The sequence below is a fragment of the Sparus aurata genome, chromosome 22 (assembly GCF_900880675.1).
Source record: "Sparus aurata chromosome 22, fSpaAur1.1, whole genome shotgun sequence".
Taxonomy (NCBI): domain Eukaryota; kingdom Metazoa; phylum Chordata; class Actinopteri; order Spariformes; family Sparidae; genus Sparus; species Sparus aurata.
Genome location: NC_044208.1, coordinates 6,306,448 through 6,450,626, shown reverse-complemented (window position 1 = coordinate 6,450,626; position 144,179 = coordinate 6,306,448). Strand labels below are relative to the sequence as shown.

At 41.6% G+C, this 144,179-nt stretch overlaps 2 protein-coding genes across 3 annotated transcripts; one reads left to right on the top strand and one right to left on the bottom strand.

Moving 5' to 3' along the window:
• Window positions 1–34,791: 34,791 nt before the first annotated feature.
• On the bottom strand, window positions 34,792–131,472 carry cnih3 (cornichon family AMPA receptor auxiliary protein 3). The gene is given in 7 exon segments (XM_030405838.1): window positions 34,792–36,472; window positions 46,079–46,222; window positions 53,465–53,577; window positions 97,139–97,186; window positions 114,327–114,395; window positions 130,650–130,745; window positions 130,748–131,472. Coding segments are annotated over 7 exon segments (537 nt in total). The 5' UTR covers window positions 130,787–131,472; the 3' UTR covers window positions 34,792–36,444.
• A 1,451-nt stretch (window positions 131,473–132,923) lies between these two features.
• Window positions 132,924–139,921, top strand: spats1 (spermatogenesis associated serine rich 1). 2 transcript variants are annotated; one of them, XM_030404701.1, is made up of 5 exons: window positions 132,924–133,151; window positions 136,830–137,009; window positions 138,016–138,121; window positions 139,319–139,375; window positions 139,669–139,921. In XM_030404701.1, the coding sequence occupies exons 2-5, from the start codon at window positions 136,892–136,894 to the stop codon at window positions 139,802–139,804; spliced, it is 417 nt and encodes a 138-aa protein (XP_030260561.1). In that variant the 5' UTR covers window positions 132,924–133,151; window positions 136,830–136,891; the 3' UTR covers window positions 139,805–139,921. The 2 variants fall into 2 exon arrangements, with proteins under 2 accessions (XP_030260561.1, XP_030260560.1); XM_030404700.1 differs by lacking the exon at window positions 132,924–133,151 and adding an exon at window positions 136,012–136,033.
• The last annotated feature ends 4,258 nt before the right edge of the window (window positions 139,922–144,179 follow it).

Below are 144,179 nucleotides of genomic sequence, written 5' to 3'. Positions count from 1 at the left end.
TCTGAGGCGTATACTGCCCCCATCAGTTCCGGAAGAGGTACGGCACTGATGCCAACAGTGGAAAAGGTGTTAGCTGTGCTTAAAAAGAAATGGGCATCGTCAGTGTTTTGACATTTTAGAATTGAAAGGTATCGCAAGTATCGGTTCTTGTGACATCCCTAGTGGTAACACACACACACACACACACACACAAATAACAGACATAAAAATACCATACAGCAGTCATTTAGGGGACAGCCTGACATTCCGACACACCTCCATTGCGAAACCCCACCATTCCGAAACACCCCACTCCGAAACACCGCTTTTCCGACCCTCCACGCAAAACACAGCTGTTCCGAAATTAAACACCGCTGTTCCAAAATTGATTTTCAAGTTTACATTACTTCCTACATCAAACACTGCCGTCCGTTCACCAGCCGCACTCACACAACTCATTGTTTTCTATTGCTAATAGGCCTATGTCACTATGTTCATTTATTATGTAGTATATTTTCGCTTGCAGCAAACACATTTAAACGTTTGTCTAATCTTTTTACACACGCTATCCGTGGTGCTGAAATCCCCACTTCCAGCCACACTCGCACAAGCCGGCTGAACTCTGGCTTGAGCCCACTTCACCCAGGCGCGAGCCTGCAGCCCCCGCTCCTGCTGACAACAGACCGGGGGAGAAAACAGACATTCCTTTGCTCAGAACCCATATCAGGCTGTGTCTGAATATGCACGAAGATCGGTATAACGCATTGGAGCAATTTTCATACAATTTCAGATATTTCGCATGATAAAGTAATTTCAATTCAACACAGCCATTTGTCCAGCTGAAGCATAATGAGTTATGTCATTATTAATATGAAGTAGGCTTGTTTTGTGGTTAATCAGCCACATGATCCGTTTGAACCCACAAAAGAAAAAAGGATAAATGCGCAGCCTCCGTTTCCTTTCTGATTGAGTCCGTTCGGAGTGGGGGGGTTTCAGAATGGAGGGGTTTCCCCAATAGACTTTTCGGAAAAAAAGGGAAAACCCCGCCATTACGATGAATTGAAGTCTATGTTCAGAACAGCGGGGTTTCGGAAAGGCGGGGTGTAACCAGTGATTTAGTAAGACATGCAAACAGTTAATACAATTGAGCTACTTTTGTCAGCTAACTAACATCTACATTAACATTAGCTCAGTAAAAACAATTCATTTCAACAGGGCCATCTCTCTTACTAATCTGATTTTAATATCCTTCACTGTCTCGAAAGTCTTGTAGAGAAAATCCAAGAGGCAACGGTGCAGTCCGGAACGATCCTTGGGTTTTATCACGCCTGTTTCCAGGAGGCGAGCAGCACAACATAACTCCTTTGACTCATCGCAACTTGATTGAGACTCAGGATTAAAATAGCTCTACGAGATTAAAACTTGTCGGAGAGAGAGAGACAAAAATGGATTGTGTAGCATTCATTAAATGTATGTTTGTGAAATGAACAAGCCATATTTCAGTGGAGCATTTTTTTAACATTCAAAATCTTTAATTTCAAACTGGTAGAATCATATCAACTAAAACCTGTGACTGACTAAAGGACTTGACAATTGACTTGTTCTGAAGGACAAATGTTTTCATTTAAGCTTTTCTCTAAGACCTGGGACTTGTCTTGACTTGTCGTCAAGGAAATGTGACTTGACTAAACCTCAGTGACTAAAAAGTACTTTCAGGCTATCACTTTTTGTGGTTTAATCTTTTCCAAATGAAGGTATCCTGGTAATTATTTCACCCCAACCACCAGAAACTCCTGGTCATGTCACTGTTTCTCCCCATTTTCTGACCTTTTAGTTAGGCAGAACCAAGATGGAACTTCCACTGCAAGACCTTCAGTATCCTGCTGAGGGGAAGTTAGAAAGAAGCTAGTAGGCACTTAAGAAGGCATGATCAACAGATGTTAGACAGCAGGTAGTTGAAAATCAAGCTGCAATAGCACACATCAATTAAGTGGCCTGCTGAGGAGACGGCAACAGAAACTGGTTGGAAATTAAAACGGCACGATAAGCCGAGGTTTAGCAGAAACCAGATGGAGATTTTACTGAAATAAAAAAGAAATTTTTTATGATCTTATTGACAAATAGCAGAATATTGTTAGTAAGTCATGCTGGCTTTATTTTCAAAACATTTTAAGGTAATTTCGGGGTAATTTCAAATACATTTTAAATATGTTACTTAGTATTTTCCACCATACTTACCAGGGCCTATCATTAAATGAAGAACAGAATTCCTGCTGACCATAAAACCTGCTCCTATTAACAGCCAGATCATTAAATCAATGTACGACACGATCAAACCTCCATTAATCTCTGTCTTTGCAGTAGCTGTGGAGGATAGAGGTGGAATGAATGCCTAAGATGTAGAATACAGAGTGGGCTCCAAAGTAAGGCGGCAAATCCTTGAATAGAGGCAGAGATTCAGGAGAGAAGAGGAGAAAAACGCCTTTGATGTGCTGTAAATGCATTAACGCTCCTCCATTTCTACCAAGAGGTAATTGGAGTGTTGGCTTGCTGAGGTTTAACTTTCAGCTGAGGGTTTTATGGTAATTGATTTTTTTTTTCATAATAAAAGGATTTTTTTTTCCATGGGTGGGTGCCTCGCACTAATAAAAGGCTTAATCCTTAATCCGAATGTAAACAAAAGGCCTCCATCGTTTTATACCAGTGTAAATAGAGGAGGAAATGTATTTTAAGATATGGCGGCTTGAGAAAGATTAGTTGAGTTGATTACATATGTTTCATTAACAAATCTTATATTACCATCTCTCAAAGACACATGTATGCACACATTTACATGTGGTGGTTGTTGCACTTTTCATATTTTACTGAATTCTCACACAAGAGCATTCCTTCAAAACTCAAAAACATCTTTTCAACCCTCTTATAGGGAAAAATTAATATTAAAAGGATAATAAAAGGATCAACTGTACTATAATGTAAGTCTTAAAAGAACATAGCACTCCACACAGTTCTTACACAGCTGCCCCAGATGCACAGGATAAATGCATCGAGATGCATCGAGAATCGATTTAGAATCGAATCGTTGATCTCTGAATCGGAATCGAATCGAATTGTGAGGTGCCAAGAGATTCCCACCCCTAGTAACCCCTCTTCTTTCCCTTCTAACTTTCAATAATCACTTTATTTTTAACTTTTAATTCATTTTTTTAGGAAACATATTAGATCTATAGGGTTTTATAAAATTTCAACTAAGAAGAAGAGCGGGGGTGTTTGTGCCTCAGGGGTAGAGCCAGCGTCTTGCTATCGCTGGTTGCTGGTTCAATTCCCCAGGTCTGCATATTGAAGTGTATCATATCATATCAGTGTATGAATGTATGTTTGAATTACTGGAAGTCGCTTTGGACAAAAGTGTCTTGGGAGTATCCTGCTCAGTCCCCAAACCTAACCCTGACCCAAGAAGACCGTTCCAGAGGTGAAAAGCAGCCACATCGACTACAGTCAACAACAACATGAAGGTGAAGAAGAGGAGGAGAAACTGCCCACACACCCTTATAAACCTGCTCAATTTGTGAGCTGTTCAGGTAGATCCAGCCAAGTGGTCAGTCAAATCAAATCAAATCAAATCAAATCAAATCAATCTTTATTTGTATGGCGCTTTTCTTACAGAAAAGTAGGTCAAAGTGCCTTACAGAGATTAAAAACAAACAACAGAAAAAAAAGAAACACTAAATAAAATCAAGAGAAGAAAATTAAAAGCACCCAACCCTCCCACCCCCATTCGAGATGCATGTCAAGGTGTGAACTTATCACGCATCACCAAGGACACATGTTAATTATGCCAGGGATAGACAGCCTCATAGTTTATATTATATCATGCAGCGCAGTGAGGATACAGATACTTCATAGATGAGATGAGATGCATATAACATGTGTCTGACCGTCACTGTCAGCAGGAACTGTCAAGATCGAAGCAAGTTCTCTGTTAACATGCTTACCCTCCTTTGTCTACGTGAGCGTACTTTTCTCTCTCTCCGTCTCTGCTGCGAGGTTGCATCTCACTCTTTTTTGAAAATCAATTGATGGTTTATATAACACCTCATCTTAGGGGGCGCTGCCACCCCCTCAGCATCCCTACTCCCCTCGTTCAAGCTCCTGAAAACCATTGTAAGGAGCAGGAGGAGATGAAAGGAGAAACAGCTTAAGTGATTGCTCGGTTGTTTTAGCTACATAACATTTCATTTGGGCAGCTGACCCTTAAATCCAAAGCAGCTTACAATAAGCACACACACACACACACACACACACACACATATATATATATATATATATATATATATATATATATATATATATATATATATATATATATATTCATAGTAACATTTACTGTAGGATGTAAGATACACATCAGCACCAAGTTGATATGTATTGTTGCTATGAATTTGTGCCTGTAGATTAAATAGATATTTTTTGAATTATGTTGAAAAGCATAATAATAATAATAATAATAATGATAATAATAATATAACAACAACAACAATATTGGTATACAACAACAATAAAAACAATGTGGGACTGTAAAGAGGACTTATTCACTTACACAATTCACATCCAATAAAGACCCTACAATTTAAATGTTTTCTACTATGTCGCTAACAGTATAACAATAAGCCAGTCTCACGTGAAAATGTGTAATAGCTGCGTTGGTCAGCAGGGCAAAATCTAGTAGTTTCACAATAGCGCTGTAAAATCCCTGTTCTTTATTGAAAGAGCACTATCAAACAGCTACATAAGAGAACACAAACAAACAGCCCAGTAAAAACTAAACAAACTGAAAAACGATATAACGGCAGGACAGCCGCCGGCCTCTGCGGAGCCGTCACAGGTTTTTTTTTTCTCTTGCTTATAATCAACTGTTGTTCCATGTCCAGACCGATAGGTGGCAACAATGCGCCTACGGGCCCATAGATGCGCAAGCTCACTCGTCACTCAGCCATGCGCAAGCGGCACTGAAGGCAGCCGACAAATCTCAGAGCGGTTCCCAAATTCGTTTCTCCCGGCCGTTTCAAGCGTCAATAAAGTTTTTAAGCTAAAGGAAAGCCAAATGTCTCCTTATCCTACACACCAAATATTTTGCTGATCTAATCACTATTTATATGCCACATATGAGTCTCTATTTCACAGTCATGGTTACCCTCTACAGTCACAAACTTTTATATCACTCTGCAATGTTTTGTAGCGAAATGTCTTATTCAGATGTTCAAAAACGTGCATGGTTTGAAATAAAACAAATCTACCGACATTTTTTATTTGAATAGTTGTTTGCAAAAGTTAAAATGAAGCAATGCCTTCTGGGAATTTCAAGACTGAATCGAGTGGACCGTCTGAGTGTGGTTGTTGGAAGCTGGAGGTTAGAAGTTGACTGAGTTTAAGCTAGCAAAAAAATGAATCGAGGTATCAAGCGACACAAGGTGGGAGCGGAGAAAAGGAGAGACATCTCAGAGAGCACTGTTGGTTGACGGTGAAAAATGCTGCAAACCGACTGATTTGTTTTTAAAATCAAGTGCAGCTTCAGCTAGCCCTAGTGCTAATAATGTTAGCACCAGCACACCAGGGAGAAAGACAGGACAGTGAGGAATATGAGCAAGAGGAGGATGAAGAGGTAGACATGGATGACTGCGTGATGGTAAGACACGTTTGTATTATGGAGCGGCTGGCTCTGATGATTTATTAATGTGTTTTATGTATTGGGGTGTAGTTGTTTATAGCTTGGGAATTTACGTTTACTATCACCAGGGCTATCAAAAGTGCCTGTTCTTGACGTGCGTCAAAAATTGCGCGTGGGCGTGCGCACCCCCCTTCCATGGGCCGCTGGTGGGTGCAAATGCCAGGGCCGTTTTTTGTTCCCAGTCCGTCACTGGCAACCAGCATAGCAACGATATCATACGTAGCAGTCCGATGATTCTCTGGCGAAACCTGCAATAATCTTTGTAAAAAACGAACAAACTAAAGACCACATACGTTCACTGAGCGAGGATTATGAAAATAAAGGGTATATTTCGTGATAAAAATGTCATCAAAACCCATTTACTAGAAATTAAAGGAATTGGCAGCCATTTTAGAGAAAGTTGACAGTCATGAAAAGAACAGAAAAAGAACAAGCCAAGAAAAACAAACTGTAGTCATCTTCACAATTTATTGTGAAACTACTACATTTTGCCCTGTGGACCAATGTAGCTATTACACATTTTCCTGTGAGACCGGGTTGCATAATAAACTGCAAAAAGTGAAAGTTTTGACAGCTTTTGCAAAAACTCTTTTCAGACATCACAGTTTTATAACATACAAATAAAAACTGAATGCAGATACAAGCAGAGGGGCTGCTGCAGTCATATGGTACAACAGAACAGCAGGACACAAGTCAAATGACCTTTCTGAGGGCTAAACTACTAACCACACACACACACACACACACACACACACACACACAGTCCCTGTAGGAACATTTAGAACACAAATCCAGGGCAAGAAATATAACCTGCTGCTAATCTTGCTATCATACCTAATTCTAATTCATCATCCGAACAGCTATGATTAGCTTCTGGAGCAGCCACCGCTCCACATGTTCTGATAACACCACTGAGATATTCACAGGCCTCTGCTTCGGCCTTATCTTATGTAGCTCGAGGCCGTGTGACACACAGACGCTCTAAACAAGAACGCAGCAGACACAAAAAGCCTTGAGAGCATCATTTAAAATGCAGCAGATGGTGCATAGTGATGCCACAGCAGCTGAGCTGAAGGTGGCTCAGTGCAGAACGGAGTTACTATGTCGTAGCATCACTGCCCTGAAGAGTGCCCAGCGTCTGACCCCCCTCCACCCCCCTCACTCCAAATTCGGAATGACCACTTTGCTGTGCGCTGTTGTCCTTGTCACTGAACACTCCACAACAAACATGTCCTGCCTCTGAGACACATTGTACCAGCTGCCTGCCAGTGATGAGGCTCAGCGTGAGGCTGAAACATATAGGGCTCTATCTAATGCTCAGCTCAAAGTGGCGCACTGCATAGTGCAAGTGTCCATGCTAGTTTCAGACCGCACACTTGTCATATTGACACCCAGCGCCCATGTTGCGTTAATAGCACATGTACTTGTGCCCACCTGTGCACCCCTGGGCGTGTCAGTCTTAAAGTGAGATGTGGTCAGGCGCACTGATGGTGGATTGCTAGAAAGCGACAGCGCCACAGACCAACAGGCTGGTCTGAAGTCAAAGGTGCAGTCCGTCCTGATATTTAAAGAGCGCATTAGATGGCCCTACACAGCAAGTTCACACCGTTCATACACTCTAACTTGAGTTGTTTTAAACAATTCCATGCACAGAGTCATGTCACTGTAACAAATATCGTGGCACATTTAACCAGCAGAACTAAAAGCTGTAGTCAGTCAGATACACTGCTGGAGGACTGCTGCAGATAATGTCATTAATATGTTCTTCATAAAGGACATATTTCACCCTCTCATCACCTGTTATTGATCAGGGTGATTCTTTTTATGACCCGTCCTGACTGATCCATCGACTGAGATCCGTGCACACACACACACAGGGACACGCAGCGGCACTCGTCCTCCTCCATCGGTTGAATATCAGTGTATTTTTTCATGCGCAGTTGTCGATGGGACAGATGAGGGTCCAGCCGCCCAGGACCACATCCTTTCCCTCACTGGAGATGAGTTCATTTGACATCCATTCCAAAGGGAAAAAAATACGCCTTCATCCAGTGGTAGGGTGTGGTACAATACATCCAATAGCAGGAATTCACGGTGAAGGCTAAAACTGAAGGTCATCAAATAGATATGGGTGCAGTACCAGACAGACATGACAAGAGGCAGCTTGAGGAAAGCAGGTACATCGATACACCTTGAGCCTGGATGTGAGGTTTTGTGCTGCCCCTTAATGACCCTGGTTAATTTCTCTTTCAGTATCTTTTGTGTGTGTCAATCAGTGTGTGTGGGTGTCTGTGTGTGTGTGTGTGAGCGATTCTGAGGTTGTTAATATTTACACGCTGGAACCATGCGGATGCGGTTTAAAGTTAATCTAAAGGTCTTCCTCCCACACCGGAGCTGCACGCTGCGAGCAAAATGGAGAACCTGCTGAGGCCCCTACAGCACACCCACAACCCCACACACACACACACACACACACACACACACACACACACTCACGCGCAGACGTCATAATCCCAGTGGAAGTGAGGTGAGAGCAGTTAAATGGGTGTCATGGGGAGTTATTGGTACAGTAACCTTTCCCTCTGTTATTTATCCAGGTCAGAACCTCTCTCCTCAGCCGTAACAGTGTGCTTTGTAAAACACATGTAACAATACCTGGCATTACCAATACCTAGGGATGCACCATATGGACTTTTTCAGCCGATACGATAACCGATAATGACCTGCTTCTCATTGCAGGTACCGATAACAGATACTAATTTCACCCTAATTTTACCTTTCTCTTCTCACCATATCCTGTCAGCATCTCTGGCGGTGAGCTACAAAATAGGAGAAAGAGAAAGAACAAAAGTCAAATTGATTGCAGTGAACTTGATATTCACATATTCAGAACTCTTTGTCCAACCCAGTGGGGAGTCCTCACCCCTCTGCAGATCTTTGCGGTTGGGTTATATTTGTACCGGTCACTGACCACAATTAAAGCCTGTGATGCTGGCCTGACACACATGACCTGGTGATCGAGAGCCAAAGCAAACGGTCTTTGTAACGTTTGTATTTTGGTCCCAGGGGTGCATTCTGCCCTTTTTGCATTATGATACTATTTATGGCTTACATCTGTCTTGTCTCTGATTACTTGCCTTCCGGATTAAATGGCATGAACTTTGAATATGTAATCAGATATTCTGCGCACAGGCACACACACACACACACACACACACACACGCACAGGCACACACAAACGAACACGCACACAAACAAACACTACACACACTAAAACAAGTCCCATATCCCAGAGGGAAGGTTGTGAATATAACCCAGAGGAGCCGGAACCATAACAAAGATCCAGGAAACAAGATGTGGTATTTTAGAGTCTCTCTCTCTCTCTCTGTCAGTATACACCATGCTTGCATGGAATTACCAGCAAATCTGGCCGATACCATGCCCCCATTCAGGGGAATGACGTCTGCTATTTATCTCTGGAGCCATAGCACAAACTGTGGAGATGGAAAGGCTGTGTGCGCTGGTGCTTTTAATGCTTAAGTTTCCCATATAGGCATTAAAAGAGCACTCTGTAGTTTTGTGACGAAACGTTAATGAGAAGAGAAAGATCCTCGTTGGCTGATGGGTTTTTTTTCTGCCTAAAGACACTGAATAAACAAACTGACCTTAAAGGACAACACAATTTCATACTGTGGCAGACCCTGCCACCATTCTAGCTTCTAACAGTGTTCTGGGAACTTGTTTTCGGCTTGTTCATTCATTTATGGAGAACAGTTTGTATTATTACCTCATTAATATTGTAAATATTAAAATCCTGAGTTTGAATTTCCTCTCCAAAAACTACACAGTGCTCCTTTAAAAGTATTACTGTTCTTACGTCCCTTGGGCAACGTACCACACCACCGCATCCACATACTGAACTGACTGAATAGGTGGATTATCAGTGACTTGGTTAGGTTCAGGAAAACAATGTGGTTTGTCTTAACATAAAACTGCTTTACTTCTGTCATTTCAATTATGAATGTACCAATGTTACATAATAAACAGAGGTGGGCTAGCCTACAACTGTAATATTATACTACAAAAGCAGTTTTCAAGAAGAGCACAGTTCACTTCTCAAGTACAAGTAAAAGTAACAATTTCATTACGTGTAAAAAAAATACTTACTAAAAAAGTTACTTGAGTAGTGAGTGCTTAAGAAAAAAAAAAAATCAAAAACAACAACACACTTCTGCCCCAGTGTTCACAAATGTTACATGATTACTCATTATAAATAAAGTGTACAGTCCCCTCTAATTTTCTGTCTCCTTTCATCAGGTTACACCAATAAGCATGACTAGTTAAATGCATGCCACTCGTAGCTCACACACTCACTAGCTCTAATATCAACTGTAGGGCAGACAGCAGGAGCAGTTCTGGAGCATGATATACTGTGTGTATATATGATCAAACTTACCACACAACCACACCTCTCTGTCAGCAATGGGTTCACTGATGTCATACAACTGCAGGCCTTTTTGCCGTACGCTGTTAAATCACCCATTAATATTAGCGGCTGGCGTAATTTGAAAGCTATACCCCATGCTGCTTTGAACGTGGCAGCGTGGCTCTGGTAAGATCCATAACAGAGCACAAGCAGAGCTGGGACCAGCTGACTGCCTGCCTCTGAATGGAATGTGCATGAAGGTACAAAATAACAACAAAAAAAAAAGGCATCATCAAATAGCAGTTTCCAAATATAACTGAGTAACCAGTAATGTACTGAAGAAAGAGTTAAAGTATGCTGCAATAAAACTACTCCATAAAAGTACAATATACCCTGAAAATTACTCAAGTACAACAACATAAATATAAATATAAACCTAAACATGTAACTCATAACTATCCACCTCTGTTAAGTTATGTTACATAATGTAATGTAAACATGCGTTTGACTCTCAAGTTTGTATGTTTTCAAGACACTCGAGTCACCCAAAGCTTGGTGAATCCCACAGTGTCCCCAGTTATGCCAATACAGCATGGACACCAAACTTTAGAAACTTGGATCAGTTCTGTCATTTCACTGGGGTTCCGACGCTCATAAAAACGTATCCACAGTTTTGCGTCCCACTCCTTTTCCCATTACTGTGTGCGGGAAAAAACCCCCACATTTTTGGGCCCCCGTCAGATCGAGAAGTGAAATTACAAGGTTTGACTGCTATGACAAATTGGCTTGCGAGCCCGCCGCTCTTCCTGGAGGCTCGCATCGAAGCTCTCAGACTGTTTCAGGGCTCAACTTCAGCTGACAGCTGAGTAAAAGGACATCCAATCACTCACTCACACCCACTGAATCAATGAGTTCCACCCACTCCCAGTCTCCACTGACTCACAGGATGAGACCTTAAATATCTCTCATCACACACACACACACACACACACACACACACAGGCAATATATTTCTCCTACGCGCCTGAATCGATTCACAACTGTCAAAAATAAAAATCGATCTTCTAAATGTTAATTAATAACGCTGACGAAACGAAACATGCAGAACTCAGATGCCAGGGAGCGCAGCACCCATGCACACTATTACAAGTTCTATGTAGTATGCCTTCAACACAATGACAGCATTTGCAAGCATTTAATGACTGAATAAATATTTCTGCGAGGCAAACATGAAGTATAGTGGAATAACATTAGCAGAGGGTCATCTGTGTTCATTGGTGCTTTTCATTTATGATATGCAAAACATTTCCCACATACTGTATTTAAAATGTGACTGTTGCTAATTGGTCGATTACCAGGGGATTCCCAAAGTGACGTATATCATTGGTCCCAAAACAACATAATCACTGCAACCAGACCGTTCACAGATGACCTCTATGGTCGTTTTGCTCACAGGCTGTACCTCATTAATGGACTCAACCACTGGTATTCATGGGCAGCAATTATTTTATGAATAAATTATTTGAGTGTATCGATCAATTCAGGCGATATATGTCTAACTACTGATTGAAAATAATTCTAAAATAAAAAAAAAATGTCCTTAAAACATATTCCATATGTACCTGCAGTATATATAATATATTTGTAAACCAACTGATTTTATTTTTCTGCTCGTCTAATAATTATTGTGGATCCCAAATGCCCCATCTTGCCATCAGCAAGTCTACCTAAAGATGATCACAGATCCATTCGGCTCACCTCACCTCACTCACCTGTCAGCAGCACACGTTGTCAGATGACTGGGAGCAAAGTCATTCTAACCATTTGTCCAGAAGTATCCTGTAATTTATGATTTCCTGTGTGTGTGTGTGTGTGTGTGTTTGTGTTTGTGTGTGTGTGTGTGTGTGTGTGTGTGTGTGTGTGTGTGTGTGTGTGTGTGTGTGTGTTTGGGAGCAGCTGACAGAGGTGAACAGTGAGTCATCAACAGTATGCCTGGTGACTATGTAATAAGTACGTGTTTACTTGCATTTTGATGTGACTGTCAGCGTTATTATGTATAAAGACAGTCATCTCTTTTATACAGTCCAGAGTGTAACGTTTATTGATGGACTTTAAGTGTATTTGTCTGCATCATTATCTCTGTCCATCAACATCCATAAAAAGAAAAACATCATTACACTGGTACATTAGACATCCACGTGTACCCAGCGTAAACAGCGTTCAGTCACTTAACATCACATATTCTTGAGTTTAACGTAGTACTGAGGAAACTCACCCTTCTTTTGTCACATTTCTTTTCGTAGACACTTTTTTGTTCACCATGTTTCTGGTCCTTGTTTTTTTCCACAGACGCTGAGATTACACAACCGAGTCAATCAAATAAAATTGGATGAACACTTATCACATTTTCTTAATGGCATGTTCACATGATATACCTTTAACTCCTTATCAAATGTCTGATTGAAGTCAGACAATGTATAAATTATCCTCAGGACATAACAGCACGAAACGCAGTATGTTTAGTGTTGCACCTGATTGGAGTGTTGTTTGTGAGTCTGCAATAATGCAGACTCAGTGTTGGAGGGCTTTATAGCCCACTCCCCCTTGAGGAAAGGTGATGAGTTAGGGTGGTTACGGGGGGGTGTTACGGTTTGAACTGGATATTTTTGTCAAACCCAAAAGCAGATACCAAGTTAGATAATTATTATTATTATTATTATTATTATTATTATTATTATATTATTATTATTATAGGAATTTATTGTAAATGCAGAATAGGCAGGGAGTGGCAGGTGTTCCTACTCAGGCTCAGGTAGACGGCACAGCAGGTGGCCCAGCTGGTGTGGTGAGGCTCGGGCTCTGGCAGGTGGAGACACTGGTGGCTTGGCAGTTGAGGTGGTGGAGACTCACAGTGGTGTGGGGTAGAGGTGGAGGTTCAAGGTATATCACCGAGGATCCACAGTAGAGTGCAGGCAGGTTGCAGAGGTGCTGGCGGCTGGGTGATAGGGCGGCCAGGAAGCTGGAAGCTGGTAGCTAATCGATCACTGGAGGAGGAGGTCGTGTGCCACATCTGAGAGGTGAAATAAACTTGCGGCAAGTAGAGAGAAGACCAGGGTACTTAAACTGGTGATCAGATGCGCTGCAGGTGTGTGAGAGTGGAAATCTCCAGCCAGCAGAAAGCCATGCCCACCTTCTGCAGAGCACCTCTGAGAACAGGCAAGCACGAACACAACACAACCACACGAAAAGTCCTGGTTTGGAATTGGGCCACTCTGTCCATGCAGTTCAGTGACCGTCGGTCCAGTCCACGGTGCTGACCTGCAGGGGTTTTGCCTTTATCAGGCTCTCTGTCTAGCGGTACAATGGATGGCATACTCTAGTCCTGACCCAACACTGAGATATTAAGGGTGTATATTTTCAGAACAAGAGGCCTTCGGAGCAGTGGGCTTTTGTTTATAATGTGCAGTCAGACTGATGGGCTGTCCCTCTGTGGAAACAGGAGTTCTTAATACTACAATCAGTGTGATCAAGAAAAAGCTCAACTGCAGGTTAAGATTGTGTGTTGCTGTTGAGGTAGGGCCGAGCATTACTCATTCACGCCGCTCACCCAGATTAATAATAGGGCTCTTGAGATATCTTACCTCCTCAGCGCTCAAAAAAACCTAGCTCATTATTAAAGAGTAATTCCAGCAGAGCAACAATGCCGTGTTTAATTGAACGCGTCAGCAGTGTCAGAGGACAGAGGAGGGAGTGAAGGATTGGAGAGAGCTGGGCGGCGTGATAGCTCCCGGTAAAGCGGTTGGGTCGGGCAGCGGAGGAGAGGCGGCCGACTGTGATGCATTACCCCGACACAAAGACACCATTCAATAGCAGGGGGGGCAGGGAAATTGATCTGCAACTCTCTCCGAGGACCCATTGTAACCGGCTTCGTTGTATTAAATGACAGAAAATATAAGAGGAAATGAGACGGGGATGGGAAAGAAAGAGGGATGGTGAGAGGCGGGTGGCTGGTGGATAAGATGGCGGGGGAGGAGAAATTGAAAAGAGACCGAGAGGAGGAAAATGAGAGCGAAAGACCTGTTTGAGGCCCACTTTCCACAGTCAGATCTTGAGTTCTTATTTTCAAAATGAAACGATGTTCAGCAAACCTTTTGTTTCAACAGTAATGTTTCTTCTAATCCTTCGGTTGGGAACACTTCTTGTTGTTGTATGTTGTCTTCTGTAGAGAGCCCACGTCATGACTTCCAACGAAGGCTGCACTCTTTCCCACGGGCTTTTGTGACGTATCACAATCTCTCATTCAACATGTCTGTCATTATACAACACCACGATACTTTTAATATTCTCAGACAAACTGACATCCACTGCAGCGGAAACCTTTGTGATTTTATCAAAGTTAACAATTCTTATGTTGTGAGCATACAAAAAAAACTACACCAACGATTAAGATTTCCATGAAAAGCAAGGCGGGTGCGAATGTCATTATAACTTATACCTAATGCCACCAAGTCTCTCCTCTAATGCAATTTTTTCCGCTTTAGCTATACTCTCTGCTGTCTACATTAAACTTCACAGTTTGCTCCTTTCTGTCCTGCTATTAAAAGAGCAGCTAACAGGCCGCTCTATTAGATCATGTTGGGCTTGCCACATTTTCGAAGCTGCCCACGTTTCGGCTCATTGGAAATGTCCATGGAAGGCAACTAAAACCAGAAATATTAGATAAACTTCAAAATCATCTCCTTTATTTCTTTCAAAGAGCACACACGCACACAACATACTGGCGAGAAAGGCTCTGTTCCAAGCCGAGATTGGAGTTGTTGTGTCATTGTGAATGAGGTTTTCTAAGTTTTCATTGACCTTATTTGCCTGCACTGTTATTCCCTGGTCTGTGAACTTGGGTCACCCAAATGGGCTGGGAATTGGTCCATCACAGATTATTGTCCATAGGTATTTTCTAAATGGTCCAATGCTGCTTCTTTTGGAGCCGTATAACAGACAAAATCAAACTGATATGAGTGGAAAAGTATAAATTGGCCACTTAAACTGCCAGAACTGTGTTCGTCAAGCTCGTCGTTCTGCTCTTGAAGAACTGCCAAAAGAGAAACGTGTTGAGTGTAAAATCTATAAAAGTCTTAACGAGCTTCGGTGTGAGGAATGTTATTTTTGTCAGGCTGTTTAACTTTCTGATGCAGCACGTACACCATCAAGAGCTCACACACCAAATGTATTCTAATTACTTGTTCATTTTAAGGTGCTCAGTGGTATTGGACGCCTGGTGGCACTATGGGAAATCATATTGTGCAGGCATCTGCATTTTTAATGTTTCTTTAATCATGTGTCCACCGCTTCTCCTCCAGTTCCCTTTACCCAGAGTGTTTCAGTACAATCGGGAGTTAGTTAAGGTAGACAACTGAGGCCGATGTTGTGCTCTGAGTCATCTCATGTGTCAGCTGAGCTTGCAACACTGCCATCGCCATTTGGGTGGCCCGTTTAAGCTGTCAAACTCATTAGCTCATTCAACGCTGCTCTGCTCTGTTTATGCATCTCTCAGCTCATCACCACCGCCCCGGCATCCACCTGTTACCGCCGGCAGAATGCATTGATTTGTCAGCTTTAAATTATGGTGGCATGGAGCAAAAGGCTGGATGGTATCCCATAATGCTTGATTTACAGTACATCACACTTAATTGAGGGGGGGAGTTGGGGTAACTCGTTGCAAAGTAAAACATTATCAAGTTTGTTTTTCATACAAGTAATCCGTAACTGGAAAAAAATGTGCTGCGAGCAGAAGGTAAACCCACAGCTGTGTCAGTGCGCATGTGTAGCTAGATAATTCAATGTAGCGAGATGGCAGAGAGGACAGCATTAACATTTGGAAATATTCCCATTGCTTATGGGCTTAAAGGAGAAAAACAACATCAAGTCTGTCTGGATCAAATAACCCACACGCTCAACGAGTCGCAAAGAGGTTTTACTGTAATTTCTGGTCACTCAAAAGTACTCAAACTCATTACCTTTCTCAGTAGATAATGTAGTAACGTAGCAGTTTATTTCTTTAAAGGCATAACCTCGCAATGTAATGAGTTACTTTTAAAAGTAGCCTGACCCAAAACTTTTGGGGCAACATGTGGGCTACGAAGAAATGTTATATTCATTCAAAGATGTCAAAAATGAGTGAAAAAAAAGGAAATCATGTTCTTATATGTTAAACTTTAAATTGATAAAGAAGCAAGTCCTCACATTTGAGTAGCTGCAAACAGAAAATGATTTGAGTGCAACACATTCAAAACAAGTGACGGTAAGACATATTGTTCCCGGTCCATTCGACTTCTGTTTTCGTTTCGTTTCGTTTTCTTCCGCTTTATCCATGCGGGTCGCGGGTGATGTTACCGCTTTTATACCACCTTTTTTCAAGGTGGAGCGGGGGTACTGGGGCCAAATCCAGTGACTCTATGGGACTAATGTTTTGAAGTTGAAAAACGAAAAATGGAAAAAGAACTTGTATCCCATATTCCATATTTATAAACTGCCCTCCAGCTGTTGTTTGTGTTCTCTCCATGTCCGTGACATAGTGTACAAATACAGACATTAAAGATGTAGTTAAATGCTGGTGTGATGTCCATATGATTAACTACGGGTCGTTTTCAGGTCAATTTTTGCCGAGAACTGGTGTGTGTCACGGTAGAAATAGGAGAGACTCTCAATCGGTCTAACCTATTAACATGGACGTTGAAATGAAAAGCGAGAGGTATCGGCATGCAGCAGCACTGTCATGGCTCCACTGTGTCCAGCCTGTAAGCAGTTCCTCCTCTAAGAACTGTCCAGGCTTTGTTGTCCCGCAGCTATTTCTGTACGCTTGTGAGTATTTGTGCAAACAGTACAAGTCTGAATGTTCTTGTTATTTTAGTCTTCCTATCGGCTGTACTTTACTGTGTGCCCGGAGATGTACACACATGTTTGTACTGTACACATCAATGCAGAGGTACACATGCTCAGTTTACACTGTGGGTCTGAGACCGAGCCAAACCATAAATATAAAGTAATGCTGCAGTATGATTGCGCTCACAGTCATTAACTGTGCACAGAATGGCCTCTGCCCATCACAGCTATACAGAACGATTTACAAATGACTTATTATGAAAAGCTTTGTCGTGTCTAAAATTCAGCTGAAGGTCCACTTAGTGGTTTTTCACAGTACAATCCACTTCCCTCCGCAGAACAATCTGAAGGGTTAGTTAGTGAACTTTGTACATAGAATGTTTCCCTTTGAAAACGTTATCCTCCTCTCCTTCCTGATGGCAAACCTGCCACCCAATTTGTCCTTGTCAATGTTGATGTACCATTTGAAACACTGCTGGCAGTGGTCCTCCTTATCTTCCGCACTTTGATTAGCCTCATTAGCCATTGACAGGCTAGTGGCACTAGCATCAGCAACAGAAAAATAATGCGTAGTTCCAGCATCGTTGTAGATACTGATGTGTTTCAAGGACGAGCAAGACGAGAAGTAAGATGACAGTACAATTAGATTCTTCCTCTTTTCCCGCTCCTTGCACTTTAATGCACCTGATTTGTATTTTTCCTCAATTTTTGCCGCAACTAAACTAGTTGTGTTTCTGGCGACAAAACCAGCTAAGCCAAAAGATAATTTCTAGTTCATGCAAACCAGGTGTTTTTTTGTGCCTAAACCTAACCGGACCATTAGCAGAAATGTAAAGTTGCAACAGAGAGTAATGTTACATGTCAGCATAACCCTGGTTTACAGAAATGTACATTGTCATATTCTGTAGATTGGGTTGTTTAAACGCTAGGTCGGCTTTCAACATGGTCTTCATCAGTGGATGTAGCTGGCTTACTTGACAGGGAGATGGATCTATAGTCCTGTGAGATCAGTATTTTACAACATAGTCCACAGCATCTTTTAAGCAAACACAGACAACAAGTACTAAAAGAGCTGATCCTTAAATATCTGTTTCCAAGGTGAAGTATTAACTTTCACGGCTAAGGTGGTTCCCTTGGACACCGATACTTATTTTAATGCCTCCATATACAAGTACAGCATATGATTTGCTGTGTTTTGAAGACATGAGGTTATGTAGGAAGAGAAGGAAAACAATCAAACATCATATACTATGACACAATTTGTTAAAGAGTCCTAGAATGTGGGTGGTGCCTGTGAAAATATCATGCTAAAGCTTTTTGCACATTATTTGACCTGCGTTTCGGTCATTTCAAGTACAATGGGAATGCTGAAAAAAATTGAATCAACAGGAATCCATACAGCCTGAGGAATAAGGCTGCTCCATTTAGCCTTGTGGTATGGCAGCAGGTACTTCTGTATGTGTTGTCAGATGGCAGCAGGGTGAACACACTGTGTCTGGGTGGGTGTTCTCTTTTAGTATCTTTGGGCTCTGTGCAGACATCACACTTCACTGATGTCACTGATGCTCTGTAGATGGTACCAGTGATGTTCTGGTGGTTTTAATCAGCTGCTGTAGTGCCTTCCTATAAAAATACTCGGCACATAAATTCAGCCATTTTAAGTTTCCTAAAGAAGCAGAGCCTTTTGTCTGCTTTTTTCTCCAGGGTGATGAGGTGCAATGACCATAATAGGTTTTTCACTGATGTTGATTCTCATGAACCTGATGTGCACAGGGGTGTGTGTCTTTGCCTCCATCTAACATTCTAAAATCAACAATCAGCTCCTTGGTTTTGCTGACATTGAGCAGTAGATTGTTCTCTGTGAATGACTCTGCTAGATATTTGATTTCCTCCCTATTCCCGGGGGTGGTGTCATCCTCATACTTCACAATAGAGTTCTCCTGATGTCTGGGAATGCAGTCATGGTGTACAGTGTGAACAGGAGGGTGGCTGAACACAGCCCTGGGGGGCTCCGGTGTTTAGCAGTAAATTAGAGGAGACTGCTTATCGAAACTGTCAGCAGTCTGTTTGCAAGGAAGTCGAATGTAGTTGCTGTGCAGTTGAGTCTGGTACTGAGCACAGTGTCAAGTTTTCCAATCGCTTTCACCAGTGAGATTGTACTGATGCTGAGTTCAAATCCACCAACAGCTTCCTGATGTAGGTGTTGTTTTTTTCATGGTGTGTGAGGACTGAGTGGAGGGCAGTAGATATGGCATCCTCTCTGGATCTGGTGAAGGTCCAGGCTGGCAGAGATGAAACTAAAAGGGCAGCTGGAGCCTCGCTCAAGAGGTTACTTTTCCATCTTATTTAAGTTTTCGTGTCACTTTTTGTTAAATGATGTTACCAGATAACACACACACGCACACACACACACACAAAAGAAACTCCATCAAAATGATTGGTGTTGTGTGTTCACATCCTGACTGCAGCATTATTTCCTGTAAAAGCACCTCTCTGTTGAGGCACAGCTGTCATACCAGTACCAATAAAATGAATTTAGAAAAACCTTGAATTCATTTTAAAAATAATATACGGTATATGTATGGTATGCCTATAGGGCGTTTGGTTTTATTTGGTGTAATGTTTGTTGCAGCCTACAGGGCCTGCTACCTTAGCTTGAGCCTGTTAGTCTTGCTGTGATCAGATTACTGTAATCCCACAACACAGTCTACATGTAACCCACTGCTTGTCAACCTGGTGTTTTAGTAAATTCTGAGGTCTGGCCCACACTGTAAACATTCAATGCAAGACAGTCCCTGAGTCATTACACACACACACACACACACACACACACACACACAAACACACACACATCCCCATCAGAAATAGGTTACCTAGGAACAGATGCAGCTCAAAGGAAATACTGCCAGTGAAGATTTTCTACAGAGAAGGTGTGTGCCTGTACATCATGTGTATTTTCCACTACACATGTTTGTATGTTAATACTCCCATGTGTGTGTGCGTGTGTGCGTGTGTGTGTGTGTTTGTTTCACGGATTCCTTCTTTATTAGTTATGGTGTACTTATCCTGCATAAACAGATGAAAGGTTGGCATGCTAAACGTGAAGCCAGTAGGGGATGAGGATGGCATATGTGTCAGTGTGTGTTTAAGAGAGAGGGAGAAGGAGTGAGGAAAATAAACGCTATGAGAAGGCGAGCGCGAGTAGAGAAATAGACAAAGGCAAAAATAGAGGAGGGTAACGGCAAAAGTGCACTGTCTGGTGGCTTATTCCATGCTTGTGTGCATTTATGTGTGCCTCACAAGTCATTCCCTTAAATGAACCAAACTAAAGGGATGTGACGCTCTACTTATTCTACTCACCCAGTGCAGGTGTAACATGTGACATCCAAAAATATGCGTGACTGCATCATCACTGGCTGTTGCTCACTATACTTTTCGCTCCTAGCTATCTTTGGCTATGGCCATTAGCTGCTGTCACCAAGTTAGCTCAGTCAGCTGTGCAGCAAAGTGTCCCTATTAACTGACTGGAGTTTGCCTGGACAGTGATCTCGGATTCCAGCGGGAGTCGCGGCAAGCAGTGGAGCTCAGTTCAGCTGGGCTCAGTTGTGTCCTGGTGAACATGGCTGGACACCAGACAGCAGCTGCGCACAGGCTTTGGGAATGACAGATGCCAGTTCGAAGACTGGGGGCACTGTACAGAGTTGAATTACAGTAGCTCTGAGCTCTGAGCTGGGCTTTAGTAGCAGGCAAAAACAGCGGGTATTGTCGCATCTTTCACGAAAAGAGGATTTATGTTGACCAGACCAGAGGTTGTTGGACTGTGAAAAAACGAACAGACTGTGTTGTTTAGCCTTATTTTGTTTTGTTTGAATGAAGTGTGTTTTTCAGAGTTAACAAGTTCATGTAGTTCGTCTTAGTTCGATTAAAGAGCGAAACTTACATTCAGAAGGTCTACAGTTGTATTTTTCTGTTTGTCTTTTGACATTTTGTTCATTTATTACACTAAGAGCTTGTATTACATAGATAACACACTATTCGCATATTCTGGGTTAAGACTAAGGGATCTATGAGACTATGGCCTCTAGCGGTACAAACTGGTTTTATGGAACGGCTGGTTGTGTTGTAGTTTTGAAGTATAAGGCCACCAACCAGCCAGAGTTTAGATTTGAAAAGTGTTGCATCTGATAGTCAGTATAACAATTGTTATGGTGTGAGGATTTGGTTTTGTTATTTCCTGTTTTATTTTGTAGTTCTGCCCTCATGTGTCATGTTTTGCTTTTTGATTTCCTCCCTTTTTGCTCATCACCTGTGTTCTGTTAGTAATCAGCTCCTGTCTGTTTAGGTCCTTGTCCTCTCCTCTGTCTCTGTCAGTTTGTCTGTTCACTTTCCCTGCATCTGTTCTGTTTTGCCCTCGTGTTCCAGTGTCTCCCTGTTCCATCTTCCCACAGTTCCTATCTCCCCATATTATTCGTGGTATGAAACAAGCTAATACAAGCTCTCTTCATTTTCGTGTATTAAATGAATAATATAAACGTTGCCTTTTGATTGTTTACTTTACTTTTGGTTTGTACTCTGCTTGGCTTTTGTGTTTGGTCTTTGAGTTTCTTGCTATTTTGGATTTGGATCACAGCTGACATTGCTGAAGCACATTTTTTGTTTAGTTACCTACCTGTTTGTCCTGGGTTTGTGTAACCCGGGTCAACCCTTTCACAAACAGGTTAACCACGCATAAGGGACTTAGCCAATCGGAATGCAGTGCCACAGCACCAAAGGCAGGTTGACAGCATACGCTATCAGACGCTGGGGTGACACTGTAGGGACAGGAACGGTAAAAATGTAACAGCAAGCACACTATATAATGTTTCCACTTATTCCATTCTGTCGCTCTGTTAGGTGTAGTTCCATGTGTGAATGTGTGTGTGTGTGTGTCTGTAGGTAGGTGGGTGGTGGCGACATTAGAAATTGTTTTAATTGTATTGAATATTTACAACTATAATGTATGTTTTCTTGATATTAGAGCTTTGATTTACCTGGCCTTTGCCAGCCAAAAAAACATCTGGTCAGTAAGGCTCCTGTTATTGCTCTGTTGGTTGGTCATGTAAACTATGGGTGGAATACTGCTGACACAACTTTAAATTTAAAGCATCATCAAATGGAAATGTTTTATCAAAACACTTTGTCTCAGAAAGCCTTTTTAAATTTTGTGATGACTTTTTTTAAGATTGCATTGATTTATCCACCACTGAGTCAGAAAAGGGAAATACTATGTATTAATTGCCAATTATAATTAAGCACTGAAAGAAATCGACCTACATTGCATAGTGAAGTCTTATCTGCCCACTAAAGCAGCAGTCACATACTGCTGAGAGCACACAGCAGCTATATGGGAGCTACTGGAGGTCACATTTCTTGTGGGAGCTTGAGAAGGAGGTGAGTGTTTGTCCATCGCTTTTACCCACAGGGATTTTGCCTGCTGATCTGAGGCCTCAGACTTGTTACATTGTTAACTACAGTGCTCTAGCTCTCTGTCATCCCCACTGGCTCTGCGGGAAGACAAGAGCACACAGGCACAAGCAGAAAGTCTGGGTTGTAGGGTCTATTTTGGGAGCCAACTGCCTGATTCAGCCCCAGGACTCTTTGTTAACAAGTAAACACAACCTCCACAACACTCCCACCCACATCCACAGTCTACTGTGTGAATGAGAGACACACACATAGCATCTCTTTATACAAAGACCAAAAATAAAGCATTGTACAGAGTTGTAGCCAGACGCGCAGTAGTGGGAATACAAGTGAAAACATCTTTCAAACCATTCCTTTGTTTAAATCAGGAGGCTTAGTGTCAGTTTCTCCGGATTGCTCCTTTTTCCCAATCTGAGTCAGTGACAGCTGGGGCCGGATGTATAAACTGTGCGTACACACGGAAAAAAAAATGTACGTACGTCACTTTCCACGCTGGTTTAATAATGTATAAAAATCCATGGAGGGAGAGAATATGTGTACTGATATGTGTTTCACTATATGCATTATAAGAACTATAGTGATAAGGATTTTTTATGTAATGAAACAAATAAACACATGATCTGTTTATAAATAAAGATTATTTTCCTGTATTATTGTGGAGCACGATTACAATCAGGCGTGACCTATGATCAGGTCCTTTAAACAGCACTATATAAGGCTGTAGCAATGAGTAATGGCTGTGCCGCACGACACCATAGCTGCTTTGGTGTTGCTTGAGGACATTGCAGTTTAGGCGAGAGCGGGTTTTCGGGGACCGTGCCGATTTTCTTGCACATGATGATGACCGGCTAATGTGTCGCTTACGATTTCCAAGAGCTGTACTCTTGGATTTGTGTGGTGAACCAGGCCCTGCGTTGTGTCGTGTAAAACTCTATTATTATATAGTGGGTTTAAGTATAATCCTGTGTCACTGTTGTGTAGGACTCTATTATTACACCGTATGTTCAAGTGTAATCCTCGGTTACATACTCTGTGTGAAGAGAATAGAAACATGTGTCCTGAGTGCAGAGTGCACACAGTGTGTAGAATACCTTTATATCATCAACCGAGATCAGAAGGCCCCGCTGCATGTTGTAAGAGTGCTGTGGAGGACAATCAGGTACAATGACACAAACATATATGTAGGAACCAGGAAAATAATAACAATTTGAAATAAAAATAAAAACAAAAATAAATATAAAAATAAATGTTTATGCATAAAATCTTTGTTTACAAGCTATACCTATGGTACCCCTTCCAATTCCACAATGGAAAAGAAAAAAAATACCCAAAATGTGGTTTCTCATCCTTATCTTATTTGAATCACAGTCCTTTCAATTCCAATGAGTGAACAAAGAAACATAACTATTTACATCCAGAGAGGGAGAAACAAGTAAAAGTGCTTGTAGCAGTTTCACTTCATATCATAACATGTAACAGTTAAGTACGTAGACACTTAGCAGGGATATAGTCACTGATAAATCAGGAAACATTTGTGGATATTCTTTCAGTTCATTATCTTAAAATCTGGAGGTTTAGAGGCTGCCAGCAGTACACCCATCAAGCATCTATCTATACCTTTTAGTTCTGCGGGGATATATCCTAAGTACAGTTCTTAGATCAAAAGCTATATACCAGTGTTAAAGATGGTTTGTATTGCCTTATGTATTTCTTTCCAGTAATTCTGTATACTCTGGCCTCCCCAGAATATGTGATAATGGGACGCTGTCTGGTGACCACAGTGTCTTCAGCACTATGAGTTACCTTTATCATAGTGTGCTTTCAAAGATGGGGTATAAAAAAATCGTATTATGTTTTTCAACCTGCCAATTTCAAGGATTCATAGTGCATTTCTTTGGGGGGGGGGCAGCGAATGATCACACTCAGTGCTTACAGTACTTCTTCAAAGGGGCCAAAAGTTTAACCATATACCAACCACACCTTTTATTCTTTTTAGGAAAGCTACTATTGGCTAAGGTGCAAAGCTAATGGAGGCAGGCGTTGGATACGAGATAAAGGTCAACCAATGAGAAGAAATGCCCTCAGGGTCAGGTGTTTAAGAATTTAAGAATACAAAAGTTGGAGACACTTCAGCATAAAAGCCGGAGTGCAGAGAGAACTTTTTTATTTTGCTCCCGGGACCAAACTCACTGTTTGGTACTAAGGAGTTCATTGGGTTCTACAAGGCAGCAACAATAACAGACGCTGCACCTCTCCAGTGAACTTCTTTGAGCCTATTTCTTGAATTAAGCCTACAATGAAGACTACTGTTTGATAAAGTGTCAGACCAAGTACCAGGACCAAAATGACCCATTTCCTTGTCCATTGGGACTCAACAGTTGGAGCATATATCATGATGTGACATCTATTGCATGTCTGTCCGTCCTGGGAGAGGGATCACTCCTCTGTGGCTCTTCCTGTGGTTTTTTCCGTCTTTTTCTTTTTTTCTTGTCGTGCCATTATCGGTGCCATTGGCGCATCTAATCATTGACTTTGTATGTAATATGATTGTGCAAATAATTCGAGTTGCATTTGGTCTGAATGCAGGATTACACAGTAGCTGAACAGGCCAAGTGTCCGGGAGGCGTCGACTAACAGACACTGTTCCGCCAGTGTTCGCTCAAATTTGTGCCATCGACTTAATTGACGTGGCCACATCCGCCATCCTGAACACTCCATGGCATCATCCTGCAAACCACCTTGGCTCTCTCTCCCCCTTTGTCTCTCTGATTCACACACAGACTGGTCGCTGGTACACTGCAATGGTTGTGTTGTTTTGGGAACGGTGATATAGGTATGTCGTTTTGACAGGGGCAGTCGACCTATTTAGTCATTTTGGTATGAGGATGTGTTACAGTTCAAATACAATATCTCAAGTTGCATTTTAAAGCTCTTTACAGAGTCAACAAAAACCTACTGAATTAAGATTATAAAACCCTACTGCTCTACTGTCTCATGGCAGGCTTAATAATTATATTAAAACAAGGCACCATATTTTATAATGATGATTTTTGTGTCTAGCTAATGAATTCTCCTCAGTGTTTGCCAGCTACTGCTGCTGGAAATGATGATGAAGAGACTGTGGAGAGCGAACCCAAACACATCGTCAAACAAATTCCTCCAATATTAATTTAACTTCCAATTATACTAGGCTGGATTATTTTTTCATACTATTTCATTTCATATTTAATTATTCTGTAACTTCAAGGGAGCCCTTATAATACATGTTACATTGTTTTATAACCATATGGACCAACAGACGTACTGTGTGTACTGTGTTGTGCCCTGTGTACTTTACACTTGCAATAATTTTAGTTAAAAATGTAAAAAATACACTTGCAAATAGGCAACTCTGTTTTTTAACCTTAATCACTGACTTTGTTCCCATTGCTGACAAATGAGCTGAGTGCATTTTTAAAGTTCAAGCCTGCCTCTCAGAGATTAATGATGTGCTTTATGAACAGTCTTTCCATTATGGTTTTCATTTTCAATAATCAGTATTCTGTGTTACCTCCATCGGTCTGAGGGTGAGCTGTTTTATAAACTAAAGTGGATAATTGAATTATTGGTTGGGTTCCACCCTCTCAGCTGTAACTCTATTCATACCACCTGTGAAATGTGTAGTTTGCCATAATGAAGGCTAATGCTGGCTCAAACATGAAACATGTTGATTTCTTAATGGTAATTAACGATCAGCTGAACACAGGCCAACTGATACAGACTTGGAGGAAGAACACCAAGCTTTGTTTTTTCCCACTTTTGTGTTTGTTGCTCTCACATAAAGAGCACTTTGTGTTTTACTGTATGTGCACGTGCATAAACTGAGAACAATGTAAGGAAAATAATAATATTCTGCAAAACCTATTTAAACACTAACTAAACCAGGGGTTCCCAACCTTGATTTTTGTGTAATTTTCATGTAACATTACAATGTTCAGAAAAACAGTTTTCATTTGCATTAAAGTGTCAATACTGCAATGAAAACATTTTATTGTTAACATCACGTATGAGTTAAAGGTGCAGACGTACGACGTATGGTCACTTTAACCCCAAAATGGCATACTTACCGACAATACTCAATCAGTATGTACAGCATACTGCCTACTGAATGAACGTTTGTGTGATGGTTCAAACAAAGCGGACAACCAGACTGGAAAAGGTTTAAAGGTGATTCATTCAACAATGGATGGGCATTAAGTGCAGTTCAGGGGCCGTTTTTTAAAGGCAGCATGAACAGGGCTCCAGGAGGAGAGGGCTAGGTGGTGGTGGTTCAGTATACCAGTGGGTAGAGGAAAACAGACCAAAACAATTAGCTCAAACATAAAAGACTTCAGAGAGCTCAGGGGCACTGCCGTGTTGGATGATCGCTGGTGGTTGGTTCCCCACTAGAGTAAGCTGATTTACATTATACATACATTAGTCATGTGACCAATTTTAATAGAACTGGGTATCGATTAGTGCAGCTTTAGATAAAGTCAGGTTCAGACCTGGACTACAAGGAAACACACTTGTTGCTAGATTACACCTTGATCAGTCTTCAGCCATTTCTCTCCGGTGCACCTTCAGGCTTGAGCTGTTGGCAGATGGAGAGGGAGGACTTCTTCTCTAAGGCTGTTTCTGAGTGAAAGGCCATGAACAAACAGCTCCCCCGACTAAGTAGGAGAGTAACAGTATTTCTCGGCGATATGTGTGAGCCAGGGAGTGTGTGGGAGCTTGTGTGAGCTCTGCCAACCTTGTGGTTAATGCAACAGTACTGAAGGTCATCCCAGCGTCAAGGAGAGGAACGTATCTTTGGTAATTAGCTCTCCCACAGAGAGCCCAGCATCTGTGTCTTAGCAAGCTACATGCACCCTCATGGGCAGAGCTCACACACTCGTAACACTATACCTGTGAGGTCTTTTCAAGGAAGGCATAGATACAAACTGTTTGATAAGCTTTAAAGGAGAAATCTGCCATGTTTTGTGCAGACAACAAATCATTGATTATGTCAAATGCAGTCAGATGAGTTAGTAGCTGCTCCTGAACTGTGGAGGGAACTTTTAAGCTCATGTATGCTCAATGTTAGATACGCATGTAGATTTGGACGGCACCTTCTGTCCATACTTTGCATTCCGTATTTCTACACATTTTCTGAAAGCTTACGGATAGGGATCAATGGCGCGGTGTCTCTGGTAGTCATGGGGGGGCAGTGTAGCAGCATAGCCAGTAGTACAAGCCTACTTCACCCAGGCGAGGATAGAAACAGTTTCTACAGAACACCTGTGAGGAGATTGGTCGGGAAAAGGGGAGGTCCTTGCAAGTCTGATTTGACTCAATGAGCCCCTGAGCAAGGCCCTCTGGTGGTTCTATTCCTTAGCATCCATGCCAGTGTGAAGGAAGCCTTTACGCTTTCCAGTGTACAGCCTGCCGTTAACTCAGTACAGGTAGAGGATAATGGCAGCAGTTTACTATTCATCATTGGACAAAATGACAAAAGCTAAATTAAATAACACTTTTAATGATGACGCAGTTAACAACACAAACATGCATTTTTGTATGTTGACTGTATGCTTTTACAAAATGTTCATCTGCAAGCTATCCGACCCTTTAGCTGCTAAATCTTGACCACCTAGTCGCTAAAGTTAGGATTCCTTTGATTTTAGGCAGGGTTTATACAATGGGTTTATCACAGTTTTTTTTTTTTTCTACAAAAAAGCAACACAAGCAGGCATGTAACTGAGCAAAAAGTGATCTTTAATAAGGACAGCTGTAATCCAAAAAAGTCCAATGTCCAGAATATAAGAATCAATGGGCAGGTGGCAAAATAACACAATACGATACAAAAAAAGCAAAAGCTTCAGCAAAGTACAAACCGGAGTACAGCTGAGAACACGAGGAACAGCACAGGGATGCAGGGATACAGATAGAAACAGGAGGTGCATCACAAACAGAACAGATGGACTCAAAAACAGAGAGGGGAAGGACCTAAATACACAGGGGGTGATAACAGTTGATGAGCTAAAAGGGTGGGAAAACAGACAAAGAGAGGAAATGAAAAGCAAAACATATGACACAAGGGCACAAAACTTCAAAATAAAACATAAAATAACAAAAGCAGTGCCTGGAAGTCAGGCTGATGAAAGTAGTGAGGCTGCTGAGCTTCACAAAACCAAAACAATTAGCTCAAACATGCTAAAGAAAACTTCAGACAGCTCAGGGGAACTGTCAAGTTGGGTAATAGTTGGTGGTTGGTCCCCCATTAGAGGAAGCTCTTGTACTAATTAACAGTGTAATACTAATTTAATTTAATTGGGTATCGATTAGTGCAGCTTTAAAGAAAGTCAGGTTCAGACCTGGACTTCCACACTTTTAATAATAACACAATTAAAAAACACAAACATGCCTTTTTGTATGGTGACTGGAAGCAAAAAAAGAGGGATCGAGTAAAAGCTACCACTGCTTACCAGAAGATGTTGAATGTAGCAGGCAATGGCTGCTGATCATGAAAATCAAAACAAACACATTTGATGAAAACACTTATGTTAGATTGTTGCTGCTAATCATTGGTATTTTTAATCTGTCATGTTAGACTGAAGAGCAAAGTGCCAGTACTTTGACTGCCACAGTCAGTGGGACCTGTTGCTGCTTCAGCCAACATTTAAGTTGGGCATGTTCAACAGGTAAGACTTTAAAAAAAAAGTATTACTATTATTTTTTTAATTTCATATATTATTTGTAATCCTGCAAGAGAAAATTCTTTTTTTCCACTCACATTACACACACAGGCGCACACACACACATGCAGTGTTAGGGGTTAGTGCCTTCCTCAAGGGCACCTCGGCAATGCCAAGGATGTGAACTAGCATCCTCCAACTACTAGTCCATATCATACTTTCCAAGTGGGACTTGAACTTGAACTGGCAACCCTCAAGTCCCCAAGCCAAGTCCCTACGGACTGAGCTATTGCTCAAAATGATGAGATGAGAAACAAAACAGATAGTGAAACCTCAACACCAATTTGTCGATCCACAGTGGAGGGTAGGGGTATATAGCAATATTTTTCACCGCCATTTATTTGAATGTGATGTAATTAAGTTAGTTGTTTACAATACAATAATCAGTACAATAAGAAGTTTAGAGTACAATCATCCTTTACGCATCTCTGTTTTATTTGTGTTTTGTCGTATTCGTTTGCTTGCACTTTCTCATCATTTTTAAGCACCCTTTTCCATTTTATGTGTATTCTGTCATAAGGCTTCTTATCTGTTATAATTGTATGTACCAATTCTGTTAATTCACTTCACAATAGGTAGCATAGAAACTTTATACAATCTTTTCAACATAGGCTAAGTAACTTAGCTGTAACTACGAAAGGCGGACAGTAAATAAACAGTGAATAATATTTAGTGTTGGGTGGGCTCCAGGAGTTCCACGTTATAGTGGGAGACACCTGCTGCAGTTTGCCATGGTGCCCATTTTTCTACTTCTTTTTTTTGGCAGGTAGATCAAATGTGTTGTGAAAGGAATCATAATGAACTCTCTCCACTCAGTCCACTCTTTAATGACTTCACATCTGGAAGGCTGAATTTTATAAGCAAGAAGAGCGAGTTGAATATATCACGCAAGAGCTTTTTTAATATGAGAGCGCAGGTTAACCAGGTTTTGTGATATGTGGACGGTGATCTTTGGTTAAACGTGAGCCAGGAGTCTGCTTGTACTGCATATCCTAGCATTTATGATTATATATGCATCACTGTTCACCCGTGTGTGCCTGTTCAGTTTAATTAAGAGTTCAACTTAAGGTGGCGCAACCGGCCCAGGATAAAATGTTGGCATTTAAGGTTTCTGGAAACATGAAGTTACAGCATAAAGAAATTTTTTCAACACGTCTGTGGTTTTATAGAAATGTACATCTCGAACATTTGTTTCTGGCGAATGGGTTGGATACACATCCCACACAGTCGAAGTGACGCTGTCCTGAGGCGTATTGCATTCTGTTAATGTTTTGATGCTGATTTCAGTTGCTGTTTGAGCTCTGACACACAGTCGGAGATGCACTTGTTGTTTGGTCTGCCAGTTTAGTTGCCATGAAAGTTTACAGAAAAGAGTTGCACACACAACTTCATCCACAAAAGCTGCACGGAGGATTATCGCTAATTAATACAAGCAGACAGGCAAACAGATCTTAGGGGAGATAAAGAGAGTGAAGAGGTGGTGGTGGTGGTGGGGGGAGAAAGATGGCAGACAAACATGTATATATAGAAATGAGTGAGAAGAAGACAACGGGGAAGAGAGAGTGAGTGGGATGTGCAAAACTGGGCGAGTGTTAGTGTGTGTGTGTGTGTGTGTATGTGTGTGTGTGTGTGTTACAATAAAGACAGTGAGCAAAAGACAGTTAATCAGTAATCTATATTGGGGATTCCCTAACTTCATGTTTTATGGTTAAATATAACAAACAGGACTTGTGCCATTATTATTTTAAAAGTGAAGAACTTTATTTAAAATTGACCAGTCGGCCAGTGGAGTTCTGAGCTGTTGGTTCGGAGCCATCTCTTGTGATCCAGACACAGACGGCCAGATGGTGAAACCCCCTTCCTCTCACCATGGATGTTATGGCTAGTGCAGTGTGACAGAACGACCATCTGAAGCACACAGGACACTGACAGACCGCCTGCCCAGCGCTGCAGGACAGCACCAACACACGTGTCAAGGCCCATGATGCTTAGCTGCATGCGCCACCCCCTCCCCCCCCACACCCACACCCACAACCCTCTCCCTCTCTGTCTGAGTGTGTCTGAGGATAAAAGGATCACAGTGGAAGACGGTGAAGGACTTGCAGTGAAGGCAAAAACTAGTGGAGGACAGAAGTTTTTGCGATAAGGTGAGAAACAGCAGTCCAGCTCCCTGTGGATGTGTTCAGATGGCATTAAAGCTGGGAGGTGTTTGGGGACAAAGTGTCTGAGTCAGTGAACAGGACTCAAGAACAAAAAAATAAAGGAAAAGCTGACTCAGTGGCTCTTAAACACAAAGTCACAAAGCCAGACACTGGTCCTAATGTTGTTTGAGTGCAACGTAGGAGAGACACTTTTGTGAAAAAATTTGAGATGGAACCTTATTGTGTCAATAATCCTGGGATCACCTCTCAAACAGGAGTGGGACTAAAGGAACTGGTGAAAGGAATATAGACCTAATCAGCCTGACTTCTAACTAACATCAGTTACTCACACACCTGACAGTTGAGCTGGATTGCGAGGGTATGTGCTATCAACAAACTTGTTTATTTCTATTGTCATTTTACAATTACAATTAGGGCATTTATCAGACACTAAAGTGACAATAATTCATACATGCATTCATACACTGATGACGGTGCCGACCAGCACATCAGGAGCAGTTTGGAGTTCAGTATCTTGCCCAAGGACACTTTGACATGCAGACTTGGTGAATCGAACCAGCGACCTTCTGATAACCTGACGCTGGCTCTACCCCTGAGCCATAGCCACCCCATTTTCAGCCATAAGGACAATGTTTAACCTCTTAAGCTGGACCGGAGCCCAATTGGGCTATTTTTTGAGCATCTATAGTAACATATAAGTTAAATATATTATTTGGTACCTGAGAAATTTTAAATGGCACAAATGGTGCCAAAATGTACCAATATGTGCCAAAATGGCACATCTCTAGTGACTCTGTACTAAAACCTCTCTAATTTTGTTCTGATTCACTTTATTAGGATAAAAGTTGGCAGAGGTAATGTTCAGATGTTTTGCTGTGGTTTGTTAGAGAGCTGTAGCTGCATCTTTCCTCAGGGAGTCTCACTCTAAAATTGTAATTCTTTTTAAAAATCCTTCTTTTTATGCTGTGTGCCAACCTCATTTACTCTGAACCAGTGAAATATGTACTGATACTTACACAGCTGAACAATTACTTCAACTGTTCCCTTTATAACCTTGACTCAAAAAGACCTTGTAGTTGCAGAGATACACTCTATTAATTGTCAAGCAGAGACCCAAAATTAACGTTAGTTCTTAACAGATTGTAAGAATAAATTGTTATTTTTCATAAAAAATCTTATATATTGTCTCTGGAAAGCCCTCCTCCTGAATATCTAGTCTGCTCTGATTGGTCAGCTCACACACACCTGAGCCAGCAGAAGTTATGCAAAGGTGTGACGTAGTACGATGTCAGGGAATCACAGTGTTAAAGGCTGGACTACTCACGGCTTTTCAGGCACTTCAAGAGGCTGTACAAATAAAGATTGATTGATTGACTGACTTCAGGAACAGTGTTTTCTGTGGAAGAGAGGAGCTTCTGTTGGCACAGACTTTGGGCTTTTTAACTTTCAAAACCTTTAATAAGCACAAGAGCCTATGTAACACACTGAAGGAATTTTAAATTAAAACTAAGGTCTTCTTTAAACATGGTGGTCCAACCAGTCTGCGGTTTCTGCCGTGCTTGGTTTATGTTACGTGTTGCTTCACTAGCTACAGACAACACAGAGCGCAAGAGCACTGGGGAACAGGCACACTGGGGACACTGATGAACCAACAAAGAGCGAGGGGGGAACACAGGCTTGAATACATAGCGATTATTAACTAATGGTACCCAGCTGTACACGGAAAAAGTTGTGGGGAAAAAGACAAAGACAGGAAGTGGAAAGTAAAACAAAAGTGAACAGTAAACAACTAAGCAAAACCTGAACCATGACACAACGAGGATCAGCATGTCAGTCTATAGATTTCTGTCAGTCGGATGGTATTTTATTCTTTTCTGTACATCAGGTTCTTCGCTAGAGATAGACTACAGTCAATTCAGTCACTTCCTCCTCCTGTCCTGTCACATTAAAGGTCTACTAGGCAATTCACCTGATGACTTGTAGGAAAATAGAAGCAAGTGATGTATTTGTCACTAAGGTTAGCGCCGACTGCTGGCTTTGCACACAAGTCCTTTTTTGTGTTGAGCAAATCAGTCAGTTAATGACGACCAGCACGCACTATAATCATGGCGGGTCAATTACTTTCTGAAAACGTGTTCACCTGAAGACAGAATGGGTGTGTGAATGAAGACCTGCAGAGTCACAGCCTGTGTCGACACATGGTAAAGTTCCTGACAGAATGAGTACTGCTCTCCTGTGAGCCACGTCAGTCCATTCTAACAAAGCTGACTCACCATCCTGCGTTCACACTTTGGAAAGTTATGTGTTTGAACTCATCGTGAGTCAAAAAGCCCGTTTCTGCCGGGCCTTCGCAGGGAGAAAGTACCATTATGCATCAGTGAGCTTCAGTCCCATGCAGAGCGAGATTAGAATTGGCTCCCTCGCTGTGAAAAGTTGAAGAAACAGAGTTTTACAGACAAAAAACCTCGGGTTCCGGACGGCTGAGCGCAGCGTGCCAGAGCCGCGGGACAAGAGCTCAATGTCATTTCACAGCTTTAAGAGGAGGGCTGGATGCTGGCGAGGATTTGGGGAAGAGAACAGAGACAGAGGGAGGTGGAGAGGAGGAGGTACGGGAGCGGGGCTAATCCAAATGCATCACTGCCAGGCTGCACGCACACACACACACACACACAAGCACACAATGAGGGGCCAAAAGGTCAGCAGTGTGTGTCTGGTTTAATTATGATGAAATATATGCCAGTGATGTGGACAGCACCCAGGTGCGCACTGGGAAGACAGGCTGTCACCAATCTGTCAGCAATGGTCCGCCACAGCTTGGACACTTGCTCAACTGTACACACACTCACGCACACACACACACACACACACACACACACACACACACACACACACACACACACTGCCGTTCACAATGAACCAGGCACTCATATTTTGAGTACTTTCTCACTCTCTTATAGACAGTGGTCAGTGTGTGCGATAGCTTCCTGTCTCCTATCCTGCGACAAACTGACGCTTATACAATGAAAGAAACGACTCAGTGTATTTAATGCTGAATTTACAAGGCACACATCATTTAGAATCTGTGTAGTGTAAATGGCCATTACATGTTTCCAACTTTTGTACCCAGCTGCGGAGCCAGGTGCGATCGCGCTCTTTCATTTTCTTTCCATTGATTTTATCAAGTGCATGAATATCTCTATTCAAAACCTGAACATACTGTGTGAACTTCAAGTGAATACGCAAGTAAATCTAATTTGCCCCCCACCTCGTTCCTCTCCTGCTCCCCTGCGTGTGGTTATGAATCTTATGCACAAGGAAACATATTAAAAGACAACACAGTTTTTTTTTTAAATGAACAAGGAGTGGAAGTGTATATCTATAATTAAATAAAAACAGCAAAACTTTGATTTTAAAATACTTTATTTCATAAACAATATCTAAATTCAACTTGGTCGGTCACGTACACAGTAAGGATAGAAAATGCTTGAGTTAGAATAAGAGAAAAACAACAAGAATCGGGCATTCCCATCTGCTCCTTGAGTGGCGCCGGCTTAACGCCGTGAGCTCATCGTGTGGCGATCTAAAGAGTGGTCTGGTGCTTAGAAAACTGTGCTACACGTGGAGGGTTCAGGTTCAAGCACCTGCCCTGCCGAAGTGCCTGTGAGCGAGCTACGGAACTGATTGAAGCTGCAGGGGAGATGGCCTGTAGTAGTCGTATTACGTCACCATCTTGCTACAGTTGCGTCGAGACGAATCAGAGAAGACACGTTTTTACATCCTCTGCTTTTTATTCACTGCTCGTTCTTCCTTACCATGGCGTGGTTACACTGGCAAATGAGGTTTCCTTTTAAAATAGAGCGTGAAGACAAGCCCTCGGTATCTCACAAATAGACGTAAATAAATCAATTAAATACTGAAAAGACAACATTTTGGTCCGTGGTGTAAATCGAGCTAGAAAAGATTCACATTGTCTCCCCGTCTTCGGAACAGGGCAGGATAGTTCTTTTCATGTTGGAAGACCTTCACCTGTGTGGCTAGACTATCATAAATGATCCCTAATATGTAGCCAAATATTGCGGAGTATTGTGCAAGACACTATTTGTGCAAAGAATGTGTGCTCCTCTACTATAAAAGCTTGGACAGGTGTCAGTTTGGAGATTCAGAAAAAAGCTTCCCACAATAGAACGACACTAGGACAACACTAAGAAGGCATTTGCTGTATAGAATACCTTTAGCTTTAGATCATAATTCAATTAGAAACGCCTTTTGTTAAAGAATACACCAAAAATGCACACGTCACAAAAGCCATTCACGTAATGTTAGAAAGAAAAGCCCAGGGGGCCGTGGACTGTATGTGCCGTCCGGGAGAGGAGGAGGGGGGGGGGAGATATCTGGCTGCTCCGGTGTTTCCCCCTGAGCGCTCTCTTTTCTGTACAGTGTGATCCGTCCATCCACTCGTCCACCTATCCCTCTTTTCCTGACTCACCGGTGAAGCTACGGTCGGCGAGGCGTCGAGGAGGAATGACTCTGAGGGGTCGGTGAGCTGTGCTGTGCTGTGCTGGGCCGGACAGTGCTTCACCATGCTGTGCCTGAGACAAACTGTGCAAACGCTACTGTGCTCTCCGTCCTTCGGGCTACCGGCGCTGCTACTGTACAGAGAGTACGGTAGCACTCCAGAGGAGGCTGCGGATGTGTGTGTGTGTCTGTGTGTAGTGTGTGTGTGTCTGTGTGTGTGTGTGTTACAAACGTTGGCCAGGCAGTGATTAAACTCGGATCTCTCTCTATGACCAGTCAAACTGTAAACAGGAGTTTTAGTCTTCAGGTTTTATATACAGCTGAGCGTAAAACATGTCCGTCCTCCCGAAGGAGACTGAGCAGGAAAAGAAGCTCCGACCTCCATCCGGTTCGTCGTTTGGCTTCACAGCAACAAAATGTTCCTCCTTCTCAGCTTAAACTTTTACATTTCCTGTCTTTCAGTTCGACACAACGGCAGTCTGTGTATCCAGAGGTGCTTTATTTTTTTCTGCTTCTCTCCAGTTGCTGATATATCAGTTGTTATGAGGTAACCAAGGAGTAGATCATACTGCAACACAAGAAGAAGAAACAGGAGAGAGGAAGTGAGTCGACGCCCGTGCGACTGGACGGGGGGGGGTGACAGAGTGAAAGTTACATAACAAATCATTCAATGGGCTGTTTGAAGCATTCAGATAACGAGCACTGTGTGTGTGCGTGTGTGTTCAAACATTTCATTGATCCATAGTTAGTTTTGTTGCTGATTCATCTCAATACTGCTGTCTCAACCGCCTGCAGCTTAAGTTGGGGGTCTGTTTGTCTCCTTGAAAGTTGGGGACTTATTTATTTCAGCTGCTGACAGATACCTTTTTAGATGTGACGTCCCTTTCAAGCTCCTCTGTCGAAATCTGCATTATTCAGAATAATGCTGTGTTCACATATACTGTTAAAGCTTGCATTATGCTCGTCATCGAGGCGCATTGATCAATGTGGCATTCTTCCTACAGTATGTGCAGGGACTGTGAGGAATCCCACCATGCTCAGCGCCTGCCAATAGAGTCGCGTCACGACCATTATGATAGTAATGGATCAGGGCACGATTATGTAACTTTTCAATCCAATTCAAGCAACCAGAATGGTACTCAGTAGAGCGCATACATCTTTCAAGGCCCAACAGTCCCCTTCAACTCAACCACTGAGTTAAAGGGGACATTTAACATATTAACATTCACATTTAATCTGCTGGATCTAGTACTCATAGATACCATCAACCTTAATACATCTGATTTTGATGATTTTGATTATGGAAAGGCTGGCCGTCAATTTGACAGAATAAAACACTGTGAGTGATCTACAGTGACGTCGGTAATTAACACTCAGCACTGTCAATAACGTGTAGAAAACTCCCTCGCTATCTTGATGCTGACAGTGTGTTGTCAGTATGAAGATGGAGCTCAATGCTCGACAGACTATTTCTACACCGCACTTTTATAATAGTGAAACATCTGAATACTTCTTTCACCACTGGTAATTTATCACCATCTAGACTGAGGCTAATAACTGGAACTGTTTCATGCCGTTGTGATAGCTTTCCGGAGTTGTAAAATCTTGACTCTTAGTATTATGCACTAGTTTGGCATCCTGCTCAAGTTCAGCTGCTTTTTAAAGCTTGTCTTCAGGGCCGAGAAAGTAAAGTTCAGCCTTCCAGAAGAACACTGGCTGATGTTAACTTATTGTATTCCAATCAGTCGATGACAGGAGATAGCAAGACAAAAAAAGGATTATTTTAATAACAGAGTATTGTTAAAAACTGCAGTGTCTGTAGCAAGTGGTGTGATCATATGTGAATCACAGAAGCACAGATGCTAAAATATGCAGATTCTTTGCTCACATAAAGCCTTCTACAATCTTTCGTCATGCAATAAAAGAGTATGTGTGAACACAGCCATGAGTGTAGAAACACTGGTGTACGTTTGAATGAGTTAAAAACTGCGCTGATCATTTCATCTTGACGTCTGTGATGTTTCAAACCACTCACTGTGTGTGGCTGCAGAAACACTCCAGCTGTACCTTTACATAGCATCACTGACAGTCATTGAGTCACGTTGATAATACTGAAGACCATTTGAAGGCTTATTATCTACAGCAACACACATTGGTTTAAGAGGATACAAATCATAGAATTAGTGTATTACTTTTCCAAATTGATTTAATTTATTCAATGTTGCTATTGTTGAGTGCCCACGGTAGAATAGCTAAATATAATAAGATTTAAAAACATAATAAATACTGTGACAAACCATCTTGAAATACAGTTTTCAAAACACAGTAAAACTGCAACAATACGGTGTTGTTTCTCTTTCCATGAACTTCTACATCGACTGTCTTAATATTGTCTTAATTTTTTTTTCTTTTACATTTTTAGGTTTTTACCATGACCTAAAAGTGTAAAAACAACAATCCTTCCTGGCATGTTTGTGCTGTTTGATTCATTTCAGCTGTAGAGATGTTGCCACTGAATGCAAAAGAAAAAAACAGAAGCAGATGAGCATCATGTAATGCAATGAGCATGTATACAAGCTGTAAAGCGGACATTGCTTGGTGACGAAGTGATTTCACCAGAGTTTAAATTTCCTCCTTCCATTTAAGTTTTTTTTTTTTTTGCGATGTTTACCTGAAAAAAGAAAGGCGATTAATAAAGGACGGCGTGACACAGAAACAGCCACAGATTGGGGATCCGACACTTGTCTCACTGAGCTGCGACTTGACAAGAACAGATAGGCACCTCGCTGACAGCAACTAATGCGTCCCAGCGTTTGTATTCATCCCCGAGGCCTTTCGGCGCTCTTAACACCTCCGTTAATCTCTGCTGGTGAGAAGACTGCAAGTTCACTCTGTTGACTCATGAATATCCATGGACGGAGAGAAAAATATGATGCAGAGAGAGAGAGAGAGAGAGAGAGAGAGAGAGAGAGAGAGGAGGATATACAGTGTGTGAGGAGAGAGACAGACAGATCAAGAGTGAAAGGCTGCTGCCTCCTCGGAGACTTGACCTCCTCCCATTAAAACCTCGGAGAACTGGCTCCATCATTAGTAGATTGACTTGTAGCTCTTTAAATTACAGCTCCTTCACTTGCGCAGCCTAATTAGACATTAACTAAACATAATGTATGCTAAAATATGACTTGTTATATGAGATGGTGTAGCAAAGAGGAGAACCGGCACTTAGGTCTGTGTGATTATGGGGGGAATATAATGCTGTTCAATTTGCGAGATATTAATTATGTATCATATTATCTTGATGTAAGGGGGGAACGCCTTTGCACACGATCATATGTTTGAAATGAGTAACAGCTGTTCTTTTAAAAGAAACGTGTTAAAAGTTTATTTTCAAAAAACGTCTATGATATTTTTACGTTCAGTCACAGCCAAGAGACCCTCTGCATTTTTTTAATTTTGTATGTCCAGGTGGGCTGGATGCTGTTATCAAGTGTTACTAGCCATTAGACCAGGGACTGTACTAGAAATGTGTCCAAGTTCAATTAAGTCCCCTTGAATAGTAGAGCCAATAAGGCGAGGTGAATTAGCGCCGAAAACATGCTCTTTACATGACACCGTATTACAGTCGTATTACACAGCCGGCGTCGGCGAGGTCACATCCAATTACTGTAGCTCTAATTAGAGTGCAGCACGTGCGTGTGTGAGGTGAAACACAAAGGGAAGGCAAATCAAATTATATTCACCTGTTATGCAATTTTCACTGAACAATAATCCGTGTCCACAACATCTAATGTAGACCATGCAGTGTTATTCTTTATTCATTTTTTATCTATTTTCTTTTTTCAGAGAGTCAACGCAGCTGTGTACAGACATGTCAAACAAAAATTTTAGATCATCGTAGGTAATTTCCTCAAATGAATGTGTGTGCTACCTACTGGTGATATTCTTTAAATGTTGTACAACTGTCCGCTTTCAATATGTCTACTAACACTTTACTTAACATAAAACTACTGGTTAACATGTTTTATTGCTTAACATGGTTATTGACTTTAGCTTCATTATATATTAAACGCATATCAGGAGAATTACATTTTTGATAAATAATACTCAGTAATGTGGATATAATGACAAAGTGTGTAAAGACAAGTATTAGGGACGAGTCTGGTATGTCAGTAAATGACATCACTCTACTGTAATGTAGCCTTTAAAACCAGGAAAAGACAGGATTTGTGTCATTTCTCCATGTAATGATATTACAATCATCTATTGTAATATTCAAAAACTAAGATGATAAATGTATATATCCTTAGATCACAATAATAATGTAATACTGACATACTGCGCAGATGTGTAACAAGCACTACAGTAAAAATTACAGAGATTCAGTTATGCTGTCAGTGTTGGCTTTTGCTTTGTGACTGTGGTTGTGGTTCAATACCATTTCCTCAAATCTGAATCAAGTTCTTAATCTGCGTAAACTCAAACAAGACAGAGAGTGTACAGAACAATGTTCAGGCAGCACTTGAGCTATGTGAACACATTAACATGTTTACATGCTCACAGTGATCATGCTAGCACACTGATGTTTAGCAGGTATAATGTTTATTGCGTTCAATCTAAGTTTATCTAGCATTTGGTTTATATGGCTTATATGAATGTCATTCATTTTACAGGCATTCAGTCATAAACCAAAGTATTAGATCATTTGAAATGTTGACCTGCGGAACATGAATGTGTGTACTAAAGTTTGCAGGCAACAGTCCACTGTATGTCAAGATATTTCAATCAAATGTTGGTTTTTCAGTCTGGATCAAAGTGGTGGACCAACAGACTGACATTGCTGGTTGATCCAAATACATTGTAATCATTGATATTATGTTCAAAGGTCATTATTGCTGGAATATTTAACTGGAAAATTCCAATTACTGAAACTGATAATTCTCGATTGTTTGGCCTGGAGACGATTCAAAATTCTCTTCTGCGTGACTGAACTATAAATACACAGCCACCGCTCCCAACGGTGCACTGATGTTAGACAGTGTTTGAGTTTCAGTTTTGGTGTTCTTTGCAAGTTTCTCGCCCCATTAATGTTAATTAACCGTAGCTGATATAATCCGCTGCCGGCGTTGTTTGTTCTTTTAATCAGCCGAGGCGACGGACCAACAACATGACATCACAAAAAGGCTAACTCGACTTGCTAACTTCTTGTCATACTGAAACAATGCTGTTCTTTGAGTAGTCGTCATTTTCCTATAATAACAACCTATTAATGCCGATAGCAACATACATCTAAGTGTAATCTAGTCCATTGTCTAACACATACACTTCACTGAACAGTGAAAGAACACATTTGGTTCTGCTTCACTGGAAAATGCATTGTGTTTTCATGAGCACAAATTGGTCCATAGTACAGCAGCTGTACCAATGAAAACACAATAATCTTAACAGATGGATTTTCTGACGAGGTTGCTCATCTCCATACATAAACATGACTTTAGAAATACACACATGTTTATGACGTTAAGGAATAATTGATGGTAAGGCCATCCATTGCCTATAAAAAAAAACATTTCACATCTTGCGCTCTACTTTAGTGACAGATGTCGCCTATTTCATGTTTCATTAGCTTTTAACAGCTGTCTAGCTAATGAGCCGAGGTTAACCTTGTGCATGTGTGCATTTGTGTGTGTGTGTTGTGTGCTTGTGTATGTTTGTGAGCAAATAGAAAGGCCAGATTTTCATGCCCAGGAGGATGGGTAGGACGACACATACCATACAGAGACTAGACCCGTAAATGTACAGCAGGACAGCAGACAGGAAGCAGCAAGCAACGACATATTAGGGGAAGAATCACAGGGGGTTAAACCAAGCTGAGAAAAAGACTGGCATGTATCAGTCACTGGAGTACATCACACTTCACATAGCAGCCCTGTGACAGGAATGAACTGAGGAGAAGAAAGGGAAGAAGTTGGAAGGTAAAGGTCAAAGGTCACTTTCTGAGGGGGAACTTCCATTTGTCAGACAGGGCTTCATCATTAGCCAGTGTCAGAGGAGCTACAGCCGAGGAGGATGAGACAGCACAGAGTCATCAGGGACTGACGGACAGGTAGGAACTGTCAAGACTAACAGGAAGGTTGTCTCTTTTTTTATACTGAAACAAAATATAACACGTGTGCACTGGCGTCTTCTTCTTGATCTATTTATAATTATTCATTGAGGAACTGAATTTACTTAGTGCACAAATATATGTCAGAAAGGTGAATTTAGATGAGAAATACATTGAGCCCAGGCGTGCTCAGTGCCTCTGTCCTCCTGCTGTGCCCCGCCGGACTAAATCAAGAGTTAGAGAGTAATTCCACTGGATCATCTGCAGCAGATACGCTTCACCGAGCAACCAAAAAGGATTTCAAATCACCTGTCACACAGGTGTGGAGGTGAGCGCTCAGGAGGAGCCGTGTGTTCATCTGTGTGTCTGTGAGGGCATGCACAGTTTCATTATGTGCATACATCATGGGGTGTGGTGCCTGTGTGTGTGTGTGTGTGTGTGTGTGTGTGTGTGGGCAGTTAGATTTACTGTCAGGGCGTGAAGGATCTTTAGGTCACAGATGCAGGCAAGCGATACCGGAGTGTGTTTGGGTTTTGGGGAGCAGTGACAAAGAAGGGTCGGTGTCACAGGGTAAGAAAACAGAAACAGGGCTTCATGAAGCAGGTTTCAGATCCTATCACTTCCAGTTCCATCAGTTCTATACACTCACACACAATATAAACGTATTTAATATTGGCTCACTGACCATCACTCCAGTCTCTAAAAAGGAGTTCACCTCCCAATTAAGTGTCCGTGGCAACATTTAAGATGGTTCATGTATTTGTAGGAAGAGCTGCTCTTAGACACATAGCCAGGCTTAGGAAACATGGCGAGATAGCCTTCCTATGGACTGCACTTAAACTGAATGATACATTTTAATCTTGTTAGTTTTATTTCACTTTCTTTCCTTTTATTGTTATGGACCCACGGTGTATCTGAAATAAAAATTAGAGTAAGTGCTGAGATGTGGTTATATGGCCACATGTCTAGAACCAAATCAACTTAGGGACCAGCAGGACTGGTCACTGCTGGTGAGTCACAGGCTGTAAATAAACCCCCACTGCATTTATCTAAATCACCTCATTTTTAGAAAAGAGACAAAAGGTCAACAGGTCACACTTAAACCAGATGGTTACTCTAATGGACAAAAATATTAATATAAAAAGTGTACTCCACTGATTTAGTGCACAAGTCATTTAAATGACAGTTTGAAAAAAAATTGTAATTTTGCGTGTCATTTAATGATTATTAGGCTATCATATCATGAGGTCATCAATATTATGCTTCAGCGTCTGAGCAGCTAACTTTATCTGCAGTGGTATCGAGACAAACTCTTATATAGTTTAAGAGCTGTTTTCCTTGTTTGTTATCCTAGTTATATGATATATTTTCTAATATGGTTAGATTACTGTTAGACCACACCATCAGGTGGGTGCAGAAATCTGAATGCAAACTTACTTTTTAGCCTTTTTTCTAAAGGCCAAATGCCAACAAATATAGATTGAAGCAGATAATTCCAGTATAATGTAATCCATACAATATACCTATTGGTATATTATATCTAATAAACATATTAATAGTTTATGGTTTATTCACAAAAATAAGGGAAGGTATTTTAATTAAATGGCTTAACCCAATTAACCAGTTGATGGCCAGGGAGCCTTTGTACAATTGAACAATTGAATATCATTAAAAGAGTTACAAACATCACACCACGTTAAATATCTTAAAAGTTAAAAAAAAAAAAAAAAAAAGATTGAATAAGAATTTCCTGTCTTGTTGAACTTGATGGAATTGACAGTGAATGAATCATTGCCCTGCTTCGTAGTGAAGTACCTCACTGCTGCTGCTGCTGCTGCTGCTGCTGATGCCAGGGGTCTCTAAAACAGCAGAGTCCAGATGAGCTAGAGCAGGATGGGATGGAGTGAAATGGAGAAGCAAGATGAAATAAGTTCATGATGAATGCTTGTTTTACTACCACAGACAGTCAGCGTTCAGTGTCCAGTGAGGCCCACTCGGTCGTGCTGAAGGTACACGACAACTTGGCTCCCGAGTCTTAATATAAAGCTGCACCCTGCATGGTGCTTTCTGAAAGAGATCAAGATTAAGTCACACCAATCCTTTTGTAAAATATATTTTAGTGCATTAACTAGAAACATATATACTTTACATCACTTCGGAGCTAAATTATGTAAAGCACATATTTCATTTAATAATAAACTAAAAACCACCAGCATTGCCCGGCAAATAACAAGGTTCTTGTTCACCGAACCTACAACACCCTTCTACTGATTGATGTAGGCATGGAAATGGATGATACTGTATGAGCATAAAGCACAAGCTCTTCTTCTTTCCCTTAAACCATAGTTTTTACCACTCTACCATGCCAGGAGGGAGAATACTGTATTGTCATTGTCTATAGTAATTTTAATATCTAACAGATGTTGTCAGTTGAAAAACAATCTTTAGTCTTTTAAACCTGAAAATTACTAATTTTTGAATCTGCGTCTCAGGAAATGAGGTGATAAGTTATATTTCAATCCATGTATTTATGTGTTGAAGATGTATGTTCCTTACAATACATGATGATATTGAATCATAATGGCTTAGCTGTAAGAAAAGGGTGCTTTTGCCAAGAGAATGAGGTCAGGCACATTTCTCTAACAATTCAGTGAATCTTTGAAAATATAAGAATCAACAAGAAGCAGCACCTCATCTGCAAGCAGTATGTTACGTTTAGGATGTCATTTCAGGTTAAGTATAGACATTCTACTCTTTATCAAAAGCAGAATAAGATCATCACTTGACGTATTACCCATGATGTTGCTTTTCTACCTGTGCGGTATTGCTGTGATAAACATATTCACACCGTAATTAAGAAAAGAACCTGTAACAAGACACATCAACATCACATCATTCCTGTACCGCAATCGGACAATAAGGCATCTGTGCAATGTTTACTCACAGCATTATCACACACATACAAGAACAACTCCATGTTAAAGTTGCAATCCTTTTTTTTTGTGATATGGAATAATCATCAAAAATTGTTGAAAGAAAAATATTAATCTTGGAGCTCAGTCATAAAAAAAAAAAAAAAAAAAAAAAACAGAATTCGCAGCTGAGATGGCTCCAAAAAAATCTCAAGCTAGTTTAAAGCTAAAATCCACATAGCCACAACAATCCTCGGAAATGTTGTACAGATCAAGATCAAGAGAACTGTTGTGCCTATATGGAAGATCACTGGGGTCAAATTTCCAAAAGAATAACGCCATTCTTTCTCAATTTACTATAAAAGCACGAAAGGTAAAAAAAAAATATATATATATATAAGGATTGTACCTTTAAGTGTTCCATTGATAAGACCTATTAGAGGGATATTTCCAGGTTCCACACACTGCAGCACCAACATGACACATGGAACAAGAAGCCGCAGTCATTAATAACATTATTAGACATGGACAGGGTTCATTGTCATCATATAATAGTCAAACGTTTTAGCAAAAAACAATAGCGAGGCAACTCTTAAAACATTGCACAGGCAATTTAAAAAACAACGTAATTTATAGGGTTATGTACAGAACACAACATATTTAACATTGAACCGATGCATAGCAGTTTAATCCTTTCGCTGTCCACCTGAGCATTCTGGTCGTGCTTGTCAATGAAGTAAAGAATCAAATTCTCTCAACATCACATGCATTAGCAGTACTGGGCCTAATGGTAAGCTTAACTAACCTGACAGATCTACGCTATGTCACAGAACTTGCATGTGATTGCCAGAGAAATGGTTACTTTATTCAGTGATTTGCACTCGCATCGCTTCAGAGCTGGGAAATCAAACCAAGTTAAATAACCACGCGGTGGCAGGAGGGTTGGAATCAAACACATGATGTGAGCGTTCATTTTCACACTTTCCAGCTTTTACTTTTTTACCATTTCCTTTAAAAGGACAGGCATATTGAATTTGTTTTTAAGTAGCTTCAGTTCAGTTGCAATGTTTTTACTTTAGCTGTTGTAATCAGATTAATGTAATCTCTTTACATGTAATCCAATTATCCCTCCCCACCACACCGCCTGTCAAGTGCTCACCAGTAAAGATAGTAGAAGAAGGAGAGGACAAAAAAGGACAGCTTGCACCAGGCCTCCTTCATGCAGAACTTGAGCGTGTCACCGTTCATCACGGATGCCGGGTCGTAGAGCAGCTCCTTCGTGTCCGTTGGAGAATGAAAGTACCTACCACAGAGGGCAAAGACCACATCGCGGGTAGTTGACCCGTTCCAGACCCCGGGGGGGAAAGAAGGAGGGAGGGAGGCAGGGGGAGATGATGGGAGGAAATGGGGAAGGAAATAGTATGGAAAAAATGGCATGATGAGTTAGGCGGACACTATCATGCAGCAGACGTGGGTGAAATAGTAGTTGAATATGTTTGTGGAGATTGACCATTTGCTAAACCCCTTCTCTAAAAAGTGGTTGTTCATAGTTTAGCTTATATAGCTGGGCACGAAATGTCTGTCAAGCCTTGGATTTCTACACATTTTGAAGCGGTTGGCTAATAAGGAATTAATTATCTCGTTAGTTGAAAATGCATGATAACAAGCTTACCGTCTTCTATAGAACGCTACCATTACGTAAGTGACGTATTTCATCTTTTGTGCCTCTCACTTAAAAAAAAAAATCTGCCTGAGACTGATACACTGTGTAGCAGTACTTGGGAGCCAGACTGCTAGTCGACTACATCAGAGTTTACGGTAACGCTGGCAGCCTTTTCGCTTGTCTGACTAAAATATTGGCCACATAACAATGAATTGCTTGTCCAAGTTTGTTTTTGTACAGTAATATACAGTAAGTGCATAAACGCTAACACATTTTTTTTTTCTTTTTTATTAGCAATCAGAATCAGATCACACCTTTAGCTTCATTAGCTAGCTAGAGCTGTTCAATCTGCTAGTGACAGATGCTATTGTAGCCGACATGCATATTGTTTAAACGCTGTTAGGTGTACATCTACTACTGTAATCACTTTTGAATTACTGTGCGCTATGCTAAAATAGAAAACTCAACAGGCGCAAGTGAAGGGAGAGGGGCTTAGCAATGACTCAATTGAACAATTTGTTTGAATTATCTTGTGGTACGAAATATCAAAGTTCCACACAAGATAAAAAAAAAGAAAAAAAAAAGTAGGATTGAATATTTGAATGGCTATTCAAATATATTTTCACCCAGGTCAGTTATGCAGCTTTGAAGGTATCAGGGCTGGGGTCCATTCTAAGTTTCTAAATCCAGTCAGCTCAGTACAGGAAGTGAAAACAACGCAAACGGCTGTTCATAAAAATCAGACAAACAATGATTTTTTATCAATAAGACTTTGGGATTCATTTTCAGTGAAGCTTTTTCTCCCATTCCAAATCAAAACCCTTTATCAGCGGCTGACTGATTTAAAAGCTGAAGAGAAAATCCCCCCTATAAAAGACTCCGCGTGTGTTTCTTGCACAGCTTTTAGCATAATCAATATTTGTAAACACAAGCGTCTCTCTCTGTCCCTCTCTCTCTCTCTCTCTCTCTCTCTCTCTCTCTCTCCCTCTCTTTAGAAGCTGTGTGAAGATGAAGATGTGCAGTGTCACCAAAACACAAAACCTGCCGCTGATTAATAGCGGGGCGGGTTTGGGGAATTGTAAGACGTTTCCCGGAGCTTTCGCATCCCAGCGAGACTTATTTCAGCGGGGCTGTTAGATTTATGAAACGGAAAATATGTCATAGTAAAAAATGAGCACTCAAGGAAAGCCAACGTGAGGAAACATGAAGAGGGAATCTCCCCTGCTGCCTGTTGTGGAGAGAGAGGGCTGTTCATGTTCAGGTACACAACTGCCTCATTACTGTTTATAGGGGGAACGCTGTCTTTAACGGACCCCAGAGCTGATACAAAATGAACAGAATTCTGTAACAATGGTTAACTGTACATTCATGTAACAGACCAGTTGCATTGAGATAGCTACTGCTGGTTTACTTTTCAACTCATTTGAGCCCATCACAGATACATTCAAATCATCTTTTGGTGGGCATGATGGGTAATGCAGTCCAAGCAAGATGCTGCCATCGATATGCATGTGGTCTGTTCAGTCTTAACACATGTTGACAGATGGTTTAACCATGTCCAGGCTGTTATGTTAATTCATGTAGGTTGAGCTGTACACGACTGTGAAATGTCCATACATTTTGGCTGTCATGAATTCATTACAATGTACATTCACTAATTCACGCCCGTCGACAGATGACTCATGCATGCATGAAATCCTCACGGTGCAAGCTGAAAATGCGTCTCGATGTATTTTGAGTCGGACAGAGGGGCTTCGCAATGAGTAACTGAACACAATTGCCATGTATTGCTACGAAAGATACATGCACGAATGGCTGATGATGAGGTTAGCAAAGTTTACAGCTGACAGTAAACAAGCAACTACACAAGATTAGCTGATAAAATGTCAATAATGATAATAGACAGAGGAACTGTTCACATGATTAATCTACGATTCCCCCAGAGAAAAGGTTATCAGTCACTTCTTGACAAACACTTCCTGCTTTACAGTACGTCATAGACATATGAGGACGCTCAGTGTTGAGAAATCCCCCACATTATGCTCACACAGAAACACACACACACACACACGCACACACACACAGACTTTGAAAAGGATTCAGCTGGCAACCAAATCAGTCTAAGAAAGTACAGCGCTACATGGCCAGCGCTTCTTGGAATTTCCCTCTTCGCCCCCACATTCACATATTGTGAGATCTCTCTGCCTGGCATGTATTTATATTTTTATTTTTTTTAACAAACAATGCGCCATGAATGGACAAGCTACGTATACCCTCACGGACTTTTAAGTTTTCTCTACCCACGCCAGGAACATACACACTTGTATGCCCATTTCTACACTGAAACAGTAGTTCTTGTGTGGCCATTCAAGGCTGTTCTAACGTGTTTCCAGTGGAAGAGAGGCATTTCTGGATAAAGGGCTGTAACTTTGTAAGACACCCTCATCATTTGACAAACCTAGAGAGATGAAGCCTTACTTTTACATCAGTTCATCAATTTGGAATATATTTACACATGGGATGAAAACTGTCCCCGGTCGGTTATAGTGGATATCATTTCCGCCATAAACAGCAGGAGTGATTACAGCAAGCCAAGCGGACTTAAAACACTGTGAATCTATCCCCTCCTGACACAGCTGTACATACTCTAGCATGTAATCTTACTCTGACATCTAAGGTTACGCCCCTCTACTTTTACCCATGTTCGCCTGACAATCTCCACTGCCATCTAATTAAAGGGTCAGGTCACCCAAATAAACACACATACTGTATTTTTTTAATGTAGAGAGTTTTTGTTTCATACGATAAGGCTGGGATATCCATCCCTTGACATTCATAATGCGACTGTGGGTAAATAGGCATAATGAGAAATCACATTCAGCAGTAATGCGTCTTTCCCGAAATAATGTCCCAGTTACGCTGAACCAGTCAGACATTGTAAGCCCCCACTCAGACTCAAACTGAGACATCAGCGATGTTCCCAAAAATTGTGTGCTTTGGGGGATTTAAAAAGGAAGTATAATGCTGCCTAGGACTCAGCGAGTTATGCTTTGATCCGTATTTGTTTTCATTTTGGCAAATTGGCACCACTGAATGTATGCCAAACTAGCTGTTGGTGTTTCCTGTTCCTGCATTAATGAAGGACCAACACACAACTATTAATGAAGTACGTCAATACTGAAGAAAACTAAAAAATATATGATTCTCAGGCAGTTTGGAGTTGTAAGTGCTTATGATTCATATGCAGGATTAATGATATATTTTGGTAATATGTAATTGTATAAATTCATTCAGTTTTTGTCCCAGGGCCCTAAACTTACATGTTTAGGTGTGTAAATGATTCACGACCAAAGGTTTTGGGATCGGTCGAGTCGATGAGCTCAGCTGACAGCTGCGACACGGCTGTAATGGCTGCAATTTTATCTTTTGGTGCAACTCCGACTGTCAAATTTACCTCCACTTAAAGTGCTTGTTTTTGTCACCGACAGCCTATTTGAAGTGTCTGACAACATGATTGGAACATGGAAATGATTCCTACTCAGATGGACCTTTTTTTGTTTAACCGGAAACACAAGTTTTGCCACAGGAGAAGTCTAACTCCAAAATCTGTGAGGTGAGGACGACTGTGGAGATGTGAATTTGATGTGGAAGGCTAACTTTACCTGAGTTTACCTGGAGGAACTGTCAGCAAGACTTGAGCGAGACTTGGGTTTCTGGCAACTTAAACGATGTCATCATTTCACAAAATGGTCTCTCTCCACAGCAATCTTTTCCGTAACGTTAGAGTAACCTCAGTCAGTGGCAAAAACAAGCACTTTAAGTGGACATAACTTTGACGGTCTGAGTTGCCCCCAAAGATTACACTGCAGCCATTAAAGCCGTGTCACAGCTGCCAGCTGAGGTGATCTACTGGACGGATCCAAAAACTTTTGGTAATGAATCATTTACACGCCAAAACATGTATGTTTAGGGCCCTGGTTTAAAAATACTGTTAATTCGCTGAGCCAAAAACATTTCTACATGTCTACATAATATCAGAGGTAAGTGCAAAAACCACACGAGTCCTAAAGCCATCATGACCCAGCCTTTTACAGAGGCCTTAATGGGAAAGTAATGGTGTTCCTGGATACAAGACATCCTTCAATACAAGTTTATATTGACAAACTGTTGAGGCTGCTGGCTAAGTTGTCAATGTGGTGTTAATGCAGCCTCCGAGCCACGGATGTTCCTCTGCCCAGCTACACATCCAGTCACACACTGATCGTATATTGTTGATCACATACTGTATGTATCCATGTTTAAATAGCTCGGCATCAATGTCTCCCTCCCTCTCCTCTGAATCACCTTGTCAATATTAGATCTCTCTCCTATCACTCACCGGCTCTTTCTCCTGCCTCACCGTCCTGCCTCCTGCTAATTTCTCCTTCAATTTCCACCCTCCTCCATCTCTGTCTAACCCTCTCTCTCTTCCTTTCCTTGTCTTCTCATCTCTCAGCTGGGCAGGAAGCAGCATCTGTAGCCGGTGGGCATCTGGCACAGTCTCCAATTAATGAGACAACAAGATGTTTTCCTCTCCTCTCCTCTCCTCTCCTCTCCTCTCCTCTCCTCTCCACCAACTGAGCACATGAGCTTAAACCAATCAGGCTGCCAGCAGTCTACGACTAACCCGCACCGGCGGGAAGAACAACAACAAAGACCGAAACACACAAAGAAGGAGCAGCGTAAGGAAATCTGAGGATCACTGACTGGTGACCTATTTTTCAGAGGCTGGATACTAATATACTTGCTTTGAACTACTCCTTTATTACACATAATTTCTCTGTTCCATAGAGCTCCATTGTTGTCCAAAATCTGCACTGGTGCACTGGGCGATGTTTGCCATGAACACAAAAGTCCAACAAACGCAGTTCTACTGCTATAACTGTTCATTATCGAAGCAAATGTGTGTTAGGATAGTTTCCCAGCAAACGTACTAGTTATTCTTGTTTGAGAAATGTTTGCTGGGAACTAGAATGAACAGCTGTTTCAGTCAATTATTTAGACTTCAACAAAAGAAACTACATAATTGTGAGTCTGCCGTCAGTGGGAAACAACACGCAAGGGCCAAGATCCACAGACGAGCTAGAAGAGTAGAGTAACCTCTGTGAGATTCGACACATTTACTCATGTTGTCGAAGGTAGACACTGTCCTGTGCCGACGGGGAGGAGATTCAGCTCATATCGCCAACTTAGTCAACTCATTTTCAACATGAACAATGTCATAAATAGAACATCTGGGGCGTTACTGTCATGTGCAGTTGTTTTTAAACGGGGAAGTCTTGGGAATTTTCACTGATGGCCTTTCTAAACCTATTCTTATGCAGAAAAATGAAGATCTTCTTCAATGAAGAATGAAGATAAATGCAGATTCATAAACTAATATAATCTAACAAATCTAAAATGCCAAATTGCCATCAAATCCCATTATAAGAACAACATCAACAATACTTTTTGCCACACTTCCCTACACTGTCTGTGGCTATCAGCTCCAAACCCATTTGTTCCTACTACATACAAAATCTTTACCAAAGTGTCGCAAATACAAGGTTCTATTTGTGGAGTAAAAACACAGTAATTAAATAAAACAGCGGGGCGCTGTAGCTTTTTTTCACAACTGTTCCTCAAACAGACACTATTTGTCACAGCAGAGATTATTTACAGCAGCAGAACAGTTTATGATGAAAAAACAACACATTCTCAGTTCCAATGTATCAAATACAGCAGCTTGGTCACCTTAACCTTGAAACTACAACATTCTACCTCTACCTTGACTGTAAGTTTTGCAGGTCAAGGGTTCTGCAGTAAAGTTATGCACAGCAACTACTTGCAACGTTGGGTCAGAATTTGAAAAAACAAAGTTTGCTGACAAATATTTCACTTATTCTGACAAGGATTGGTTAGGTTTAGGCAAAAAACCCTCTTGGTTTAGACAATGAAACTGCTCGGTTAAGTTTAGGAAAAGATTCCACTTTTTCTCAAAAGTCAGTCACGTCACGTCACCATAATTTATATTAACGTTAACTCAACTAATTATGCAAAACTAATTATGCAACATAACCAAAAGAAAATTAATGTTAATGCTTGGTCCCCAGAGTGCTACGCAGGGAAAGTCCTGCATATAACCTATCCTGTGCTTTATACTACCTCAGTAGAGGGGAGCTTCCAGGAATTACACTAGCAGGTAAACGTAGGGCAACTGACCAGGCTGCTGTATATGACTTGTTGGGTTTGAGAACACGCTAGAAAAACTTGAACTATCCATGAAACCCCATGGAAAGACAAGGAAGTCAACGTTGGCTGTTTCCGTGAAATGTTGTCTTACAATTCTTAAATCCTAGAAAGAAAAATATATTATGTTATATTATATTATATTATATATGGTTGTGAAAAGATCAAGAGGCCATGACCATTCATGGGATTGAAATTAAGGTTAAGGAAAGTCAACTAAATGACCCCTCTAAGGTTATGTAAAGATTGCATTAGGTTAATAACATGATGAACATTAATTGCAGGACGAGATGCGATCTGATCTCCAGCATAAAAGCAAGATTTGCTACACAGCGTTCCACCACCCAGTCCTCCACACTGCTCCTAACCATGCTACATTACATAGAGGCACACTATTTCCTGTGCATTGGCAGCAAACACCAGCACTGAATGTAAATAGCATGCTGAATTGTTCAATATGGACATAATTCCTCGGAACACACAGCCACTTGGCAGAAAGCGGTTTATTATAAGCCCTATTGTTATCTTCAGTCCAGGATCACACACACACACGCGCACACGCACACACACACACACACACACACACACACACCCACACATTGATTGGATAGTCACCTCCATGTGTTGTAGAAGAGCAGGGGGATGTTGAGGCCCACAGTCAGCCACTCCTGGGCACACAGGAACATGATACAGAAGAGTCCATGGATGGAGTATTCTGGTAGCACCAACTGGAAAGAGACAGAAGCAGGAGGGTGAGTCAGAGAAGAGAGGTTGAGCGAAGGGCGATCGATTATCCACACTTAAATCACTGATGAAGCTTTAATGCCAAGCAGCAGAGAGTCAGGCACCAGCACTCGAGTTTCTCTCTTTCTCCCCCTTCTCCTTTACTGCAGTGTTGATGATTAGTGTTACTACATGCAAACAGTGCTTGAATGGCATTTGTTCTTATATAAGAACTGCATGAATGAACCCACTATATTTAACTAAAGGGCAGTTGGGTAGCAGATGCCACATTATCATTTTAATGCCCACAGGTGTAAGAAAACACCTCAGGTATCATCATTAGCATTCAAATCCTTAGCCTAGCCTATATTTAGCCATTGCAGATCTGTCTATCTGCGAGCATTCCAAATGGCTAAATGCCCCGATCTAGATTATGGAGAGCTTAGCTTCACAATGGGCAGCACACACTGATGGCAGGGCTCCATCATTATCATAATAACTGGAGGGCTCGGCCCGCCGAATGGAGGAAGCAAGACAGCCGCCTGGCAAACCGCGAGGGTGAGAATATGTGTGAGAGTCCTCGGCACCGATCCTCCACCAGTCCCATCTCCCCCTCAAGCAACAAGGCCTGCTTTTGTTCTCCAACATAAAAAAAAAAGTTGAGGGAAGTTAAAAGGAGCTTATATTGGTACAGTTTTATAATGATCCATAACAAAAAGTTGGGACTTGCAGTCAGTTTGGGTAATTTAAAGCTCGGCTGCACAACATGTTACAAAAGTAGGCTTACATTCACAGCCAACTGAAACACACTTTGAAGGGAGTGAACGTAGCCAAAAGCATGTTCTCCTCACTTTAAAAACTTCTCGTGTTTTCTGCATTCATTGCTGACCGTGATTTCAACTTTCCTCTTTCAGAAAGTGTTAGGAAATGTTAGTTTTGGTGGAGGATTATCCAAAATGATACAATGATGAAGAGCTGCACAGCCGTTACACTTGACATTTGACACTAGGTCACACCAACAAAAGTCACACATCTACACAGAGCCGGCCCTGGGCATAGGCAGGATAGGCAAACGCTAGGGGCGCTGTCATCTGCGGGGGGCGCCGAAGATGGGGGGAGAAAAAAAATTATAATAAGAAAAATTAAAAAAATATATTCTATTTTACCAGTGCCATTACTACTATTATTTCAAAATATTATATAAGCCCACAGCAACACAACGTCATAGCAAAGACTATTAAAAGACAGAGAGGCTTTTTTTCTGGGTTCTGGCTTGTTGCACTGTACCTGTCTTCTGTGAGGGGGGGCGGGTCGAGAGGCGAGCTGCCTGAATCTGACCGGACAAAGACCCCAAGACCCAGAGAGAGATTTAATGATACTGTAGCGGAATCACAGTGTCAAAAAGACTGAAACCATCCGGCGCCCAGTGAAGGAAAGATGGAGGTAGAGTAACGTCAATGTGATGACGCGAATGAAATTAATAGTTTAATGCATCTTATTACACGGCTCTTCTTAATGCTGTAGAATGCTCCATTCACTTGAATGAGCCTTCCCAACGTTCAGCGGTCAGTTATTTTCGTATAATTGACCGCTACTAGGATATCTGACCGCTGTCAAGGAAAGTGGCCTTTTTGCCTCTGATTCACGTATTTCGTAGCACTCAGTGCTCTAAAATCTTTGCTCCGCAAGTGGTCCGGTCACTTTTCACCTCAGCGTCTTCGACCGCTAAGCAACGTCAGCTGATCTGTAGTCTACTTCATAGCGGAAAAAACTTACTCCTAGGCCACTAGCATGGATGAGTTTCACATACTATATTTCTAGTACTATATTTCTCTGCTGAAAAACACAATGAATTGTAACAAATAAATTATAAAAAGTTATTTTTTCGTGTTGGCAAGTAACCATGTAATAACAAGGATAATGTATAGAACAGTGGTCACTATCGGTATAGATAATGTATAGAACAGTGGTCACTATCGGGAAAATAATATATATATATATATATATATATATATATATATATATATATATATATATATATATATATATATATATATATATATATATATATATATATATATATGTGTGTGTATATATATATATATATATATATATATATATATATATCTATACATACATATATATATATATACACAGCACTTGCACTCTAGTTAGACTGAATTGCATTGCAATGACAATAAAGTTTAATGAATCTCATCACATTTTCATTAATAGTCTACATATGTATAGCACACATCAAGCATCTGTTTCATTTTATGAAAATGTAACATGCAGTGGTCACATATACTCTCTTCTCTCTTCAGATGCACTTTTAACATATTTCCCCACCAGCCCAGTGACACAGCATCAGGTGCTCCTGTCCCTCTACCTCAGCACAGCAGAGTGACACAGCATCAGGACTAAAGGCTGCACCAACAGACCTGCTGACTGGACATCTCCTCTAACTGACTGAGTGAGATGAAGGTTAGTTCACAGAGGACCAGTTCAAATAAAAAGCAGTTACACATTTCCCCAAAACAAAGATGGGAGAGTGTCAACATGACTTTTGTAACAGAGTCTTAGTCAATGCTGAAAAAAATCAAAAGCAGCTGGCCGAAGAACTCAAACAGAAATGACAGCTTGTACTGCTTCTGCTGCTAAATGTTTTCTCCAAAAGAATACAGACTTAATAAGGAAGGACTTAAGGACTGTGAAAATGCAAGCCACTTGCTGAGGGTTCATGAGGATACCCAGGCGCACAATACCCACATGGCAACATGGAAGGAATTGGAGGTCGTTTTGCAAAGCGGCTGACATTGGATAAGTGAGAGATGGCACTCACATAATATGTTTGCACAATGCCTTATTTATATTGTATTAGTATCACCTGTTTCTTTCTCAGTATGCAGTTTCTATATGAGTGTATGAACATTGATTGTGAAATTGACTGCGATGCAAGGGGGCGCTGGCTAAGATCTTACCTAGGGCACCAAATTACCCAGGGCCAGCACTGCATCTACACAAATTGGTGAAATGCATACACTTGACCGGCCCCCCAGGAACGGCATCGGGCCATGAAGCCAATTTGACATAGTAGCCAGACCATAATTAAGACCTCATGTGATGCACACTGCACCCCAAAGACTTTCAATAAGTCTACATCGTAAAGGAAGCAGCTGTCTCTTTAGTGGCTCCCTTATGTCCGCCAGCTAGTTGCTCACTTCATCTGCTGTTCTCAGAGCTCTTTTTTTTGGTGAAGTTTCATGTTGCTGCCGGAATCACGGTTGACTAGAGCAGTGAAAAGGAACCACAACAGTAAAGCTGCGATACACAAAACCTAGACAGACCTGAAAGATGGTGAAGAACCCATAAAAATGTAGCGACGTGCTAATTCTCTGTGGATGTGTCTCCAGCAGCGTCTTTAGACATAGCCATACGATCCATTGTTCATGTGAGGATATGAATCAGTCCAGTTTAAAATCCCATGTCATTACTATTCCATTCAAAAGAGTCACTGACATGCGAGTGACGACCAGGAATAACAGTGCGTTATCTGGTTCCGATGGACTTACTCACAACAGGCTACATATTCTTCATTTCATTGTCTTGATGTGAAAACCACATTTTATGACAAGGTGCCAAACACAGCTGATGTGCTTACGTATGTAGGTTTTATTACATGCGTGCCTATGCTTAAGGTGTGTGCTGCTTTAATTCCCTTTCGTGTCTTACGAAAGGTCACGGAGAAATAGATGCAAAACCGGTATTTCAAGGCCTCATCACTATGTAACTACACTTACACCGAATTGTGGGGGGAAAGGAAAAGCTTCAAGTGCTGAAAGCAGGAAGAAAGGGAGGTGCAAGGCATCCAGATGATGGATTTACACTGAAAAGAGCGTAATGGTCTCCTGCTTATCATCGCTCAAAAGGCTTGTAAAACACTTGTTTACATTTATGTGAGCCATTTATGATTCACTGCTTATTCTTATCCCCTGCCTGGGTTAAGTTGTTTGTTGGACTGGGAAACACACCTCCACTGTATTACAGACATTCAGCTTAAATGCACAGTATGTGATTTCTGCCCTGTCACATGGGTTCTCTCGACGACATGACGCTATTGATAATAAACAACGCGAAATGTACCGTTACCCTGAACAGCATTTTTCTTAGTAAGAACATTGTAGGAAACACTTGGGGTACATAACTCTGTCATCAAAATGTTTTAGAAGTAGTTGCTTGTAGACATTTAATGTAGAAAAATGTAGCATATTATGAATATTTAATGAAGCTTTTACGTTGGTAAAAAAAAAAAAAAAGATCTGGCTTTGTATTTTTATAAGCAACAAATTGCTCTTTAGAGAATAACTGCAGAGGAAATGAGGAAGTAGATATCAGTGTGAAAATCCGAGTCCAACTGTAGCTACAAAAAATATCTCCAAAAAGGACGTGCAACACTGTCATCTGCTCCTGTAAAAAACGACTTGAAAAAAACAAAAAGCCTGTTTCAAGCCAAAATTGGCTCTGTGTCTGAATCAGAGGAATCGGGGAGATATAGCACCCGTATCAGAGCAGGGAAAAAAAAGTGCCATCTACAAAAAGATCAGCTTCATCAGAAGTCAAAAGCAAACGGAGGCTGTGTGTGCAGTTATTCCTCTAATTCTATTTTCTCTCAAATAACAATGTGGTGTGTTTTCTATACAATGACAAGCCGTGTTTCCCACATTACTACTACTTCCAGTCAAATGACTGTGTCTTTTAGCCGGACTTGGTAACAGCGTTACTCTTGGTTCACTCTCACTGCTCTCATCCAGCTCATATCCAGCAGCAGCAGACAGCTGTTCATTATGAAAAAGCTCTGGTACGCCAACTGTTAAACAGCCTAATCAGCACCAAACAACAGACAAAGGGAGCTTAACCTTTTCAGGTAGACAGAAGCGTAACTCTGAGTGAATGCTAATGCTGCTCTACATCTGCTGGATGTGTACAGTAAACGGGCAATCAGAACATGTTCACCCAAAATCTATAACAGGTGTTAAAATACACACTGTGTCACAACAAAGACAACTTAAATTACATTATTTTTTTTTGCGCTCAGGAAAAAAATGACCTAATTAAAAAAAGATAAGCTTTATATTTCAAAATGATGCTGTAAGCTTCGTGTTGCTTCCCATACCCAAGCACCGGGCGATGCTGCCTGCTGGAACCAGACAGCGCTGCAGATCATCGCTGAACACATGTACGATCGTTGGCTTCCACGGGAGTTGGCACGCGACCAGTGAAGCCTGCTTGCCGCCCTCCATGGGTGGCTGAATGTGCTTGCCATGCAAATCCCTGTGATCACCTGAATAACCCGAATGTCTACGTCTACTGAAATCTGCGGCGGCTTTTTACCGCTGTAGTTAATGTTATTCACAAAGAAAGCCACTTCACCACTCATGTATATTTAACAGCGTACAGGGTGATGCATTATGGTGCCGTTCTGAGCCGCCCGGCCTTGAACGTTCCGGTGTACGCTGCCATAACAAAGCAGTGTTCGGGATGCATTATTCAGACGGCCACATGCCTCCTAATAACAGAAAAACACATTTTCACCGAATCGCTTTTTTCAGCAGCTGGAGACGGGAGAACTGCTGCTAAGACAAAACCTAAATATATCCATTTGTTTCACACATGCAGCGGGGAGGCTGGGCACACGTACATACACACGCCAAAGCAGCACGCATGCCATACATGGACGAGAACACACACACACACACACACACGCATGCACAAACATTCTCCCCTCCCCACACGGACAAAGAGCTCATTAAAAATCAAATAGTCACACTGAGCTTTACGTTCTCTCCTTTTTGTCCCTTCTTGCTCAAATCCCTAATGCATGTTAGCTGACAGCACTCAGATGAAAGTAAAAGCATGTACGTCATTCCAGCGACCATGCAACGCTAAGAAGTACATAAAACTTCACCGACATCGACATGAGAATCCGATGTGAACACAAAAGCGGGACAAAAAACATCCTCGTGTCCCCAGGCGACCTCGCTGAAGAAAGGAAAACAACCACAATAAAGACTTTCAGAGATATGCATGCTGGTCTTCAACTATAGACGTCCACTAAACCTCTAAAGTCTCAACTCCACCATAGAAATGACACATGAAAGACAACAATATTGGAAAAGCTGTGCCATATTTGATTCGTGGAGTTTTGCTGGTGGGAAGCCAGTGAGGGATCATATTCCTTTTTACTGGTTTATTGAAATGGTAACAGAGAGAAGTTGGATTTGGGGGATGAAGAGCTCTTCCTGCTCTGTCTACAAACACCCATGCCCATACTGACGCTCTCTGATTATACCAGCGGCAAGGACTTCCCTCTGCAGCCCAGCTCAGCAGGCTGCACTGTGGACAAATGCAAGGTCAGTCAGCACGCCACAGAACCGCCTGGACCATCGACATAAAACCAAACACCTTTGAACTGAGCTGGTCCTTTGGAACTGTTTTAAATCAAAACTGACTCTGGGTTCATTTTAGAAATGTTATTTTGAAAATGATGTCCACTGCCACGCCACCATATTCCTGTCACGTCTACATTACTATCCAGATCCCAAACTTGCATTCCAGTGGAGCCTCCACATGCAATTTCAATCTTGGCATAACAAGGAAAAAAACAGCAATCAGTCTCCTGGGCCACCTCATCTCTCTGCGAAGTGCCATACATACCAGGAGAAACTAGTTTTGCAATACGTATGTAAATTAACAACTCAGAAGGAACTAAAATATTCATTTCAAATAAATTGTCAATCATCTATAAGTAAAACGGTAACTTCATAGACACAGGCTGCCCTGGCAAAAATAGACGGATGTGTGACTGTCCACTATGATAGTGAGTAGCTGAAGGCAACAGCGCTGGAGCACAGTGCTGTGTCGAGTGACTTAAGTGAAACAATACCAGCGCTTCCCTCCCTCCAAAAGGCTGCCAGGTTTCCAGAGCAGAATGATGTTGTCATGATTATGGACTCTGTAGTGTTTTCTCAGAGTGGGGCTTTCCTGATTGGCTGGAGCGCCTGCCGCTCACACACCTGAAGCCCATCTACTCATCAGCGACAGCTCAAAAGCCCCAGTCTCTGCTGCTCCAGCAACCTGAGTAACTTTAGTAAAATCCTTGTAACCTTTCCCCCGCCTGCTTTGGGTCCAAGAACAGAACCTGACAAACTTTAACAACTTTGTTTGTACAAGGGAGGCAGATGGGACAGTAGCGGAGGTACAGCTGGGCAACACAGATATTTTTCAGGAAAAAACTCATTCCAGTCATGCTTTTGGCAGCAAAAAACGCACAATTCTTGACGAGATGACAGAAGATCTGCTGCTGTGTTTGCGGCGACAAAGCCAGTTATTTTAAACCAAAACATGATCTTTTCCTCACCCTAACCAAGTGCTTTCTCTGCCTAAACTTAACCAGAGCATAAGCGTAACGCTGTCACGACACAGAGCTGAAAAATGAATCCGAAGAAACAAAAAGCCGCAACATAAAGACATTTAAACGAGTTTGCAGAAAAGTAGACAGCCGACATTTATTCTGGTGAATGGGGTGAAGAAAGACTACAGATCTGTTTCAGCAGCTGCTAATTAACAAGTCTGGTCACACATGCAGAAGACAATCATCAACAAGCAGCTTCACGCTGTTGGCACAACTGTGGAGACATAGGAACATTTGAAAGGCCCATGCTGGCTCCATGGGCGAGCAAGAATTGTTTAATTGCAGGAGTTTGTCTTGTTGTTGTGCCATTCACAGACGGCAACAAATTCCATCACAGAGAGGCTGTGTGCACCCAACAAGGTCAGCCGGGGAGTTATGGAACTGGACCCAAACTCTTTTTCTGCTGTTTACAATTCGAGCAAAACGTTCTATTTGCAGTTTCAGCCCAATGGTCTGCTCACAAACTATTCAGTGAAGGTCTGCTGAGCAGTCGGGCCAGCTTGTATGAACAGCTCCGTTGTACTTTGTTGTATTTGGTCGCTTCCTAATTATAGTCAGCTATAGAAAAACGGCGTCTGTGTTTATTGTTTGCGGTCACAAACAGACCGGATGCATTTTTCCGTCCACCATCTCAGAAACCCTGCCAGGTCAACCTGACCCTGCAATCCTCCGGAGCCCTCTGAGTCTTATTTCATGGCTCAGTTAGCCTGACACGCTGTGACAGAATGCAAACACACGCGCGCCAAATGAAAATTATATACAATTACGTTAGCACACTGCTGGATACCCTGCTGCGACTGCTTTCCACTCAGTGAACATGTTCCCTATACGGTCTATATGTTTGTATGTGTGTGTGTACTGAGATGTATCAGAGCATATCCATTCAATTCCCATGCTAATGTAGAACAAACTATTTCCCTTCTTCAATCGCAGTTTGTCTAGTGTTTTTGTGTGTGTGTGTGTGTGTGTGTGTGTGTGTCTGTGTCGACAGAAGGACCCATCTGGGACTGTGCCGGGCTGGGACTGGAGATCTGTTGCTCTCGCTGCGGTGCCCGGGGGCGGCCCTTACACCCATCTGATCCGACCATGGGCAACACTCCCGAGGCTTCGTTCATGTGGGAATACATATTTCACCCCAGTCGCTACAAGTATCCCGTGATACACTTTGGGACACTCTGTACAGCTGCAGCCATGTTGTCTGACAGAACTCATTATTATTGTAAATATTAAAGTTCGGAGTTTGAATTTCTCCTTGAAAACTACATAGGATTCTTTAAAGGTGTAAATTGTATGATATGACCAGGTGGCTCCAAAAACAAAGGAGGCAGCAGATCACCAGAGTAACTGACAACTCTGGCTCTTTCCTAACTATCCTTGGCTGTAGCTAGATACCTTTAGCTAAGGAGCCAGTGGTTCTGGTAGCACTGGTGGACTCCCGGGGAAACGGGGCTCAGCTCAACCGGCTTTGGCAGCCTCTCGGTAAACCTGGATGGACACCAGACTGGGACTGCACGCAACCTCTGAGGCAGACAAGTCAGTCTGAGGATGGGGGATACAATACAGAGGTGATTTACGGACCACAGCTATGAGCTGGGGTACAAGAAGACACAGCAGGTTGGGAAAGAAGAGGGCAAGGGAGAGAAAGAGGGTTTGACATCGACAGCCGGTGATTAGTGTGTATGGGGATGGAATATTTTCACATCTTTCTCTGTGCATTGAGGATTATATTTATGGGGAATAGACTGTGGAACAAGCCGGAAAGTGACTGGACAAACCAAGACTGTTTTGGTGAGTTTTGTTTTGTTTTACTGTCCAGTCTGAGTGAAGTGTGTTTGACGATGAGTTAACCATGTGGCCATATCATCATATCAAATCTCCCCATTGACAGACACATATCTAGAGTATAAAAACAAAATGATCATTTTCGAGTTTTGATCATGATTCCAATCGCTAAAAAATTCAGTTTTTCAAAAAATCGGACTATTGAGAAGTCAAATCTGATTACGCAGACACAGACGTACACACGTTCTTAGATTCACTGTGATTTTAACTTCTCAAGGATTTCATCTCTGTGTCAATTGCACATCAATAAATCTGCTCGGGAATCATTCAAATCTCTCAAAACGCCCCTTAAAATGCCAGGGCGTGCCCAAGAGTCATCAGGATTTTAAGTTTCTTTCAGTATCAAAGTAATCCAGTGACAGCTGTCTGTACACCTGCAGGTACACTGCAAACAGGAAATGCTAACAAATAATTCAGCTTTCTTTCAACAGTGCTACACTGCAAAAAAAGTAAATCAAATGTAGACCAGAAAATGGTGCTCATGTCAGAGCCCACACAATTTTTTTTTGTTGTTTATTTTTCTGCATTTCACAACAATTTCAGACTGTCCTGTCGTTCCCCGTGTGTGTGCAACACCGAGTGACGGGAACTATTACAGTGAAGAGTAGTGGAGATTTAAATCCACTAAAATGAGAATTTCACTGGTCCTGGGTTCGCTGAACCACCAGTGCACCCTGCAAAATCCAGTATGTCTGCATGAATTATGTATGAATTGCATATTATTCACACTGTGGGGAAGGGAAAGGCTGAAAAAGGATGGAAGTATTGCACAGTACAAATGTCCAGTTTGTGCTCTGCAGAAGTATGCACATTGCAGTATGCGTGTGATAACTCCTATAACTTCAAAGTGTCAAGTTGACAACTTTGAAGTTTTATGAACGTGCACACATGTCGGTCATTGAAGGCTTAGTGGCAGCTGTAGCCGCTGTTCCCCGAAATGTACTCGTATGACAGGCCGAAGCTTCGTGACTGGCATCTAATTTTTAACAAGCAGGCACTTTCCTATCGCTGCCGCCCTAAAGTAGCTTCTTTTGAACACACACTGCAGAACCAAGCGCACGGATCCCTCAATTTTATGGCAACAAGTGCTGAACGGCTTCTTTTTTAACTCCTCTCTCAAGTAAGGCTGTGTCTTCACCAGATTTAATAAACTTTGCTTCTGTTTGAGCTCTGATTGGCTAGCACTCGTTGGTCGGCTTCACACCATTGGTAGAGTCATACGCCGGAGCACTTTAAGCCCTGTGTCTGTCCGTTTTTCCACTTCTTGGGGGATTTCTTTATTCTGATTGGCTCGAAGACATCCATTATTTTCCCCCTTCTCGATGTTTTAATTGAGCATGTTGGATGAAATGAGCACCCCACTCCAGCCACACACAAAACAACAGCATGCACAGAGCTTAATGATGTGTTTCCTGTGGCATGTTACCTACAGGAATAGTTCAGCTCATTACAGCAGAAGCTATTCTGGATGAGGGAAAAGGAAGTAAAGTGGCATAAAAAACGAAAGATTCAAAAAAGGATCTCACAGGAAGTGCATTAGATCATTTTATAGTATATTCAAAATGTTGGGAAACACACAATGAAAATAGAGCCTGGATTATAAATTAAGCTCACGGAAATGAAGAGACTCCAGAACGTCACTTAGGGGAGAGTGCAACTCTCCCTTAAACCACAGATGTTGTTAAATTTTTGTGTGTTTGCTGATGTTGTGTGTTTTTGTTAGCAGTGAGCCCAGCTAGTTGTTTCCACTTGCTTCCCTGCTTTATGCTAAGCTAGGCTAATTGCCTCCTGGCTGCATCATCAGTGCACAAACATGAAATTGATGTTGATCTTCTTACCGAACTGAGGCAATTAAGTGCATTTGCCGAAACATCTTTAAAGCTTTTTTTTTTTGTAGTAAAGCAGACCACTCTCCAATTTTCTTCCAGTTTTTTACTAGCAAATCAACATCTTTGAGAGAGGGTTGACTAATTTTCCACAACTGAGCAACACTAGCAACTGAAATTTGTTTCCATTACACAAAAATCACAGGCATGTACTAACATTAGCCAGGTATTAATATGTGTTCCACCAGAAGTCCTTAAAATAATGAAGCAATAAACCAATCCATTAATGACACCTCATGATGACACGCTGCTGCTCTGACCTCACTTCAGCTAATGGTCTGCTGCTGTCACACTCTCAGATGAGAAGCTCACTTGAGCAGCATTTCCTCTGAAGCGCAGCTCTTGAGCATATGAAAGGCACTGCATCAAGTTTCCATCTGCTGGCAGAGTGTGGGAAACCTCACCTGCAGCACTAATGAGCTGTCCCAAAGATATAAATCTATATACAAATGAGACAGATGGCTTTGATAGTTTAAACTGTGATACGATTTAAGACTGGACTATAAGTGATTTGCATGTCCGTCATGCACGGAGACAAATGAATCTGGCCAAGTACTAATAGAGCAAAAAATAAATAAAAATAAAAAATCTAAAATAAATTATTTATATCTGTATTTTTGAAGAATTTCTTCATATATAGACAAAATCATATTTTGTGTTTACAGTAACTTCTTGGTAGAAACATCCCAGCATCACACACTAACTTACATAGAATTGTAATGTTTTTTGGTTGTATTATGTTATTTCTAAGTGTATACATCACATTCATCTAAAATGCATGTTTGATGCGTTCATATCTCTTCATTAACAACACTTTCACCAATGTAAGGTTGGAGACATTATTTCCCTGTGGGCCACAGACCAAAGAAGGCTTGGATGTGCCCCGTTGTGTACATCAGACGAGCTGGACCATTGTGTTTTACTTTATATCTCTAAATGTTAGTTACAATAGAAATAATCAAGTCTTATGATTTCACGTATTTCCGCAGTGCAGATCACCTGGCAATTTTCCACCCAGTGAAACTTTTTGGCTCCAAAGAAGAGAGGTGAACCGTGCATGTCGCTTTGTGATCAAAAATTATTCATTAAGAAGGCGCACTGTTTTGTACGAACTTTAAAATCCTTGAATAAATGGGATCCCTTTCAGATGCACTTTCAGATATTTTTCACTTTGATTTAAAAAAAAAAAAAAATCACTTGCTTTCCACACCCACTTCAACACATTTTCACAAGGCTTTTTACATTTTTGTAAGGTAGCATTCTGTAGTATTTTTTGTTTATCACTTATAGATCACAAAGAAAAATACCTCTATCGCTTTATCGGTCTCAAAATCATTCTATTATTTTCTTTGTTTTCTAAGTAAGGGAGTGGACGTGTGTTAGTGTTATTTTTTCCATTTCCTTTCCTCAAACATATTAAACACAAAGCATGATATAAGGGCGAATAGATTACAGGGGAATGTAAAATGCAGATGACTGAACACATGAACAAATGATCCCTTTTTTTTTGTTTTCAACATCTTGCATGCATCTGTAAATTCCTCCTTCTTTTGACTACAATGCAGCATCCTCCTCCAGAAAATATCACCAGGCATTAAGCTGCTCAACCTGTCGCACTAACAAGCAGCGTCTTGCATATCAGCCGTTTTCTGGCCAGAACCACTGTGGAAATCCACCATTTTCCTGCTGTAAATAAACAAATGAATACAATGTAAGTATCATCTCTGTGTTTACCATGGTTGGATGTCAACATTTTGTACATTTTCACTGTGAAATACATCACATTTCAAATGCGTTCCTCCACCATCGCTCTCTCCAGACGGAGGTGTCTCTGCTTATTCTCCTTCACCTCCTTTGATGAGCCCTGTGCTGACGCCAACTGCTCCCAGACCTCTTACTGTAAATTACCATCCAGCGTGGTATACGAGGGCTCCTGCTCGCACTCCTTTTGGATGTGTAACCTGACAGGGTCGCCCCCCAATTTCTTCAGGTCCAATTAGCGAGGCCACCCTCCGCAATGGGCTCACTCACAGCTGAGAAGAGGCTCAGGGGGCTTTTCAAATGTGACTGTTCAGGCAGGGCAGCTCTGAGGGACCCAGGGCGGGAACACCGGGTCACTGAGCAACAGGCACAACTAATGAGGGGAGGTAAATAAATAGAGAATAAAAGAGACGAGAATGAGACAGAGAAAAGCACAGTTTCTCGGGCTCGGTCATACTGGCTCCCTGACTGTCACCCACCTGCTTGCGCAGCTCGCGGAGCGGCAGCAGGTATGAATGCACACATCCCAGCAGCGCAGTGTGGCTGTGAATTACAGCTCACTCACTGAGCTCTCACACTTTGATTTTAATGACTGGCACGTTAAAAAGACCTGGGTTCAAACCTCTTGGGTAGGTGGGAGAGAGCGCCTCTAATATCCCTGCCTGACATATTAATTCATCACATTCACACATACCCTGGAAGACAATGTAATCTGGTTTATTGAAATATATAAAATAGAATGTGAAAGCACACCAGACAGAGAGCTGGACCTTTACAACCCCAATTATGCGCTCGCTCCTTACGGGTTGCTCCTGTGCTGACACGAAAGTCAGCCCTCGCTGAACCACATGATTATCAAATGGACAAGAGGAAAGTCAGAGTTCCCTGAGGAGGATCAGCTTCATGTACATCACTCGACATAATGGAGACACAAGGAGCCAAATAAACTTAGAGAGTAACTTAACGCCTTTGAAATTAGGCCTGTGCAATAAAACAATAACATTATGTATTGGCGAAAGACACATCGTCAAAAGCAATAAGAAAATAGTTCACTAAAACCTTTGATAGTTTCACCTGTATGCATTAAATGCAAACCAACGGAAAGCACATATTGAATACACGCCCAGCTTGTTATATCCCTTGATAATGGAGCACGCTATGAGTGACATCTGAACAGCCAATCATTAACAGCTGTGTAGATCGCTATGTGAATGACGACGACAGAATAGTATGAAATAAGAAAATGAGTGCAGACGGCATTGTGAATGCAAAAGGTAAGATCAGCTCGCTCGGTACGGTTGTTCTGTTTTTTTTAATCAAACAAACATCAGAACACTGTTGTGTGTAAACCGTGCAGGAAGACCGTCCCGGCTCACACAGCAAACTTATTTTACCATTTGAGTTCACACCATACTGTCAGTCGCGACCGCCTCCATCCGCCACATCTGCTGCTGCATCTCAAAGAACAACCCGCAGGCCGTCCATGATGAAGAGGTACTCAGCTGCAACACTCACGCAACAGGTCATTAAAAATGATCAATAATCATCAATACTGACTTCACAATTGTGACTGACCTTTCAGCCATATCACCCAGGCCTACTTAAAATGTTGTTTTTGCTGACCTCCACTGCTTTCCCTTTTCACCTGGCCAAAGTGATGAGCTGGGTGTGGTTTCAGGTGTAACAAAACACGAGTGACATACTTCAAGCACTGCTACAGGCGAACTGTGAAACAAATGTTTATCTGTGTTTTCATTTGTAGACAGTTTCTGTAAGAAACACTCAAATATGGCTACATTACCTGTCTTTACTGTTTTATATACTGTCTTTGAATTGGGCAGGCCTTAAGAGGGCATTCAGGCAATCTATTATTGCATTCCATAAAATTGTGGAGTCAAAAGAGACAGAGAGAAAGATCGGACTTTTTGTCAGTCAGATACTGTGCATCACTATACAAATGACTTCTCACAGGAAGTATGAAAAAAAGAATCTGCAGTAGTAGTAGTAACAGAACACAGTAGAAACCACATCCAATTTCACTACAGGAGGACAGCAAGCAGACTGCAGATGAAAACCACAGAGGTACAGGAGTTACCTTGCCAACCAGGAAACACATGGTCCGCTCCCTTTCCAATCTCTCACATTCAACCTCATCAAGTACACCGTACTCTTCTTCACCTAAATCATCCGGGGCCACTCCTCCACTCTGGTCGAAGCCTGGATGTTCGTTCTTGCTGCACCAGCTTTTCCTTCCCTGCTTAAGATCAAAAAGTACCCAGTCGCCAATTACTGTCTCAAACCACAACTGTAATTAAGCCTGGCAAAAAATAATTGTACATATTCTACGACCTTTAGATGATTCATATTCCTCCGAGATGCGGCGGAGCAGGAACTCACATAGTTCATTTAGTTGTTCAAACAGAATTCAGATGAAACAAAGGCATCGCCTAATAAGAAGACCTCTGTTAGGTGGGGAACATATCATATTCATTACCTTGACGTAGTTTTGTTAGAAGTTGAGTTAAATAAGCTAAAATGAATTTAAGTTGACGTGAGACTGACACAAAACTAAACTGTGGCCAGCCACAACCACCAGTCTTTCTCATTAAATGACCCCCCATGGGAGTGTCTCTTGCATGCAGCAATGCTCCGACCTGACTTGTATCAATCCATGGTCCGTGTGTTTGTCGTGTGGGGACCCCCCTGCTAATCAGTTAGCCGAATGACATAGGAGCTATGTTGTTATGCTACCAGCACGCTGGTCCTCCTAGTGATTATTTGTCTTCATCGACAGATTAAAAATAACAGTCAACGACCAGGCAGAGGCAGATCATTACTGTATTTTTTAAACTGGGACACAAAACCATAGCAAGTGATCACAACTGAAACATCACGCTACACAGAGAAATGTCCGTTGTGTTTCCTCTGTAGCATTTTTCCATGCTAAATAACATTTAGCCGCTACTGACCCGTTCTACGCTGTTTATGTTCACGTTGTTTGTTGATCTCCGGTCATGTCTCTGCAACATACGTTGGGTTAAGCATGCATCCACAGATGTGTTTTAAAGTGGTGCACAAAAAATCATTGTGTCATTTCAGCTTTCAAAATGTATGTAGTCATGCTTTACAGCAAAATTATGCAACCATTTTACCTTAAAAATGCTGGACTTAGTACTTCCTAGACCTAGACTACTTGCATGCATAATATGAAGTACTTTTACTGTGTACTTTTCGAGTAATCCTGTGGCAAAATCCTTAACAGAGAAAAAGAATAAGGATATTTCGCCCAACTTTGATGTGTAATAAAACATTTATTTTCCATAGTCCAAGATTCATATACTGCTGAACTAAGTACTTCCTAGAATACTTGTGTAACTAGTATGAAGTACTTCTACTGTGTACTATTTAAGTAATCCTCTGTCAAAATCCTTAACAGAGAACAAGAGTACATATGTTTCACCCAACTTTGATGTGGAAAAAAGTATTGTATGTACTGTAATAGTATCGTATGCTTCATGGGTCTGATTTTGAGACTGCAGCCTGCCCCACAGTCACTACCAGCAGCTCTTCAGAGCGACTTCATTACAACTACCGTAAATGTTAGTAGATTCGTGCACTAGGAAAAAAAAGTGGGGCTGATTTCACCAAGCAAACGCGAACCTCAGCTGGCTTGACCGCAGTCAATGTGGCACCTTTCCTCATCTCAAAATTACGAGATAAGGTGTCTATTTCCGTTTTATCGAGTGAATGCAATGCGCTTCCGTAATAAGCCACTAAGTATTGATATTTTAAGATATATGGATCTGGCACCTCAGAATTGATATATCATGTGCATCAAGGACCGCCATCACTGATTGTGAAGCTGCTGAAAGACCACTTTCCTCTGAGCTGAAGCATCATAGGCTCCTCTTATTCAGCTTAAATCAAGTGAGCCCACTCCACTACTCAGCAGCGCTCTGCTGATGCCCTTTAACCCTGAGGCCAGGAATGATAGGCATGAAATTGGAAGTGTCTTCTTTTTTGAAATTGAGTTGATAAAATTCTCTTTCCACGTGAGTTGGCGAGGAGAGCTGCTTCAAGCCTCGATATATTCTAAAAGCCCTCATACATTCGAGTGGAGGTTTGAGATGGGTGACTTTTGCCTTCAGCTGGGATAAAGCAACGGCCACTGGGACACACAGCATCTGAAGAAATAAATGTATTCAAATCATTTAGACATTTCATATTGAAAAAAAGAAGGAGCTTTATTGGCAAGACTACTAAAACAACTAAATAAACATTTCCTGTTGCAGCTGCTTTCAAGACGTCAGCAATGATTGTGGTAGAGCAGCTGTCACTCAAGATACTGTGTGTGTGTGTGTGTGTGTTTGTCAAAGTCAGAAGGGATATTTCACACTTTCTTGAAGCCTTTCATTACTTCAAAAAGAGACATCCTGCATTTGATTTGTCTTGTTGAAAGTATGTGACGGGGGCGTCGTCTCTGAGAGATGTGTCAATTCGAGTGATTTTGACAAAAACAAATAGAATCCAGGGCACCCATCTCAGTAAGATGGATCTTCCGGTCCGAGTGTCAGAGTGACAATTAAATCCCTATCATCTGTAGTAAAACAGTGCAGGGGTTGTCATGTGTAGTCAACACAGCAGTAGGAGGGACTGGAAGCTCTCTCTTGGATTGCTTTGCCATCCAATGTCTTGATGTTTGCTTAGAATGAAATGGATGCAAAATTTAAAGGGAGTGCAATGCCTAAAAATATAATGTAAATACCTGAGTGGTCTAGTCAATGTAGGCAAAAACCCGATCAAGCAAGCTCTTACCTCGATTCTATAGGACTCCCCACCTCAACAAGGGAAAGAGACAGGATGAAAAAAGGGGAAAAAATAAACAAACAATAATACATGAATTTGATTTAAGCCAGCAGCTGAGCTGTCAAACAAATATGTATAGAAGCACAGCACACTTCCGTGAAACACAGGTTGTTCACTACCAAACTAACTAGCTTCTGTACAGTCATCACATCGATTCATCATTTCCACACACTGCACTGCAGCAGCACCACCAAGGTTAGAAAGGTCATTTCAATCTCCTAGAGCTATGTGGTGGTTAATTCTTCTCCCGGTGGGGCTAATTTCACGAGTTGCAAGATACAGGTCACAGACTGGCATGGTTTGCGCACAGCCAAGGGCAAGAAGGCTCAACAGCAGCTGATTAAAACCACCCAGAACATCATTGGTACAGAGCATCAGTGACATCAGTGACGGAATATGTAAAGATGTATATCAAAAGACAACACCCACCCAGCCAGTCTGTTCACCCTGCTGCCAACTGACAACAGATACAGAAGTATCTGCTGCTGTACCACCACACTTCAGAGCTGCCATTCTCAAGGCTATGACACAGATTTCCTCGTCCAATGCCAAAGCATCTTTGTTTTCCAAAATCCTTTAGTTTTAATTAGCCACACATGACAGTTAGATCTTGGCTTTTAAAACATTGATTCATGTTCAAGAACAACTGTGGTCAACCTTTGCTTCCTTACTTTCCACATCACTACATAAAGGGCAAACTATGTTTTCACTATGTTTGACTGTTTTAAACCAGCTCAGAAGGAGAGAATGAAACAACACTATTTCCAAATGTCCTGTCTGCTGCCTCTTTCTTCTTCTGCCTGGCCTCTTAGCAAAGATCCACACATGCTGACAAGCTAATGAGTCTTCTTCCACCCTTTCCTCAGAAGTCCCTTGTCCTTGGCAGGCTTAGCCATTCATTTAGATTATACCCTGTCTTATTTTGGATAGGCCTATACTTGTAGCCATTGAGGCTGTAACATTTTCAAGTACTGGGGATGCTAGCATTAAAGGAATACCCCTGTTGTTGTAGTTTTTATGGCTGTCTCATTGAGTAGCAAACACATCAGAATAATATCAGAATGCTGTTTGTTGATTTCAGCTCAACATTCATTGCAGTCACCCCCATGGAACTGACAGAGCGAGTACCACACTTAAAGAAAGCAGTCAAAGGAAGCTCAGAAATGACTCTACTTCTTGAGGATACTCGAGGTTCATATTGACTTTTACACTGAAGAATGAAAAAGGATCACAAACGTGAAGTGGAAGATCACAAACTGCATCAGTATACCAAGCGTCGGTAGCTACAGCCTATTCATCCTGCTGCCCTCTGGCAAGCCATACAGAAGTATCGGCTGCCGTAGCACGAGACGATGGAGGAGTGTCTTTTCTCTGACTGTCAGACTCCTAATCTCATCCTACACAGTCTACTATTGCTGGGTTCTGAGCTGACAGAGTGTAGGACTACAGCTGGACGAGGAGAGATGGACTTTGTGTTTATAACATCGATGCTTGGTGTAGCATGAAGGAGTTTTACAAACTTTCATTTCGTTATGTAATCCTGTGTTGTGTAAGTAAGGGATAATGCCCGACGAGGTGTCCTTAAACCGGAGTCAATGGACGACGCGGGGCCTAAGAACCGTCCGACGCGCAGCGCAGTGCTGGAAATAAAATATTCAGATTTGATATGCCAGCTAGCGCATTGATTTACAGCGGTGAACAGTCAATTTGACTGGAACTACTTAGTAGGTGTCCATATATCAGGGGTTAATGGACACCCTGCAGCCAATCAGAATCGAGTATTCCCCCAGACCATGGTATAATGACGAATACATGAACAGTTCAAATCAACAAACCCCAATACCAAAGGTTGTCATTGGCTCCATGTTACAAATAAACATCTCAATTAACTTATTGGCACTCTTCCAATGATTATAAGGTTGCTGTGCAGAGGTCTACTGAACAGAAGATTCAACTGGTATGTACAAATTACAGTAATTAAGTCAGGCCCAGAGCATTATCGTTTCAAAAATCCTAATTGTGCCCATGCTCTCTCTTTTGGATGACTGAGAAGTTATTGCTGTTTACATTTTCCTAGCAATTGCTTTTGGAATGGACAAATGGTGCAGCAGTAACACAGCCATGCCTTCATCACTGAACATCTTTCAGAGCTGAAACGTTGCAATTTTCACTACCATTGCAAACAGTGTTGTAACAGTTATATTTGTAATAATAGTTGTATTCAATTATCATCTTTATGAGAAAATTGACTATACAGCATACCATAGCCATAGTGGAGAAATTGTCTCCTTTCTCTCCAGGTGGCAGCTAAAAAGCTGGAGCTGGAAGGGAATCAGGGTCTTGCTCAAACACATGCCAGCAGGCAGATATTTGCCAATACAAATATAAAATGATATAAAGAAAAAATGTCTTACTCTGTCGACACACATACATACACACACACACACACACACTCACACTTACAGTATAGCAGTGTCAGCTCTGTGAAAGGCACACAATCAGGTATGTGCAAGCATATACAGAAAAATATATACATTGCCGGAGACAATGTATAGTCCGGGCCACATTGTTTCCAAAGTGAACTTAATGGCTGCATTGATTCTGAGGTCAGTTGTGGCAGGGCCAACGAGGAAGCTGCCTTTTTGGTGCATGTGCATTATTATTTGCTGCTTGAGTTGACAATGGTGGAGCTCTATCATCTTACCACTATGGCTTGCCATTGGACAACAATGCACAAAGGAAAATTCTGCCAATGTAACCTGGATTATACACCTGTTCACCAGAAGTGACAACTCACTTTCTGAACCAACATTACACAGTTAAATATCCAAAGAAATACCACACATATTGGATGAATCTGCAATGGATGATTTATGTCTAGTAGGGCTGGGTAAAAGAATCAGAATCTATTCATAATTGTCAAGAACAATGATAATCAATTTTGAACTGAGAATTGTTTTGAGTCAAAATTCGATTCTGACTTGAATCAGACTTTCAAGAATTAAAATTGAATAAAAAATCTTGAGAAGATTTTCACCCCTAATGTCAGCGTCAGTCTTTACTGTCAATGTTGGCACTGACATTAGGAATCAGAAGTATGTATTTTGCCTTATAGTCATATAGCTTGTTTTTTAACCATCACCAGGTTATCTTTTTCTGATCTTAACCAAGTTGCCTACCCCACTCATACTTTACATCCCATAGTCATGCCCTTTACTTGACCTGATCAATAACACAGAAGCCAAAGAAATCATTTTTAAATTGCTAGCATGTACTGACTGAAAGCCATTGGAAGAACATTATTTCTTCAATCCGACTGAAATCATTTAGCGTACGTGTACATCATTGACCAAAATGAGTGATCTAATAAAGATGTGTTTACATGCTCCAGAGCAGTTAATCCGAATTTAACTTTTTTTGACATGTGCAAAGTGGCTCTTCATGCTCTGACACGTCTAATCTGCCACACAAAAATATATATTTTCTTAACTTTATTGACATGAGGTGAATATGCACAAAAAAAAGGTTTACACCAACCCTCTTGATCTGATTAAAAATTAATTCCCCATTGGGCTGGATCAGGTCCGTCTCATGAGGCATTTTTATTCTGATTGGACTATTAGATATAAAGAGATAATGGAGTGAAATAACAGGGAAGCAGAGTTATGTCATTGGGTGTGAAGGGTACAGTCCCTACATAACACTGCCTTTTCCCATTTCTTGCCTCAATAAACTGCCTTCAGCTAGACCTGCCTGCAGACAACAACAGGGTTAGAATCAGGTTAGGATATCAAATTTTACAGCACCAGTGATTGTGTTACATCACACAAAGTATGTGGGTTAGGGTTAGGGTTAGAATAGGAGGAGAGAATGAAACAACAATATTTCCGAATGGAGTCCTGAGTTGGTTTAAAACAGTCAAACATAGTGAAAACATAGTTTTCCCTTTATGTAGTGATGTGGAAAGTATGTGCTCAAAAACACAGCATAGCGACTGTCAGTATTATCCATGATCACCTCAACATTAGTCACTGTGTCAGGACTCCTCAAGGGTTTGTACGATCCCAAATTTGAATTGCTCTGAGTCATTCATGAAAGACAACAACCTATAGTTACTGCAAAATAAAACCACTCATCATGGGGCTCCCTAAAACCCGCCTCCAGGACCCCAGGAGGCCCCAAGAAACAATTCAGATTTAGATTCATCGAACTGAACAACACTACTGCTGAGATGAAACATTTATATAACACTCACAGATTCAACTGATCCAGTCTAAATGTGTCCCGCTCATTCTGTGCTGTTTCATAAATATCCACATTGAATGAATTCAGAATATAGCAGGATTGACATCCACCATTTGCAAAAGTCTTTATCCACAAACCTGAAAGAGACATTCACATTCAAAAAGCATCCCCTGTATCGTCACGTGTCTGTCTGTCACACACACACACACACACACACACGCCCACACTTTCTCTCTCTCTCTCAAACACACATTCATAGCTATAATCCCACAAACAGAAGCACCATCTGTGCAGTGCAGCCAGTTTCCCTTTGTGTCCTGTATCTTGGCAAACTTCACAGATAGCTTTTCCAACAAAATTAGTGGGTCTACACAGGTTTTTTTAAATGCCGGTCAACCCGCTAAAAAGCACCTATTGACCACATTCCCACTTCCTGCAGGCATGGCACCCTGTCTGTGATTTGTTTTTTCTGAAGCGTTACGTAGTATAGCCCTGATAGCATACGTGCACCAGAAACAATTGTAACGGAAGAGATAAATTCATCTGAGCGTTACAGCCCCTGCGAAATGACTCGGTTCACTGTAGAATTTGAGACATTTGATCAAATATCATTTGGAAAATCTAGAAGTCTAAATATAGTCAATATAGCCGGGTGCTAAACCGGAAGTTAGCGGGCTCGGACGGTGATCCAGGTATTTTTTTTTATAGCTGAGTAGTCGAGCTATTTTGGCTTCAAAGCACCACTGAGCAGCTTTCGTAGGGATGAGCCGGGCTCCGCCTCCAACACTGTTTCCAGTAATAAAACGTCCTTGAGTTGACCGCATCCCAAATTCCTGACTCATTTTTACGCAGCACCACCAGATGTTGATCACGCACCATCATAAGACCCAGGACTACTGCAGAGTCAAGTGACCCGGGTGTAAATGAGGAGTTTACACATTGTTATTGCACACAAAAGCCTGATCTTAGCAGGTCAAAGTAGGATTTTTGACCAGTGGTAAAGGGGTAAGAGTTTTATCAAGGAAAAACACGGTGGACTGAAAAGCGAAAGTGAACGGAAATGGAGAAAGGACTTATGAACGGCAAATTCACTTTCAAAACACTGCCAGATGGTTCGGTCGATAGGACAAAAGTTATCTGCACGTCCTGTCGACATGAAATGAGTTACCATTGAAGTACGTTGAGTCTCAGATATCATTTGCAGGCCAAACACATGGCAGATGCAGAGAGCCCATATATATATATATATATATATATATATATATCTATATATATATATATATATATATATATATATATATATAAATATATATATGTGTATGTATATATATATATATATATATATATATATATATATATGAATATATGCAGCGTGACTGTGTTGTTCTGCTAGTGTGTACACAAGAGGGAGAAGAAAAGACAAAGAGAGGACGAGAGACAGACTGAGTGACCTGCTCGATGGACACAGCGAACCAGAGTGAGGCAGAGAGAGACAGGGGGAGGGAGGGAAGGAAGGATGGAGGGAGGGAGGCGGGGAGACCTTTGTACTGAAACTTCAAAAGCATTATGGGAACCACAGGGGAGCCCCCTTCATCTCCATCCCTACCAACCCGACTCCTCTGCATCCTCAAATCTCATTGGCTGTAACTGGAACGAGGAGCAAGCTTCACCTTGACATCAGAAACACGTCGGAGGGAAAGAATGAGGAGCCTGCAGTGATTCCATTCAAAACTGCACAGAAGATACCATTTTTTTTAAGCGTATTTTGGCATAATCGATAATTGATGTGTATCTACATCACATTAGTATGTGTTAAATTAGGACTATAGTCTCCAAGGTGTAAGGGAAGAAGTTTCATTCAGCCTGTAGCTCCAGCGACAGGGACGTTTAGGGAAGTGAAAGTTGCTGCAATGAGAGCAGCAGGGACTCTGACCCGCGGCGACGCAGGGGGAGGGAGTAGGGAGTGACGAGAGGAGAAGAGACAGGAGCAGAGTCTGAGAAGCAGGTCAAGGTAGGTGTCCACCTCAAGTCCTCGAGTGTATTCATCGCACATCACATTATCCTGGCCATATTTTGATGGTTTGTGTTGGAAATATAACAAGTTTAATATAAAGTATCCACATTAAGGCTCTGTCACATCTGTATTAAAAATTGCCAGAGCATCTCATTTAAATGGAACTGAATTGAATGCCAAAATGATGACTGTTGCAACGTACCAGCAACAGATGTGCCAGACCTTTCAACCACCATAGTTTCATGCCAGTCATGGTTATAGTTAAAACAACTTTGATTCTTGTGTAACTTCAATGTAATTTTGATAACATTTTTATGTAGACATATCATTTTACAAAAACATGTAGAAATATCACATTTCCAACATTATCATGATTGTGAATGAATCACTTCAAACACTTTGTCAAGTCCAAAATGATTCTGTGGAAGAATTCTGAAAGTTTGTTCCAGCATCCGACAAGGTTTGTGAGCCAATAATGTAACGCTGTTGGTATCACACGGTATCTGTGTTTGGTCAACAACGTGAGTCTTGGTATTTGGCAGTTGGAAAAAGCTCTACAGAGCGGACCAGCATACAGCACGACTCTAACGTTATATCTATTTTAGACAATGGAGTCTTGAGGGTGATTATCAAGGCCTGGGGAATGAAGCTGCTCTTTAGTCTGGTGGTACGGCAGCGAGTACTTCTGTATCTGTTGTCAGATGGCAGCAAGGTGAAGAGACTGTGGCTGGCAGGGTGGGTGTTGTCTTTTCGTATCTTTGGGCTCTGTGCGGACATCTCACTTCATGGATGTCAGTGATGTGTTGTAGATGGTACCAGTGAAGTTCTGGAGGTTTTAATCAGCCTCTGTAGAGCCTTCCTGTCCTGGTTATATATTTCATGCTACTTGACACTGCAAATATAATAAACCAGAAACCAGATCAAATCTATTGACATCTTATACTAAATGGTACAGATAAAAGTAGCAGCTGTAGCTCAGGGGTAGAGCCAGCGTCTTGTCACCAGAAGGTTGCTTGTTCGATTCCCCCAGTCTGCATGTTGAAGTGTTCTTGGGCAAGATACCGAACACCACTAATTCTGATGTGCTGGTCAGCACCTTGCATGGCAGCCACTAGTGTTGTGTCGGTCGCGACGTGTCGTTCAAACGAACAAATCTTTTGAGTGAACGAAGTGAACGGAATCACTTCATGAACTGATTTGTTCCTTTCTCAGTTCAGTTGAGCTCAGCCGCGAGCATGCCGGTCGGGAGTGGAACTGCCGCGACTCATACAGAGAACTGTGAGGACGTGATTCATGTTCGCGCTGCGATTCGTTCATGATTCGCGAACCTACTGCACACAGAACTGTCTCTGAGTACGTGATTCTCGTTCACATACTGTGCTGAAAGTGGCGTTGTGTCACTCACTCACTCAAGGCAGAGGAGTTGATTCACGTTCAGTAACCGTACTGCTAAAATTAGCGTTGTGTTGCTAACATCCGTGTAGCATCATGTTAAGTGATTTTACTGCACAGTAAAAGTCACTCACATTCGCAAACGGGATTCTCAGCAGGTAACGTAATTCACGTCCTCAGCAGGTCGTTCGCGAACGTGATTCAAGTGACAGCGCGAACGTGATTCACGTCCTCAACAGGTCGTTCGCGAACGAGGGACGCCAGGACGTGAATCACGTTCGCGCTGTCCCTCACTCATGATTCTCATCGCTGAGGACGTGATTCTCGTTCACTACTGTGCTGAAAGTGACGCTGTGTCACTCACTCACTCACTCAGGGCAGAGGAGTTGATTCACGTTCAGTAACCGTACTGCTAAAACTAGCGCTGTGTTGCTAACATCCGTGTAGCATCATGTTAATTGATTTTACTGTGCACAGAGGACACTTTCACCGTGTAATAATTTTAGTGCATGTATACCACTCAAAGCAGCGCTGCGTCTCCCGCGAATGATTGTGTACTATAGTCCGTGAACGCACCGTCCCTCAGTAAGTGAACGTGAACCTCAGGGCTGATTAATGAACTGAATGACGGATCGTTTGGCTGCTTATCAGTTCAGGGAGTTGGAGAGCACTGTGCGATTCGGTGAACGAATCTTTTGAACAAATCATTTTAATGAACGGATTCTAGAGATTCAGTACAGTAAAAAGAACTGTCGTTCCCATCACTAGCAGCCACTGCCATCAGTGTATGAATGAATTACTGTAAGTCGCTTTGGACAAAATGTAAATATGGAAGAAATAAATGTGAACTAGTTAATTTTAATCGGTGTGAACTTAACTCTGAGCTAGCTCTTGTGAAGTGTGAACTTGACCAACACTGAATACAGCTTGTTACAGTCAGTTAAAATTAGACAAGCTGCTTTTTGTAAACTGTCATTAAAAAAAAAATCTTTAGGCTATATTTCTAATCCATGATTAGATTATGATTTGATTATGATCAAACATATATCCACTTTAGCACATGACATCATGCAGCAGCATGTATCCATGTTTTGAGCAGGCTTTAGGTACATTCAATGGAAAGAGAACCACGTTTTGTTCTAATGGTTACATTTCCCTGTGCCTATTTCTGGTGTGAGCAGGTCTTTCATTCTAAAGAAAGAAAACAACAAACCCGTATTTCAGCGTAGTCTTTCCTTTGCTGGTATGCACACATCTAAAGTTGAGAAACGTCCGGTAAAGCTGTAGTATATTGTTTAGACATAAGTAAGTTTAAGGTTAAAGTCAGAGTTGTCCCTCCACATGTCTTCAAAGCAGTTCCAAGCAGTCCTCATGTGTATGTATGACATGCTCAGAATGCACTGACCGCTGTGTCGCCGGGCTTCTCTCCACAGTGAGGTACCTTCCAGCAGGTGGGCTGACTTATTTATATATTTACTTATATTCTCTGGGAGAGTTCACATCGTGATACTGCAGTGCTCCAGGTTGGAAATACTGCATGACGTTACCACTAGTGGGAATCTGCTTTGTGACGGGTGGTGTGTCAAGAGGAAAGCCCTTATCTGTACATACGGGGTGGATGGACAATAAAGTGGCATCTGGATGGACAGATGGTTGACTGGAGGTAGCACCTCATGGGGTGTTTGCACAATGTCTGCGACTTTTTATATATTGAGTGCAAAACCATGAAAACTGCCAGTAAAACAACAGCAAACCACTGTTGTGCGTGTCTTAGTTATCTTTCGTTACTGCCTGTGTTCACTGTTTGGTGACAACACCATCCTGTAAAATCAGCCAGGTGTTGGCAGATGGATGTATGCTATGTGATACCTTTTCTTTCATGTTTGAGCACAGTTTTCCACTTTAGCGTTTCACAGTCAAGCTCCAACAAGGGAGCATCAGTAAAAACAGTGAAGAGGTGGATTTGTCTACAATACTGTTTGCATATGTGTTTCATCAGTCAAGGAAATAAAAATTATAAGTCTATTCTAGCTGGGTTTTTTTTTTTGTAATATTTTTTAAAGGTTTTATGTCTTGCAGACAAAAGGATAACGCGCCTACTGTAATATTGTATCGTATCAAAATGACTGTGAAAATGAGGACTATAATTGTGCTGTGTGATGAATGTAAAGACAAATTTGATTATAATTGTGACAATGCTAGCACAGAGGACATTAGCTCATTATCCAGTGAGCATTCCACTGGAAAATTAACTTGGTGCAATGACCACAGCAGCTGTGATTGGTCATTACTGGGTAATTATGTTTGGCAACCATCACTGAGCAGTTACACTCGACTATTTGTCTCACAGTGCAACATGTATATAAACTATAGCCTGTGTGAGTGATCCTGGACTTCTGAGGTGGAAAATGATGTTTAGCTCACTGGTATATCTGCAATTAATCTATTATTGGCTGATAAGACTTGATTATTTCTCCAGCTAGGTTTAATATATACATCAGAACACAATATACATATACATCTATACCTGATTAGAAAATAAAAAGTGTGGACATGGCAAAATATACAAAATGATTTTGTAGTATAAAAACCACAGTAAGTAGATAGTGGTCAGTATAAAATAACCACAGTTAACAAATAGTGACTAATATTAAGTGATAATAACTGTTATAGTGATAAAAGTAAGTAAATGAAGGTTAAAAAGTGTGAAAGCTTCGCTGAAACATACTACTGTACTACTATACAACAACAAAGTTTATAACATTGTAACATATAACATAACATTGTTCTTTTTTAGATTGTTGAAATGGTGTAAATTCAATTATGTTTTGTTACTGAGGTCATAGAGTGTCAAAGGTAGTGCTGTACTGGACTAACTTATATTGATAGGTATTTTAATTTCATGTCCTTACTGAAACACCTTTAAATTGAATGCCATCCAGAGCAACACCATCATAACTATGACTTCAGTGCTATTGAGCAGCCTGGTCTGCATGGCGCATACAAATAAGACTTAACGCTTTCAGATTGCATGCAATGCATTCAGCAAAGTCCAGATTTGCATACAGGTGATTTGCCAATCGTTCTCACTAAGCTCTGTGGAGAACAGATCTGTAGTCATGTAATGTTTATCGTCATGGTGACAAAAATGAACAATTTGCAATTTAGTGAGGTTAAGGAAGAGAACCTAATCAAGTTAAATAAGTTAAAGGGGTAGTTCAGGTCTTTTCAATGTGTGGTTGTATATGGTACTTACCCATACTCAGTGCAGATGACTGTTTTAGCCACCTTAAAGAAGGTATACCTGAAAAAACACGTCCATTTAAGTGTACGTTATATTTTGAACATTATCGGTGCTTTACATCTCTGTCAGACAACCCTTTCCTTTGGGACTACACTCCATTAACCATGCAACATCCGTATTCCTATGCACAAGAGCAGCTGTGCCTGCTGCACACTGTATTATGCCACGGATCATCTGTTTGGGTCAGACTTTCAGCAGCAGTTTGACGAGAATGTAAAGCACCAAACTTTTCCTAGCGTACACTCAGGGATATGTACCTCATACAACCCCACATCAGAAGACCCGAACCATCACTTTAAATACATTGCATCTGTTAACATATAAATGTAAGTTAAACAGGTCAATGATGACTGTTGGTTTCACATGGTACATAAACACTGACCCATCCATCAACTCTAATCTCCACTAGGGGTGTTCCAACAAGGGTACCTCACGATTCGATTCGATTTCGATTATGGGAGCTTCGATTCTTCGATTCTTCGATTCTTCGATTATAACGATTGTCGATTCGATTCGATTATTGGTGCCACGATTCTTCGATTATTGCGATTTTTAATGCAGACATCAAGTTTAAATATTTGACCAACAGTGTTTTACAGGAGGAGGATGATCTGAACAGCTGTTCTATTCACTCTTAAAATGTTTTTTGTCTTTTCAATGTAGTTTTCAATCTAACTGCCTTTTTTTTGCCAAGCTTCTCTCAAGTTTTACTCTTTCAAATAATCAACCATCTACAGAACTTTTCAGTACGCTATTTTTCTACTTCTTCTCATCATCATTATCATTGATTATTATTATCAATAATATTGTTAAAGTGAGCCTCTTATCGTTTAACAGAAAAATACATCATACAAAAAGCAACTTTTGCAGCCTTGTCAGTCTGATGGCGAGTTATCACCTTTCTGTCATCACTAACATACTGTTAATAATCAAAGAAGCTCTGAGGCTTGACATTTGTTCTATATGTTATAATACAAAATTTCCGGTTACGTGTTTTCTTGCTGCAAAGCATCGGCGTTAATTAATCAATGCCAATTTGTCACGTGACGCATCGCGATGCATCGCCACATCAATGAATTGCACCCTCCTCTAATCTCCACTATACTTGTACTTTCTCGCTCTTTTTAATACGTTAACTGAAACAGGGTTGTTTTGTGTGGTGTTTGGACGCATCTGTTTACAGGAAGGATTGGCATATCACCTATATGGAAAGTTGGACTTTGGCTCATGCACTGCATGCAACTTGAAAGCCTTTAGATGTGTTTTGTCTGTATGCAGATTGAAGCAACTGGAGTGCTAAAAAGAGGGAAAGAAAAAGGCATCTTAACAGGAGACATCATGTCAGGACCATCGTCTCGCATCAGACTGCAGAGATGTAAAAGTGGCCATTGAGTCTAAGTAAGGATATGCATAAAATGCCTTTAAGAGTATTTTATGCCTCTAAAGAGTATTCAGAGTTTGATATAGTTTTCACCACAAAAACTGAAAAAAGTGAGACAAAACTCGAGTCCCCTCAACCGAAACTGGGTTACAGATCATCATCAGCACCAGCTGGAGGAAATAACAGCTTCATGTTTTTGAACAGTTCCTCTGCACAGTGCAACAGAGTCTCAGAGACAATACAGTATGTACTTGATGACTACACCCGTGGAAATCTGGGCTGTTTCCAGCGTAAGTCATGCAGCACACTATTAATATTCATTTCCTGCTGAGCCCTAACGCTGGTTGCTGTTTTCTCTCGTCAAAGAGGACCTTCCCCTCCCCCCCTCTTCTTCCCCTCTCTCCATCCTCCTCCTGATTCTCCTCCTCCCCTCTCACCTCTCTCCTGTACATCCGTCCCCCTCTCTCATTCCCTTCCTGTTATCTCTCACCTCCTCCCCATCCTTGTCTCCACCTTTCTCTCCACCTCTCCGGTCCTCTCTCCTGGTAACAGTGTGTGGGATCAAGGCAGCGCTGTGGTTTGCCTATAAGCTCATTATTGTGACTGACAGAGAATTTGCAGTGTTCCTGCGTGAGGGATCACGCAAGAAGTCATCCACACATGCAGTGTTTCTTCAGCGCCGTTGTGGTTGTTTTGGTTTACTTACTGTCTGGCAGCTGAATAACTTTCCTGTATAATCTCAGGCACATACACACCTGTTTCTCCACGTCTGTATGTATCACTCTCTAGCTAAACTCACTACGAATATATGCAAAGGGGTTTTTTCATTGGAAAACTTTGCTTATGTGGAGCCAATGAATTTGTGTGAGTACATTTTCGAAATATGTTTTGAGACTTTTGAAAGTTCAGCAACTTCAATTTGTACTCACAATGTGCTTAAGCTGCCGAAAGCTGATTATATATATTAGCTGTGACCAACCTTCAATATGGACTTACTTCATTACTTCTGTCCTTGATTAAGACACAAATTCTGAATCGTGACCCAAACAACAGATTTGTCTATTACAATAGACAATGCTTTGGACTATCAGCGCTTTTCAGAACTCTGTGTCTGTGCTTCATTATCAAATCCATTTTGGTTGCTTATTAAAACATATTTGGCTGTAGCAAATTCTGCTACAGATTAGTTTTTTGTTGACTGTAATGTTTTTCTTTTTCTTTTTTTTTTTTTTCAAATTATGCAGCCCTGATTCGTGCAATGATGAATAAATAACCTTGTACCTTATTGACAAAATGCACTAACCTATAGCCAGTGGTCCAGGTCAGATCTATTTAATGCTTTCCCCGGGATGATTATGGTCTGATGGACTTATTGTGTCAGCAAAATTTCCTTCAAATTAACAAATATAAAACGAAAATTATCCTCTTCAGCAGCAAAGAAGAAGGTCAGGCTCTCAGTGCCCATCTGGATTCATGAGTACTCAAAACTAACTAACCCTATTGAAAACCTTATTGTAATCCTTGATGAGGATTTAGATTTCAGAACACAAGTCTTTCAATGGTCTGGGTCATAGATATAGTGTCATACACTGACGGTGGTCAAGCCGATCTATGGGGACTGGTCAGCCAAGCATGGTGAAACGGCTTTCAGCTGTTATGTGAACCAGTTACCCTTGGAACTAAGATTTGCCCCAACTGCAGCCATGGACTCTTCTTTTTTTCTATTTGGATTTAGTTCACCAGTTTAATTGTGCTTTTATCGATGTTATTACACTGATTTTAAATTCTCCTGAAACTTTTTTTAATTTGCCTGTATTTTTTACCAGTTTATTTTGTATTATTTTGCCCGTAAAACACTTTGAATAGCCTCTCACAAACTCAGCCACTTGACAAACAAGGGAACAAAGGCTAGACAAGATAATTTATATAGCACCTTATTATACAAAAACACCATCACAGCATTTAAATGCCAAATCAATCCTTGGCATTTAAATGAATGTCGATATCCATGCCACAAAGCTATTATGATGTTTAAGGGCTAACATGATTCATTTTACAAAATTTTTTATTGCATACAAGCACAAAGATATCCTGAATTTAAATAAACAAGTGATTATCATTAAAGGTGACTCTGGATCAGTCATCAAATCTATTTCTGTCCTTCTACCTTTCAAATATCTTCAAATAAGTGATCTCGGGCAAAACACTTCCAAAGAATAATTACAAATTGTACCGGTAATGTTCCTCATGCAAGTATATTCTGATAGAAGTATAAAAAGCACCAGAAAATACAGGAAATGACATCAGCTCTGCTAAAAAAATTGCTCTATTTTCTTACATTGTCAATAAGTCCCAAGAAATAACCCAAACTATTAATGTGTTAGCTCACCTCTCAGTACTTTCCTCTCAGCCTGCTGGACATTTGTTTTTGCTTTTGATAGAAATCTTTAAGAATAAAGGAAACAAATTAATTTATGTTTAGATTTTTTATCTTTTTTTTTTTTTTAAAGCTATGTAATGTCCTTAAGGAGCTGTACACTGTATTATTTTGAAAAGATTACTCAAAACAGGAGGGAATCATGCATTTGTTGGAACTATTTCCTTGCTGTACATTAATCCACATTTGTTGCTCTAGCGAGTATTTGGGGCAGCAGGACGGTGTTTGTGAGACGGAGTCAAAACAAACAGTGTGTGTGTGTTCATGGTAATGAGGGAACATCCAGCGCAAAAGTGTGGGTCACTGACGTGTTTCTCATAGTTTTTGGACAGAAATAGAGCGCACACAGTGTGGCACAGAGGAAAAAGACGGATCAGCCTCTGAATACACACAATACTACTATGCTAGTAGGATACATTGTTGGTTTTGGACTTTAAGCTGGATGAGTTAACAATAGTAAAATGTAAAATACCACATGCCTTATCATTAAGACTTGACTGAGCTAATTTATCATAGGCCTTATCTAATTTGACAACGTGTTGATGAGAAGAGAAATATCTTCACTGACTGATTTTTTTCTGCCTAAAACACCAAATAAACAAACTAACCTTAAAAGAACAACACACTGTTTTACTTTGTTTGCAAGTGGCGGACCCTGCCACCTTTCAATCTTCAAACAGTGTTCTGGGACCTTATTTTCCTGAGAGCAGCTTGTTTATTCACTTATATAAACAGTTTGTATTATAACCTCATTAATATTACAAATATTCAAATTCTGAGCTTGAATTTCTGAATTTTCCCTTTAAAGCATTCTGATGAAATGGTGTCATTATGTACTTAAAGGTATCATGTGGGGTTTTATTTTTTAAGGTTTCTCACCTTGACACACTTGAGGTCAAACAATACACACATGTCGATATTCCTACACACAAGCACAGCTGTGCCCTCTGTACTCAATTACACAGCTGCTGTTTGGGGTCAGACTTTCAGCGACTGTCTGGCGGTAATGTATAGCGCCAAAGATGTTCAGAATATGGCGCATACACAGTGTGCAAATTGATGTCAGGTGTGGGTGTTTACTACACCGTGATTTTCCACCTCTTCCAGGTCACGCTTCCTTAAAGTGACCTTATGTACCCACTGTGGTGCTCAATCCTCACCGCCTGCTTATAACCCCCAAGTGCCCTCGTTCATGAGTGGCCTGTAGATTTCTTTTCACCTAGTTCACTGCTTTCAACTGCAGCAATGCTCAGCGGACTATCACTTGTGAGGGAGTCAGTTAAGAGAAGAAAGGCTGTTTGACAGGAAGGGCAGGATTGTTCAAAAATCTGTCGTTTTGTCGGTTGTTGCATGAGGTCACCATAGAGGTCTCCACAAAGTTCAAGCCGCCTATTTAATGAAGTCTTCCTCCCTAAAAAAGCTCACACTAGTACTTTTTGATGATAAAACGATCTCAAGTTGAAGATTACACAAGTTTATCAAAAAAGCTCACTTTTACCACATCGTGCCTCTGATTTTACAAAGTCGAGTGGTTTGATCAAATCATTCACATCTTTATCAAAAATGAAGTTCATAATTGGCTGCAGTCTTCTGTCATCAGCTCAGTTTTCCTAATGAGTTCTTCTGAGTTTCAACCTCCGTGTGCACCAGCCTGAGGAGCTCGGTTCAGACTGACAGGATCCCAGTGGACTCGACTTCAACCTTCCAGCACTCTGCAGTGAAAAGTGCCATCACTCCTCTGTTCCTCTACTGACTGACTGACTCTGATGGTCAGCTGCCTCTGGCAGTAAATCCACAAGATGCTAATAAGAATCCTGTAGCTGGTGGGATCTTAGACCAGGGAGACTGCAGCCATTTCAAAAACATTAAACCAACTAGTGCTGTCGTGGTGTGCAGACTGCTTGCTAGCAATTATTCAACAGTGCAAAGCAAGTATTTTACATTGTAAAGACCAAGACAATGTTCTATTTATGTGTGTTACATGCATGCATGAGGTACTAGGACTACTTTGCATAGACAATATGTATGTGACGTTGCTGTATGTGCCGCAGTCGCTCCTCCTTAGGAGGGCAAACATGCAGCAGTCATTATCTGCGATTAGTCATTCACGTGGAAAACACAACATGCACAGACACTAGTAAAAATGTCTCTTCATCTCCACCGGCCATGCAACAGCAAGCGTCCTCCATCACCCCTGGTCACACACACCGAATCAAAGTGGCAGGGCTGTCATAAATGAAGCTTGTAGGCGTGCAGTTACATCATCCCATTGCTACTCTTAACGTATATGACTAAGTGGTTCATTTCAAGAGCAATGCAATTGCATTGAAAGCAATTTCTTCTTATGCGAGTCCTGCGGTCCGTTTTGCTGCATAATATAGATATAGTAGTTTAAAGAGCAAGAAAAGTCAAGAGTATGGGTGGACCGAGTGGATGGGTCATACACTGGACTTTACCTCCAACAGGGTTCGTACACATTTTTCAAGGTCAAATTCAAGCACTTTTCAAGCACTTTTAAGGGTCATTTTTAAGATTTTCCAGCACCTTACTGCTGGGGTAAAATATGTATCTAAAGGAATATATATACTTGTGATTTTTTTCTTCACTTTTTATCACAATTATGTACATTGTATTATGCTGTAAACATCTAAAATTATATTCTATAATAGCAAAAACTTCAGAAATTAATTATCCAGTCTGATCCCAATTTTGTAAACGACACAGAGTTATAATGTCAAGCACTTTCAAGCACTTAAACTAAAATCCAAGCACTTTTCAGACCTTGAAAACACAACATTGAAATTCAAGCACTTTCAAGGATTTCAAGCACCCGTACGAACCCTGCTCCAGAGACTAAGGCTTGTGTCCCATGTGTGACCAAGAGTCAAGAGTTGAATGTTTGTTACATTATGTTACATTACAAGTAAGTTAACGGCAACCGTTTGACAAATCACAAATTAGTATCTGAACTAAAGAATGTTTAGTTACATGCTGAAGTGCTCTGTGTTTCAGAAATATGTATGAGGCAGTAGGGGTGAGCTGCCTTTTGCCTTTTCTTTGATCCCTTTTTTTTTTCTCTGTTTTTGGTTAGGTTAGGGAGTCGGGCTTAGCAAACGTCTTTTTCATTCCTTTTCCTTCAGAGGGTTTAGTTAGATTACTGATCAGAAGTTTAGATTGGGTTTTGTTTGTTATTTTGGCTCACCCTGAACAGAGGCTTCACCACCGTACATGTATTCACTCACACTCTGAACAGTCGCACTTTGTCTTTGTCAATAAATTATTATTGTTGCGCGTACACTCTGGTGTTATTCGTTTTAAGTCACGCTTTGGCACCCCTTAGCCGAGCGTAAGCGTACATGTCGCTTGCACTACACACATAACGATGGCCCAGTGTCTACTGTGCATGCATTCAGTTATCATACACAGTTATAATAAATATACTTGAACAGTTATCATGTCCATTCCCCTCTAGCGCTCCACTTCAGTGCCCTACTGTTAAGAGACTGGAGCCAGCCAGTCTTTGTGTACGCAAAATATGAAAGGGGGTCGCTGCAGTCAATGTTGGGCATTACCACGGAAACCACGGACTAATCAGTCGGTCCAGAGAGTACGTCGGAAAATGAAAGATCCATCCCGTTTACTGTTTACTCGCTCGGATCTGCACAACTCATGTGCACACACGCGCACACACACACACACAGCACAAGCACAGCTGCACCGAGGCAACTGTACTTCTACCATAAACACAGGCATGGGAAAGCAAGCACTACCACACGTGCACACACAGACACACACACACACACACACACACACACACACACACACACAGAAACAGAGATCACAGCTCAGTGCAGCTCCACTCAATTTCTGATTACTCTCTCAACTCTATCCAGTGTGAGGACACACACACACACACACATAGTGCCACGGAGAGAGAGGGGTGGGGGTGGGACTAAGATATAAAAAGGACAGAGAAAGCAGAAAAACACAAAACCCAACGACAGCAATGAGAGCACAAGAGGGATGGGAAGTTAAAAGAGTCTCAGAAGTGAAGAGAGCAGAGAGGAGGGAGAGAGAGACCAATTTACACAAGGTCTTAATCGGAAAGAACTATCTTGTGTCTTCCGAGATGCACTCGGTGTCATATTTTGCAACTGAAGACTTTAGCATTGATAAAAACAATTAGAATATTGAAACGAAACATCTCCAACGCTTTTAAATCTCAAAAGGGAATGAAAGAATCTAGTGAGAGAGCAGTTAGCAGTTGATTTCATTACAAAGATGCATAGTGTGTAAACATGGGATATCTGATGGTTAAGTCATTTTAAATTAGAAAAGAGATGTGTGGTAGCTCGGAAGCTTTGGCGGCAGAGCTGCATAGCTGTGCACAATGAGATGATTATTCCTCCTGGTTTATAAAAACCATCCACCAAACCATCTAATCAGGCACAACACACTGTGTTTGGGTCTCTGGGCTTCAGAGAAATTATTTCTTCGTAGTGAAGTTAAGTCATAAAAGTTAACAGCAAACGATTCTGTAAAGACTGACATCCTTTGGTAGTTATGTAAAACCACTGGCCACCTTAATACAGTGTACATAAGTACAATCTGATGCAGTCCCGTAAAAGTGAAAGCAGTGTTAATCCAAAGTGGAAATGTACACGCTTCATTGAAATACATTTCATGGCACAGCTATTGTTTTGCATTGAATTACATTGTGCGGGTGTATATGATATGGTGTCCATTGAGAGTAGTTACCACTCAAATTGTAAAGGTAAACAATAGCCAGAAACATTGATGATTGTGGATAGTACCATGCCTCCAATCGAAATAGCATTTTAAACAAGTTTTTAATGAAACAGCGAGGGCTTCAGGAGCCTAAGTTGGAGTGGAAACATCCGTTTTTCTTTAACTTATCCATGGTCAGGTTGCGATGTCAGCAGGCTAAGCAGGATATTCCAGGCGTCCCTCTCCCCAGTTACACTTTCCAGCTCCTCCTGGGGGATCCCCAAGGTGTCCCCAGGCCAGATGTAATCACTCCAGCAAGTCCTGGAGGGATACATCTGGTCGTTCCAGTCTGTTATGCCTGAAAGGATGCCTAGGAGGCATCCCAATCAGATGCCCGAACCACCTCAGCTGCCTCCTTTTGATGCACAGGAGCAGCAGCTCTACTCTGAGCTCCCTTCAGATGTCCAAGCTCCTGACCCTATCTCTAAGACTGCCTCCCGCTGGAGGGTAGTTTGTATCCGCAATTTAATTCTTTTGTTCACTACCCAAAGCTCTTGACAGTCCGGTCATGGTTGGAACATAGACTGATGGGGAAAGTGAAAGCTTTGCCTTCCTGTTCACCTCGATCTTCACATAGACGGTCTGGAGTAAAGCCTGCATTTTCATCTCACACTCCATTTCCTCATCACTCCTAAACAAGATCAAGAGATACTTAAGCTCCAATGCTTGGGGCAGGGGCTTAACCCTACCCAGAGGGGGTAAACAAATAAATATATTGATTAAGGGGACTGAAAGCCAAGAAATGACCCCCGTGGCACCCCAGCACTGATGGTTTATGACTTGATGAGAGTTTGACACTTTGAGGTTTCCCCTTGAAAGTAAGCATATGATAAAATGTAGCAACCAAACCATCTAGCAGTCAACCATCTCAAATTATAAGTTTGGATTCTCACTTCCACTGGTTGCATGTGCGTCGCAGAAAGGCTTGACTGCGGTTTTGCTCTGTGCTCCATTGTCCGTCAACATCCCCCCGGCTCTGTTTTGCAGCTGGAGTGGAGAGACTGAGTGCAGAATCACGCGTGATCGCAATTATACATGTATGTATTACAAATATAACAACAAAGAGACAAAAGTTTAGTGTTCCCAACAGAAGGATTAGAAGAAGTGTGCACTAGCTTGGATTTTTCTCTTTTTTGAGAGTGCTTTATTCTGAAAATGTTATATTATATTATTAAATAAATACATATTTGAATGTTTTTCAGTGTCTGATTTCCTGACTTGCTCAATCTGCCCTGTGCTTAACTCAGTTGAATTGATGCCCTGTACTCCAGTGTCCGGCAAAAATAGAAGCCTGTATCTGCTGTAGAAGGGTCCAGATTGCCGGAGGTGCAGCTCAGTAGATCCGCAACACAGTGGATCCGCTGCCGTGGTGGATCGGAAACGGACCGAACACGGGTCTGTTGGAATTTAGGGGTCACTGCTTCAGTGGCTACAAAGTAACATTCACACGCTGATTCCACGAGCAAATCTCTGTTACCTGTCGTGTCCAACGCTATTTTGTTACGCCCATATCCCACTGGGAGCATTTTCCGAAGCGTCGAGTATCATGCTTACCTGATGTTACTGACTACACAGCTGTGTTTCTTTCATAACTTCTCCTTGATTTTTGTGCTTCTACTGTGGCTGAGTAGGCTGCGTAGAAAAATCATTTTGTGATTTGACGTTTTGAGTGTGTCAATTGTTAATATTTCCGACCTTTGTTATGCTGTAGATCCCGGCACACAGGTTTTATTTTGGTAATTGACCGAATTAGTGTTCCGCTGCCTGATTTCCTGTTTGGCTCCAACTGCTCTTTGTAAATTGATGCGGCCAGGGGGCATGATCTAAGTCCCTGATCTGGTAATAATTTAATGGCACAAGCGAAAGGCAGCCAAAGCTGAGTTTGCACTAAGACCTATTGCACCCTAAAATAAACAGTCTATAACATACAGCACTCATCCTCACCCGCTCATTACCACACTTAGGAAGGTGTTGAGAGAAGATGGGGAGAGAGAAACAAAAGGAAGGGAGAGATACTTAAAAAGAGGTGGCGAGTTAAAAAAAAAAAAGGGGGGGGGGGGGGGGCAAGACATGTCCAAAAATAAAGAAAATTAAAAGCGCTAATGAGTACACTCAGGTTTGCTCAGTTGCTGTGACAACGCGCAGGCTCATTGCTTCAAGTCACAAGACTGCATATCTAATGAATAACACACAGACACACACAGTGGAGAGTACAGAACACAGTATATCCCCTCAAGCTATTGTCATCTGCACGGGTTTTCAGGCGTCCAAAACCCATCAGCGCACAACACACTGCACCGAGAACAAAAAAATGGCACGTGTCCATCCGCCCGCATGCTTATGTGTGTCTGTGGTGTAAACTATCAAAAAAGGTATGCCGACATAAAGAAACGCAGCCAGGGCTTTTAAGCAAATCAATCAGGACCACTGTGCTGCGACGGCGCCAGCTGGAGCGAGCTGAATAGTTTTAGTCGGGGAAAGAAGAAGCTCCGGAGAAAGGAGGGAAAAAGCTTCACAATGCAGCAGATCCTCCTGCATCAGGACCTCAGGCATCCACACTGACAGGCACAGTATGCAACAGAGTCAAAATATAGCTCATAAATTGTGTGCTTGAAGTTCAAGGACTGTAAAAAGAATTTCACTAGGTGTGTGAGAAAGGAAACTGTCACTTGAGGCAGTTAGCGGGGGACATCCTCTTTTTCCACATGACTTTTTCCTTCAGTCTGTTCATCAATCACCTCCTACAGTTAGACTTTGTGACAATGAATATACTGTGAGATGATGGACATTTGCCTTGTTTGTTATACTAATCTGACTCCTCTGAGATAGATAGCAGTGGTTGTATGAGGCCTTTGAGAGCAGGGCTGCAAATCAATCAGCAGGACTTCCACGGTTTTTGCATCACCTGATTTGTCATTCTTCTACAGGTTGGCCAAAAACCATCATATCTGATTATTTAATTTACAGCATAAACTGTTTGTTTCTGCAGTTGAATGTGTTAAACCTATTCTTCTTTTACCGTTCTTCCCTTACAGTATTCAGAGGGGTTTAAGAAATGCTTAATAATGTCAATACGGTTGCAAAGACCAATATTCCAAAGGCTGCAGTAGTCTGTTCGGCGGTGAAGCACAGTTCAGCTCACAACAGTTTATTTATCTGTTCATGTTTTATTTATTTGACCTTTTATTTTCCCCGAAATATTCACATTGAGATTCAAATTGTCTTTTACAAGGGAGTCCTGGTCAAGACAGCGGCATTTTAAGTTTCACAGACAAACAACGAACTCAAAACAGGCAGCAAATTGCATCAGGGCAATGAATCAGAAGCAGGCCGTGTGGATTCAGTGGTCACATAGTCCTTAATCCCGTTTTCATAATCGTCCTTCCTAGTGCTTATTGAATTATGAAGTTAAAAGGGTCCCTGTAGCCCACACCAAGATGTGTGGGCAGAACTTTATGAGCACTTTCACCAACGACAGCGCTGATTTGAGGAAAGACGTACATTATGTGTCCGTATGACTGAAACTGAACTTTTTGGGGACATTTTGTGGGGCCTGAAAATGCAAACTGTTAGCAGTAGTTCCACAGTAGATGCAGATCTGCTGCAACAGTACTGTGATGTGATGGCCCACTGCTCTGAAGGAGAATGCCTTAGTGCGCAGTGGTGTGGTGTTTAACCCCTTAAGGAACACTGTTCCAACATAGGAACACCCTTCACTAAATGAACACCCTTCGTAAAAACTAATAGTTTTTTTACTAATAGTTTTAAGCATCAGATCTTAACAGTATATACTCACTGTTGGAACGCTGAGACTGTCGTGATTATTTTAAGCCCAAAAAAGTTATTTCCACACCATGTAATAGCCTTCTAAACTCACCATGACACAACATTAGAAAGAGCCCTCTACCGCAAGAAGCAAGAATGCCTACATACCTTCAAAGTGTTCCCTTTTTCCACAGCTACAACGTCATGCCACATTTTCTTTTTCATAGTTCGCCAAGAGTCCATAGAATGGGAATATCCATGTCATTTTACCCAAAACCAGCTACAAGTGTCGAACAAGCAAGACACCCCAGGGTCTTAGCTTTCATTCGAGACCAAGATGATGTTTCTAGGTAAAGGGGTTCTCAAGTTATAAGCCTTTGAATCTCAGTAGGCGCTCTTGGAAAAAAAGGACCCAAGCAAAATGTACAGACATGCCTTTAGAAAAAAATTGTGAAAAATCAATTTTTTAGTCTTTTGACTTCAAATTTTGAGTGTAGCAAGCTGAGACCTGTGGCTATGGCCTAATTGTGTCTGCTGTGTCCATAGACATACCTGAACCCTTATATCCTAGTCAGTTTATTGACATTTGAATTGGACAGAAACCAAAACCTGTGTTCCAACCTCTGTAACTCTGTGTCAGAATCACACTTACACTTCTAGAAAAAACTTGAGGGTGTTACCTTTCCAATGGTACCAAGCAACCTTCTGGCCTGGCATGTATACTATGATAAATCATCAGTCATCATTGAAGATCCTTTTCACAACGCTGTCATATACAGTATATGCAGAACTTTTTCTATAGTACAGATGAAAAACCATTTCCATTTTCAGTAAAACTGTGAATTTACATGCATAAAACATCATCATGATGAATTGCCAATGTGTATGTTGCTTAAATATTTTTTTTTTGTTTTTGCACAAAAAGAAAAAAAGCACGTTTCTGTAACCCAACTTCAAACTGTGGAACTGCTCAAACTACAAAACCGAACATTTCTGACTTGCCAGAAATCCATCTGACTGCCCGAAAGCCACACCACTGATCATTCAGGCAGCTGATGATGCACTCTGCCTCCCCAGCGAATCATCATGAAACCACAATCCATCCGACAATAATTGTGCCTGGCCGACCAATTTGGTGTTAAAACCGTGCTCACTGTGATCCTCACACAGTCCGTCTGTCTTTAATAACACGGTTCTACGAAGCTACGGACACCAGAACCTTGACAACACGGCACGGCGTATAATATGGCGCTCTGCATTTTTTGACAAATAGCATATGAACACACAACCACGGCTTTTAATGTTAGACTCTTGAGGACAAGCTTCTCATTTATAATCAATAACGGTGCAGTTGATGCACGTAGAAACTGAAATTACAGCTCTGAGTCACAACAAAAATTCAGTCTACCTCATATGTAGCTGCTAGGATTCTGATGATGTATTGATTTCAGCACAGGTTCTCTGGTTCATCACCTCTGCAGCTACCTCCAGTGATCTCCCCACAGTGGGCCACAGCTGCAAGGCCGATATGTGTACGTGTGTGTGTGTGTGCATGTGTTTTGAGTGTGTTTGTGTGCTCATGCATGTGTGTATTCGTCTCTGCACAAGCAATTGAGGGAGGATGTTCTCCCCAGGGGTCAGTGGACGGCCTGGGGGCTCCAGTTGACAACACTGATAACCAAGATCAGCTGTTTAACCAATGAACCTCCAGCATAAACACACGCGCACGCACCACACGCTTGCACGCACAGACACACACACACACACACACACACACACACGAGACGTGCAGACACAGTGTGAGTTTCAGAGAGGTGGAGGGAGAAACAGATGTCACATTGAAGCTGGGAGGAGGCCTCCTCTCATCGTCATATTGAGTCCTTCAGGCAAACTGTCTGCACATACACACACACACACACACGCACACACACTCACAGTCGGCATGGCTCTGCAGAGCGCAGCACAGAACCACTCAATCTCTGTGTCCTCTTTGATGTCAGTTCAACATGAGAGGCAAGAGGACAAAGGAAGCATCGCTGCGCAGATCAAAAATTCATTAAAAATGGAACTACTGAAAGTCGACCTGCAGAATTCTGACACACAGCTCCAAAAACGCACATGATACAAAAGTCAAGCTTTGCCTCAAGTCAAGAAGGAGCCTCACATTTCTAAGAATATGAGGAAATTGTGTCAAATGCAGCCAGGGCCTGGGGTGCCCACATTTATAGGATGTAGATACGCACGTATGAAAGCTTCATGAAGCCACAACGTGTCTGTGTAACACGTTAGCATTCAATATGTCATTTCTCATGAGAGTACACATTCCTCCAACATCAATAATTGCAAGCCAGTCATCGATCATATTCAGAACCCCGGTGTCACTGACAACATGTGATTTGTCCCTCTCTGCTTACCTTCCTCAGCAGGTTGCAGATCCTCTCGATGTTCCGCAGTCTCTCCCTCTGCAAAGAAACAAACACGGAAAAAGCTAAGTGCTTCTGCGATCAAATTGTCCTCTTATTGACAATCATTGACTTTCGTTTCATGCCTCGAGGCGAGAGAAAAATAGGGACTGTCAGTCTCCGGTTGAAAAACAACAGCGTGCACAATCAAGTGTTCAATAAGAATGATGGTAACAGAAAGGAAGAAGGAAGAATACCACATCAGGTGTGTTTGTAAGGTTCTAGGTTTGACAGATCATTTCATTATTGATGCCTCATTCAGTTGAGTCAGTTGAGAATGTCGACATCTCAGTTAATAATATGTTTAAGAAGAAGCTACAGAGGCAGTTACATTGGACCCCATTGTTCCAGGATGTCAGAGGTGTTGTCTCACCTGCACTATCCAGTCTTCATGAAGAGAAAAGACGAGGTTTTAGTACCTGCCTAACAATGTATTATCCACCAATCAAAACATCTGTCAGTGAAATGAAATGGTATAATGCTCACGGATTCAGTGAAACAAGTGTAATCAAACAAACAAGTAATTAACTTCATGATTTCCTCTCAATCCTAAATATTCCTGCCCATCACTTTTATTCAGTGAACTACTGATAACTAGACTAAACTACACTGCAAACATGAAATGAACACAGACTGATTCAAGTCATCGTATTTCAATACTATAGATACAGAATAATGAAACCTTCAGATTTCACATTTCTTACCTTTAAAATTCACTGTTAGTATACAGTTTTGTTTAAAGGATCTATGGTGCAAGTGTGTTTAGGGCGTGTCAGACGCCCTTTTACTAGGTAAACATCGGATAATCTGGGCGCAATTAAGGTGCACAGCACATAGGGGCTGTGTTTAGATGAGGTGAATTAGTCATGGGTGTGTGTCTTTCCCATCAACCACTCCATTTGACTGCATAGGAGCGAATACACTGATGTTTGACTGAGGAGGAGGAAGAGGTGGAGTGTTGCTGCGCGTCACTCTGTGTGTAACAGTAATGCGCAGATCTCAGTCCGTGGATCATGTGGGACGGGCCATAAAAATGATCATTCTGATTGACAGCAGGTGGGATGCAGGCAAATGAAATACATCTTTAATGAGAAAATATAAATGACATCCTCCAGCAGCAGAAACGTGTGAAATGTGAAATGAAATGTGTATCACTACATTAACATGCACACTTGCACATGAGGAACAGCTGATAAACATTATTATTTTAAAACGCCTGACTCATCGACAAGATTGGTTGATATGACACGTTTTATATTTACGCTACACATCCAAAGGTCACACACACACTCCACATTCAGACAGTAAAACAGTTTGGCTTAAAGCAGCTGTCCTGATAAATCCTGAGATTCTGTCTAAATATATTGATTTCAGAAGCTTAAAAGGTTCATTCTGTTTCCTCATGAGAGTTTCCCCTGTCCTGTCAAGTTTATAACCGCAACTTTTAGTTCTGCTGCTTAAATGTGCCACTATATTTGTTACAGTGCTTGTATGGAAAAATAACAAATTTTAGCTACTCGGCATCCATGTATTTAGAAAATGTCTCTCTGCATGACGGACTGGCTCCTATTCTCCCTGGTATTTTACCAGTGAGTGCTCTGAAGGAGTCTGAGTCAGCTGTTGATAACAGGAGCATGTTCTCAACAACATACCTGCCTATCACTGCATTCAGTTCAGCCTGTGTCAAGTTTTTGTGAAGCTGGAGCAGAAACATCCAGCTGTAGCTGCTCGGACAGCTCCGTGTCCTTCTTTGTTAACGGAGCTCACGTTGTCATCATCACCAGTGTCAACCGCGGAGTTTTTGGTGTGTGCCACTGAGAGATGATTCATTAGATCAGAGTTGCTTATAACGGACGTGGACAAAAGAGATTAAAGTAGTGTCTGTACTTCCACTTTGAAAATGTTAACTTTCCCTCCGGACTCGCCATTGCTGCAGCTCAACTCTGCTAGTTAGTGTGTGCGAGGCTGCTGTGTGCGTGTGTGGTTTGTGTGTAAACTGAACACTGCCTCTGATTGGCTTCCTCTACCTTAGAGAGCCAATCACCATCACTTATGCGGTTGTCCCGCCCCTCCCTCCTCCCTCGCCAAGCTAAAAAAAATAATAAGATAAAACAGCTCTGCAGCTCTGGTGGCTGAGAACCGAGTCGGATGACAACAGCTTCAATGAGCAGCTTCAGTTTGTAACGCGCCACATTTAATAGTTGGTAACGGCGCTGAAACAGTGGAAATAGTAATTAGTTAGATTACCCGTTACTGAAAAAAAATGACGCCGTTATTGTAACACCGTTATTCCCAACACTGATGGCAGCTAAGCGTGAAAATGACAACCGCGTTGGTCTGAAACTAACAAAGGCACTTGCGCTGTGCTGTGTGCCTACTGACCTGAGAGTGTGTGATACTTTATATAAGAATCCAAGGCAAACATCACCTCCATTGAATAGTTCCATCTACTAAAACTGCACAGGCAGAATTTTGGCTGGGATCCCCCGGACCCCAGTACATAAGTATTTGTAAAAAAGGCCAAATTAAAACAGAAACAGAAACAATTATATGAAGTCAATAGGAAAAAAAAGATTGACAACGTCAATGGAAATTGGATTAATGAAATAAAGTGTGTCTAGGGTTTACTATAGCCCAGGTGGCAGGGCTACGGTTAAGAGTGTTTTTCTAGCAGTTAATGTAGTTACCACTTTGTTCATATAACCATATTTTAATATTTGATTGTTTCCAGTGTGTGTAAGAAGCTGTAAAATGCTTAAAACAGCAGCCGCAACAATGCTGACTCTGACGGCCACCCTTTAACCAAAGCTTTTAACATCATCATCGTCATCAAATATTAACACAATCCTATAGAGACGCAATCTGGACTTGACTGGCAGGGCTGCCCGTTCCATGGGGGCCGGCGTGCAACGCTGGCTGCTTATGAATCATATATTGATCTGAGCGCCACGCTGTTTGTGCTCGTGGACAGTCAGTTTGATTTCATCTGCGCTGCTTATGAGCCGACTGCAAGCATCAACAGCGGAGGCTCCGCGGGAACGATGGGGCATATAAAGACATGTTTAGGTTTACACAGAACATCAAAGCCAGCATGACTGAAGCCGAATTAATATTTAGTAACCAGACCAGAAAAGCAGGATTAGGATGTGTTGAGAGTGAGCTGAAATAATTAGAGTGAGGACATACTTTGTTACTGATCAACACCGCGGGTATAAATATTTACGAGACTCCACAGTGCTCCGTTTATTGAAATGACCTGAAAACCATACACAATATCTGCATTTATATACTGCTAACTACATGCTATAATTTTTGCCACAATCGAGACCCGTGTGTTTTTAACTCACCTGTGCCTTTTTTTTTTACATATTCAACATATGGTAATGTGCTGAGTGTGAACTGGGAGTCTGCAACTCTGATTCTGCTGTGGGAAATGTGTGTGTGTGTGTGTGTGTGTGTGTGTGTGTGTGTGTGGAGGCAATGAGAACCCTCACACCCTCACACACACACACACACACACACACAGAGTTGGCTTCTGCCCATTCACAACTGGCCGTGAATACTGTGAGTACACACATTATTTGATCAACATGATTTTCATTCACACATGGCTGAACTTTGATTCTTCACTGATTGTTTGATTGAAGTATTGAACTTGTTGTAACAGATAAATGTAACTAACTGTGGCCCACTAACAGCTATAGTTTATGAAAATAATAAGACCATTTTTTGAGAGTCTAACAGTAAAAAAAAAAAGTAACCTTGCAGGTCATCTCAGGCAGTCGGGACTCACAGCATGACTATATTTAGAAGCGTAGATTGAGGCTGAACAGGGGACCTGCAGGGCCACACAGTCTAGATTGACTGTTTGTGTTTGTTGTTGTTTGTGGAATTAAAGATTACTTTCCACTTTTGGATGACTCACTGTGCCTTTTTTTTTTTTTTTTTTTGGCAGCCTTTAACAACTCCAGCACCACTCAGCTCCTTTATTTATCAGTCGGTGTGCATATTTGTGTGTGTGTGTGAATCTAACACTTTGGTTTCAAGTGTTGCTTTACAAGAATATTGCAACATTTGGGGAAATATGTTTATTTGCTTCCTGTACCAAAAGTGAGATTTGAAGATGGATGATGTTTGTTTAGTCGAACCTAAAGTTTAGTGAGTAGTTACTCAGGGCTGGGTGAGTCTACCTGTGTGTTCTGGAGTAACGTATTAAAAGAAATATAAATATATAGTCTTTGAATCAAAGTTACACAGGAATTACTTATTAATGATTCTAAAATGACCAAGTTGTTCTTGATCATTCCTCACATGCCATTATGCCATGTTCAGACCAAAACGCAATGAAAATATTCACAGTGCACTAAAAATAGCCACAAACACATGGCACATAGGTACGAAACCAAAACAAAGAGATTTCTCTGTGATCCGACCACAATAATTTGATCACAATGATGCAACTCTTAAAATGCTTGTTCCCTGAATGGAGTTGGGACCGATCAGCACAAAGCCATGCCGACATGACTTATAAGGTAGCCTGACTTTTTACTCACGCCCCTCTATGTCAGCTCCATATTTGTCCTGTCTCAGTACGCGTAGATGCGTTATCGTACAGCTCTGTGTGTCCGCAAATGGCCGCTAATCGTGATTATTATCCTCTCTTGTTGTTGTTCATGTTCAAAGACCGGACCTCAGCGTCGTGAACATCATGACGGCAGTGAGAACATCAACGCCTATAGGCTTTGCATATAGACAAAGGTGCTGGTCATAGTGATAAACCCACAGATATCCATGCAACTTAACCATTTGTTTTGATCTCTCTGCTCTCATGAGAGGCAGTTTTCCATGAAGGCATCAAACAGTCTGCCCTATTTTCCATCACATATGTCAGCCTGGCTCTACTCGGTCTGACTTGGCACAGCAGCCTGGCGTGGCCAGGATTTTTGCATTTCCACTACGACTGGACTACCTGCTTCGGTGTGTCTCAAACCAATGATGCCCTTGTCCCGATCCTGGAGTGCCATCGAAGAATCACTGCTTATAAAATGACTCCTCTAATTAGGTTAACACATTTCATTGACTGAAACGTCTTCACAATAAAAGACCCTGTTATTTAGTCATTTAAAAGCTTTTATGATGAAGCAGCATTACAGGAAAAGTTTTCAGCAGCAGTAACTAAACACGTTTCCTGAAACAGCAGAAAATTAACACGATGAAACAGTTAAACTCAGCAGATGTTTGAAAGAACAAACCAGGACAAAACTTCGATAATGGAACAGTGATTGGTTGGGGTTTGGCACGAGGTATCTTTCACCATCACCGATTGGTTGGTCGCCACCCGCAAGAGGAGGTAGGATAACAATGGCAGCGTGAACAATGCGAGCAGAACATGCTGCTGTATGCGACTTGCCTGAAGATGGTTGGAGATACAAACATTACTTTAAATTTGTTGAACGTAAGGAAAATAACTTGACTGTAAGGTGCACACTTTGCCCATGTTGGAAACTTCTCTCCACCGCTGCTAACACTACCTCAAACTTAACGAAGCACCTACAGAGACAGCACGCACACACAAAGCTTGTTGCTATGGGACCGTGAAGCAACATGAATGTAACGAGTAATGTAACGAGTAATCTAACTAATTACTTCCTTCAGGGAGTAATCATGTAATGTAAGGCATTACTATTTTTGAGAGCAATGTGTAATGTGTAATATATTGCTTTTTGGAGTAACGAGCCCCAACACTGTTTACCACACACGGCCTGACACAAATGTGTAAGTTGATAATATGTTACTGCTGACTGAGAAGAAGAGAGCAGAAAGCGAATAATAAAACTCCACAAACATGTTATTGTACCCCTTGTGTCAATGGTAGTGGATTTGTTCTAAACCTCACTGTTTGATGTATTTGAAGGTAAGACGCCAAATTGGACTTGAAACACGGAAGGCCCTCATATCGTTTTCTAAAATATACATAGATAGAAGGTGTAAACATACATATTTGATTCCTATTTTTAAGAGGAGCAGACAGCTACAGAGGTTTCTCTTTGAAAATGTTTAATTTATGCTTGTGCTCTAAATAATGAAAGCAGAGGTTCCTGGGCTGGAGGCTGCACACAAGTCTGTGCCAACAGCACTGTAACAATGGAGAGAGAGGAGGAAATATGTGAGAGGTAGTATGAAAATGAGGGTGACCACTGTATCAGTTTTGTATTATTTATTCATTTCTCGAGTCTGTGTGTATCTGTGTGTGTGTGTGTGTGTGTGCGCGCGCGCTGAGGCTTGCCGACTAAAGTATCCCGAATTCTACTCTCATCTCCCCCGAAATGCCTCGTGGGATTCTACCTCATTTCACATGGAAGGAGGCGTGGGAAAAAAAAAAAAAAAAAAAGAAAATGCATAAAAATATATTGCGCTGCATTCAGCTTTTCATTATTTCAAATGTTTCCGAGTACAAGGAGAAAGCCATCTCAGCTGAAGAAAGACTGACTTTGAACTGCGATGCACGGCAGCGGCATGACGGGCAGGAAAGAGGGAATCCGTGATTGTGAGGAGGAACGGCGGAACAGTGTGGACGGGGTAAGAATTTGTATTCACAGTGGTGGATTACAGAGTTCTGCTGTGTGTACAGGAAGTCTTTCAAGGTCTTGAAAATGCAGAATTTTCACCCTCTGTCTGTCCTCCATATGACCTCGACCGCTGCTCACGCATACTGTAAACCCACATCTATATATACATATATATGCAAATGCCACAACAGCCATGAACGCCCCGGTCTGATGGCCAATTATCTCCACCGCTAATGTCTAGCTCTGGTGGAGACTGCACACCTCATCAAGGACCGGAGCAATCCGCTCCTGCATGGCACCGTCTCCCCTCGCCCTTCATCTCCTGCCGGGTTTGAGCGAGGACAAGCAAATATATTCCACTCAAACTTGCATTCTGTGTGTGTGTGTGTGTTTTCGTCGGTGTACGTGTGCGCACACACCCGCAACTGTCTACTCATTAGCAAGCAATTAGGCTGATGCCTCTTTGAAATGTTACTCAGCGCGAATTGGCTTGACAAGCGAGGGCTGAAGTATAAACAAGAGTCGAAGGAAGGGAGGGGAGGTGGAGGATGGAGGGTGGAGGATGGAGGGTGGAGGGCGGTCTGGGGGTTTAAATTGACCTGTATTTTACCAGGCAGACCAATTAAAAGCAAATTCTCATTTACAGGAAGTGGAATCCTGTCAGCATGATTGGACGACGAAACCCCCAAACGATGAAGTGGAAGAGGGTGGTCACGATGTTAATGTTCCACCAGTGCAAAGCGTGTTTAAAAGCTGTGAAACAAAATTTCCCCCCTTTGACTCAAGTAAAGCTTGAACTTAAGCGGGGGAGACAGGCGTGGCGCAGCGAGGGAGATGGAGTGATACGGGCGGGTGATGGGTAGAGAGGAGCGCTTAAACGGTGTGAAGACGCCGCGGAAGCTGTCATCACTCGTGCTTGTGTCCTGCGTGGTATGATAACGAAAGGGCTCCTGGAATTTACATTCATAAAACATTTGAGCCAGACTCGCTCTCCTTCATCTCCTCCCTCAGTTATCAGTCTGATTCCAGATTCTGATGATAGTATCAGTGCTCCTGGCTACAGCTGTGTCCTTTCATTATAAAACAGTGTGCAATATGTCCTGTAATGCCCCTTTTACACTGTTCAAAAATCCCACTTAAACCTGCTAAGATCGGGCTTTTGTGTTTAATGGGAATGTGTAAACACATTTAAACCCGGGGTCAGTTGGCTCTACAGTAGACCCGGGTTGTTGTCAACTCAGCCCGCTAATTTTGGTGGAAAAGCGGCGTAGGTGTGCATCCACCCACGAGCACGGTATCATGGGGGGGGGACAAAAAACAAAGAAAACTGAAACATATTCTCATCATAGGGCATGTGTGTTTGTGTGTGTCTGCATGTGAGGGATTAAAATGTGTGAAATCAGGAGACGGACAACAGGTGCTTTATAGTGCGTAGAACGGAGTATTAACATGCATTACGGTGTGTGTGCAGACGTGGATGCGAGTGTGTTTTTTCACAGTTTGTTTGCACCTCATCTCCGGAGAAAAAAGTGAATTAACACGTCCTCATGAAATAGGCGGCGCTGGAGGCTTGTTGCAGTGACTGCTGTTGGAGCTAACCTGGTGCACCAGGCTACCCACTTGTATCAGATTTTCTGTTGATGTAACTTGTAAACTGTGAATTGTTGCACTTTTCTGTACACGCAACATCTATTGCATGTCTGTCCGTCCTGGAAGAGGGATCCCTCCTCTGTGGCTCTTCCTGAGGTTTCTTCCATTGTTTTTTTTACCCTGTTAAAAGGTTTTTTTTTCCATCAACATGTGAAGTTTTTCCTCACTCGAATCGAGGGTCTAAGGACTGAGGATGTCGTTCACTGTACAGATTGTGAAGCCCACTGAGGCAATGTGATTGTGATTTTGGGCTATATAAATAAAATTGATTTGATTTGATTTAACCGTCAGAGACCCCCAGAAGTATTTTTTTAAAGAACAGTCTGTAATGCCAGAGACGGCGGTTGTGTAAGACATATGGTATCTACCCCCCCCCCAAAAAAAAAAACAATCGTCTACTTTCATAACAGCTGAACAGGGAGAGATGGATCAGTAAATCGTGTGGGTGTGGATGTAGACAGACTTCTAATAAGCACTGAAGAGGAGGACATTGAGCTAATGCACAGGTTTACCAAGAAAGGTGAGGTTATCTGAACGTTAGACATTGAACTCTTTCTTTAATTGTTGTGGTGGGGGTGAGCTCGGCGTCACTTCACAGCACTCTGGATTGAGCTGTATAAGAAGTCGGTGCTGTAAGACGCTGAGCATGCGTAGTGTCAGTATAATAAAATCATTTTCTATCCTTATTTTGATGCAAAGTAATCAATTCTTTTAGCCATTTTTACCCAAAAAAAAAAAAAAGTTTTGGAAATTCTATACATACAGTTGTTCTGGCCCTGTAACCATTCAAAGTGAAGTTCTGTCTCTCCCCCCATTCAAATAGATAGGTCTCTTTAGCCTGAAATAACTGTCCAGAGGGGTTGCTCAGTGGAAAAACTATGACAAGGACTATGCTTGTACTGCCCAGGAATACACTTAGTCATTACAGACTCAGAGCTTTTATTGTTATTTTTCTGCACTGTGCTATTTACTGCTCAGTACTTTGTCCTCAGGATAGAACATACCACATGGAAGCTTATTGTCAAGCTTGCTAGCTTGGTTACAATAATGAGACATTACATTCCCACAGTTTATTCAAAACAAGTAACTGTACCATCAACTTATGTTGCATAACTGTCTTGAAAACAGTCCTCATCCTCAAATTCCATGTATTGTGCAACTGAGGAGGTTAAATAAAAGTGGATGTTTGATGCAACTTATTACAATAGCTCCCTCATTTGAGACTTTTTGGTGCTGTGAAGAGACACTTTCCATTCAAACTTCTTCTTAAAGGGCCTTACTCTTCTAAGTTTAGAACTGTAGGTACTCCTCAAACATCACTTCCTGATGCACCACCTCAACTGCACTAGTATAAAAAAGAACAGTCCAAGTTGGGGGGTTTCGATGGGTCATACAGTGGGTTTCCCCTCCAGAGACTGGGGTTCACATCCCATTAGTGACCAAAAGTCACTTTCAAAAGCAATTTTTAAAAAGTCAGTTAATGTGCATACATGACACATATCATTTATATTGCATGCTGTGAGCTATGTTACATATCCAATTCATGACTGATTGTTGTCATTTTAACCCAAAGCGTGATCTCTTCCTGAACTAAGCAAGTAATTTGGTGCCTAAAATGGTCAACAATGTAAATTACAGTCCAAAACTCATACTATGTCATTATATCCAAATTATTTGTCAGCAAGCTTTATTTTGAAAGTCTAACCGGATCTAGCATATGACGTAGTATTGACCTTGGAGCCCTTCACATCCAAAACTGACTCTAGAGGGGTTGATAGAGTGTCATAGTTTGGAGGCTAAGGCCACCGACTAAGCTGCCTATTTGACATGTTGGGCATAAGAAAGTGTTGATATATGAGATGGAGGACAAACTCCATGTCCAAACTCAGTCCATCTGTCAGACTGAATATGAGGTAGGCATCTCGTGAAGTATTGAACACTGGTATGTAATTACCTTTCCGTGTTTCCACTGGGATACAGCCTGGCATGTGTTGGTTTGTTGCCGAGACAGAAAAACAAACCTTAAAGAGACTGCTAGGACAAAGATACCCACTCTAACTGACAGTGCTGTTGCCTCGTATTAGCTTCAGACAAACTTTAGAAAGCACTTCTGCAGCAAACTAGGACTGCAGATTTTATCCCCCCATCTTTTTTACAATGTGCTACAAAAGGAACACTGTTTTACAGTAGATTTGAAAAAGCTCTGGGCCTGTCTTATCTACTTCTGTTGCATACATATTTAAACTACAAAGGTACAGGCAATTCGTATTATGCCTGTACATTACCAATAAGGAGAAAACAACAATAACAACTATATAGCCTTAGAGTGCTAACTTTTACTGAACACATCTTTCAAGTAAAGTTGATATGTAGATGAATATGTTTACAGGTGAAATAAAGCATAATACAAATACTGAGGGATAAAGTTGTAGTGAAGTGAAGTCATTCAACAAATACTGAAGAAGAGAAGAAGAGAGAGAGAGAGAGCAGTTAAAATTAAAGAGCTGAGAGTTGGAATATCAGTTTGAATGAAAGTCAAAATGCACATCCAAGCACATGTGATTAATTCAGCAGTAAGTGTCAATTGTTTTGATCAGTTTGTTCAAAGACAAATCTATGCTGTTATGCTACTGGCATGCTGGTCCACTGGTTCTCTGGTAAAGTTATATCACAAGTTAATCTGGGTGTACCGCACTTTGCCACAGCTAATTAAAAGTGATATCCACACTGTCTTCAAGCTGGGTGTAAATATATACCTCAGACTGTATGTTTCACTTATAGGCTTATGCACGTACTAACAGTAGCTTGACATGACACATCTTCAGTTTATTTAACAAAGGTCACAGAAGAGCTTTAACCACCATGGCGTCACTACATTAGCGCAGCAGTAAACATGTCATAAAAAAGGACAATAGCCTTCTGGCTAACTCTGCTGCATTTACAGGAATGTTTAATTAATGTACACTGTCCCTGTTAAAATAAACCAAAAAATTAAAATAAATAAGATGTATACAACAATGTAATTAAAGTGGTGATTTAATCCCTCAGAATAAAAGGATTTCCAACAAGCAGGCAACCACACATAGGAATGTAGTACACATCGAAACACATCCATGAAATGAATGAACTATCAAACTATCAAAGGGCTTTTGGAACATCAACAACCAGAGCATCAGCTCCTCCAGCAACAGCAGCCCTACTTTACTTCAAATCAGCTACATTTCTGAGCACAAGAACAACTGACATTATCCACTATACTGCATTGTCACACTAAAACTTGCCAGTATAGTGTGTGTGTGTGTGTGTGTGTGTGTGTGTGTGTGTGTGTGTGTGTGTGTGTGTGTTGTGCATGCGCGTGTGTGTTTGTGCGTGCATGGAAAGAGAGGAAGAAAGAAAGTTAAGAAAGTTTTACATAGTTTAATGCAAATTTGACAGAAAGAACAGAGAGATTGCATCTATGTGTGTGTGTGTGTGTGTGTGTGTGTGTGTGTGTGTGTATATATATGTGTGTGTGTGTGTGAGTGTGAAGGGTCTGCACAATGTGAGGTTCCTCCCCGAGGGAGCGAGCTGTCAGACACTGCTAATTAGACTGCCTGGTTTCAAGAAAGAGAGATGGCGACAGAAAGAGGGGAAGGAAGGAAAGCTGGGTGGGAGACGTTATGCCACAGCTAGTGAGAGAGCTGAGAGACAGGTCATATAGATCATTTCTGGTAGTGTGTGACATGAGAGTGGGAAGAAGAAATATGGCTGGTTACTGTATTCGGGCTGAAGCCATCAACCTGCTGGGTTAGAAAGGCAGGGAGGAGATGGAAAAATTGAGGCTGAGACTTTCACATTTTATTCAGAACAAGATGTCACTTGAGTGAAACGGTGTGATTGAAATTTGAACTGCCGGCACAAAGTGAAATGTAATAAAGGCCAAAGTTACAAGTGGGTTCCTTACGTTGTACAATTCAACTGTAACAACACAGAACCAGAACTAAATGTTCCGTGTGGTTGGATGTGTACATATGTTCTTGTTCAAGTGAATCTATCTGCATCCTTGCAGACTGAATGGTGCTTCATCCTTTCCAACCTCACCAGCATGCTTTCAGAACCAAAAGATCCAGAGGATGCCATATCCACTGCCCTCCACTCAGTCTGCACACCCCTTGAAAATAAAAACAGCTACATCAGAATGCTGTTTGTTGACCTCAGCATTCAGTCTTGTTTTTTCTGTGATGTAGCGACAAAGGTCTCAGACTCAATTTTGTTTTGTTGTTTTATGATAAATCAAGTGTATGTGTTTAATGCTCAATTTAACTTGTGTTTTAATCTGAAATGTATAGCTGCAGCTGTGTTTATTTGTACCTATTCACTGTATTATCCACTGCCTTTGTATAATTGCATTTATTGTATTCAGAATATTTTAATCTATTCTAAAGCCTGACCAGGGACAAAGACTGCAAATTAGCTGAAGCTAGATGTCTTATGTGCATCATATTTTCCCATATTCTGTGGCAATGTTGCATGTATCGTCCCTGTTAAATAAACATTAAATAAAATATATCTGTTGTCTTGTGCAGTCACGTAAGTCCTCACTGCGAAATCATCAGGCACGTAATTTCTGACTGAGGAGTTAGCATGTGAACACATTCAAAGCTATGGGGACAGAGCGAGGTAGGCTACTTAGCACAGTAAGTAACAGAAACTTCAACAGAAACAATGAATGGCCGATCAAATGTGCAGATATTGGCCTGTCAGAAACATCTATTGATACTTACTTTAGGACAGAAAATAAATGGGGAATAAACAGTGTCGGTTCATGGGAGTCACTGTCTTACTTGTTAAACAAGCACAAGTGCTGATGAAAATCTATTGACTGTTTTAAAGTATAAAAAAACAAACACATATTTTGAAAAACATTTCCATCACTGCCCATATAAAAAGTAAGCTACTTCGGGTTCTATCCATGGTTATTAGTTTTCCAAAATTCACAAACTCTCTGAGGTTTTCAGGGCTTGTGGGAACGGAGCCACTAACTTGAACCCGTCATACAAACGTAGCTACAACTTTGAGAATGGATGTATTCGATAGAGAAAGCGTGCATTTTTTCATCTGGAAGCGGGCAGCAGTGAAGCATTTCATAAAAGAAGCGGGAGGCAAAAGGGGAGGGATGAGTTTAAGAAACACAGAAGAGCGGGAGAAGAAAGGAAAAGGAAGAGAAAATTAGATGGAACCTTTTGTACCCATTCCCCTGCTGGTGTCTTTGATATGTTCTGCATTGCATAATGATATGCAAATATGACAAAATATGAAAGTGGTACTGAGCAGGGAAATCTGGTCTAATGCACTGTTTTCAGCGTGTTGAAAATGCCTTTCAAGCTGAAAAATTCTTTTCATTTGCCTCTGAAGAAATCCTCATTCAGCCGTCTCTTTCTGTCTGCCTCCATCTCTATCGAGCTCTCCTCATTCACCCAGTTTGCACTTTTTTTTGCCTCGATCCGTCTCCTTCTCCCACTATTTCGCCCGTCTTTCTTCCGCTCATCCCCAAGGATGTATGGAAGTCAATACTCCAGAGAAGCTATACAGTCCAGAGCTCTTAAGTCAAAGTCACCTCCAAACGAACAGCCCGTGCTGTACTATACTACCATGCATTATTAAGAGCCAACTGTGTTAGTAAAAGCCCAAAAGACTCGAGGGAAAAGGATTTAGAGGGCTGGAATCCATCCTAAAACAACTTCACCGGGGGCAGCTTCCCCACGCTGGCCGACGCTAATGTACATTTTTCTCCACAATTACTCCTGATTGCTGCTGCGGCAAATTATGAGGAGCGACCGAGCAGAATGTATGTGTCAGATTTTTCACTCTGGGGACTTTTGAGAGAGACAAGGAGATGAGATTGGGGTGAGGGGGCTGGACTGTCCTAGGCTTAAAGCAACTTACAGTTTGTCGAATTACCTTTGCGCCTTATGTAACACACATTTACCAGCATGCATTCACATGTAAAAATACAGTAACGCAGAGCTGCTGGAACACCTTCTATTTATTCACTGCATGTCCAACTTGTTTACCAGACAGCCTGGGAGAGTCGTGGATAAATGGATAATCCTGTGTATTAACCTTTGAATTGACTATTGTTAAAACATAATAATCTGTAAGCTGAAGTAAATAAATGTTCCTCTTTAAACAGCAAACTGGTTGCATGGTATCACTAGCAGCCTAAATCCCTGCATTAGCCTGGAACAGACTCTAAATAATATCAGGGATAAAGTGAAGTCAACACTTACTGTGGGTGTGAGAAACACTGAGTCTGCCGGCACCTCGAGGTGACACTGAAGGTCCCCTCGCACTGTGTGATTTAGGTTCTTCCCACATTTTAGCGCACAATCATAAGACAAATCCACATTTTCTACAGTGCTTGTCTAAGCTGCTCATATTTAGATCTTTTTCTAAAACTTGCAATGGAAAACTTTTTTTCTTTAACTTCAACCGAAGTAAATACTGACTGCACAGTGTAACAGCTGCAGAAAAATAAGACAATCTGGAAAAAAAACAGCCCAGAGGAAGCACGTCTGCCATTGCAAAAACCAAAACCGTTAGGGTTTTGCTTTCTCCAGGTAGTAAAGGCACAGCTGTGGAAAATCTAGACTGCAATAAAGAAAATAAAGAACCACACACAGGGCGGCTGTAGCTCAGTGGGTAGAGCTGAGGACTAGTGACCGGAAGGATGCTGGTTCGAATCCCTGGCTCCCCAGGGTGGGACTGAGTTACAAGCCAAAGCATCCTTGAGCAAAATGCTGAACCCCAACCCCAACACTGCTCCTGATGTGCAGTTGGCACCTTCGTGGCAGCCACTGCCATCAGTAAGGGCCCTGCGATGAGCTGGCGACCCTGCCCATAGAGTCACTGGATTTGGCCCCAGTACCCCCGCTCCACCTTGAAAAAAAGGTGGTATAAAAGCGGTAACATCACCCGCGGCCCGCATGGATAAAGCGGAAGGAAACGAAGAACCCCACTGATGGAGGAGGCAAAGGAGTTGGAAGAGGAAAGTGATAAAAACAGAGGTAAAATGAGAGGGAACAGACGGGCATTCACATGATGTTCCCTTCCTCATGTGTTTTCTCTAACTACCAAGACAGGAGATGGTCAAAAACCAGCATTGTGTCTACTTAAGTATTCAGTAAGAATACCTGCCTACAACCTGGTGTTGTCCTCTGCCTTTTCATAGCACTGATATCATGGTTTCAAGGTCAAATTGGGATTCTTACCGCTGTTGTTTGCATTGAACAGTAGTCAGGCTGCTAGTGGTAGTCATGTTGCTAATGTTGTCTTTGTGACAGTGGTGTCAACAGCAATACCAATAAACACACAGGGGGTAGTTGTTCCACTTTAAGTAAAAGTGCAATACAGCAATACACTGTTGCAAGTAAACGCTCTGCATCCGTAATGCTGCTTGAGTAAAAGTGATATAAAAGCAGTAAAATGCACTTCAAGTATGAAAAGTAAATGTGCGTGGTTGGTTGAAAAAAATGTGCATCAATGTGAACAAGTCACATTGTACAATTGTAGCTAGCTGAGATGGAGCTAATTTAGCTACTTTAATCCTGAGGGAAACAGTACGATACATGCTTTGTGTGCATTTCTTGGTTATTTTTCTAATAGTTGCCATTCTGTGAATTACGAGATTCTTTAACACCTTGAGACCTCTAAAAGTTATTCAACTGAACACCATGTTAGGGTCAAGAGGGGTAAAACTACAGTTCATAGACATCTGACACATGACACAGATCTGCAACCTGATTATTTGATTGTATCTTTTAATTTAGCTTACAAGAAAAAAAACAAAAACTCATCTTTAACAGTGTATATTTAAGCTTATCATATATCTATCATGTACAGTATGGCGCAGTAAAAAGAAAATAACCCTAACCCTTTAAATGAAGTCAAGTATAAAGTATGACATCTAATGTACCCAGGTACCTAATGACGAATTATTGTTCATATATATTGTAGATGAGTTTTCTCTTTCACATTTCACATATATCCTCGTAAATTAAACACTGCAAATGAGGAAGTCCTATTTTTTCTATTTATGTCATACAGCCAAGATCTGGAACACTTCAAACATGTATATCCTTGTGTTTTTCTAGATCATATATGGCCCATTTAGTATGAGTATAGATTATATAGTATAGAGTATAGATCTGAAAAATGCCCAGTGTATGGGAGCTCTTTATGCAGGACATCTTGGGTTTCCCTTGGCAAGATTTCCAGCTGAATTGTGGCACCGAGTGAGGATTCCTGTGATAGTGAGTAGCCAATAGTTTGTGCAGATAGATAGCCAAATAGTCTGCATTTTGTCCCCAAGTGAGTCTAGTCTATTTGGAAATCTTAGCTTCAGCCATGATGGTTTGGATGGTTTAGTCTCAGTGGAAGGTTACAAATGACTTGCATCAGGGCTGGTGTCTTCGGGAAGAAACCAACTGTAGAGTCCATGTTTATCCTTGGTTGTAGCCTGTCGCTTGCATTTTATTTATATTTGGATTCAAGGGTCTGTGCGTAAAAGATGAATCATTCATACTTGATGTTTTGGCCTGAAGCCCTGTAATAGGAGTGCTTTTGAGCCAGGAAGTGAGGAGAGGAGGGCGGACAAAACGAGTATGTTGGCAACTGCTTGATTTAAAATTACTGGCGAAAGAGAGCAGAGGGAAAGTAGAGGAATGTGGACTGGGAGAGACGGAGATACAGAGAGTGAAAGATGAGACAGAATCTCCCACTGTGCTGTGCTGTGCTGTGTGTTGCCCCTCAGCTAAGACACTGAAATTGTTTTTCCCATATGTGCCAACAATTACCATCCACACATTAACAATAAGATTCCAAAGGAATGTCCAGAGAAAATGTCTGGTATGAATGAAAATGAGAAGGGAGAGCGAGCCTACCGCATGGAGGGGATTGCCCTGATCGATCGGCACCTTGAAGTCAGCCTGGAGCTCATCAAATGCTGTTATCTGTGAGGGAGAAGGAAAGAAGGCAACACACTATTAAAGCACACCATCACCGGCAACAACTTCCTGCTTTTGTGAATTGCATCTACACATGTATGTTAAATGAAAAACAAACCAAAAATGAATTGCAATTTCAATTAAAACAGCTGCGCTTATTTCACGTACTTTGTCGCTTTGCTGGCGCCTTTGGTATCTACACAACAGCAACGTCTTATGCTAACTACTAGCTAGTTTAGTTTGGTTGAACTCAAGCTAGGATCTTTTTCTTTAATCAGTGACCCAACTGGAAAATTAGGCTCCCAAAAAAGCATCAGTCAAAGTGTTTTGAATGTGATATGAAAGCATCAGGCATGCATTTAACATGAATTAGATGTATACAGTTTAAGAATAACATCACGTAAAAAAGTTCAGTTGTATGTAAGCTAATGCGTTGCGCATAGTAGTAGTAAGTATTTGTAAACGTCCATTTTGATTTGGTCGACACATCCAAAAACAATCAAACTCTGTTGCTGTCCAAAAAACACTCGTAAGCATACTGTTAGCATAGGCTGCTTCATTACAATGAAAATGGGCTCAGTTCATCTCAAGACATAATCACATATGCCTGCCACCAGCTGTAAATACTCAAGCCCACAACATTTATATTATTCCACAGCTGATAATGACTCTCATCAAAATGCATTACTAATTTCACCTTGAGTAATATTTCTAAGAAATACTGTGCCAAGCTATTTTTTCCCTCCTCCCACTGGAACCATACGTGTTGTTTTATTTCCTCATTGACTGAGAGCAATAATTAGCGGAACACTGAGTTTCAGAATCAAAATCCTGGTTGGATATTATTGTGTTTCTCAGGACTATCTAGTGAAGGTTAGTTTATTGGACACAATGTGTAATCATGTATCGCTGGACGAACCTAAACTTGTTAGCCTACAAACTAAATCTTGGTGTTGTAAATGGCATAGGTTATAAACAGTAAGCAACATCTAAACTTATCCTCACCAATAATCATTGTAAACCACTTACAAAATACACTTTTCAATTTATGTAAAATGCAGCCACAACGGGAAGAAGGCTCAAAATCAATGCGCTAATAAATAAATAAATGTAAATAAACACTGAATACCACTTTATGTTAACTTCTTAATACTTATTGATACTTTTTACGCGAATAAAAGAAACTGGTAAATAATGAATCAATGACTGAAGAAAACGTGTTAACTTGTTGATCTCTTTCCCTGCTCTGACTTAGACTCTGTTTAAAAGATAAATGTACACAGTCCACATATAGCCATCTGTATGAGACGAATGCATTTTTTCCGATGTTTTTATTTCATACCAGATGAAATAAGAAAAATATGAAATTACTATAGCAAAGGCATTCAGATCTCAGTCTGAAAGAAACACAGGTATCACATGCAACTGTTTACATGAGATCTGTATCTATTTTTCATTCCTCCCGTGTGATGTCTTTTTTCCTTTCTTGCTTTTATTTTCTTATTATTATCTATTTATTGTCCCCTATTCCTTTTACAGCTCATAGTCATTTTATGCCTTCTAATTGTCCATTGCTATTTCTTCTTAATTTTGTAGTTATCTATTTACTTTTCATTTTTTTTTATCTATTTAAATTTTCAGAGAGAACCAATGTTCTTTGGGAAAATTACTACTCACAGTATGGAAGTCAAGAGGCACTGCAAGAGAAGCTATATCCGACAGCAACAGCTTTATCCTTTAACATCATGATCATACATTCCAATCGTCTTTATCACTAGTTTTCTTCAAATAATTACCCCATGACTTCATGTCTCAACCTTCCTCACAAGGAAAAACAGCCCTTGACATGAACCTTTTACGTAGCTGGAGCTTTCTCTATGTTGTTCTCACAAGGAGGCATCATCTACCCGCCTCCTCCATTTCAGAATCAGCTCTTCATCCTCGCCATCATTAACACGATTTGCTCCAGTTAAAATGCTCGATCAAATCTGCCCGGAGGCACGACATTTGCATGTGAGAGGCACAGAAACCAGAACCCCATTGGATGGTGCCATTTGCTCACCCGCTCACCCACTGCTTGCACTGTGGGGCACCTCTTAGTAACAACGCCAAGCGATGATGAACAGCGGAGAAACTACGCAACAGTTCCACTGGTGTTGCATGTTTTGCATTTGAGGCAACCGCACTACAAAGGCAGATGTCATTGCTTGACTAGTCGGGCCTCAGGAGGGCAGTGTGTGTGTGTGTGTGAGAGAGCAAAAGAGACATTGCGCGAAGAGATACGAGTGTGTCAGTCAGTGTATCTGCATATGAGCTACACTGCGTGTCTCCAGGGTGTGTGCACCGTGGGGGAACTCGGGAGATGTGAAAGCAGCGTGAGAATATCTGTCCGCGTATGGGCTAAAAATTGGATTGCTGTTTGTGCGGTACGGAAATGTTATCCACACATTTTTGACCGATATGAGAAAGTGACAGACGAAGCAGTGGCATGTGAGCTTTTGTACATGCGAATGTGTGTGTTAGCCCAGTGTGCGGAATTAACATCAGAGAGACAGTAGAGGTTCGCACCAATCCGGGGTTATTTCCCTGGGCTCGCCCCCGCACTGACAGGCAGCTCTTTACATGTTATTTCCCAATGGATCCCAACAGTGATCCTGGCTCATTGCCTCGCTCTGTTACAGTGTGTTGGCCTCCCCCGGGCTGTTCCTCATGGGCGATGGGAACACACACACACACACACACACACACTTTCTCAGTCTTCCTGGGCGCATAAATCCAAGCATACAGTGAAGCCTTGTACGTTCTCGTGCACAGAAACACAATCTTCCACGGAGACACGGATAAAAGTGGAGTAGAAAATACCTCGCCTATACATCCTTATGTGCACCACATGAGAGGATCATTATAGACTGGATGTTCTGAGTCGATGTCAAGCTTAAAGGATCATTTGATTTAGTTCAACGGCTCTTAGTTTGCTCTTTCTGTCCGTCATTTCTCTCACTTACAAAGGCATAATATTCAAAGCAATAGTTGAGATGTGTACACATCAGTATGTGAGTAAAGTGAAGTTTGATAAAGAACGGAACAAAGAGTGGTTAGATTAAAACCACCTGGTTCATTCATCCCAGCCCAGTCGCCAGAATGAAAAGTTGGCAGTAAACCTTTCTGTAAACAACAAGGGGACTCCACTGGATATTTTTGATCGGACCACAGAAAAACTTTCACCAATGTTTTGAAAATTATTGTTGCATCGAAACAACATGATTGTCAAGTTGCAACATAAAGAAATGTGAAGTCTCATAATGTCAGTGGTTTGCAGAAGCGTAGATGCCCGCATTTATTCTTATTATTTGCTTAATACATCAATTAATACATCCATACATCCATCAAAGAGCTCTTCCTGGAGCACAATGAGTGTTCATGGGCCAGAGGTGGTACTTAGAGCCTCCAGCAGGTTCACCTCCCAGTTGGACATGCCCAGAGAGCCTCCACAGAGAGGTGTCCAAGAGAGTTTCACTTGAAGAAACAGTAATTTGACTCAAACATCCTTCTGATTATCTTAGAATAGGCAATAGCCAACCTGGTGAGGTAAACCATTTCACCAGCTTGTATGCGTGATCGAAGATGCTATGCTTGAATCAGGTTAGCCCTCTCCTGAAGCCAGGCCTGGGAAGGAGACTGTGGAAAATTGTCACAGGAAAGGGGTCAAACAAGAGTGACGTTAAGAACTTTTATGGAGTTGCAACTTCAGTAAAAGTCTACATGGCTCTGTTGGGGAAACCAGGACCCCTTCCTGTGGCCAGGTTGGAGGGCAGCTCAGGTAGACCCTTAGGTCTTAGGCTGCACAAAAAAACTGATCACAACTCCATAAGTTGGTCTATGGACTGTTGTCCAGTGTATTCACTATACATAATTACATTAGAATATCTTTTTAAAAATGATTATTCCACATAAGTTTGCTTAATGTGTAGGTTTGTTTACATCCCATTCAATCATCTGGCTACTGTTCCATCTTGTTCCATCAAACCTCGTTCTAGCGATGACACCACATTCCCAGCAACCAGCAACTTATTTGGCAAGTACAAAGTTTTTTATTTCCAACAGGGATGATGGCTTCAACTACAAATGCACGAGCCACATTGTAATAACTTGGATTATCATTTAAGGGGAAATCCACCCGAAAAATAGAATTCCTCGCCCCTTGATCTTAGGCTTCCCGGTCAGTCGTGATCAGAAGCAATGTTTGCCCCCGAGCTGCAAACCAGAGGACCAAAACTCGAGTTGGTGACACGCTCAGAGAGTGATGCCTGCCGAAGGGCTGCTGGCAAAGTCCATGGGTTGTTTTTATAACTGCAGCTCTATTTGGTTCTGTGTGTGGAAGTTCACTCTAACTGACTGCTTTGAAGTCAAGGTTGGCTGGCAGTAACAGCAAACACTCTGGCACCCTCTGCTTCTCTCTTGGCACGCCCGGTTCGGCATGAACGGCGTGTTTCAATGCAGACTTTGGCTGTGAGTGAATTGACACCTTGCGGTGTGTGTCGGCAAGGGAAAAGAAGAGAACAGAGAGATTGATGCAGCCTAATTTGTATGTGTGAATGTAAATATTCATTGTCTTTCAGTTGGTTACAGCTTTGACCAACCAGAAACACTCGTTCCCCTCCACGGAGGCTTCGAGGCATTCGTACGGAAATAACAAGATTAAATAACACAACAGCAATCAGACGAACCTCCACTCTGATGTGAAAAGACTACAAGGTCCACTTTAATTATTCAAAGTCCCGTCTCAATAATTCATCGGGATTTTAAACCCACTCAATATGGGTTAATTTTCTGCACAACTATTCCTCACCAACCTCTGATGCACAATTTAGAACCCCAATGAAGCCGGTGCCAAACATTAAGTTTAATATGCATCTGCCAGTTGACGTCTGAAGAGTGCCGGATTTAATTCATGCAATCAGTCTGTTCCTATGCATTAACCAGCAGGCATGATGAAAAGTTTACAACACATGCTGCCCAATTTCCCCACGAGGAGCCGTGCATTCTCTTCTCTGCTCAGACGGAGAGTAAAAATGCAAGCCGAGCTAACCGAGAATGGGAAGAGCTTTGTAACAGCAGGTTAAATGATACATTGAAGCATAAAAGCAACCAAAATGGCTGACGGTGTCCAGCACAGTTTGGATGCCATACAGACGAATCCACATGCAAGGGTCCTCGCTCAGGGAGGGATCCCCTGCTTCACATGTTGGTGATGTTTCTGAAAAATGCACATTACGTATCTGCACATTATAAGATTTGTTTTACCCTTCTAAGGGCTGTAAAGAACTTTAAAAATATCCCCTCTCCTGCGTGCCTACCGCAGGTCATCGGCTGCCCATGCTGCGCTGGGAGCTGGCTTGTGTTTTAATCGCTGACATGCTCTCGTCAGTGTCGGCTTGTATCTCACTGAACACCTTGGCAGGGGTAGAGAGCCGGAGAAGGCACTTTCTCTGATGCTAATAAACACTTCTGGCGGAGTTAACCCTTCTCTGTGCTGTGACAAGATCAAATGAAATAAATCTCTTCCTGCCTGAAAATGTCGAAATCAGCATTCTGTAAGCATGATTCAGCTGTCAGGACTTTCTGCAAGAGCCCCGAAGCCAAATGATAAGCACATGTGCAGTTACAGTGATGGTTATTGGGAAAAAATTTGCATATTCGCACACATGCCTCTATATATTAGAAAAGGATAGTGAGTACACATTCTGATTGGTCCAAGAAAAGGTGCTGCTGTGACATTACTGCAGGACAACATTTCCGTTTGTCCCGAAATCAATAGCAGGGGTTTCATTTCCATGGAAACATTGATTCCAGCAGCGCTTGTTTCTTTAACCTAAAGGGCTGTTGGTGAAACAATGTTGTGAAGTTTCATCTCTGTTTCATACCTTCAAACTGGAGGTCACCAAAGGCAGTTGATAAGCCAACGTAGAATCACTGCAGTTAGTTAAATTCTCACAAAATATAATCTTCTGGATTTGTGTACATGGAGACTAAAGTGGGAAAAAATATTTTCACCTTGTGAAACAGTCAATCAGTGTAGTCTGTAACATTCACTCAGGTTAGGGCTACAATATAGGAAAAAAAAAAACAGCAGTATTTTGCTTTTCTGTAAGATATTTTGCAAAAACACAGTGTTTTCACCAGATGTCTTGTATCTAATTCTGGACTGATTGGGCTGATTGAAGTGTCTCTCAAGGAGAAACATGGTTTACTGACCAAACACTTTCTCATAACGATAAAAAGCTGTAAATCGGGCTCATTATGTCAGTCAGACGTCTCTTATACATGAGTCATGGAAAATGAGAACTGCGAATTTTGCTCTTGTATCAGGCAGTGAAACAGTGCCAGGATATTTTCCTAACCTGACATTGTGCACATCCTGCCATGTGATCACTGAGCATGGGCACAAATAATACTGTAGCTCAGATTCCGGTTGGGAAGGTGAGGGAAAGATTGAGGTATAGATCATATTATGTTAAAAACCTGTTCTGACTTTCACCAAAAATTGCTAATTCATACCCTTAATCTTAAATATCCTCACTCATACATGAGCTACCATGATACTGGGTTGGGTAAACATAACACAATTGCCGTTTGTCAATGAGTTGTGGTTGAGACTGGAACACTGGCTGCAGTCCAGATGGTACAGAACAATCCAGTGATCCATGCCCTCAAATGAACAGAACATAAAATTTCACAATACTGACATAAAAATGGTTAAAAAGAATTAGAACTCAGCTGGGTGAATGGAGTTCCATGGAGCTCAATGTTTGATCTGACATCTATTCATTTACACCGTTCTGCTTGACATCAGTGTCCCTTCAACCACACTGTCAGCTCTGGCTGTTACCCACAACCCTGCTTGGGAGGCAGCAGCGGAATTTCCGAGTCTCTTTACGTGAATGAAAAATCGATGCTAATCCAGTTGACTCTAAATCCATGAATCCTCAGTGGCTGTACCTTGTCAATTGTAATCACTTAGCCCAGAAAATTTTCACAAACTGAACAAACCCACAAAGAAAAAGCTGGAATACAGATTTGTCTGATCTCGCAGTAGAATGGGGCTGGTTAATGGGAACGGACGGGGCTTTGGAAACCTGTAAAAAAAAAAAAACTCCAGCAGTCTCTTGCGACATCATCCGAGACAAAGATCATGAAAGAGAAGAAAAACTGCTCACTGTTCAGACAAAACATCGGCAATTATCTGTCATTAGTTAAATGCGAGGGGCTTGTGAGGTGGCAGACGACAAACTAAGAACCAAATAACAGCAGAGGAAGAGAACGGAGGGTAAGGATCGCCCCTACAGTCCCTCAGTGTATGGAACAATGGAAACGGTGGAGTCAGAATGATGGATGAGGAGCCAGCAGGGGTTAATGAACACGGATCGATGCTGAGCCAACCCAGATATACACTGAACGCCACCTCCATTATAGCCTCCGGTGCCTGGTGCCAGAAAGCCCGGTTGACTGTTTGCTTCATTGAGATTACAATCAATTGAATCACCTATGCATTTCTTGCCTCTGATGTCTTACTAGGGCACCTTGAGCACGAGCTGCATCCTGGTTTGTGGAGATCAGGGGAGCGTGGCGGGAAATCCCTTTGGCTCTGCGCGCTAAATGCGAGATAAAACCCAGAGGACCTGAATTCACTTCTTTCTGTGCGGATCTTTTTGCAGATGTGTATTTAAATTTACACACACACACACACACACACACACATATATATATATATTTCATGGTTGCTGTACTCATTAAGATCTGCACGTGTGACCACTAAAAAGTAGTCAGACATGGCAAGAAACACAAGAATTAAGACGGCCCACTATTTTCGCTAAACAAACAAGGAAGCGATTAACAAAGATCGAGACTGAAATGTGTTGACCTATTGTACTACTGAACGTAGACTGAATTGCTGAATGTAGGCCGCAGCCGGATTTTATTTAAAATATGTCTTCCTCCTGCCATCTGAGACCCATCTGCATCGGAGTCCCTGTATACTGTTCAGTGAATAATGGATGAGTAAATTATTTCAGACACTGTTGTAACAAGAGCATTAAGCAGAAGGCTGATTGTAGTTCATCTTTATTTCATTGCCGTTATTAAGACATGAATAATCCAGATGAAGACAGGGGGAACTTTGAGCACCCTCCCTGCAACACAAAGCTATACTTGCTGTGACTAAAAGTGGTCTGTCTTCTTCTGTCTCTGGTTAATTATTTCATCCTTCTCTTTATCTGTTTCTTTGTATCCGCGTGTCATCACGTGCTTCACCGCCAGGAAAGCTGGATCCGTCTCAGGACTTCTCCAGGAAACTTCAGCCTTCCCACACACAACTTCCGTTTCATTATCTATCGCCCCGTCTTCCTTTGATCTCTGTATCTGTATCGCTGCCTGCTCGCAGCTTTGCCTCTGCATTTTTTTCTTCCTTTTTCATGTCTGATCATCATTTTTACATTCCGCTCCAGTCATCTTCCCCAAGCAGTCCACTCTGTCCTGGCCTTAACACCCAGTGAGAGACGTCAGTAGTGTCTCCGGCCTCTCCCCCCTTTCCTTCTCCATCATCCCATCGCTTTCACTGCTCCTGTCGTTTTCTCCCTCCTTCAGCAGACTCTGCTCACCCCCTTTCATCCGTCTTCCCCGTGACTGTGTCTGCCCGGTCTATCCCCAGCAGACCCCTACAGTAGATGTTCGAGGCGTTACAGATCACGGGAACAAGCTTAGGCCTCTGGCAGGCTGGGGGAAGTGGCACAAAGCGTGCTCGGCCAAACATCGCTCGCGGTTTCCATCTTTCTTCCACACTTTCACATCTGTGTCTAAATCAACCTTCTGCCATTTGAAATCCTCCGCATTGTATCTCACTTCTCAATGCATTTCCACAGTCTTTCTCGACTGTCCCATATCCCGAAGCTCCTCTCTCCGTCCTGCACATAGCAACTCGAAAAAACAAACAAACAAAAAAACGTATTTTGCTCCATCATCAGAACGCCACGGAGACAGTAACAGATGAGGGAGCATTATGGTTGTTCAGTGCGAGCGATTATTCACACGACACCTCTGTTAAAACCTGCGAGCGCCCTGTACTTGTCAGAATCTCAGTGTGATGCAGAGTCACGCTCGGCGAGGAAGCGACGCCAAGTGCGATGCTAGCTGAGCTGCTCCCCTCCAAATCCGCGTGTGCGTGAAATCCTGATGTGTAGTGTCGCCTCGGTGTTATTTTAAACCAGCGTTTGCTTTGTGTGAGGTATTTTAAGTGAATAAATGGAAGGCAGGTGGAAGGGAAGGGTTGAGGAGAAAAGAGGTTATGGAAGAAAAGCATCGTTCATTTGCTGCCGAGGCCATATTAATTTAAACCGGGCCCTGGGGCAGGAATGGGGAGCTCCAGCTGGCATTCCCAATCCTCCCATTCTTTATGCAATATGTATGTATCCTGTCGCGTGAGTACCCACTGGGCACAGTACAGAGATAAGACTACACATGACAACTTCATTACATTTTGCTCAAAACCCCAGAAACCAACCAGTGGGTTTGGTTTATCGGTTAGTTTGTGAATATCATGTTAAATAGGAATATATGTAATATGCACCATATAAGCATATAATATTGATTAAAATATAAAATGTTATTGAAACTGGGTTTTAACACAGTGCTACTATCTATCTATCTAATACACTGATTAGCTTTCTTGCTGAGAGTAGGATAAGAAGGTCGTCATCACTTTCATGTTTTTATTCTGAATTTGAAACTAGAATCAGGGGGTGAGGTTAGCTTGACTTCGCTTTAAGACTGGAAAAAGGAACTGGAAACGACTAACCTGGCTCCATCCAAAAGAAGGAAAAATAAATAAATTATTCACACATTATGTATTGTTCATTCAAAATCAAAGTTAAAAAACAATAAGTCATAGTTTTACTGGCGTTACATTCTTTTTTGGTTAGGCCTGTGCCTTCCTGGAGTGAGCTAAGCTAATGGTCGCGTGCTGTAGCTTGTCGTTAGCGTACAAATAACAGAGGTATCTTCTTATCTAACACTTAGTAAGAATGTGATTGAGCATTTTTTTCATGGTAAATTATGTATTCCTGTTTCACAGACCATTCAGAGAAACCATTATTGAGTAGAATACATTTTGGATTGCCAAACTGTGAAAAAGTCCCCCCAGCTGGTGTTTATCCATTTTGGTAATGTTGGTCATCCATTATTAATGCTCATATGGATGTATCACTTTCTGATAATCCATCAACCCTGCAGTTCTAATGTTGTTGTTTGACGTTAATAAGGCTCCTATGAATAGATTATGGTCTGTATGCTATTGAAGAAATAAAGACGATTTCCTGATAAACTGATTGTAAAAGAAAAGGTTGTGGCTAAACATCAGCCTAAAGACATTTTCCAGCAGGTCCCTATCAGAAAAACAAACAGGTGGATGGTTACAGCGGCTTAATACGGCAAACTCTAGTGGCCATGGTTATTATAACAGTAGCAAAGGTAACGTCACCAGTTGAACAGTGACAAAGTCTGCGTAAAATGAAGGTTTGGGTGAATGGATGGGTTAAACAAACACCTTACCCTCACCCAGGAAACCCTAATCCTAACCCAAAAGCTAACGGTGAGTTATTTTAACTTACATATGCTCAAAGTTAAGTTACATTAATGATTTAATTATTTAACAAAGAAACATAAAATATTACTAAACCTAACCAAGTTGTTGTTGTTATTGTAAGTTGTAATTATTGTAAGTGTTGACAATACAATGAAGGTCCAGTACACCTGTGGCTGGTACGCTGCAATGATAATGTTGTTTAATATGTTGATTTGGGAGTCACTGGCAATCGACCTATGCAGCCTTTTCAGTATGATGTGTTCCTGATTAAATGTCTAGACAACTCAAAGTAAGTGGCTTATTAATAAGTGGTATCATTGAAATAAGTCAAATTACTACTAAACCTCGATCCTTCTGGGGGACATAGCCTTGTTTTTGCTCCATCTATACAAAACATGCTTTCATACCTCACAGAGCCATCTGTGCACTAAATACCAGTGTGCCACAATATAACACAAAACCCAGCTTAAAGGGATATTCCGGTGTAAATTTAATCCATGGTCTAAATCACCGTGAAACTGTGTTAGACTCCCTCTCGAGAGATCAAGTTAGCAGACCGCTAATTTACGGAGTTTTATCAACCTCAGAAATGACTGCGCGACAACAATACATTGCAGTAAATTTCTAATCCCACTTGGAAATCGTCGCGTCGGGACTTCCCCGACCCGGAAGCTGATGGAGGAGAGTTGAAGTCTGTTTTTAGCATCCCAATAGCTTCCCTAGCTAAGCTAGCGGAGGTTAGATGCCCCGGACTATGTGCTGAGACCCTATTTGTACTGTTGCTGAAGTTTGGTGCTGTTCTGAGCATTATTTGTGGCGTTTTGGTGGCGGTTTATATTTGGATCCATTTACTGCAGTGTATTGTTGTCGTGCCGTCGTTTCTGAGGTTGATAAAACTCCGTAAATTAGCGGTCTGCTAACTTGATCTCTCGAGAGGGAGTGTAACACAGTTTCACGGTGATTTAGACCATGGATTAAACTTACACCGGAATATCCCTTTAAAGCGTAAATGGTGTCAATTTGACATTCTGCCCTCTGCCTCTCTACCAGGACAACCTCCACATCATATCTGCTCCAGGGGGCTTTCCCATCTATCAGAGGTGCTCCAGAGGACAGCGTGTTTCGCTTCCAGCTATAATGACACTTAGAGCACATTAGGCGTGTGGTTACATGGGAGGAGAATCAGTCAAGCAGAGTCTGACCGTCAGAGCGCTGAGCAGCGCGGCTTGGGGGAGGTCGCAGTTCCCCTTGTATGTTAATTACAAATGGCTTCATAATCACTTACGTGAGCGCTCCCACGGGTGACTGCGGTGTTGCTTTCCGTGTGAACAGATTGATTCTGCCGATTGCCGCATCTGGCTTGAAGTGAACCACTCAAAGTGTCATTATATCTCGCAGTGAGAATACTACGACATGCATATCATCAATATTGCATACATTATTCCTAATGGACAAATACATCTTGCTGAGCTGCCAAAACCACTAAAAACCTACAGTCTACGTCGGTTGGAAAAATGCACTTTAAGGGGGAGAAATGATGGCAGTGTTTCCTATTAATTAACGAGACTCTGGCAGCCCGCCAAAGTCTAATTTGCTGCACCATGGTGTCATATTGATCCAAAAATGTTTTTCATCTCTCATAATAGCGCTGAGGATCTCTAGTGTTTCACTCACACACACACACACACACACACACACAAACACTCTCGAGGCCACACAAAGCGTTGCCAGTTGTTACCAGTTGATGGAGGTAACGTGTTACAAAGTAATCAGTTAGAGTACTCAGATTACCTTTCTGTTGGTATGATTAAAGTAACGCATTAGTTCTGCAATTCAGAATAATCCCTCATTTAGTTAAAGGTTATCTGATACTGGAAATATTACTGCCACCCAGTGCGCCCATGGAGAGGCTTTTTATCCTGGGAAGTCTTGGTCTTACCCCCGAAAGGAACCGACTAACAGACAGAAAAACTTGTTCTCCACTGTTATATTCGCTACTTTTGGAGTAAAGTAAACTAGAAAGATCAGAACATTGGCTGGGTGAGTCTGTGTGTTTGAAATGCCTAAATGCATTTATGTAGTACGTGTGTAGCAATGTGTTTTGAGATAAAAAAAAAAAAAGCCCTTCACTTTCATCGTATTTGTGATGTATGGTTTCTGTGTAAGCACTTGTGGTTTACGCGTTCATTAGTTCCATTTTGAAACATCATATACTCGGCTATAAGAGCTCATGTTGTATTGTTTTCATTGGAGCAGCTGTGCCGAGTACTGTATGCGTCTGTCAGATGTTTAGAGCTGTAAATTCCTGTTATTAGGCTGCAGAGTTACTGATTGTGGGCTGTGAAGAAGGCTACAACATGACGGTAGAGACAAGTGCTCGCATTACTTTTCTCAGTGGATAACGCAGCAACGTAACAAGCTACTTTTAAATAAGAGTAACCTTGTAATGTAATGGCTTACTTTTAAAAGGTAACCTTACCGGACACTGGTGGTTACAGCTTCAGTGAGGCTGAACCAGCTCTGTCTTCTGATCATGACCAGAAAGAAAAGAAAATCAGAAAGATTTACAGGAACAGCTGTCAGGTCAGCGTCTGGTCAGGCTTTCTCGCTCTTTCAGCGGGGTAAAGGAAAATCACCTCTCCACATTTATCGATAATTATAGAAGTTTAACTCCGTGTAAACAGATCAGGTTGGGCAGGAGCCGTGCTGCAGCAGCAATGCAGCCGCCACGCAGTACACAGGTACCCAGTGTGTCCAGACTGTTACGGGTTGGCCGGCTCAACTCAGCGCATTAATACTGACGATTGGAAAAGCAAATTGGCACAGCTCACTCTGCACATTTACTGGCTAATACCAGAAAACAGATGCAAGTATACAGCAGCAGCACATCATTTCAGGGAATTCACTGACATTTTGGCTCTCCTCTTCTTGTACTGTAAGGTGTGCTTGGTCAAAAGCCAAATGAATTTTAGAGACTGAAAACATATCAGTGTATCAAGGGCTTAATATATCTAATACAGACACTTGGAGAGAGAAAAGGAGAGATTTAAGGAAATGACCTGCAGTACCTAGTAAATTCTAAGGTTCATCAGCGTCACACCTTGCAAGTTTGCTACAAGCTTACGTCTGCTTAGTCAGTATACAAGTTCAGTAGTCAGATTCATGTAAGTAATGATTTGAATTCCACCTAAACATGTGCGTAATTAGGAACTTAAGTGACATGACTGAATACAGCTATCTTAACCTGAAGCATGATCTTTTCCTAAACCTAACCAAGTAGTTTCTGTGCCTAAACTTAACTTAACCGCAACCATCTGACAACGCAAATAATGTCATATTATACGTCATAATATGTGAAATGTTTGTCAGCAAGCTCTATTTTTAAAATCTAATGGGATGTTCCATTCGCTGTTGGGTGCTGCAAAAGCATAACATAGCATAGCAGGGAAAATGCCTCCGGTGGTGTTAAGGTATTGTACTTCAGCGAATGCATTTAGTTACTTCCCGCTGAAGTCCGGTGCTACCAGATTATTCAGTATATAGTGACTTCAATTCAGTATATAGGGACCGTTATATTGCCACGGTCCAGTTCTGTTCCTTCCTCATCACCAGACATGTTCTTACTTAACACCTTAGCCTACGGTGAGTCCTGGGCTGTTCGGAGAGGAAAGTGATTAATGATATTAGATATTCCAAAGATAGCCGACACGTCCTCCTCTTTTCCCGTCCATACAGAGGTCTTATAGAATGGCTTCATAAGAGAATGAAAGAGCCGTCAGCTGTGCTCGGCGAGCGTTCCCTACTTCAAAACAAGTTAATGAAAGATTTATCAGCGGGAGGAGATAAGGAACATGCATATGAGCTAATTAACATGGCTTGATTGATTATGGCCAATTAATCACAGCTCAAGTCCGTCTCCGTGCAGTCGTTTGTCATTCTGTGACCCCCGTGACTCGGGCGCTCGCGTTACCTGCCGACAGGACAGGTAATATGTTTGAGTCAGAGCCCTTCATTACTCATTTCATTCCTGTTGTCCTTTCTCTGTGGCTTGTTCTGTGGCCTTTGTCATTTTATGTTCATTTACACCGGCTCGATTTATTAATAGCTCGATTTTTAACCCGGGGTAGTCTGACTCTGCATGCCTGCTCTTTTTAGCAATGCACTGCAAAACTAACCTTTTGGTCAAGTGGCCACTGTGGCAGCAGGGTTTCTAGTGTTTTTAGCAGTTCTTTGAAACCAGATGAGTTGTTGAAATTAAAGGGGGGGGGGTGAAGAAAAAGCACTGATGGAGCGATGGCTAGCTGCCAGCACGGCTGATAGAAGTGAGGGAGTTCCAGCCAAACTCTCCCAGCATTTGGCAGGTGGCTGGTGTTAATGTGCAGCCTCGGCTCTGCTGAATGCTTTCCACAGCTCCACGTATTCCCACCTCACAGCCTCTTCCTAATTATGTTTCCTCGCAGTATGGAGCCCCAGCTTATTATGCTGCTTGTCTGTATGTCACGGCGATCGCGGGGCTCGGTGGAGGAGGCTTCTCCACTGTTTTCTGCCATCTTAAGCAGAATGCAAAATAAAGCCTGGTGCGATGTGGATTATTTGCTGAAGCTACAGAATAATGTGTTCCATTGTGATCCTTCCAACACATCACAGACCGATCTGAAGGAGGTGTTGTGCTTCCTCGTTCTCTATCATGAATCAGGACACATGGAGATGTTTTCCTTGCCGGTGAAGTAGTCACAGCATCATTAAGGTGCCGTGTTTGGTCTATTTTGCATCTTCTTTGCATAAGCTCACAGTCCTCACCCTACAGCCACGGGTGTGTGCACTCACTGTCCTGGTCTCTTTATTTCTGCTCTGTGAGCAGACACATGGGCCACTGTCTGACAGACAGGCAGACCGACTATTAGCTGTAATTGCCAGAGGATCAGTCATCCCAAGTGCATCAGGTCTGTTGCTGTTTCCATGCAAAAGGCAGATTGGGGGGGGGGGGGGCAACTGGCTGAAAGACCTGACCCAAATCTGTCTTTACGTAAGGCCCTGCATGATGGAGATGTTGCTCAGGGAGCAAATAATTTGATTATTCAAATAACATAATGCAGTCAGTCATATTGGCACTGGTGTATGGCTGAGCTGAGGCTTGATTAAAGGCAGAGGGAGCAGAGCGGAGAGATGAGAGGGGGGAGATTACACTCTACAAGATTCCCTAATTGATCTGGAAGGAAGGCTGTTTAATTGATGTAGGATGCTGCAGGAGGGTTGCCAGCATTTCTGAGAATCAAACTGGGTCAGCGCGAATGTGTAAAGTAGCCAAAATAGGAGGAAAGACTGGTGAGATTGTGACAGAGTGGTGAGAAGGATGCATGCACGGATGGATGATGGAGCAGGAGGAGGAGACACAGGTGCGCACCTGTCGTGTGGAGGACAATATCTGCAAAAATAGATGATCCTGTGATGTTAAAGCTACGGGAATATAGACTTGAAAGGAATCCGTGCGCACGGCCATAGGCTGTCTGTCGCTATTACGCACAATTAGCACACCTGCGCGTCTAATATTGACAAATCCCCGGTGACGAGACCATCGACGCGCGTAAAAGACAAACGAAATACACCAGTTCTGAGGTACTTACGTGCCATATTGCGAAGAAGATCAGCGACACACAGAGGACCAGAGACAGCATGTAGCAGAAGGCAGCAAAAGTGAACATAATTGAAAACGGAAACGGCGGTTAATTTCCCAAAGAAGCACGATCCGTCTGACAAACATCTAAAAACAAAAAAGAGGGGGGAAAAAAGGGGGAGTCTGGAAGAAAAGTTCTCACGGTGCCATGAGAAGCCGATGCGGTACCGGCACCATGACTTCGCCCCTCACAACAAATTGTTGCAGAAAAATCTCAGCCAGCCAGCGGTGATGCGACTCTGAAGTCAAAAGCTGCTCTCAGATCAGTGCGCTCGGCGTGCCCAGCGGTCAGCGTCCACGGTGTCGGTGAGCGCAGGCACAGGCGAGCGGGCTTTCTCAGAGATCACTGGGAACTAATGAGAGGAGGCTCTGCGCAAAAAAAGCATCCAGGAGAAGGTGCGTGTGGAGGTAATCCATTCAGCCGCGGCAGGAGCAGCTGTGCTGTGTCTGTGCTGTCATGGTGCTGCGAGAGAGAGAGAGGGGCTCCTCGTCACTTCATGCTCACGGCGGTAATAAATGCTGTTTTCTCTCCCCGACAAACCTATCAGAGCGCAGGAAGGCGCGTGAACAGGTGGATTTAAAAGAGCAGCGCCCGGTGTGCTCCAGTGCGTGTGTGTGTCTGTGTGTGTGTCTGTGTCTGTGCGTGTGTTCAAATTCTACTTTTGCAGGGACTTATATGAAGGTCAGCTCCAGAATTTGGAGCGTGCGTTTTGCTTTGGAACCGGATCCGTGTAAATTGATTGATGGCCCCATCATGCATCAGTGTGACTGCTGACTGGTAACACACCAGCAAGAATTGGTTAGATTGACCACTTACAGCGAGGCAGTTTCCCGTACTTGACTGAAATACTGTCTTATACACAAAACAGCGCACACACCCAGAAGATGATTACCTTACAGTCAGTGATTCAGATTTGGGGAGCAGTGAGTGGAAAGCAGCCCACTGTTTCATTGATAATTTCAAAGACACTGAACATCTGCTGGGATTGAGGAGTACAGTAGGCAGTGTTTAAACTGTGAGACTGGCGCCACCCTCTGACGCGTTTATTAACTGCCTGTAATTGCAACTGTATAGAGCAAAAGAAACCTCACAGACCTTGGGAAACATGTCTGTCTGCTCTGGATCCACAGCAAACTGCACTCACTCACAGATACCAGCCACCTAAATATGCCTGATTTCTCTCCCCATCAAGATCCATGCCGTATTCCCTGATAAAGTAAACAAAACTTACCAAAACACCTCAAAATGTAAAAAAAATAAAAAAAATAAAAAAAACTGGATCCGGCCCTTTATCTAGCTCCACACCAAAACCGGACAGGTTTTATTCCAGTGTGTTCTATTCTGGGCCGAGAACCATCATCCATCCAGCTTCATGTAAATCCTTTCAGTAGTTTCTGTGTGATCCTGCTGACAAACCAACCAACACCAACCTGTGCAAAAAACACTACCTCCCTGGCGAAGGAAATGACAGCCTAAGCAATAAAAAGTTTAAGAAACAGTAGTGATGGAATGCAACAGTGACCACGTTTACTCGAGTACTTTACTTAAGTGGGCCTACATTTCTGAGGTACTTGTAATTTATTTGAGTATTTCTGTTTGCTATGTTTACTCCACTTCATTGTACTTTTTACTTAAAGCTACATTTACTTGATAACTTCTAGTGACTTTATACATTGCATGCTGCATCGGAGTTAATGTGGCACTTTTAAAATATATCTACTTTATGGCACAGTGATTTTAAAAATCAACGTTTCCAATAGCCTAATCAAAAACAATGCTGACTATCAGATGGGATAATAAGCCATGGCAATGATCAGACCCCACAGTGCACGGTGTAGTGTACATGTGCAGGGCTATATAAAGGATTTGGGCTGCTTTTTTGCTTTATAATACAAATACTTAAGTAAAACTTAATAGTTTGTAATAGTTTACAAAGTCGGACAGAGTACAACAAATAGAAGGTGATATACTCTGTGAAGGACCAGGAGCCATCAGGATCCACTGCCTTCTTCTGAGACTGGGGTGATCTTCAGCTACATTTGTGTAATTGAGGGTTTTACAGATTTTATATATATAAAAAAAAAATCCTGCCGATGTTGATGTAACAATGAAGAGAATCCGTTGTTTTATGGTTTAAAAACAAACAAACAAAAAAAACCGTTTTATTTTGAAAGCCGTGTTATAACCGGATTTCCTCACTTGACGCCGGCGCCTTGTCGCCTAGCAACAGCTGCTCGTGACAGTTTAGCTGTGACTGCTCCCTCTGACTGTGGAGTCGCAGGTGTGTCGGCACAGACACACTGCCGGCCGGTAAAACAATACAGAAACACAGCGCTGTGTCTTGAGTAATGACCTTGACTTTATTAGACATATTCGTTTTCACTGACGAGTAGTTAAAGTGACGTGACACACCGCAAAGGGGACACCGGCCAGTGAACACCGGAGCGACCCGTAAGTAAGCTAAGTGTAACGTTAGGCACACCTCTAAATGATGGACCGCTCCCACCGCAGGTCACTGGACCTTATAGTAATAGGAGGATAAAATAACAGCTAACAGCTGCAGTAATCATGGACTGAGTTACAGTGAAGCTCAGAAAGCACTTGTGTGTTCACTTGTCTTGTGTATTCATCTCTCTGCTGAGCACTTTCACAGATCAGCCTCCTAGCTTAAATTAAACAGATGATTAATTAAAAGGCTAAGTTGTCATACATGGGGGGATAAACTGTGAAAAAGATTCCAACAAGTAGAAGGCAGTTTTACAGTTCATTGCATCATACTTGCATTCCTATTTTCTGCGCAGCATAAATAAAATGCTCAAGCAAATAAAAAAAAATATGAAGGCAGAAGTCTAAATTGCCGTCTTTTAAAACATCTTCAGGTGAGGGCTTTGTAGTCTGACACCTGAGCCCGTCACTCAGCACCTCCTGAGACGGTACAGTGCTGCAGTGCAGCTTTTCATTCTCAAGCAGCTAAGATCCTATTCAAGCTCATCACACACACACACACACACACACACACACTCGCACACTCGCACAAACAGAAGGGGGCTACTAAGTCACTCCAGGATCCGTCTTTGTTTCTGTGACGCCACCACGCTGTCACGGTGTTATTCCTCCTCGCTACATGTGGAGATATGACAGCACTGACAGCCCCTCGGTGAGTCGTCAAGAGGTTCTTGTGTCAAAGCTCTCAAAGTAAAAGACAGACATGAGGCCTGTGAGGACAGACAGACAGACAGACAGACTGAGGAGTCTGCACAGCAACTAGTGACACAGCAGATTAAGGATACTGCTGCGTCATTGCTCAGCATTTTTCTCAAATCTCTGTTGGTTTTGTTGTGCGTTTTAGCTTTGCGATGCTGTATCTGAGGTCAGGTGGCAGGACTCTGGTCAGACTACCCAACACGACATAATCTTTAAAACTGAAATGATGTTAATACTGAATCGTAATTGTCACTGAGCCAATCATATTTTTAGCCTCTCCATGATATGAAAACTCTTTAATTCCTGGTTAACAGGGAGTGAAAACCACAGAAAACATCATGATGTAATACAGTTGTTCCAAATAGGTGGATGCTGAACGATTAATCTCTCAATGGAGTCTAGTTTTATACTCGACTGAGTGTTACAGCTGGTGACAAGAGCAGACAGGCTCACTACTAATATTTGACACGGTGTCAAGTGTACTCTTCCTACTACTGTTATTTGAATAGAATCTTCTGTGCAATTGGCAGTTTTTATGATTTACAGGTTTTCTGCAGAAATGTAGCATTGCACAACTATTGAGTTGTCTGCAGAAAGAGCAATGCAGCAGAGGCTGACACATCTTGACTCTTTGTCAATAGTGCCAAAAATGCCCACAATGCAACAGACTTCAGAGAAGTAGTCGTACGACAAGTAAACTGAACCTGATGTGTAAAATGGGTGGAGTTCTCCTTTAACCTACCTGGTACCACACAGTGTGTGTTTCAGGGGGACTGGGGCTCGGGGAATACCAGACAAGAACACAGTTTCATAATTCAAATGAAAACACAACATTAACAACAATTTTATTCACGGATTTGGCTGAAACATATATTTTGAAGAAAGTATTTTCTGACGTCCTCCTGCTGATCTGCCTCATCCTCTCTGCCAGATAGCTTGTAACTTGTTGTTAAAGGAACTGTTAACTATAAGGGGTGGTGAAAAAAATCGATTATTGATTAATCACGATTATAACATTGACGATTATGATTCGATTATTACATTTCCAAAAATCGAATTTAAAAAAAAAAAAATAATTTTTTTTTTTTTTGAAATAGTAATACAAACTGGAGTACTCCTCTTACTGGCTTCCGCTACATGGTCCACCGTCTGGAGCCAAGATATGTTATTCCATCCCGGAGCTTTTTCACACTTAAATCGATTCCAAATCTTTACAAGGAGACAAACCTTTCCGTGCAAGTGTCCCTCAACTCTGCTCACAGGGTAGCAATAACCTGCGATGCCTGGACATCCAGAGCTACAGTCTCATATGTGACCGTTACAGCTCATTATGTCAGCAGTTAATGGAAGCTAATGTCCTACGTACTTCAGACGAAAGCTATGGATGACAGCTACACAAGCGCAAATATGTGTGAGTTTCTCAAAGCAATGGCAGACGAGTGGGGAATAGAGAAACACGCCCTGGTTCTCGTCACCAACAATGCTTCTAACATGAGTCCGGCTGCTGAGCTTGGCAGCTTTCTTTTAACAGTGAAACACTACATTTAAAACAAATTAAAAAATAATAATTTTGATATTACAGTTACACTATACAATATTGAAGGTGCTGTGAGGTGTTACTCAAAAGATAGGTAAAATAATTCAGCAGCTGACTGATGTTAAATGGAAGATCAATAATCGTTAATAATTGAAAATCGAATCGATAATCGTTAATAATCGAAAATCGATTTGTAATCGAATCGAGACTTCAATAATCGGAATCGAATCGAATCGGGAAATTGGGCCGATTAACCCCCCCTATTAACTATTGCTAACCAGCAGCCCCTCGGTGTCACCTTCGGGCCAAGGCTGCTTGCCGCCCCCGAGAACGACTGAGGCCATATGATTCATGTAGTTCCCTGATGAACTCATAATGCTAGCTTTGCTGCTAAAGTGATCACTAACCATTTCACTACCTATTTGTTGAGTCAGCCTCGGGGTGATCTGGCACGAAAATCTCCTCGGTACTGTATTCTTTGTTGTCAAACTAACCTCCATCTTCTCCGGGGCTGTCGCGTTAGGTCCAAATCCAGCCGTGTTCAGTGGTAGCTGCTAGCCAAGCTGGTGGTGGGCATTTAGCTCCATGGCAGGTGGGGAAGCGCACATTTTGCACTCTTGGCTACTGTTAACACAAATCAATACCCACAAGTCCCTCCCCAGCAGTCAGTCTTTACTGGAACGTAACCATGGCAAAGCAAAGGGGACTCCAGTAAACGTATCATGTGTACTTTGCTGTATGTGACCATTACCTGACGTGACTGACCTCTAAAGCTGTGACCTTGTTCTCTGGTTCCATTGAGCCCCATTAGAATCCATCTACTGAAGCTCTGTGAACTGCTCATTTTAGAATACATTTTCAGGGTTGTGCACCTCCAAAGTGTTTGCGAGCAGTGGGCCATCACTATCAGCTGCCTTGGGGATTCATTTTTAGCTCTGATAAGCTATATGTGTCAGCGCTGGCCTTTTTACAGCTCGTTTGTGAAGGCAGCATTGCCAGAAATTGGCATAGCCTCTAATTTTTTGTTTGGAAAGGGGCCAAGGCCATAATGTGCTCAATTCCCAGTCGGCACTTCAAATGGTGTTGCATAGCAACTAATAATCCTTTTTGTCCAATCAAGCAGCTTTTTCTGCACTGTTTTCTAATCGTTATTTATGCAAGGGAGAGCTTTACTCCTACATTACTCCTTCTCAGGAGCAGCTGTCTGACATGCAGTCTCAGCAGGTACGGTTCACACCTGGGGTTTCTTTAGTTAAAATGTTGGCCAACAGTCAGCATCAGGGGAGCAACTGGTTTTGCTAGAGTTTCCCAGTAAATGGTTTTCCTGGGTAAGCTTGGAGTTGTCAGTGGAGCACTTTGGCACATGCTTTCTGATGTGTGTATTTCAGGTTCAGAACAATATCTACCCTGTTTAGATGCTAACATCAAGCGGAAGGAACAAGATGATTGGATGATGAACCCGAGCCTCAACCAGCCCGCCCCTCACACAGTGCAAGCGGAGGGAACCTGCACTCAGCGGGACCTGCCACCCAAAACCACTGAAGTCTTCAAAAGTCAGAGAGAACAAAGTGAGTCCATCGAAAGCAGCTGCTTAGTATTCGATGAACCCTCTCAGCTAAGTTACAACAAACCAGACATTACCTGTGGGCTGTGATGATTGAATCCAAGTGCACATGGTTGATGTAAGGCTTCTATTTGAGATATATTCATGTTTATAAATAAAGTTAATGATTAACAATGAATACACAGTCATCAGGGTTGTGAATAACAGATTACATGTAATTGGATAAACGTAATCAGATTACAAGAATATGTCACTATAATTAGCCCAGATTACATTAGAAAAATGTGTAAACCGATCATAGTTACATTGTCATAATTGCTTGCTAAATATTTCAGTATTATCATTATTTGGTCAAACTGCCACACCAGAAGTGAAATATTTCATGACAATCAGTGCTCTATTAACTCATGAAAAGTGCATCTGACAAACATGTTAAATACGAACATATATGTTAGCATGGTTCTCAGACAAGACAACTCTAACTCTGGCGTGGTATCATTTCATTTTGTTTGGATTTATGGGAAACCGAACCTTATTACATTTTTATTTACAATTGAAATAAAAGATACACATTTTGTGTGAGTGCTCCTCTTGTGATATAAGAGCCACGTTTCCAAGTTGTCTTTGATTGAAAAAACAGCAGCAAACAGTGTCCTACATGATGGAGAAATCACAAAGTACACCTGTGGTTTGTCCACATATCCAAATATCCAAAATGTATTTTATTTGCATTGAAAAGTGTTTAAGAGAAAAATAATATTTGTGAAACTCAAATAATTGTGGTTGCGTCCATTTTTAAGTACAAGGTAAAATTATCTCAAGTAAGCCACAACTGATCCCAAACATTTTGATTAGATTACTTTTTGTAATCCAATTGTTTATGTTACCATGTACCAGACATTTCCATGTCATTTGTAGTAAGTAACTAATCTTTAGGGCATTGTGTTATTCCAAATGTGACTGAAGTAAATATTCAGCTGCATGTGCTTCTTTCCATGTCTTACCTACAGCTGTGCTCCCCCACCACGCTGTTATTGGAGCCAGACCCTTCTGCTCCCCTGAGTACAGCCCCGACTTCCACAAGTTAGGCTCAACAGTACCTTACAGCTCATACAGGTGTGTAACAGTATAATGTATTATAAGCTTGTCTAGCTCCTCAGTTTAATAAAACCTAATAGGTTATTGTGTAAGTATCTCAGAATAGAGACAAGTGTTAACATCAGTTAACAGTAATACAGCAAAACGCATAGTGATGACAGCTTTGACAAAATACACATTTACAGTAATTAGTTGCAAGATACCAGCACTGCATCCACTCATGTTTCCCAGCAACAAGGAAGTGCTCCATTGAAATGCTGTCTTTTAACTTCCTGTACACTCTTTCTCCTTGAGTGAGGATCAGTACAGTTTTTGATCTCATGTGTTTAATGCGATGTGTTTTCTACTGTTAGTGGGCTGTGTGGACTAATCAGTATCAACATTTGTCTCTTGTGTTTTTTTATAGACAGTTATTGTAAAGATAAAGGGCTAACGCCACCAATTTTAAATATTTAAAGTGTGTTTAAAGGTCTTGGGGATTACTGTATATGTGAAAAAAGTAGCATAAAGCCTTTTGTGGTTATAGAGGAAGCTGCATCTAATCCGATAAATTGCCTCCTGTGATGTCACTCACTGGCTAGTGTAGGTGCTAGGTCTTGAAAAGGAAGAAAAATGCGTGGGGAAAAAAGTGATATCTCTGGTTCTGCTGTAACAATTGTAATCATTTATTTTTAAACTGTCCATAATGAGTCCAACGGTGTTTCAGGAGTGGTCTGCTGGCACCTACATTACCCACAATGTAACAAACTGGGAGGAAATGTATTTAATTACATGCAGCATTCCTCTGGGCTTTATACTATTTTTCTCTCATATGCAGTTGTTCTCCCCAAGACCTTAAAACAGACTTTAGTGTGTAAATTTAGTGGAGTTACCCTTTAAAAGGTAAGAGGTACCATACTTAATATCATCATGTGACATTAGAATAGCAACCTGAGTCAAAACTCTATCTAGCATGCATTTTGGTGGATGTGGTGAAACCTTGTTGGCCACAGAAGAAGCCCAAACCCTGTGTTCCCATCTCCTCTGTAAGCTGAGGAGCTGCAGACATTTGTCCAGCAGATGGCGCAGTTTACATTTTTATCAGTGAAGTGGAGTAGAGCTGAAGTCAATAGAATGTTATTTACATTTGACATGAGTCAAATCTGATAAATCCTGATCACCAGCTGTTTCAGAACCGACCCACTTAGACTGAACTGATCTTGATTCTTGTTTCAGACCTACAAATATCAGAGCAGACACCTTCACTCCTCTGCAGTCGTCTGCCAAGACACAGTGAGTTGAAAGCTACAGTATTAATCCGTACCGTATTATTCTGAACAAAGAACGTATTACATCTAACTCCAGAGAATGGAGTTTCAGAGAACTGCTCTTTTCTCTTTTGAGGTAAAAACCGCCTTAATGCTTGCACACACACACACACACTCAGGACTAAAGCGTGACTCAATTCCAAACAATCACACCAAACAACTGAAGAGCAGAACACGCAGGAAGAATGGAGGAGATGAGAAAACGTGATGAACATGTGATGAACATGTGATGAACACGTGTATTTCCTTCATTGATAGTGTGCCATACTCAGAGAAGAAGAGGCTCCTGGACAAACAAGAGGAGATCCAGGAGGTGAAGCAGCTGGAGGAGTGGAAGCCCGCTGTAGGCATCGTCACAGCACTGCTGGAGGAGTTAGAGAACAGAGCCAGCTAACAAGTTACACAAACACAATAGTGTTGATTGTACATACACTCTTTATCTTCATCTGAACCGTGTAAGAAATACACACACTGCTGATGGATATAAAAGTAATTTCCACATTCCAGAATATTTTTTCTTACCATGCCTTTTTCTTTATTAGATTGTGTAACTAAGGTGGAGGCTGCTGTTCAATCTTTTGCTGTTCTTGTTTTTGTTTCAACTTCATCCTTTCTATAATGAAAGTGTTCCAGGTACGTTTATGTAGGTGAGAAGGAAAGCAGCATCCTCCTGGATAAGTAATAAAACATGCCCAGCTGCCTTTGTCAGCGACTAAGATGACTCATCATCAGGCCTTCATATGCTCCATGTTCTCCTCAGTGTAACCAAGAAGCACTCTGATCTAATGTGTGTGTAACATGGACTTACCTTTAAGAAAGTATTTCAGGAGAATCTTTGGAGGCCTTTTTCCTTTCCTTTCTTCAGTCTAATCATCCTGGCACTGTCTCTGATGACACATGGGCAAATCTAATTGATTTAACTTATTGAGAAGTATATATATGTCAGTTAATATCCTTTTTTCAAACATTCCTCTTCATATAATTTTTGAAGTATGTAGAGTATGTATTTCATTGTCAGTTTCATTTATTGTAATAGTGCGATTGTGGCTTATCGAGTCTTCAATATAGATATGAAAAGTGACATTAAGAAATAAAATACGACATTATGCAAAATAACGTTAGGGAAATAAAAATCTCTACAATTAATAACAAATGTAAATAAGGAGGATGAAAAAACATTGCCCTAAGATAAGGCTGAACTTTGATGATTCCTTAAATCATATATCAATTTATTGGTAAATGTACATATATTCTATACATTCATGTATCTACAGGCACTAGACTCACACACACTACAATTGGAAAGTTTAAGGAGAACGGCATTGATCTGAAAGAGCTCATCATTAATTTGAACAAGTCACTTGGAGCCATTTCAAAGCAGTCACAGGTCCCAAGATTAGCTGTACAAACAACTGTTGTGTCACTGCCACAATCCACCTGCTGCTGAGAGAAACTGGTCAGGATGGTCAAGAGTCAACCAAAATACAAGTCTGCAATAGATGAGGTCCACAGTCAGGTGTGTTTTACATCGACATGAGCTGAGAGGCTGCCGTGCAAGAACCTAATTGAGGTGAATATGGCCGAGAGACATTTAACCAAATAACAAAATGACTTTGTAAATTTTTAAACCAGCAGATTTGGTCAGAGTTTTAGAAGACCCAGAAAAAAATCATTACTGAACCAGACTTGAATGTTTTTATGACAAAGTAGTTTGTGTTCCAGTCATCAATCACAGAAACATGAGAGCTGTAGAAATCACTTGATGATACTCATGTTCTTTACATGTGTATGGAAACCTTTGACCACGACTGTATCATCGGCTACATAATGTTACTCTTAAAAGACTGCTTGTGTACTTGGACAAAATATCTAATTCTACCCCGGCTGTAATCATTTTTCAATATCATTACATTTAACTCATTACTTTGAAAGTCAATAAGGTCAGCTCAATACAATTCAGGTCCCTCTTTAATAATAATGACTATGTGATCCCAGTGATAATTACTGTACAGTACTGCCACCCTAAGTGCTGTGCTGGTTGTTTCTGTGATCTGGACCGATCAATGTTGTGATAATGATTTAATCAATAAGGCCCGAGGTCCTCAAGCCAACCAAATAAAACAGAATTACTGTTCCTATCTTGAATTCTGTGCTGCTGCGCGTGCTCTTACCTCCCTGGAGTCAGCAGTTCAGCTGTATCAGCTGCTGCTATGCTAAAATGTTCCCTGGCTTTTTAAATGCTATACGAGCTGACAGATAAAAGGTGTAAAACTTGAACGCTTCACAGTTTGTATCAGTGAATGCTGAGCTCCTGCAACGTATCCAGTCTTTTCTTTGCTTCAAAAGTGCAGGAGTTTTTAATATCAGTTACAGTTAAATACAGTCTGTTCCTCCCGTACATGACATTTACAGGAAAGGAAACTAGGGCAAACTTTGTTTTTTGACATTTGATAGAAAGTCCAGCAAGATAAAGAATCATTCTAAAACACTGCGGTAAAAAGCTGAAAGTCCAAAAGTCAAACTTCCCACTATAAAAGCTGCTTTGTGGTGCGTGAAGCCAAACATGTCTGACTTTCCGAGTGGAGAATCACCCAGAGAATCTTCGGTAATGTCCTCACACAGCACATGCACCGGAGTCTTCCACCAGCCAGCAGTTCAGCAGGCACTGTGTTCCAGCCATATGGCTTTGTCTGTGTCAGCTGCAAAACTAATGAACACAACAACACTTTTCCCATGCCATTCTGAAGTACATGGTGATATGCCTCTCTCTCAGTCTCTCCTGCTGTGACTGCAGCCTCTGGGCTGGAGCTGGTGTCTTCAGATGTGCCCAACCTTCACCAGGTGGTTCAATACTTCACTGCATCTGCGGCTCTTCTCCTCCCTTCGATTCTACAGTCAACAGGAGGCTCGTTCTGCTGCCTCCCTAAGCCTGCCTGCTGCTGACTCAGTCTCCTTTCAGAGTGCATTCAAGTCATGTTCTGATGGATTTGTTTTTGATCTGGTTTAACCAATTATCTTTAGCACAGCAAAGGGGTAGTTGCACCTACTAATGGTGTGAGGCCGACCAACGAGTGCGAGCCATTCGGGGGCAGAGTTGGGAAGGTCTTGCCAAGAAACATGATCTCGGTGTGGTAGCCCTGCAACTCGGCTCAAATGGAAGCAAGTTTATTAAAGATTCAGCCCAACTTGGCCCATTGTCCCTTTCTTTCCGCAGAGCTTGTACAGTGGACCGTAAAGTAACAGATGGAGATAAGGTATATCAGTTGTACTTCATAAAAGACCAGGAGATGTTAAGTTTTGCCAATTTAATAGAATTGGCTTATTATAATTTATACAGAAAAAGCAATGAGTATATAAAATAAGAAGTGTATCAGCCATAAGTAATACAGAACTGTATCAGATGCATTTTATTGGCCTGAATGTATGAAACAGCACCATCCCACATTAAAACTAGATCGCTCCTGAGTTCTATCTGGGTCCATGTATCTAGTACCACTATTTGACGAGTACTGTAAAACAGAAGAAGGGTTTGTGATTTTATTGTTCAAATTCTAAAACTGTGCATTAAACTTGTGCAACGATAGGCTGCTTGGTCTGAAACATCATGCAAAGTTACTACTGTGTGCAGCAGGTAAGCCCCCACGACCCCCACCCACCTGCTCCAACACCTGTCTGCAGTGACATTTGCTGTTTATCCTTGTGCCAAATCAGAATTTGTTAGCGCCATGGACGGACGCCTGCTCTGTGCCGCTGACATCTGAAAAATAATCCTTTGTGATTCTTGACTGAGCATCCCATTGCTCTTAATGAATGTCAGAGCGGGGAATTTCTTGCCATCCACAAGGTCACCTGTTTAAATGTCAACAGGCAGGGAGAGAATGCAGGTGTTTTTTTTTTTTTTTTTTTAACTGAACATGGATAAGCCAACACCTAAAAGAGAGAACATGCATGCATTTAAGATTTCACCTTGAAATACCTCTTGTTTAGCAAGTCTGGTCCAATCCTCACAAACTGAAATGTCAAATAGTTATATATTTATATATATATATATATATATATATATATATATATATATATATATAGAGCAAATTATATGCAAAAAACTTTCTTTAATGAAAAGGAAGACCTTTCTCCTCCACCCTTGAGGCCTGCCAATCAGGGCTTCTAAAGTTATAAAGTACTCTGCTACAAAGCAAAAAGGACACAGCACATCAGTAACACGTAAGTGGTTGGGACACATGCACACCCATTCCTCCAAACCCTCTGGAAGATTTGCATGCAATTAAAGGTGCGAGGGTACAGGGGCAATCGCGTTCGGAGCCTGGGCCTGTTAGATAAGCTAATGTGCAACCATCTTGTTGTCTTCACAGTCATACCACAACAACACAGGCACCAGCTAACTGCTGCTGGGGACTGACATGGAAAGTGCGTTTGAATGTAAGTGAGTATTTGGGGGGCTACCATGTCTGTGTGCGAGAGTGTTGTATGGTTGCCATTGTATTAGATTTTCAAGGGCACAAACGTCAACAGCAGCTTCGGGTTGAAGTTGCCGCACATGTTTTGTTGTGGTGCCAAGTGGATCATAATATTGCTGGAAGCTTGGTGGCATCCTGACTGTCCAGAGTTAGAAGGGGCAGTGGCTGAAATCTCCCTCTATGAAATGGGACAACCCTTCAAGACCCTCGTGCGATAACAGTTGGTCACGTAATCAAACAATCACGTAAACAGGCGCAATTGGACATGTCCAATGTACCGCCTTCTTGTGTTAC

Coding starts and splice junctions, on each gene's coding strand:
- spats1 (XM_030404700.1), top strand. Junction 137,010..138,015: donor CAAAAGTCAGAGAGAACAAA/GTGAGTCCATCG, acceptor TCTTACCTACAG/CTGTGCTCCCCCACCACGCT. Junction 138,122..139,318: donor GTACCTTACAGCTCATACAG/GTGTGTAACAGT, acceptor TTCTTGTTTCAG/ACCTACAAATATCAGAGCAG.